This window comes from Thunnus thynnus, chromosome 15 (assembly GCF_963924715.1).
Source record: "Thunnus thynnus chromosome 15, fThuThy2.1, whole genome shotgun sequence".
Lineage (NCBI taxonomy): Eukaryota > Metazoa > Chordata > Actinopteri > Scombriformes > Scombridae > Thunnus > Thunnus thynnus.
The window spans coordinates 23219216-23339788 of record NC_089531.1 but is presented as its reverse complement, the minus strand read 5'-3'; the positions used below and the strand labels follow the sequence as shown (position 1 = coordinate 23339788).

At 39.4% G+C, this 120573-nt stretch overlaps 9 protein-coding genes and 2 long non-coding RNA genes across 20 annotated transcripts in view; 4 read left to right on the top strand and 7 right to left on the bottom strand.

Annotated features, from left to right (window-relative positions):
- LOC137197923 (growth factor receptor-bound protein 10-like) overlaps positions 1 to 3681 on the bottom strand; it is a 51655-nt gene extending 47974 nt beyond the window's left edge. Inside the window, exons 1-2 of one of the 2 annotated variants that reach the window (XM_067611441.1) lie at positions 3572 to 3681; positions 3263 to 3349 (exon numbers count right to left, since the gene is read on the bottom strand). The gene's annotated coding sequence lies outside the window, so the exon portion shown is untranslated. Of the gene's footprint in view, positions 1 to 3262; positions 3508 to 3571 lie in introns of those variants that run through there. The other variant, XM_067611440.1, reaches the window with a different exon arrangement.
- Positions 3682 to 19846: 16165 nt separating this feature from the next.
- Positions 19847 to 22039, bottom strand: LOC137197922 (uncharacterized). The gene is made up of 5 exons (XM_067611438.1): positions 21713 to 22039; positions 21557 to 21573; positions 21356 to 21470; positions 21090 to 21260; positions 19847 to 20714 (listed from the first exon to the last, which is right to left on the bottom strand). Exons 1-5 carry the CDS (start codon positions 21713 to 21715, stop codon positions 20097 to 20099), a joined length of 924 nt encoding a protein of 307 aa, XP_067467539.1. The 5' UTR covers positions 21716 to 22039; the 3' UTR covers positions 19847 to 20096.
- Positions 22040 to 22274: 235 nt separating this feature from the next.
- On the bottom strand, positions 22275 to 25135 carry LOC137197921 (uncharacterized). 3 transcript variants are annotated; one of them, XM_067611436.1, is made up of 7 exons: positions 25024 to 25135; positions 24834 to 24924; positions 24260 to 24295; positions 23778 to 23830; positions 23311 to 23690; positions 23083 to 23211; positions 22275 to 22996 (listed from the first exon to the last, which is right to left on the bottom strand). In XM_067611436.1, the coding sequence occupies exons 2-6, from the start codon at positions 24842 to 24844 to the stop codon at positions 23083 to 23085; spliced, it is 609 nt and encodes a 202-aa protein (XP_067467537.1). In that variant the 5' UTR covers positions 24845 to 24924; positions 25024 to 25135; the 3' UTR covers positions 22275 to 22996. The 3 variants fall into 3 exon arrangements, with proteins under 3 accessions (XP_067467537.1, XP_067467536.1, XP_067467538.1); XM_067611435.1 differs by having other exon boundaries at positions 24834 to 25075; XM_067611437.1 differs by having other exon boundaries at positions 24879 to 25075.
- Positions 25136 to 29092: 3957 nt separating this feature from the next.
- Positions 29093 to 31519, top strand: LOC137198292 (uncharacterized). The gene is made up of 3 exons (XR_010931617.1): positions 29093 to 29243; positions 29343 to 29513; positions 29809 to 31519. It is a non-coding gene; the product is annotated as an uncharacterized lncRNA (long non-coding RNA).
- Positions 31520 to 34389: 2870 nt separating this feature from the next.
- LOC137198291 (uncharacterized) lies at positions 34390 to 38997 on the bottom strand. Of its 2 annotated transcripts, XM_067612001.1 has the most exons (5): positions 38677 to 38997; positions 38515 to 38537; positions 38308 to 38425; positions 38018 to 38191; positions 34390 to 35109 (listed from the first exon to the last, which is right to left on the bottom strand). In XM_067612001.1, the coding sequence occupies exons 1-5, from the start codon at positions 38677 to 38679 to the stop codon at positions 34480 to 34482; spliced, it is 948 nt and encodes a 315-aa protein (XP_067468102.1). In that variant the 5' UTR covers positions 38680 to 38997; the 3' UTR covers positions 34390 to 34479. The 2 variants fall into 2 exon arrangements, with proteins under 2 accessions (XP_067468102.1, XP_067468100.1); XM_067611999.1 differs by having other exon boundaries at positions 38515 to 38997.
- Positions 38998 to 41078: 2081 nt separating this feature from the next.
- On the bottom strand, positions 41079 to 59451 carry LOC137197918 (uncharacterized). Of its 5 annotated transcripts, none has more exons than XM_067611429.1 (6): positions 59365 to 59387; positions 44728 to 44772; positions 42504 to 42559; positions 42030 to 42406; positions 41787 to 41916; positions 41079 to 41284 (listed from the first exon to the last, which is right to left on the bottom strand). In XM_067611429.1, the coding sequence occupies exons 2-6, from the start codon at positions 44757 to 44759 to the stop codon at positions 41271 to 41273; spliced, it is 609 nt and encodes a 202-aa protein (XP_067467530.1). In that variant the 5' UTR covers positions 44760 to 44772; positions 59365 to 59387; the 3' UTR covers positions 41079 to 41270. The 5 variants fall into 5 exon arrangements, with proteins under 5 accessions (XP_067467530.1, XP_067467529.1, XP_067467532.1 ...); XM_067611428.1 differs by lacking the exon at positions 59365 to 59387 and adding an exon at positions 45182 to 45233; XM_067611431.1 differs by lacking the exons at positions 41079 to 41284; positions 41787 to 41916; positions 42030 to 42406; positions 42504 to 42559; positions 44728 to 44772 and adding exons at positions 53948 to 54154; positions 54628 to 54757; positions 54871 to 55247; positions 55345 to 55400; positions 57560 to 57604 and having other exon boundaries at positions 59365 to 59451.
- On the bottom strand, positions 47609 to 50620 carry LOC137197917 (uncharacterized). Of its 2 annotated transcripts, XM_067611427.1 has the most exons (5): positions 49722 to 50620; positions 49560 to 49582; positions 49350 to 49470; positions 49060 to 49233; positions 47609 to 48339 (listed from the first exon to the last, which is right to left on the bottom strand). In XM_067611427.1, the coding sequence occupies exons 1-5, from the start codon at positions 49722 to 49724 to the stop codon at positions 47701 to 47703; spliced, it is 960 nt and encodes a 319-aa protein (XP_067467528.1). In that variant the 5' UTR covers positions 49725 to 50620; the 3' UTR covers positions 47609 to 47700. The 2 variants fall into 2 exon arrangements, with proteins under 2 accessions (XP_067467528.1, XP_067467527.1); XM_067611426.1 differs by lacking the exon at positions 49722 to 50620 and having other exon boundaries at positions 49560 to 49714.
- A 476-nt stretch (positions 59452 to 59927) lies between the features above and the next one.
- Positions 59928 to 64431, top strand: rpl14 (ribosomal protein L14). The gene is made up of 6 exons (XM_067611434.1): positions 59928 to 60082; positions 60683 to 60784; positions 60877 to 60971; positions 61364 to 61463; positions 63326 to 63379; positions 64336 to 64431. Exons 1-6 carry the CDS (start codon positions 60080 to 60082, stop codon positions 64393 to 64395), a joined length of 414 nt encoding a protein of 137 aa, XP_067467535.1. The 5' UTR covers positions 59928 to 60079; the 3' UTR covers positions 64396 to 64431.
- Positions 64432 to 68933: 4502 nt separating this feature from the next.
- On the top strand, positions 68934 to 85872 carry LOC137197916 (SNF-related serine/threonine-protein kinase-like). The gene is made up of 8 exons (XM_067611425.1): positions 68934 to 69171; positions 72648 to 73042; positions 73431 to 73649; positions 75309 to 75555; positions 79834 to 79975; positions 80945 to 81157; positions 81423 to 81557; positions 83205 to 85872. The coding sequence occupies exons 2-8, from the start codon at positions 72920 to 72922 to the stop codon at positions 84478 to 84480; spliced, it is 2355 nt and encodes a 784-aa protein (XP_067467526.1). The 5' UTR covers positions 68934 to 69171; positions 72648 to 72919; the 3' UTR covers positions 84481 to 85872.
- An 8777-nt stretch (positions 85873 to 94649) lies between these two features.
- Positions 94650 to 98576, bottom strand: LOC137197914 (1-acylglycerol-3-phosphate O-acyltransferase ABHD5). Its single transcript, XM_067611423.1, has 7 exons — positions 98472 to 98576; positions 97685 to 97767; positions 97154 to 97562; positions 96106 to 96257; positions 95584 to 95695; positions 95329 to 95509; positions 94650 to 94988 (listed from the first exon to the last, which is right to left on the bottom strand). The coding sequence occupies exons 1-7, from the start codon at positions 98513 to 98515 to the stop codon at positions 94869 to 94871; spliced, it is 1101 nt and encodes a 366-aa protein (XP_067467524.1). The 5' UTR covers positions 98516 to 98576; the 3' UTR covers positions 94650 to 94868.
- On the top strand, positions 98568 to 119957 carry LOC137197915 (uncharacterized). The gene is made up of 6 exons (XR_010931535.1): positions 98568 to 99001; positions 100263 to 100307; positions 109130 to 109264; positions 112374 to 112517; positions 115018 to 115078; positions 118618 to 119957. It is a non-coding gene; the product is annotated as an uncharacterized lncRNA (long non-coding RNA).
- Positions 119958 to 120573: the final 616 nt, after the last annotated feature.

Sequence of the window (120573 nt, the reverse complement as noted above, 5' to 3'; positions counted from 1 at the left end):
TAAAATTATAACTGATCATTCATATATATATGAATGGTACTTTATATATATATATATGTATATATATATGTATATATAAAAGTACCATAAACTCACTTTTGGAGACCTTACAAGACACCTTACAAGCAGGGCCATGGCCAGGATTTTACAAATACTAAGGTCATGAGTCCCCCCTCCCCCAGAAAATTTTAACCAGACACCAAAAATAAAGCTTCAAATGTATTTTATCATTTGTATTTTTAGTATTTTTAATAACATTCTGAAACTGTGAACTTTTATACATGTACTTTGATATGCAAAGAGCAAACTCTGACAGCCAAACCACATAGAAAGTGTTTTGACGTCCATCTCTCATACGTCTCACAGAACAGATATCAAATGTATCAATCCACAATGAATCCAAGACCATGAATGTATAAAGAGAGCTGGATATAGCGTCGGAGGCGGGGCCCCGTTCATTCCTATGAAAGTTGCTCAGTGGCGCATGAAGCCAAAAAAGTTCGACTTCCGGGTATAAAATTACCTGGATCTTCCGGGATCATTGGGCCCATAGAGCAAGCACACTAGTGACTTTCGCTGGCTGAGCCGGCTACCTCTGGTTTAGCCCTGCGGCTAACTTGAATGGGGATAAAACAATTCAATCGTGCGGCTCTTTTAGACTTTTGAAATGTGAACGGACCGAACGGATCAAATTCTGATTGTGAGATGAGTCATTTTGCGGGAGTTGTGATGCTCAAAAAAATGTATCCGCTGATTTACGGGCGTCTCTTTCACAATGTAAGTCTATGGGAAAAAGTCTTTTTGGGCCAAATAGCGTCATGTGACGTTGTAATTACACGGTTTGGCTGCTATGTCAAATTGGCTTCACAGCCCAGCGCTGTTCCTGGGGGCTTGTACGAGACTCGTGCATCACCCCTGGACCCACTGAGTTTTTAAAATTTATTTAAATTTTTTTCCCTCCGACACATTTAGTGAAGTGTAATCTGACAGCTGTTTAAATCACACAAATCTCCTGCTGTTTATATGTTCTTGATAATGGTGGAATTTTGTACACATTCATGACTTTTCATCTGGCTCAGTCATCAGGTCAGTTAAATGTTAGCTTGCTAACATGCTAAACTAAGAAGGTGCACATGTTAAACATTATACCTGCTAATCATCAGCATGGTAAGACTGTCATTGTGAGCATGTTGGCATGCTGACGTTAGTATTTAGCTCAAAGAAATACTGCTGAGCCTGCATACAGTCTGTCTGCCTGTCAGTTAAAGCTACTTGCCCTGCTCATAACCCCATCTAACTTAAATTCATTTTATGGTATTTGTCCTCAAAGCAGCAGAGTAAATAAAGCCAAGCACTAGTTTATTCTGTTCTGCTACACATGCCATCTTGTTTACTTAATGAATATTCCAGTTGAAAGTTGAAAAGAAATGTCATCAATATTGGGCCTAAGTTATAATGAAAGCGTAGAGCATCAGTGGCTAAAATTTTACAACTCCCACCCATACTATGTACACAGTTTAACTTATTTTACAGGCCATAAATTGTTTGTTTATTACTGTGTTAGATCATTCTTGACACCTCCTCCCCTTCCGCCCATCCATCAGCCAGCGGCCATTCACAAACTCTGGTTTCACCCAATCACAGGTTAACTAAACCCTCCACCTTATCTGCTTTCAGACAGGCAGTATGTGAACACATGTTGGGGTTGACAGCAGATAAGAGCAGGCTTGGAGAAATGGATTCAGTAAGGAGAAAGACAGTAAAAATACTTTATTTGAACCTAATCATTCATGTAACAGTATAGCATTTAAACATTTAAATTTTATACATTTATAGACACACAGTGACAGCCCAGGTGCTTCATTCGCCCCTGATAGACATCATCCTGCCTCTGACAGCCTGCGTATACACACGTGTATAAGCCTGCCAAAAATCAAACATGAGCCCTGCACATACAGTACATGTGGCCTTGGGCTCATGTATGTGGGACTTCATCAGTTTTTCAGAAACAGTCTGCTCTGTAAATAGGTGAAAGGTACAGGCTATTTCCAGAATCAGCGCCCCACGTAGGCTTTTGCTTACAAAACCAACACCAGGAGGTCCACTGGAAAAACATATGGAGTATCAAACCGCCTCGCCATCACATGGGAGTGTTTATACTCAGTTACAGAACTTGGCAGAACTTCTCTGACATCTGTAGCAATTCTGTAGCATTTGCACTTATTACAGCGCAGACTGCAATTACATATCAGATTGAGCGTTTAAAGCAGTGCAAGATGGCCTTTTTAGGGGAGATTGCACTTGTAGTAGCCTGGTGTTTACAGCAGTCACTTCCAGGGCAGAAAATATCTTAACTCACACCAGCAAATGGGAGACAGAACAACCTCAACCTGTCCAGTGAAGTTTAAAAGGTTAAAAACAAGACCTAAAGTTCACTTGGGCCATCATTTTATGACAGGTCTGGGGTGGTTAATTGCCTGCTGGCCCGTTTTGTACACATGTTTGATCTGGACTTTTATTTGTTTCTAGGTCCAGCTAATGTGACGGAGGAGCAGCAGGTGTTACCTTGATGAGTATGGCTACACCAATCTAGTGATGATATTATCTTGATGGTTCCAGTTCTCCAGTTCCTCAGTTTACTCTGACCATCCTCTCCACGTAAGCAGGGGTGCCACCAGGGATTTTAGGTCCCCTGAAAAGATATCACATTGGGCCCCACCACCCCAGGCCACGCCAACCCTGCACAGTTTCTGTAACCACACCTCCAGATCCCAGTCAACCCATTCAAAGCCTTAAATAACTCTACTTTTGCAGGCTTGTAACTCTCTTGTAGTCCAATATATTTACTGACAGTGAGCTGTAATAAATAAATAACACTCTGCAGACATAAATAAACATTCTGCATACAGTGGAATTCACTATTTGATGCAAGACTGATACCCTCCGTAAGAAATGTGCTAAAGGCCATCTTTTACATTCTAAATGTAATTTTAATGGTAAAATTCTTGAATTATCTTAACAATAATGAATAATTTAAAATAAATATAATTTAAATATACATTAACCTTTTCACAAACAAAAGAATAAAATCAGAAGCAGATTTTTGAACTGAATATACACATCAACTAAGTATACTACCAATTCTTATCATTGAAAATGATTTAATCATTTTTCTTTTTTTTCATAATAATAAAAAAAGAAATTCCCACTGACCCTCTGCAGTTATGCCAGCTGACATGTCATTCAACACAATGCTGCTCACCTCCTCCTTCATTTGTTGGTAGGGCTGGTTCATTGGTGGAAGTATGGGGAAACAGAGCTGCTGAGCCTGAAGCTGCATCTGTTGGGCCTGACACCAGACAGGACGGGGACAACTGACTTAGTATGAATAGCTTGCTAAAAGTTTGCCTGCATTGATTAAATGTCAGCTAAAAGCCGAGTGAATTGTAAACACTCAGAATTTTCTGTGAAGATATTAAGTAACTAATGCTAGGGGAGCAGAAGTAAGTTAGCTTCTTTCACTATGGCTAGGCTAACTGGTTAATTTCCACCACTCACAGACTACACCCACCTTTCTTTGTGAAAAATTGGGTGACATACTGTTGCCCTTTCTTTTCTCTCTCTTGTCTTTCTTTTTGTTTTTGGAAGCCAATTTTTTCTTTATGAAGCCGAGACATGACACTCCACCTGCTCCCTTACTAGCAATTTAATGCTAGCAAGTAAAGTTCCCGCCCTGTTTGGGGGCAGGACCGAACCATTTCACGTAAATAGAGAGGGGGTGGGGGGCAATACAGAGGCTTTCTGGATGTTCACTTTTCGTCAAAAACAAGAAAAGAAAAAGAAACCATTAGTTTCATTAGTACATTGTAAATAAAACATTCCATTAATAATAATAGGTTGCTTCTATTACAGAAAATTACTGAATGTTCTAATAACGTTTTATGGCCCCCGTCAGTCACAGGCCCTTAGATTTGTCCTAACTATTTTTTCACAGATTCTGTCTCGCTTTCCTTTTTTTCCATCTCTATGCCTTACAGTGGAGTCATAAAATTCAGGAAAACAACAAATGCTAGTTGTTTCATCTTCAAACCACATTTACAACCAGTGCCAAGAGGGAGCATTGAAGGTACTGTTTCTTGCCATCTCAGAACCCACACACTATTAGCCCGGCATAAACTGAAAAAAACCGCATTGCTTTGCTTTTTTGCCAATCCAATATATTACAAAACACTGTACTGTCTGTGGAGGCTCAAATAGGTCAATAGCAAGAAACAGAAGTTGTGTATAGCCAGATTCGGGCAAAACTATTGCTATTTGGAAGAAACTGAGCATAAAGAGGGAAAGTGGAGAAGTTGATGATGCTGCAGGTATAGTTTAAAATGTTTTTGATATTTTGTGACTGACTGAATACAGTCTGACCACAGCTGCTGATCTCCGTCAGTGACACAACTACAAACATTTTTAAACCAATGTTCAGCTCTACATGGGGATACATTTTGGGGGTTTTGATTTAAATGTCATAGACTGAGATGTATTTCCAGCAAGATGGGAAAGCATTTTACATTTTCAGATAAATTAAAGATACTTTTTCACAGTGGTGTGACCATATTACAGTGTGAAACAAACACATCTCTCCCAGTGTCCCTATCCAATCATCTGCAAAATCCTGCACCTGTTACCCCCATTTACCAGCAACATTAAATTGTTGACAACATGTACACACACACACACACTCACAAACATACACACACATTGCACTCCTCAAAAGAGGTGAAGCAGTCAACTAGATCCTCTTAAGTATGCTTTGTAATAAAGTGCAGATTGCAACCATTTCCATTTTAAATTATTTACTGAGAGTTTGAGGGTGAAACACTGTTTTTTTTTCATAGAACACATACAATTTGTGTTTTCACTGCAGTTTCAGCTGTTTTGGGAAGTGTCTAAAAAGAAGTGTCAGTATCATGAATGAATGGATAAAACATACAAGCAAATGGCAGATTTTCTAAGATCAACGTTATGTTTAATGGTAAATGTTAGAAATATCTGAGGTCTGCATGAATGCTCGCCTTGGAATATGGCTCATGGATCCCAACATCAAAGACTGTGTGTTGGTGAAAATCACTGCTCGAGCTTTTCAGAGATGAGACCCTCCACCACTTCAAAGCACAGTGCCTTCTAGGAAAGCCAACAAACTTTAAAGGCAAAACCCTGGCTTGGTCGGATGACCAGTAAGTCCCACTGCTCTGTTTGTTTGCATTCATAGGTTATGTGTAATAGAGTTACGCAATTGACAACAGGAACAGCTTGATAATTCCCACTGAAATGGGTCAGCCGCACAAATACATGGACATGCACAGTGTTTTGAAAACACGAGAGAAGCGTGGCTGTTACATAAAAATTCCACTGACCTTTGTTGGGAAACAGTTAGGCATCCCAGATGTGGTGGAATCTCAGTCTCTCGAGGCCTTGGGAGGTCAGCTCAGACACACGCACACACACAACACACCACTACTCACACCACCAGCACGAGCTGAATTGTCTCCAGTTGTAAATACAGTGTACAGTAAGCTTCCATGGGATACATAACAGTCTAAAGAGTAACATCAAAACATTACCCTGTCTCAGTGTGTGTTTTGATGTGTGAGACAATTAAAATACCATGAATGGTTGTGTTCCAAACTCGGCGTGTTGTGACCGTATTGAAACCTCGGAGAGCTCCGCCGAGTAAACAAAACTGAGTCCAGCCACATGGAACTGGGTCATCCTGACATTGTGTGTCCATGTGTGTGTTTGCGTGTGTGCGTGTCATCTCTTCCAGGGAACAACGCGTGTGCTCGCGGCATGTTTTGTAGGTGATTCATCATGTGTGTCTGTGTTTGTGGGTGTGTCTGTGTGGACAAAATGTCTGTGGTTGGGTGGTCTGAGAGCTGTTGTTGACGTCCTACTATTTTTATTGATGTGCACCTTTCAAGCTGGAATATCGCTACTTCTCCAACCATAATACTGTACAGAGGTGGGGTTTGTTGCAGATGCAGAAAGGTGGAAGAGCTGCATGAAGTGTAAGGTACAGTAATAACAATGATTATTTTGTTTCTTTGGCTCTAGGGACAGCAGTGCTGATCTATCGGTGTGGCTGGTCCTCCACTTTTGGTCTAACCACTCGATGGATTTCCATGACATTTTGTACAGAAATTCAGGGTCCCCAGTGGATAAAGCCCACTAACTTTGGTGAGCCTGAGGCTTTTCCTCCAGTGTCACCATGAGGTTGACATTTTTGGTTTTGAGTTGAGTAACATGTCTCCTCAACTACTGGATGGATTATCATCAAATTTGTTACAGACTTTGGTGCTCTGACTTTCCTCTGATCCTCTGACTGATCTAGCGACATCAGATCAGATCAACATTTTAATCATGTTTTAAAGATCCCCTTTGGACGTGTTTTAGGACATATAAGCATTCCCTGCTGTGAATAATAATTTTTGTCTAATATAGGCTTTCCACAAAAAAAATGCACTTAACTAGTTAGAAAGTGTTCAGAAATACATCTACTGCTTCTCCCTCATTGGAAAATCCAGAATGGAGCACTGGAGGTTTCAAGGTTCCCCGTCACACCTGTGTAAATTGCATATTGGGCCACGATTGGCTTCCAAACTAGTTGTGATGTCACAAATCATGCTTGTGGTTACATGATTTAAAGTGAGATTTAAGGTGACAAGAGAAACATTCCTCCGTCGGCAGATGAATGTGAAAACAGTCTTCTAGTGTCAAACTCTGCACATACATCATTCTGCACAGTGAAGCTCAAACATCCAAGTGAAGTAACTATTGGTAAAACACACTTTGGAGTGGAGGAGGACTTACAATGTATTTTTGGGGCATTTTTTTCCTTAACAGCCTTACAGAGCAGCTAGTGTGGCTATATACTCTTGTTTATGTATGAATCTTGTGTAATTTACTATAATAAAGGAAATTTATATGTATTTAACTCTGTATTGGCTAATAATTATATGTCTCCTCCATTTCAACTTGTGTAGAACTTGCACTGGTAAAACACCAATATTCTCTACATACTTGATTATTCTGTTGGTTTAAAACTGGGTTCACAGGTTGTTGTTACATTTTCAATGTTCATTAATCCCTTAACACCTTGGTAATCATTAAATCTAAATTAGTAACGCAATAATTATTTTCTGTCTTTTTCCCCAACATGGGATTGGGATGTACTTAGGCATCTACATTACAAGCTTAAATCTTATTAAGAGCTTGGAACACTGCGTTGAGATTCAGAGATTTTGGTTCTTCTGGTCCTGGTAAGCCCTGAACTACACACACACACACACACACACACGCACACACACACAAAAACAAGTACATTTTAATTGGTTTATTTAAAGTAAATCTACGTTCAATTCGGACAGTGAGAGAAATATCCGAAACAAGTTTGGGGTATTTTTATATCTCAAAGTCAGAATTTAGCAAGTGATAACTTTCGCCATTGGGGTTTTACCTGCTTCCACTGTAGTTTCATTGGCTTTAAGCATTTCAAGAAAGAACTGTCAGTATCAGGAAACCTCAGTGAAGGACATTTCAACATTTTTATTGATTAACTCAACAGTGAGAAATCTGACTAATTATTTTGACTTGTTTTGAGAGAGTTAATTATGTTTTCAACTGAGATTATGTGGACATTATTTGCAGCATGTACACTCTGTGTGTGTGTGTGTGTGTGTGTCTGAAATGTGCGCTGGCCCCAACTCCCTTCCAAAGTCGCTTAGAGTGAGTCAGGAGATCAAAGTCGAAGCTGTAGATTAATCCACATAACAGGAGCTTTTCCACTAATAACAGAACATTCTTTTCATTCTGGCTGCCTGGTACGTCAGTGCCACCGAGCCTCCACAGTCACACCAACACATGGACTCCAAACCAGACCTCTGGAAAACTAAATTTAACCGCAGCAGTTATACTTGTTTACACAGTTGAGAATCTTTTGTTACACTTGATGTAATGGTAATAGAGTAAATTATGACTTTAATGACATCATTACATTTTTCTCAACAAACTCTGTTCTTTGTTAACATGTGTCTGTGTCTGTCTGGGAAATATAAAATATCCTATGATCCGTTGTGTTAAAAAGGTGCATAATATACAGCATATTACACAAAGTGGCAACAAGATATTTACGTCAAAATGAGTTCCATAAAAAGGAGAAAACTGATTAAAGCCCAGGCAACTTGGACGGGTGAAGTGGGTGAGAGCCAGGAGCAACCACCAGCTCAGGAAAACCCACAACTTCTCCCTTGAAATCCAAGTCAATCAATAATTTCCACAAGATGATAGATAAGAGTATTGGGTTTTGTAGATATTGTAGCTTACAGAGAGGTGTTTTGGGGAGTATTTTGGGTATCTCTGTTGTTTGTCCTTGACGTAGAGGTGCTGTCAGCTATACACATCACATCACATCAGACAAATTTGGACTTTCTGGACAATGCCAAAGTCATCGTTTCCAAGTCATAAATAAGTCCCAGTCAAGTCCAAAACCTAAACTTTGTGTTTTGAGTTCAAAGCAAGTCATTATTTGCCCTTCACATAAGTTAATGCCAATAACTTTTTTGCCACTTGGGGGCAGTGGAAACAAGCTGTAAACACAACACTGACACATTATCACCTTTTAAGTTGATATGGATAACATGTTAGTAGCTGTTTATTTACGAATCCAGGAGGCATGGAGCAACATTAGCATTCATTTGGAGTCATGTTCCTGGTCCCGGGTGATCCCCAATACTTTCTCTCACTCTTATTCTGTTTTGCTCTCCGATGCTCCAACTTCTGAGGAGAAATATCTGGCTGCTAAATGCTCTACTGTGTTCACCAGCTAGTTGCTAACTTTAACTTCCTGTTTGCTGTTTGGTGCTGATCAGCTCGTGTACACTGGGTTTATCAGAGATTTTTGCTGAAAACAGCTGCCTGCTGCTGCTGGAAAAGCAGCCGATGAGAGTGGTGAGACTGAAACAATACAATTGTCAGTAAAACCACAAGGTGATTGTCAAGGGAATGTAGATAGGCTATAGGTTTTTTTTAATCATTTGGGTAGGAAGTCAAAAGGCTAAAGTTACAAATCCTTGGTGTTGAAGGCAGATCAGGTTGCAAATATTTTTTGATCTTGTCAAGTCCAAAGTCATCTGATTCATTGTTCAACTATGACTTGAGTCCATGTCCTGGTAGATCTAAGCATCAGAAAGTCTCTTCAGAAACCTGTGTGTGGCCACAGAAGCTACATTCATATTTTTCTACAGTCTGTGGCGAGGGCTGGGTGAACTGGGTGAGGGTTGATTGAGGGCTGGGTTAAGGCTGAGTAAACTGGGTGAGGACTGTGTGATGGCTAGGTTAACTGGGTGAAGGCTGGGCAAGCTGAAACATCCAGTTCTACTTCAAGTTAACATCTCACAGCCGGAAGCGCAGAGTGCAGCAGCTATTCCCGATCAAACTGAGAAATCATTTGTAATGGTATCGCACAGAGCGGGCCTGTGTTTTGTCTCAGTGAGAAGGCCTCTGCCGTTGCCAGGCAGATGTTTGGGTTGGATCGCTGTGTGGTGGAACGCCACCCTTCCATCTGGCTCGAGCTCCGTCGGCTACAGGAATAGAGTACTGAGAAAGCAGGGAGTACAACTCCCCTTTCAATAGCGATAGCATGATAGAGGAATGTTCTTCCTGCACCTGCAAGTCTTTTCTTTTATGAGCGCACCAGAAAAAAAAAAAGTTCAGCAATAATCATTTGAGGAATTTAATTTCACCTAAATCACTTGGAATGTTTGCATTGCACCTCAGAAACTGACTCTGTCCCGGCACCATGGATTTTCATTATAAGCAGGGCAAACGAACCCTGAGAGTGAGGAGGCATGAAAAACCAGACTTGTCGACTTAGAGAGAAATACAACAAATACTCTGAGGAGTGTAAATGAGTTTTTTTCCCCCATTACTCTTTCAATGAATAAGTGGTCACATGTTTAGACAATTAAAGGCTATATGAATTACGACCTAGTTTGCAATCATATCTCTAATGTCTGGATTACAATCATCACTAATAATGTAACTCTGAGAGAGTATCAGTCAACACTTTTTACATAATCACACACAATCAGAGCACATTTAACTCTTTAAACTGCCTCCCTAGAACCATATAAAGCTGAAACTGCACTGTAGTCTGTGCTTATCAATTCCAACTGTGGCTGAAACACTCCATATACACTCCAATTTCACTGGAAATGTCTCTGTGTAATTGCAAATTCCTGATATATTAAGCTACTGACTGTGAAATAGATTAAAACAAAGTATTCTTAGGTTATGCAAAGATTTTCCCCTGTGCACCAGGCAGGCAGGCGGGCAGTTCCCTCCCATCATGCCCCGTGTCCCTCTTTAAGTATCAGCTATCTCCTGCCAAAAGACTGACTGGATATTAATAGCAACACTCCCAGAATCTAAACCACATTTGTTTAGGTCAAGGCTGAGCTCGGCGTCCATTAAACAATACAGAGAAACTCAAACGACCCTGGCAGCATAAAGAAGAGGAATGAGAGATAAACTAAACAGATCTCCTTCGATGTTCCTTCAGATGGGGTGGGGGGGCGGGTGGAGAAAAAAGTCGGTTGAAGAGGTTAATCATTTAAACTTGGTGGGGGCGAGTGCACTGTACATGCGTCAGCCAGCAACTTGGAGTCTCACTGCTGAACGCCAGCCAAGCTGGAGTGAGGGTGATTTGTGGGCCTTGCAGCACAAAGATCAACTGTAAGACCAAGAAGCCAAAAGCTTTTTGAGCCATTTAATCTCCAACGTTGACTTTACATAATAGGCATTCATCATTATGTAGTGGATTTAGGTTACAGCTCTTTTTATGTCAGTTTCCACTTTGCAATCTAGCCGGCATTATCCAGCATGTCGTCTGTCAACAATACGTGTACATGTGATTCTTTCTTTAATGTGTGAGCATGACTGTGTTTATGCTGATGGAGTTGTGAGGTCTCGTTGAGCTTCAGGGCTTAGGGCCAAGGTCTCTATGTAAAACAGTGACATCTAGTGCACAAGGCTTTCTTATGAAAACTGCTACATGTTTTTGTGCACATTCAGTTATTTCTGAAATATACATACATCAGTTACATCAACATTTTTCAGTGGCACTCACTTCTTTTGACTTGTGAAGTATTGAATAAACTTGTTGTCCACTCTCAGGAGACTTGGCTCTGTAGACAAAACTGTCAGTGAATTGGGTGGAGGGGGGGATTTGCAGGAATTGTACACACCTTGACAATGAGGAGGTCATATTGCAAAGTAACACAACTCCATTTTCTAATGTTTGCAATGCAGCCAAACAGTCACCTCTTTGATTTTGCAAGAGAGTCATTTCAGAGAAGTCCAGATTATTACTTTGTCTGAGCCCAGTGGGACTTTCCGTTTAAGGTGGCGGGGAAAGGTCAAACGGGAGCTAACCTGGAGAGCATGATGTAACATGTAAGACTGTGAGTTTGGCCCGGCTGACCATGGTTGGATGACCGGTACCAAACCCTGCTGACAAGGTCCAGAACATTCCCTTTTAAAAGTCAAGCCTCATTTTTCTCAGAACAGTGGGAACAAAATCCAACAGGAAGAGGGGGGAAGGAGGAGAAGTGTGTGTGTGTTTGTGTGCATTCATGTGTGTGCATGACAAAGAGTCTGTTCTGCAGGGCCGTGCCTGAACTTCTAGTATCTCTGGAACTGGCGTTCACCCAAAATCTGACACATCTGTCCATTATCTGAAGACAAAAAGGGAGGGAGGAGTGTGCAAGAGAACGACACAGTAAGTGTGTTTGTGTAGCAGTGTCTGGAGGAATACGTGTCTGATAGCCTGTGATGGTTTGTTTCATATAATAACAATGAAACACTGTACTATGCACAGTGCAAACTCAGCTCAAATAGCAAGCTGGAGCAACAAACATGCATACACATCCACACGTGTTGAGTACCTGTGGTGAACAGGGTTCGGTAAACAGTGGCGTTGATAACCCTGAGGTTAACCTGGCCACGCTGATTGGTTTATCTCTTCATGATGGCTTCAAAAACCCTGGCTGCCAGCCAATAGAAACAGAGCAGGGAACACTCTGCTCCAATCAATGGTAAGAAAACACTTTGTGCTGAGACACAGGAAAGGAGTGAACCTGTGAGGAGTCTGATGTGAAGTCTCTTACAGTACAGTAGATAAGGCCTGTCTGTCAATACTCTCAGTAAATCTGTTAATTTCCCAGCCATGCAAAATTCTCCTCAGAGCCTGTGTCTATTTGCACAGACACCTTTATTCTAGCTGTGGTACTCAAGTGTTAATGCATGTTGCACGTTAATGCATACTCAAGGATAATGCATGTTAAAATCATAAACAGTTTTATAATAATTAACCAACAAGTCAGTGCAGTGATTAGAAAGTCGTTGTGGTGTCGAAGCACTACTTTCACCTTGGTTTCTACTTTCTGTGCAACCTCAAAAGATGTTATGATGTCACCATATAAATACTGCATGAATTGTTAGTAATATTGTTTCTTTTTAGGCTGACGAAACTATTTTTCATTTCTTTTTTGGGGTTTCAGAAATGCATGAAAGAAGCAAAAATGTTATTCCAATTAATTCCAATATGAAATTAAAGCTGCACTAATCAATATTTTTATGTAAACTATGGATCAAATCAGTCATCAATACAAATAATGAAATTCCAAAAGTTGGGTGAGCATTCCTATGGAAGCCCAGTATCAATGTTAAATACTGTTTTGACCTATTATTAGGCCCCGTAGTGGGTATCAGGCTGTGTTGTCATATATCTGAGCCCTCAGACATGTGACACCATTCTCTAATCCTGACGTAATGTACCTTTAAACTGCCTTTGTACCACCCAAGCAAATAGCAGATATTTGGCGGCTTGACCGGCCTTATATTTACAATGTATCTGCTGGCAGCAGGCTGCTTGACCCCCTCATCCACTCTCATTTTCCAGCCCCTCCTTGTCTTTAGCTGCCCTACCTCATGCCTGTTCAAAATTGCTTGCTGCCTGTTCTGTTCACCCTCACAAACAATCCAAAAATTACTATATGTGTAATGTGAAAGGGGTTGCATGAGTGATGGACAGAGAATTATATTTTTTGGCTGTCTGTGTAAAACATCTTTGAGTATCTTGAAAAGCATTCAATAGATAAAATGTATTATTATTAGTATTATAATTATGACCTGATTCTGCAGTTCCTCCTAGTGTTGCAGAGCATTTTAGCGTCTTTCAGCTCAGTGATTTGGTTTAACTTTGTTTTCAAAAAGTTCTGATAAAAACACTTCATGCTACCTGCACAGCAATAAACAGCAGACAATGCTAGCAACTGGCAAGTGAACACAGTAAAGCATTTAGCAGCTAAAGAGAAAGGCATTTCCCTCAGGAGTTGGTGGAGACCAAATCAAAGCAAATAGGATAGTCAATATTAGACTTACATTTGCCAGGTGGTCAGAAACACGACTCTTGACTTTCTATGTCTGCTGGATGTGTAAATAGGCATGTTTTGCTAACACATAATGACTAACAATTGTGTTTATAGCTTGTTGCTGTGCAGCCAAATGACCAAAAATCTTTTAATGCAGGTTTACTTATAGCTAGCTTACTAGCTAATAAGCTGAGGGTAAGATACACAGTAAGAATACACAGGCTAAATTTATACGGTGTGGGAGATAAATACACACCACTTACCTAGTGAGTTGCTGATAGTGGCAAAAAAAATGATGCTACAAACAAAAATCAAATAAAACAGGTCAAAAAACAGCTAATGAGAGATTAACAGAATTAAAACTAATCAAAGGCTCTGCACACCCACACAGGGTGGTCATCAAAACCCATGCACTGATAAGAATGGTTGAGTTTGAGTGTCCGAATTCTCTGTGTGATCTTTAAAACAAAATTTTCACAATTGAACAAAAAAGTAACAAAATGTACACCACTTTTTGGTAACAATCCGACAATGAACTAACAATATGTCATACTTGACTCTATCGATCAATGATTACACATAATGATTCAGAGGTGTCTGAATTTTCAATGTACTGTTCACAATAGAGTTATGGAATGCCCATAACATGGGATATTGTGAATGAGTGAACATATGGTGACACCGCCAGTGATGAAGGTGTAAATTGTCCCGTCCTAACAGGTGAAACAAAGCCACCAGGAGAGTGAGGGAGATGTCAATCAAACACAGTGCGTGACAGTACACAGTTCTGGGAAGTGGTGTTAATCAGGTGAAATAAGTGAAAACACCCGTGGGAGTGTACCATGGGTGTGTCAAGCTGGTATGATTGCTCCTCTCTTTTTGAACTACCTTCAAAAGACCTTTTTTTATAATAGACATTTTGACTTGTCATAGCAGGAAAAGCACAGGTGGAATTACTAACATTAATTTCCCTTTAATTGGCATATTAACCCATAGCAGTGAGCCAGCAGGCACAATATTAGCTGAATGGATTTCACCCATCTTTAATATTGTTAATTCCTGCTATGACACATCAAAATGTCTTTGTGAGGAAGGTCTGTACATATATGGACCTCCCTAGATTCTTCAGATACATTTATTTAAGCATTAATTTAAATAAAACATGAAACATGCTTGACTTGTTTGTTTAATCTTGTTATAGGTTGTCCATGTTCTTCAGGTGTGTTCACCTTCCCAGGTCTAATAAAACTGAACAAAACTGCAGCATCAAGTTCTTTATGTGTGTAAATGTAGCCAGCAGTAGTGCGGGTTTCTTTAGAGCTCAGGAGGAGAAAGGAAAGCAGTGGAGCCTTATTGCGCCGCCTGTAAATGCATCAGCTGGCCTCAAACCCGAGTAAAAATCTAGTGAAAAGTCATTATTCTGCTGTCCGGGCCTGAGCTGTTTTTATTGGAGGTGAAGTCTTGGTAGCAAGCTATGGTACTGGTTTAATGAGTGGTGTGCTTTGGCCTGAGAATGCAGGGGAAAGGCCACAATGTCCCTTTATGAAAAGGTCAAATTTAAAACTGAGTGTATGTACGTCTGTGTGCCTCTTACTGAACAAAACTATACCTCAATCCAGTTTACCCACCTTCTGTTTGACTTGAATTGTTATGAGGAGAATTCATAGTAAATATTAAATTATATAGTATATGTGGATGTTTTTAAAATGGACAAACATACAAATAAATGCCACGGTGTAAAATAAAACTACCCACCTATATTTTTATTTGACATCTCTGTTATGGGGGGGGATTAAGCACAGACAACTGCACACATTACAGCATTTGAAAGTGATTTTACTGGCAAGGTTAAATTATGAGCTGTTGTGGTGCCGCATAGCTCTGAGCTCTGGGCAGCGCAGTGTACACTGACGCACGCTAACACACACACACACACACACACACACACACTGGGCAATTTTGTCAAAGTGAGCCCCTAAATATAGCCATCCCACAGTGTTATTATCACAGCAGGGGTAGTGCTCTGTTATCTCTCACCCTTCACTCCCATTGTTTTACTACTCCAGCAGATGACAGCTTCACTAAGGCTGGGGCCCATATGCTCTGTATATGGCCTGTTATATAAGACCTGTGCTGACTCTGGCTAGTTTGCTGTATTTTCCAGCAGCAACAATTTAAAACTTATTTCATGTCGGTTTTATGTGCCAGAGAGGAGAAAATCCTTCCCACTTTTTGAGACACACCTGTCTCACAATGTTCTTAAGATTATTGTTTATCCCAGTGACAAGAATGGAGCCGGCCCTAATGGGAAGGCTAACCAACCATGACTGTGTATCACACTCGAATACACAACACACACTCAGTCTTCATTAAGACCAGTAAAAGCAACAGCTGGACTTTGATTGGTAGGGAAGGCCTGGTTTCTTCCACACACACCCCAGGGAGCACCGTGTTGCTTTCCTTTCTTTGTTACAGTGGAGCAACATGAAAATGAAAATGTCTGTCACAAGCTTGCTGAGTCACCCATTGAAAACCGGCCATACTGAACGGCATGATGGGAAGTTACGGTCCGGTGACAGCGGTCTCATCAAAACACCTCGGACCCCCTGCTGCACTGCTGCCTGGCCTGGGAGTATCTGGATCAGTGGTTGCAGAGAGACGCAACAACACTAGACACACACACACACAAATATTCATTCACAAAAGCTATTGTTAACCATGCTGGATGTGTGTAGCAAGCACTGGCCTGTTTCAGCATGTCCTAACAACAAATAACTTACTTTGCTACTATTTTTCTCCGAACACACACAAAACCCAGTTTCTCCTCTACAGTGTTTACACCCAAACAAACATATTGTTGATTGGGTGGTCAGGGGGATTGGTACATACCAGGAAGAGCTTAGCATTAGAGCTACAAAAGGTACTGGTACTGTGCACACAGAGTAGCAGACTATTGAGTTCGCATTGACGCACATACAGTTCTGATGGGACGGGATCTGGTACTGCACGGTAGGTTTATACAAAGCATAGAGTTCGCTCAGTGTGCATATGAGAAGTCTGAGGCACCGGTCATAGTTTTTCCTTATAGCCAATCATGTTCCTGCATCATAATCGTCTATTTGGTTTTAAGTTTTAAGACAAACTACAAGAATAGGGGAACATTCTCAGATATTCTAAATTTGAATTTGAATAATGAAATCATTTTAAAGGGTCACTTCAACAGTTTTTAATCATTTTGTGTGACAATCAGACATAAGACATTCCAACGCTTTTTCTTTCTAAAGAGCTTGCCCTTATAGGCAAAACAGGTGTGTGTAAAATATCAGCAGTGAAAAACAAAATAAAATAGTTTAAAGGCTGCTAATGAAACTGGAGCATTCGGGCAAGAAAAACACACGCTGCTGGAATTAGCATAGTTCTTTGGAAGGGTGAGGCAAAACAATATTAGCTTAGCTAACAAACATAAACTGCTGTTTACAACTTATCAAGCCACTAGTAATCATAATCACAACAACATATTGTACATGTACAGTCCCAGCACATTACAGAAACTCAGTCAGGTGTGTCTTTACATATGGCATTGGATGTATCTTCACAGATAAACCAGAAAAAAATCAACCAGCCAAAAGAAAAAGGAGCAGTTGGCTATCTAGTAAATGTTCCTGTAACCTAATGTTTTGTTTGTGAATTGCCAGCAATGTAATAAAGACCCGTCAATCTTTGTGCTAAACGTTGCAAATGTTGCCGCTAATTAAGTTAGGCTACATTAGCTCTGTTTGTCTGGTTAGCATGTGGACTGCTTCAAGTGGGCCTTCCCAGCCACACAAATTCCATGAGCTAGTTGTTGTGTATTATAATGGTAAATGAATTGTGTACAGTATGCACATTTTTAAGGCAAGCACCTCAAACATTAGCATTAAAATAGCAACCGCAGATGTGCTGAGTGGCATCATATAATATGTGGGGTTAGTCTCGGAGTGCTCACACAGACATGTTGTGGCCTACACAGACTGAACATGGAGACATCATTTCCTCAGTCAGTAATGGGTAATTTTAAGAACATTTCTGTGCTCTTAGGTAACATTCAAGATTGTCATAAAATGTATAATAATGATGGTAAAAGGTCCTTTAGGGTTAATTCAGAGTATACACAAATATGAATTCTATACTCTGGAATAGGAAATAGGAGAAATATACAATGTAAGTAGCTAAGTAGCATTTGAATGTAATTCCATAGTTATCTACTCTGGTCTCCTTTTTCTCCACACATCTGAAACTAAATGGATGACAATGAAAAAGTAGAGTATATTAGAGAATGAGTGGGTGCTGGACATGTAATCCTACTGTAAGTGCATCCTATAGTGATGACAATGTGTGTTAATTATCTGAGCATCTGTTTCATGTACAAGCATGTTGTAATGGTCTATAGAGTGATTAAACAAAGCCTACATTAGGTCAGAGATGATATGTCAAACAAGCATTACTCAGATTTTCCAGACATGAAACACCAAGGCCAACTTCAGTTAAAATATTACAGTCTAACTACAACTTGCGTGTGTGTGTATGCGCACGCAAGTGTGATACATTATTTATCATCTGTGTGCTTGTGTGTGTTTTCTCTTAGTAAAGAACATTTGAGAGTGCTTCCAGGCTAGGTCCTTATATTTCTGTAAGGTACCGGGGATTGCCTGTTCAAACAAAGATTAGAGCTGTGAGTTACATAAGAAAAATGAACAGTTCATCTCCTGGACGTCACCAAGTGCCCATGTTTTCATCACAACAGGCTGAGAGGTCAGACAGGATTTCCCCACCGGTAGCAGTTGGCTACACAAATATAGACTTGAAAACAAACATGTTATTGGAGAGAGAGCCACAGGAAAAGTCAAACAAAGCGTCTGTGACGTATCAGCTGAAAATAAATTGCATTTCCCATCACTCACCAGACGTTAAAGCTCTACTGAAGAATGGCATTTTGTTTGGTTCTCAAGAATCAAAAATGACCTCATTGGCAACACAAAAATCAACAGAGAAGTACAGAGTGGCCCACACAATGATATATTAGTTTGATGACATTTGGCTTTAATGAATTCATGGATATTAGACAGTGATATAATCCACTGTTGTCATGATTGAGTTTCTTCCCTGACCACAGTTAGCTAAAACAATCTGTATAAGTGTACAATAGCATTTCATTCCATTAGTGTAAATACATTCATTTGAAGCCAGAAAGTATATTTCCCCCACCACTGAATAGGCCTAATGCCTAATGACAGATGAATGTGAATCATTGGTCTTCCTGTTGCACTTTGATTCTTGTCTTTCCTTTAAAAGATTGGAACTTATTCTGTGGACCACAGCAGGCTTCCTGTCTTTGTTTGGTGTGAAAGATGCAGTCTGACCACTTGGAGGTGAAGGTGATACTGTATATTATAAATGTTATATATGAAGTGGACAAAACAGCTAGGACAGTGTATCACAACTTACACTCTATTTCAAAGTCCAGCCAAATCCAGAGTGTTACTAGAAAATGTGATTTTTCTGTAATGTGACTTCTGGACTGAAATGTGTGACTTTTGGAAAGATTGACTTTGATATAGAGTTTATGGGAGATTTTAACTGAACACAGTAACACTGCCATCTAGTGGTGCATGTGCACCCGTGGGACAAAACCCAGTGGAAGAAAAAGGCTTTATCACCTGTCAAAACTGAGTAAGTGCTGTCTGTTAATAATCAGATTATGTTTAAAATAAAGAGGAAACACTGTTTTAATACACAATATTTAGCATGTGTACAAAAAGCTTCAAGTATACTGATGTCTATGTCTTTGTGGCACATTGTCCTAATAATGCTTTTGCTCTTACACTTAAGTTTCAGTGTAGACTGTAGCTATGTTTTCTCCATTTTTTAGATCTTAAAGACTGGATTGTTGTTTAGTACTTTATTTATTGTCTAATCAGTCTCTACAAAGCACAGAAAAAAAAAGACTTGTTCCCAACTGCTTGAGCACCTTGAGCATGACGGATGAGATCCATTTTAGAGCATTGCAGATGAGATCATGGTTTAAAAAGACCCTTTAATTTAACATCTAGTCAAGTTGCTGTCTTGGGTCTTACTCTTAGGTTACAATCACTACAGTTTCATGTTTCAGCTTTCTTCTGTTTAAGATACTTCTTGATGATTTTAATGATGTCTCTCTCTGATTTCTCTCTCTAAAGCTGCTTGACCACCTCCCCTAAAATCCACCTCTGACTTAGTGTCACTACATAGAGTACATGTATATACTGGTAAGCTATTATACATTATATAGAGAATCATTTCTTTAGACGGGGTTGCAGGAGTTAAAAAATAACAATCATGAACTTCAGTAGCATCCCAGTCCGATTTTATTGTTAACAACATGTACAGAAATGCACATAACAAGTAGCTGGAGGATCAACAGTTTGAAATAAGAAAACATGTTATACTGAATCTCTGATTATAAGATATCATGCATATATATATGTGGAGTATTTTTATTAATGAAGATTCACATTAAAATGCACATATATATTAGGCCATTTTGTGATAAAAGACCATAGCCATTTTATTTATTTCCTTTCCTCTTTTCAAGAATAGTTAGTTAGTTTGTGGGATGTAGAAATGATTATCCCATTTCTCAAATTTCACCATGCATAGCACACACTTCAGCTCTTTCAAAACACTGTTTTTGGCCCTCTGTCTGTTCTCCTCTGTGCAAGTCACAGATGTGGGTCGTGCTTGCACTTTAACATTTTTCTCATTTTTGAGCAACTTGCTCACACTCTCAGCTTCAGCACAGTTGCCATAGGCCCACTCCTTTGTGTCAGTCGTGCGCAAACCAAACAAATTCCCACATGATCTACAAGGAGGCATTCTCTCTTCTTTACAGAGGCTAAACGCCTCGCACCTGACATACTCTGGAAGTTTGATGGTTCCATCAAAATATGAGTTCTTGACCTTCTTTGGATAGTAGGTCATCACTGCACCAGCTACATAATCATCCCAGAAGTTGCAACAGGAGGCAGCAATCATGATTTTCCCGGGATTCGCGCCAGAAGTGGACATGGAGACTCCATAGTATCTGACTGCATTGACTGACTTCTGAGAGATGCAGATAGTGGAGGGGACCAGAAACTTTGGTTTCAGTGTTTTGATGAGAGCTTTCAGACTCTGTATAATTTGGTTTTCATTCTCTTGACCTTTCTGCAGGACAATCTGGAAGCAGTTACAAACATTATCAAGCTGTTGTCCCTGAAACTGAGTCATTTGTAAAGTGCAACAGTGGAAATTAATCATAAGCTGTAACATTTGAGGTGAAGGAGCATTTCAGCTTTCATTTGAAAAACATTTGGGAACGTATCACTAGAAATATTAAAAAGTGGTGAAAATTAAATGTAAAAAAATCAATATTGTATATGAATGAAATGTATACAATTATAATTTTGGTTCTTGTTAAATGATTCTATCTTAATATCATTCATATTTAATTTTATGTTGAAATAATAATATAAAACAATACATAAATCATAAATAAAACAGAATAATGATGAGTGTGAAGATGTTTAATCCACAGATTATACTGTATCTTACCATGTCCAGCACACAGGAGAATGGACTCCTCCTGGGGAGGTGAGTGGAATAGAGAAGAAAAGGTTGAGGGTATTCCTTCTTCAAGGCATTCAACATCTCATCAGGAAAAATCATTTCTGGGGGATACGGAGGAATGTTGATTTTTCCCAGAAAGAAGATGCTGTGAAGCAGCTGTTGAAGCAAAGCATATAAAAATTATTATTATTACATTGAGAATGAGATTATAGGACACGATTAAGTGTTAAAAAAACTCCAAACTTCATTACCTCATCCACAAACTGTCTACTTCCTGCTGTCTTCTTCCACCAAACCAACATCTTCATGATAATATTGAAGGCATTGGTTCTGAATCCTTCTTGACTTCTCAGAAATTCATCTAATCTAAAATAGTATTGATCAAATATTAGTCAATTAAAAACACAATATACGATTGAGCACTTGCAGATCAGCAGAATCAGATCACTCACCTCTGTTTCTTTTCATCCTTTTTCAATCACAAGGGGAAAAACATGACAACAATTAAACATTTCGCTGTTAAATGAATTCAAATAAGGCTTGTAATGCAAAATTTAAAGATTATATAATTAAACAACACAGTACGCCACCAGAAAGCTGCTACTCACCATTGCTGCCGTGCGAGAAGGAAACAGAAAGTAAGTAAAACCTTGCCTCCTTTATCGGACAACGCCTTTAATGTTTATCATGCAATTTACGATAGATCCACTTTCATCCTTTCACTTGAGACAAAGGACTGTGAACTGCAAGCATCATTAACAGTAATTTACAAGTAATTTATACTCATGATAATGATTTACATTTCTATGTCCTGGACCAGACTATCAATAATACAGAAATATCGGCTGTGTGAGAGTTAGATTGATGGTTTACTTTGCAACTAATCCGTGTATCTGTAGTAAGGGCTCACCTACAGTAATCATATGATCGTTTTATGATAAGATGCAATCAAGTAATCAAGTAATTTCCCATGGAGATATTTCACAAACGTTACAATGACACCAGAACAGACACAGATAGGAAATCTAATAAGATCATGTTATTATGCTTCTACTGAATAATGTAGAAAGTCTTTGTTACAATAGTTTGGATTCATGAGGTCAGAAGCTAAACTGCAGATTGGAATGAATAAAAGGTTGTATATACCAAGAAAAGAAAATACAATAGACATCAACACAAATAAGTCTTTATTAAGTTCAGTTTAATTACTGTATGTTTGTATAATTGAATGTGATGCATGAAATGATAACACAAAATAAGCAACAGAGCAAGTACTGAACTGCACTGACAGCAGGAACTAAAACTTTAGTGTCTGATGAAACCTGTATTATTTACATGACAGTTGCAGCAATGACAGATGTGTCCACGGGTAACAAACTTTCAGCTATGATTCATATTTACAATATCATGTGAGATGTGGCAGCCTGGTGGCTCACTAGTTAACACTGACCGACTGAGACATTTTCATAAGAAATTGTCCTGCTCTCCCTGTGGTCCTGTGTACTCCAGTTTTCTCCCACAATCCAAACAGATGCATGTAAGCTGAATTCAGATCCATGCTGTGTTCAGGTACATTTGCTGCTGCATCTACAAATCTAGATTTCCCACTGATTTTACAATATAACAATATAAAATGTTCCTGTGACAATTATGTGTCAGAAAACTTGTATTGATCATAAATCTAGCATCACATGTAAATGAGTATGATGTACAGTAAGCAGTATCATATTATGCATCCAGCTCCAGCTTCAGCATCGCTATTTAAGTTGTGGTCAGAAGTGCAACATGCTTAAAGATTTCATGCCATAGAGAGCAGAGCAGCAGGACGTTTTTTTTTTGATTATGATGAGTTCTTTTGCAGTGAGGCTTTTCTTCTGGGGAAACACCAGCATCTGGAAAAAAAACAAGAAGTCACTATATTGGATATTTAGACCTTAGCATTCACTTATCCAAGATAACGTTGGGAGAGAACACTCACCTATGTGTGCCCTGAAGATTTCAGACACTTCAAGAATGCAGATGTATTTCCTTGCACCAGTTTTTGATGCTCGTGGTCAAGTCTCCTCCCCACATCACCCTTCCTCACACCTGCCCAGTCATCCTCAGTCTACACACAACACACCACATTATAAAAACCTTGTCAGTACCAAAAGATGATCAGTCATTACTCTCAGGAATCACAAAGTTCTGCTTGTTCTCTTCTCACCATATATTGGAAGGCCTCCCCATTGAAATAGCTCTTGCATGCTGGATACTCAATTCCCTTGTCACATAGCTGCTTCCAACTTGAAGCCACCAAATGCAGCTCCTCTCCATCGTAGGCGTACAGCTTTTTGTCCTCACAGGTCATCAGAATAAGCTGGTCACACGGGCATGAGGTGCCCTCCACCACACCTATGACCTGCATGTGTGCTATCTTGGGAAGGTAGAATTTCCCCCATGCATTCACCTCGTCATCTGCGTCTTTGTAAATGGTGTCTCCAAGCCCTGCTATCCTCAACGTGGCACCAGCTGGATTCTTTAAGAGGAAACTCTTGTTTTCAGATGTCGACACAGATTGTGACACCCATGCCAGGTAATCTGCACCTACAACACAACATGAGTATGAAAGATTATGGGAAAGACTAGAGAACAAGGTTGTCATGGTATGTGGGGGAAATACGTGTAGTTAACCTTTTTTTTTGTCGTACTGCCGCAAATCAAGAAAATCAAGCAGACTTGCCTCACTGGAAGATAGAAAAGATGAGGAGGATACAATTAAACAAGCCATGATGATCACAGCAGTATCAGTATTGTCAGAATAATATACTGTGGTGATAGTGACCATGGGAGCCCATTCAGTCGTGTGTAAAACATGGTAATGAAAACTTCAAGCATGAGTAGATTTTCTTTTTTCACAGTCACATAAAGTATGAAAATGTGTTGTTTTTTTTTGTGATTTGGGTAATTTAAGCCATGAACAAAATAAATAAATATGACTCCCAATTTGAGTTCAATATTTCCGACTCCGTTAGACTCAATTTTGCTTTTATATATGTCTGTAAGTAATTGTGTTCTGTTTTCTATCACCAAACCTAAACCTTCTTCTCAGGTATCCTGTGATAGTGTTTATTTCAGCCCCCATGAACAGACGAGAAACTTGCTCTTGCAGGTACCTCATTACTTCAGCCGCCATCCTGACTCTCTGTCCCCTAGAAAACAAAGCAGTACAATTATCAATAACACACAAGAATACATTACAGTCTGTTTGAAAAACATTAGGTATCTCAACAGGATAAATGGTTGTATCAATTATTTGTCTCACGCCTAATTACTGAACGCTATTTTCCTGATTTAAACTATCTTTAGGGTGTAAAATAAAAAGGTAACTACAAACTGCCAAATAAATGCAACGCCAAAATATTTCCCTCTGAAAGGTACGTAGTGGATTAACAGTATGAAATCCCACAAAACGGATTTACTTGAAGGGAGGAAACTCAAATTTGTAGTACTTAGGAAAATGTTATTGTATTATAATACCAAATATTTTTCAATTATACTTTTACCTGTTGTTATTCAGTTTGCAACACATGAAGTCTACCACAACGTAAATACCTATAAATAAATCAATACATAAATACATAACTTCCTGACTGTCACATACTTGGGCTAGTATTGTAGATGATGATGTCATTTAACATTATTAACACATTCTGAATCAAAAAAAAGAATAATAAATGCAGTACTAACCTCTTCATCATATTGGAGAAAATGGCTACATATAAGGTAACTCACTGCGCCAACTGTTGTAAGCGTCACATAACAAAAACGACTGCAGATCCTGTAACAAACCCGCGGAGATTCATGAAGAAGAGAAAAGCGTGAAAGAAAGACCATAAACATCAACGTTTATCAAATACATTCAAAAGAGAGTAGTTACCACTGAGACAGACTGACGCCACTGCTGCTCTCATGTGAAAAAATAACCCTGTTGTTAGATTTTATCTGCGCTCTTACCCCTCCCGCCGTGCTGCAGTGACGCAAAAATTGTGATATACTATTTAAGTTTCGTTTTCAAAAGCGCACTGGACAAGCGAAATAACAAGAAGAATAACAATAAATATATATATATATGTATATATGTGGCGGCTGGTGACTCAAAACATTGGGGAGGACGGGAGGAAAACCAAAGTGGAATCTTACAACAAACCGCATCAAACTATATCGTTGTCCCCCACCCGATGAAATCGGAGGGGTGGTGTATGGTTTTATATGCCAATAAAACAATTTGCTTTGAAAAACAAAACCCCCTGAGTGGTGAAAATGCTGCTTCTTTAAAGACATTTAGCATATACATATTGTTTCTAAACTAAGAAGTGCTCATTTTAGCCGTGCAGTGGTTCAGGATGTGACATTTTACCAACAAAGTGAAACTCAGATTTATAGTATTGTTCTATTGTGACAACAGATTTATGTTGTCATCAAAAATAGACAACATATCACATGATTCACACGTTTCCTGTGTATTTTCTTAGTATACAGAAATATATAAAGTACCACAAAGCTTATTATCTGATACAGGTACAGATCAGTGCTGAATACAAGAAAGATTGAACACAAAAACATTCACAGATCTAAAATTGTAGGTTCACATCAGAAAGAATTAATGCATGTATCAAATACATGATTTACACACTCTTATCTATATTCAGTCTATATAGTCTACAAAGCTGACATGTTAACACGTTATTCTAGTTACTTTAAGCTTATTACTCAATATATGACTCAGCTTAAAAACCAACTGACGAAATTGTCACAAGCAAGTAACCAGACCTCCTGCACACTCATTTACTAATCACACAACATCAACAGGTGACTGAACAACCACTCAATTAAAAACTGGATCAATTCCAAATTAATGAGTGAGTCCAGACAGCTCACTCTAACTTTAACAAGCAAACTACCTACAGCACATTACATGATCTCTGCTGCATTCTGGTTAAGGAGATAAATTCACACAACACCCACAGAGACATTTAACCATCAGAGATGAAACTAGCGACCAAAGAGACAGAGAGAGAGAAGCTGTATCTGACTCATGTTATCTGACATCTTCTTCTTTCCTTCATGGAGATGAAGTATTCATGTCATCCATTTGTGGCTGTTGGTCATCTTGTATGTTAGTTAACAGAACTTTGTGGCTGCTGGTTAACCGGTCTGATATCATTAGCAACACTGACAAACAAGCTAACTCTCCTGGTTGTTTCTCCGGGTGCTTCTCTCTCCAACCTCCCACATCCTGGTGCTGCTGCGCTGCACAGTCCAGATCCATTCTTCTGTTAGCTTAACAACAGTCCTTAACAGTCCTTCCATGTATGTATAAAGAGTCCTTCAGGCTGCTACAACAAGCTAACTGTCGGCTAACGCAAGCAGCTATCTACTGCTCCATAAAAGAAGTGAAACGTAATTTATCTATATCTTTCAGGTCTTCTTCTCTGAACAGTTTGTCACACTCACATACTTTACAGTGGAGAGAATTGAAGATGAAATCTGGAAACTATCATTGGACCAACATGATGTCAATATTGTATTCTGGTTGTTGATTGGTTAGGGAGGACGTCCTCCCTTGGAGCTCATTTTACGTGTCTTGGCCAATTATAGATTAGCATGGAAAAAAATGAAGTATATTAAATTGATGAAGGAGATCCCGCCCTGTGGAGGACAGCAGGAGCCCGTCCTCCTCTGTCCCCCACTCCTTCTCCACTACTCCCCACCACCACTTCACACACACTGCTCTTTCTCCTCCTGCCCTGCAGGTGTCACTGCTGAAGCATTTTAATCAGAATTTCAATAATGGATTTTTTCCAAAGAGAGAAAAAATATTTTATAAATAATACTGACATTTGGTAATGGTTTATTTCAACCAAATATTATGTTTTTATATTTCGATCTCCCTTGATCTTGCCTTAAAATTTAATGTCTCATTTAATATATATATAAATATATATATCTTAAATTTAAGATATATATAATATATATTTAAGATATATATGTGTGTGTGTGTGTGCTTGTGTGTGTGTGTGTGTGTGTATATATATATATAGATAGATATAGATATAGATATATAGATATATAGAGCTCCTGTACTGAAGCTTCACACTCAACTCCAGCTGCAATGTTGCAAAAGTGGAGCATATTAAAAGCCAGATTCAGACAGGACATGGACAGTATAGGTTTCTTGACAACTCATGAAACAGCTTCAATGGTTGTAACTTTTTTCAGTGTTACTGTTGTCTTTATATAAAATACTGAGGTTTCTCGCTGGGAGGTAGAAACATGTAATTTCATTGTCATGTAGTTATCAGATTTGTTATGTTCTGATCATGGAATACCTGACATACTCTTAATAATGACTTCTTGTTTTTTCCAGATGTTGGTGTTTTCCCAGAGGAAAAGCCACACTGCAAAAATCCCTGATTCATCATTTTAAAAGTGATCGTAATCAAAAAGAAACGTCCTGCTGCTCTGCTCTCTATGGCATGAAATCTTTAAGCATGTTGCACTTCTGACCACAACTTAAATAGCGATGCTGAAGCTGGAGCTGGATGCGTAATATGATACTGCTAGATTTATGATCAATACAAGTTTTCTGACACAAAATTGCCACAGGAACATTTTATATCGTTATATTGTAAAATCAGTGGGAAATCTAGATTTGTAGATGCAGCAGCAAATGTACCTGAACACAGCATGGATCTGAATTCAGCTTACATGCATCTGTTTGGATTGTGGGAGAAAACTGGAGTACACAGGACCACAGGGAGAGCAGGACAATTTCTTATGCAAATGTCTCAGTCGGTCAGTGTTAACTAGTGAGCCACCAGGCTGCCACATCTCACATGATAGTCATTGTAAATATGAATCATAGCTGAAAGTTTGTTACCCGTGGATACATCTGTCATTGCTGCAACTGTCATGTAAATAATACAGGTTTCATCAGACACTAAAGTTTTAGTTCCTGCTGTCAGTGCAGTTCAGTACTTGCTCTGTTGCTTATTTTGTGTTATCATTTCATGCATCACATTCAATTATACAAACATACAGTAATTAAACTGAACTTAATAAAGACTTATTCGTGTCGATGTCTATTGTATTTTCTTTTCTTGGTATATACAACCTTTTATTCATTCCAATCTGCAGTTTAGCTTCTGACCTCATGAATCCGAAATATTGCAACAAAGACTTTCTACATTATTCAGTAGTAGCATAATAACATGATCTTATTAGATTTCCTATCTGTGTCTGTTCCTGTGTCATTGTAACGTTTGTGAAATATCTCCATGGGAAATTACTTTAATAATACAGTAATACAATAATACATGTAGTAATAGAATAATGCGTATCTTAAGACTATTATACAATTTGACAATATCTGTAAAACTACTTTAGATCACCATATGTAATCATATGATTACTGTAGGTGAGCCCTTACTACAGATACACGGATGGGCTTTAAGAACTGAATTATGCTGAATGTGCATTTCTATTTTAGTTGCAAAGTAAACCATCAATCTAACTCTCACACACTTGATCTTTCTGTATTATTGATAGTCTGGTCCAGGAAATAGAAATGTAAATCATTATCATGAGTCTAAATTACTTGTAAATTACTGTTAATGATGCTTGCAGTTCACAGTCCTTTGTCTCAAGTGAAAGGATGAAAGTGGATTTATCGTAAATCACATGATAGAAATATTTGAGGCGCTGTCCGATAAAGGAGGCAGGGTTTTACTCACTTTCTGTTTCGTTCTCACACAGCAGCAATGGTGAGTAGCAGCTTTTTGGTGGCATCGTTTTTTGTTTAATTGTATAATCTTTAAATTTTGCATTACAAGCCTTATTTGAATTCATTTAACAGCGAAATGTTTAATTGTTGTCATGTTTTTCCCCTTGTGATTGAAAAAGGATGAAAGGGAGAGGTGCTGCAAGTGCTCAATCATATATTGTGTTTTTAATTGACTAATATTTGATCAATACTATTTTAGATTAGATGAATTTCTGAGAAGTCAAGAAGGATTCAGAACCAATGCCTTCAATATTATCATGAAGATGTTGGTTTGGTGGAAGAAGACAGCAGGAAGTAGACAGTTTGTGGATGAGGTAATGAAGTTTGGAGTTTTTTTTAACACGTAATCGTGTCCTATAATCTCATTCGTAATGTAACAATAATAATAATTTTTATATGCTTTGCTTCAACAGCTGCTTCACAGCATCTTCTTTCTGGGAAATATCAACATTCCTCCGTATCCCCCAGAAATGATTTTTCCTGATGAGATGTTGAATGCCTTGAAGAAGGAATACCCTCAACCTTTTCTTCTCTATTCCACTCACCTCCCCAGGAGGAGTCCATTCTCCTGTGTGCTGGACATGGTAAAATACAGTATAATCTGTGGATTAAATATCTTCACACTCATCATTATTCTGTTTTATTTATGATTTATGTATTGTTTTATATTATTATTTCAACATAAAATTAAATATGAATGATATTAAGATAGAATCATTTAACAAGAGCCAAAATTACGTTCCCAAATGTTTTTCAAATGAAAGCTGAAATGCTCCTTCACCTCAAATGTTACAGCTTATGATTAATTTCCACTGTTGCATTTTACAAATGACTCAGTTTTAGGGACAACAGCTTGATAATGTTTGTAACTGCTTCCAGATTGTCCTGCAGAAAGGTCAAGAGAATGAAAACCAAATAATACAGAGTCTGAAAGCTCTCATCAAAACACTGAAACCAAAGTTTCTGGTCTCCTCCACTATCTGCGTCTCTCAGAAGTCAGTCAATGCAGTCAGATACTATGGAGTCTCCATGTCCACTTCTGGCGTGAATCCCAGGAAAATCATGATTGCTGCCTCCTGTTGCAGCATTTGGGATGATTATGTAGCTGGTGCAGTGATGACCTACTATCCAAAGAAGGTTAAGAACTCATATTTTGATGGAACCATCAAACTTCCAGAGTATGTCAGGTGCGAGGCGTTTAGCCTCTGTAAAGAAGAGAGAATGCCTCCTTGTAGATCATGTGGGAATTTGTTTGGTTTGCGCACGACTGACACAAAGGAGTGGGCCTATGGGAACTGTGCTGAAGCTGAGAGTGTGAGCAACTTGCTCAAAAATGAGAAAGATGTTAACACAGATGCACCACTAGATGGCAGCATTACATATTCAGTTAAAAGTCCAGATTTGACAAACCAAAATATAGTAATGTTTTATGTTAGACCTGGTCTAATGTAGAGTGGATGGGAAAAAAGCAGCAATATCGAATTATTTTCTCTTGTCACATATGCAGTATGGGCTTTACAAATCAAGTGTGTTTTAAACAATCGTTAGCTGCTCTAAATGAATCTAGTCAGGGTTTGGCAAGTTTTTGATCTAGACATGGTCTGGATGCAGAAAAAGCAGTAAAATCATCTAAAGTCCAACACCCACTTTCAAATTTGTGAGACATTTTTGTATTACTTTTGTAAACAAAACAGAAACAATTCCTTATCTTTTGAAAATTGGTTTAACAACAACATTTTACTTGTAAAACAGCTATTTAACAGGAAGGGTTTCTGTACTCACATGAAGATTTTATAGAGAAATGCAGTGTTCCTGTCTCCCAAAGTGAGCATAATACAGTAATTCATGTACTATCAACTGGCATTATATGACATACATATGACATTGTTACTTTGGCAAATTACATCATTACTGTTGATTCCATTTCCATTTTTGACAATTTTCATTTGAATTTTAATTTAACAACGCTTTCATCAGAAACACACTTAATGCCTGTTAAACATGAATGAACAGACCGAGCTCTTGATGGTAGAATATGGGACGCTGTATTTACTCTCCCCTACAAATATGTGTTGCCTAACAAAATCAAAGAACTTTTATTTAAAATCATACATAGATAGTTCTTTTTGTAATTATATGGTGGAGATGCTAGAACATGTGTTTATTCAGTGTGTACATGTGACACTGTTTTGGACTGATTTTCAGTTGGATCTAAAAACATATTTGGTGAGGAAATTTTACTTAAAAAAACATGATTTGTTATTAATATTCAACAATCCTAATTTTTCAAGCAATGAACAATATGTCATTAATTTGCTCATTATTTAGCCAAATTTGACATGTGTGTGTTCATATTTTTTTCGTTCTTTTATTGTTCTACCTATTCTTGCATCTCTCTGTCATGGAACTAAACACATTTGTTTTTATTTCAGTTTTAATTCTTTGTTTATATAATGTGTCACTGTGTTATGCTGGGGTACATTCCATGAAAACTCATGATATGATAATATCTATTGTTTGACAAATGTTGTTCAATAAAGGAAAAAAAAGTGTTACACGGACGCCATCTTGGCTCCCAATCTATGGGCCTTTTCCAAAGCTGACCCTCCCCACCTCCCACTTCAAACTCAGAACTCATATACATTGTTCACATGTGGCCCTAATCCTATCCAGTAATTTACAACCTACATCATTAAATCCTAAATGCATATCATGCTCATTGGAATTCTGATAGTTTATTGATTTTAAATTGAATTATTTAGAAAATGTATCATTATTTTAGGATACTCTGATTTTGATACAATACTGTGATTTTGTCAGACATTGAACATTGTTCTAAGCCAGATGATTGACAGTTACACCCAGATAAGAGAATATCAGTGAAGTCACTGAAGACCAGCAAAATCACTGTTGGTTTTCATTTATTCTTTCAGACTAAAAACATCCTCCCTATTTCTTAAAATATGTTCATCCCGAGTCCGGTGTGATTCGTGGGTGTGAGCGGAGTTGAGTGAAAAGACAATCCGCTCCCCAGCTACACAGCTGGGCGTGTGCTCTGCTTCGCTCTGCTCCATCACTGGTCCCTGCTCCCAGGAGGAAAAAACTCGCTTCTTTTTTCTGATAATCAGCCAAAAAAAAAAAAACTGTAGTGTGTTGAATCAAATTATTTCAATAATCTGGACAGCTCATGCTACACAACAGGAAAAGATGATAACCTAAAGGAGTGCTATTGTTACAAACATTCAACAAAGGGATTGTTATCCACAAATTATAGAAAGTCTCTATTTTAGATTTAAATAACAAAGAATCCAAAAAAATACTCAAAGGCGTGTGTAACGCACACGTCTAAAGAAAAAACTGTGTTTTATAGGGACAATTAGCCTACTGAAGGAAAACAAAATATTGGGCTAACTAGGTTATCACCCTAAGGCTGTAACTCCAAATCAGGAGTCTAAGGACCCGCAGGGTCGAGCGGAGGTGTGTGGGTTTGTGGGCGTGTTTATTTGTGCTCTACAATGTAACCGCTGTGAAACAATCAGTAAATCATGTTTTATTGATCTGATTCACCGGCCTTCTCACTACCAGCGCTCCCTCTCTTCATTTACTCTCTAGCTCGCTCGACCACAGCTGCTATCTCTCTCTCTCTCTCTCTAATCAGGAGAGAATAACACGAGTAAGTGCCATAAAGCTAAGTTTGAGTCCGATAGGTCGTAGATGCCAACAGGTGGTGCACAGAGGCAATGCATAGAGTGCATAGATTGCATAGAAGCAGAATTTTTTTGTTTGTTTGTTTGTTTGTTTTTTCTCTACCTTCCGTCCATTAAGTGCAGTGTTCGCGAAAGAACTGGGTCTTTTCTTAAAGATTGAGAGGAACTATGGTAACTTGTTCCACCACTGGGGAACTGCAGAAAAGAGTCTAGCAAGCGACTTAGAGCCCTGTTCTGGTGGTGGTACCAGGCGCCTTTCATTGGCAGAGCATAGTGAGCGGGAAGGAGTCTAGACCTGGATGTGGGAGTTCAGGGAGGCAGGAGCCGTTTTAGTTGCTGTTTTGTAAGCGAGTGTCAAGATTTTGAATTTGATGCGGGCAGCAACTGGGAGCCAGTGGAGGGATATGAACAGCGGAGTGACATGTGCTCTTTAGGGCGTGGGAAAGGAAGGAATCATGTCGACAGTGAAACTCTGTACAATAGCCTACTTTAATTAATAAAATCACAACAGGTGGTATAAGTGGGGATTTGAACATTTTATACCAAATACAAAGGAATATGCCAGATATATCTAACTATCTGGGAAAGGGTGCTGCTTTGGCAATGCAACATCGTGAGCGGCACAGAGCGAATTTGAGCGAGCTTGAGTGGGTTTGAGTGATATCTGCTCAAGTATCAGTTCTTATTTTTGTCAGTGGTTGAAGAGCGTTCCTCGCTCAGGTTAAATTCCTATCGGGCACCGAATGTAAAAATTCGGTTATAATTTTCTAGCTTATATGTTTTGAACATTTAGCTCACTTTCCTCACATTTGAGACATAAATTCATGTAAAAACAACATTATATGTAATTGTTGACAGTATGTTTATATGTTTAAAAAAGTTTTAACGTTAAGTGTGAATATTACATTTAAATCTAAATGTTAAATTTAAATCTAAATGTATATACAAATACTTTTTGGGGTGACAAGTCCAACTCTAAATCAGAGGTGGACTTTGGGGAGGTGAACAAGCAGCTTTAGAAAGACACATCAGAGAGAGTCATCTTAAAATCATCAAGTATCTTAAACAGAAGAAAGCTGAGAGGATGAAACTGTTTACCCTAAACAACAAGCTCCAGGACGCCATCAAGGACTGCAACAGTTTCCACTGTATGGAACAAAGTAATGATTGTGGTCTATCAGTATATCTTAAAGCTTTCAATACATATTAGAAAGCTGTTAAGTTGTTTGTCAAAACACTGATTCCTCTTTATTTTAACCTGATTATAACCTTATAACCTTATAACCATAACCTGATTTTTAACATACTTTGACAGGTGATTTTATTGTTTTAATACTGGATGTATTGCCTGATCAGTCTCTGCAAAGCACAGAACAAACAGACTTGTTTCAACTTTATGTTTACTCTGCTTTTAATGAATATGTAGATGAGATCCAATTAACATCATGTGGTCCCACACATAGACCTTAATTACTATCTTTCTTACAGTTTTAAACTGTGCTGCTTATTGTTAAACAGTTTCATGTGCTAAACCTTCTTCTGATTAAGATACTTGATCATGATCCTCTCTCTGGTCCCCCAAAGTCCACCACTGACTTGTCTTAGAACTGGACCTGTCATATGTGTAGAGTACCTGTATATACTGGCAAGTTATCCCATTATCATCTCTTTAGATGGAGTTGTAGGAATTAAAATAAACACACATTTTAGTTAAAATCAGTTTGATTTTATTAAAACAACAGGATCTGCACATCAACCATTAAGTAATATATTTTTAAAGCCACCACATGTGATAAATGACCATAACCATTTAATTTCTTAAATATTCAATATTTCCACTTTTTTAAACATATTCTGTTTGTGGGGTGTAGAAATTATTATCCCATTTAAATTTCATCATGCGCAGCACACTTTTAAGATGTTTCAAAACATCTTCTTTAGCTATCAGCCTGTTCTTCTCTGTGCATGTCTCAGATGTTGGTTGTGCTTTCACTTTAACATCTTCCTCATTTTTGAGCAAGTTGCTCACACTCTCAGCTTCAGCACAGTTACCATACGCCCACTCCTTCTTATAAGTCGTGTGCAAACCAAACAAGTTCGCACATGATCTGCAAGGATCCTTTGGTCCTCCTTTACTGAAATTAAACGCCTGGCACCTGACATACTCTGGAAGTTTGATGGTTCCATCAAAATATGACTTCTTGACCTTCTTTGGGTAGTAGGTCATCACTGCACCAGCTACATAATCATCCCAGATGCTAAAACAGGAGGCAGCAGTCATAATTTGCCCGGGATTTGCGCCAGAAGTGGACATGGAGACTCCATAGTGTCTGACTGCATTGACTGACTTCTGAGAGACGCAGATGGTGGATGGGACCAGTTCATCTGTATTACCCTCCTTCAGTCGATGGATGAGCTGTTGCAGTGTCTGTATTATCTTGTCCTCATTCTCTTGTCCTTCCAGGTGGACAATCTGCAAGGAATCAAAAATATTATGAAGCTGTTGTCATGCCCACAAATCAGGTAATATGAACTGAGTCATGCTTTGTGTTTGTTAAATGGAATGATATACAGATGTCATATCAGATTCTTATCCATCATGCAGTATCATTAGGAAGACTGATTGGTCCCAAATTTAGCATAACTATGATCCCAAATATACAGTCATAGTCATAAGGAACTATCTAGCAACAAGAAGAATAAGGAGTCCTGCAACAGATGGTTTGGCCCTCACAGAGTCCTGATCTCAACATCATGGAGTCAGTCGTATTACATGAAGAGACAGAAACAACTGAGACGCCTAAATCCACAGAAGAATTCTGACAGCTTCTTCAAAAATGCAGGAACAACCTGCTTGTCACGTACCTTCAATAACTGTGAGCATGGTTACACCAAATATTGTTTTCATTTAGGTTTCTTCTGTCTACTGCACTTCGTATGAAGTTAATTAGATGAATAAAACTATTCATGGCATTATTTTTGAAAGCATCCTCACTTATGGCAAGCTGTTTTAACATTTCACTAGACTGGATAGGCATTGCAGATATCTGTAATTCAGTTCTTCCTAGACAAAATTTCAGATATCCACAATGAAAATCTTCCTATCCACACTTGTCATTTCAGATATCTACGACGTCATTCTAGGATTCTCCCAGGACGAATGTCGTCACTTTTGCCATTCATGTATATTGGGTTTCAATTTCAGATAGCCAGAGTGAACATTCTAGATATCTGCAATACAGTTCTTACTAGTCACAACCAACTGAAATTGGCATTTGTTGTCGGTGAAGACAGAAAAATCCTGCCAAAAGTGGTCACTAGATGTCGCACTATGCATGTCCTAAACTCAGATGATTGTGACTGAGTGATGATCAGATCAAACTGTTACACTAGGCAGTGCTGATCAAATATGAATCAAAATTCTGTTACTGCATTAGCTATTGCTCGTCTCAAATGTTTTCAGAAACATACTTTAGTGAACTATTTAGCTGTAAAGTGAGATGGTTTGTAACGCGGCCGCCATGTTGAAAGCGGCAGAGCTACAACCAAGCACCGCCCAACTTGCAGACGTCACCCACTGCGTCGATCTACTCAGTTACACTTTCAGATATCTAAAACTACATTCTTATGGGGCCAGGACAGTGACATTTACGTTTTGGAAAATTACAATCTTACAATTCTATTATCTTATTTTATTCTGATATTTTTTTTGTATGATGATGTGTTTTTCAATGTCAATCTTCAGATTTTTTTTACCCTGTCAGTATTTTTTCAGTGTCACCGCTTTTCACTTTCAACTTTCTGTCACTGTTTTGGCGTAGAGAGGAGGGACCTTGCTAGGCTTGCATTACACCGTGTGCCTTACGATGCGACACAGATTGGATATCCCAGGTGTCATGGTGGACATTTTGAGCCAGACTGTTGTAATTTTCACTTTATTAAGATTAAATATTTTTTCAAACTGACCACATATTTGGAATCTACATGGTTACTTTCGCGCCTGAAAAAAAACTTCATAAAGTGAGATATTAACGGTTCTAGAGTGAAAATTACAACAGTCTGGCTCAAACTCCGTCATGACACCTAACTCTGGGATATCCAATCTGTGTCGCATCGCAAGGCACACTTGGTGATGCAGGCCCAGCAAGGGCCCTCCTCTCTATGCCAAAACAACGACAGAAAGTTGAAACTGAGAACTGACACTGAAAAAATGTTGACAGCATTAAAAAAAATCTGTCACTGAAAAAAGACAGACATGAAGAAAAATCTGAAGATTGACATTGAAAAACCAATCATCATGCAAAAAAATATCAGAATATCAGAAATATCAGCACCAATACTTGTTTCAGTGCCAATACAATGTTTTCCAATACAAGTGTTTCAATGCCAATGTTTTCTTTTTCAGTTCAGATTTTGTTTTGAATTCCAAATTTTATTTTTCGATGCCAAAATATAAATGTCACTGTTCTGGCCCCATACATTCTGGACAGGAAGAATTACAATTATGGATATCCACAATATTTATATAGATGTCCACAGTTATATTTTCCTGGTAAAATTGCAGTTACACATATCCAAAATGACATTCTTACTAGTCAAAATACATTTTTGGATATTCAAAATTACATTATGGATATCTGGAATGATTTTTCATTTTGAGTATCTGAAATTAAAATTATGACTAGTAACAATTGGATTGTAGATATCTGAAATAAGAATTTCTCCCAGTAATTGTTATATTGCAGATATCCAGAATGTTCATTCTAGATATCAAAAATGTAATTGTGGATTTTTTGAATTTGAAAGTCCAATACACATGAATGGCATAAGTGACGTCATTTGTCCTAGGAAGAATGACATCATAGATATCTGAAATGACAATTGTGGATAGAAAGAATGTCATTGTGGATATCTGATATGTTCATTTTGACTAGGAAGAATTGAATTACAGATATCTGCAGTAAAAATCCAGTCTAGCTATTAAATGTTAAAACAGCCACTATACTTTTTAAAAGATTTTTAGATATCTTAAATGTATTTTTGACTAGTACAATCAAAGTTGTAGATATCTTGAAATACAATTTCTACTAGTAAGAATTTTATTGTGGATATCTTTAATTACATTCTGACTAGTGAGAATACAGTTTTGACTAGGAGAAATACTATTCTGGATATCTAAAATGCAATTACAAATAGGACTGGTTTGATTAAATATTAAAACGGCTTGCCATACCTCACTTTACTTTTAGTGCCTAAAACTTTTCCACAGGTCTGTACATTATTCACAAACTGTAATATTTAAGGATGTTTAGGTGACAGAACAATTCTATATAACTTTACAAGGAAGACATGTATTGTCTCTTGAGAAACTTTAATCTTACCATGTCTTGCACACATGAAAATGGACTCCGCTTGGGCAGTTGAGAAGAATAAAGGTCAAAAGGCCGAGGGTAGCAGTACTTCAGCGCATCATACATCTCATCATCATTCACAATATCTTGGGGAGTAAATGGTGGAGTCTTGATCTTTCCCAAAAAGAAGATACTGTGAAGAATCTGTAAGGTCAAAACACATTCAAAAACATATAATCTTCTGTGTTGTTTGTAACTGTGCAAAATACAGCGTGAAAGGGCAAAAGATTAGGTCCAAAAACAGTCACCATCAGACATACCTCATCCACTAACAGTGTAGTATATTCTGAATCAGTATGGTTATTCAGTTCCACCATTTCCTCGATAATCATGAAAGCATTCCTTATGAAAAAGTCTTCATCTTGCAGTAATTCTTCTCTAGAGTAATAAAGACACATAATTTTTACGGAATTAAGAAGCAGAATGTAACAATAACTGTATGTATTTCAGTAAATCGGTAGACTCACCTCATTTCCATCTGCTCAGCATTCTGGTGTAAATTGAAAATCATACATGACACATTAAAGTCAAACTTTCCACTGACAACAAAAATTAATTTACCAATGCAGAATTGAATCATAATAATATAAAATATTGGCACAGGAAACCATGTAAAAGCAGCTACTCACCATTGTACAGTAAGTGATTATAAGTAAATGAAACAGAAAGGTTGGAAGAAACAAAGATCCCGCCCTCTGTTTCTACGACTACCAACTACTTCCTCTTTCTAAAACTACAAACGCCTCCAGTAGTTTTCTGATGTAACATAAAACTAAATTGCAGAATTCACAGTATGATGACAGTAATAATGACATATGAATACTTTATAAGCATCAGTTGTATTCATCCACACCGGAAATGGTGAGAGATTGTTCATCAGTTTTGTTTCTGCTGCAACGTCATAGTGCTGGTTTGCTCACTACTGAACAGAGCATGAAGTTTTTGTATGTGTGTAAAACACAGGCAGGGCATAGACACTAATGTCAGATGATAATATCCTGAGTGTGGCTCTCTGAAATTAAAGCTGTTTACACCAAGAACTGATAAAAAGAAAATACCATAGATACCAATGCGATTGCAAAATACAGCAACTCTATATTAGCTAGAGGATGATTTTTCTCCTGTATGAGTGACAATATGCCTGTATAACTAGGTGTGGTGCTACAAGTGAAGCAGGAATTAATTTGTTTAACAAAACTGAAAACAGCAACAGAGACACTCACCCATGCAGTGACAAGTTATACAACCATGGGTGCTGAGAAAAAAACTTACTTGCATCACATTTAATGTGGGTTCATAAATCACCAGCACCGTGGCCTATGTTAAAGCTTTCAGAAGAATGGTTTTCAAGACTTGTGATTTAGAAACGAGAAATTGGCAACACAAAACAACACACACAAGCACAGACTGGTCAACAGTACAGGATTCTAGAGATACACTTTTATGAAGTGTTATAGTCATGATGGACTTTTCTTCCATTACCACAGTTATGTTAAGAATCTGTATTAACTTGTAGTAGCATTTTATTTGTTCATGATTGTTTGTCATCAGTGACTTGGGAATATAATTCATGGGAATAAACATGGAAAGTTTATTCTATGAAAGTGTATGTTTTAAACAGCATTATAATAACAAATTAAATTGTATGTTCTTTTTCTTTCATGACTATCCATCCTGGGCATCTGTATAAACATGTGATTCCATTAACTAATTTGTTGAGTATATATATATATATTGTTGACATACGTAATTGTATGATGTCTTTACTGCAACATGCAGTATATGAATACTGGAATACTGGGTTGTTGTTTAGTACTGGATCATCCAGTGTGGATGTATTGCCTGATCAGTCTCAGCAAAGCACAGAACAGACAGACTTGTTCCAACTTTATGTTTACTGTTCATCCACACCCAGAATGGTGAAAGATTGTTCATCAGTTTTGTTTCTGCTGAAACGTCATAGTACTGGTTTGCTCACTAATGAACAGAGCAGGAAGTTTTGTAGGTATGTAATGGCACAAGGAGTGCCAACAGCAACTCTTTATTAGCTCCCGTATGACTCTATATAACTTGGTGTAGTTGTTTACCTGAACTGAAAACAGCAACGGAAAATTCCGCTCATTCAGTTGTACAACCATGGGTGACGAGAAAGAAACTTACCTGCATCACATGTTTAGTGATTGTAATGTGGGTTCATAACTTACCAGCACTTTTATGAAATGTTATAGTCATGATGGACTTTTGGCCACAGTTACATAAGAATCTGTATAAACCTGTGGTGGCATTTTATTTATTTATGATTGTTTCTCACCAGTTGGGAATAAAATTCATTTTATGGAGAGTTTATTTTATGAAGGTGTATTTTTAAACATCACCAGTAAAGTAAAGTAAAGTTTCATAAATGGCTATCTCAAAATCTTGCCACATGAAGCTACATATTTCCTCAGTCCCAGTTTTCAGTACTGACTCTCCACGAACAAATATGTAAATATACTCTCCATGCTTTCACCTGGAAAAATATATTTGTTGTTAAAAGCAGTGGTGGACAAACTACTGAATTTATTAAAGGTTTCACTACCACAATGGAATAATGTGATAGTAATATTATCAGTCTTTTTGCTCTACAAGCAAATTAAAGTAAACAACATAAGACTGGAAAACTGGAAAAAGTTGTGTTTTCTATAGTCACCAGGTTAATGTTTGAAAAATCTCAAACAGATTGAGCAGGTGTGGTTTTGTCCTTAGGACAAAACCACACCTGCCCCATGATGACAGGTGTTCAGCTGGACTGAGATCTGGTGAGTGTGAAGGCTACAGCATGTGATTTACATCATTTTCATAAAACTATTCACTTTTACTGAAAATATGTCAGCATGTGCATTCATCTGAGAGTTTATTCAGGTGTTTCCTTCAATCTGTCATCTGACTGTATGATTCCATAAAATTCAAGTCAACAAAAAGCAGGGAACTTTGTGCTTAGATTGGTAACCATGTAGTCATTATGTAATAATATCAAAACAGACATATTGGATGGCTTTGTGGTGTATTTATTAAAGGACCACAGACAGTTTATTTCAGTCTTTAGAAATGGTTGTAAAATCAACCCAAAAAATGAAAATGAAATGAAAAAATGATTCAAATCATTATTTACACATTTTTTACACACACTCAACAACCAAACATAACCAGCACAAGACACAAACCAAAAATGATACAAAAGATGTCAGCTGATGACTCCTAGAGAAAAGATAGCAAGTGAGACAGAGAGAGAGAAGACACAATTAAGATCTCAGTACAATATAAATGTGACACATGGACATAACTAAGCAAAACAATCCTTTAAGTAAACTTACATTTACAATAAGAGTTAATATGCTACTCTGGCTGTATTGATGTAACATATGATTGTATGTTTGTTACAATCCCTGCTTTGTTCACATGCATAAACTCACAGATAGGCCTGCCTCAAAGAGAGCCTGAGTAAGTTGAACTTGTTTTGTAAGACAGACCCCTGGTTCTGTGAATCCATTAATCTTGTCTTCACTAAGCTACATTCAAAGATTCAAATCAGTTTGGGCTTTAAAAAGCAAACCTTTCTGATATTATATTATATTATATTATATTATATTATATTATATTATTATATTATATTATATTATATTATATTATATTATATTATATTATATTATATTATATTATATTATTCATCTTCACCTGCACCAAATATTAAGATACCCACCTCTCCTTTGTCTGGCCATTTTGAGATTCTCCAGGAATCTGGACTTATCTGCTATCACCCGTGTATGATGCTCTTGGGCCAACCTCCTCCCCACAGGCCCACTCTTCACTTTTGCCCAGTCCTCCTCTGTCTACACACAACAGACAATATTAAAATCACTGTCAGTGCCCACAGGTGATCGATCACCAGGGTCAACCATCACAAAACCTTGCTTGTTCTCAGTAAATGACTGTAACTTCTCACCATATCTTTGAAGGCCTCCCCCTTGTAATATCTCTTGGATGCCGGATACTCAATTTTTTTGTCACATAGTCGCTTCAAGCTTGAAGCCACCAAATGCAGCTCCTCTCCATCGTAGGCGTACAGATTTTTGTCCTCACAGGTCATCAGAACAGGGTCACACGGGCAGGAAGTGTCCTCCACTACACCTACGACCTGCATGTGCACTATATCTGGAAGGTAGAATTTGCCCCATCCGTTCACCTTGGCATCTGCGTCTTTGTAAATGGTGTCATCAAGCCCTCCTATCCTCAACGTTGCGCCAGCTGGATTCTTTAAAGTTAAACTCTTGTGTTTATATGTGGACACAAACTGTGACACCCAGGCGAGGTACTCTGCACCTGCAACACATGTCAGACAACAGGAGTTTAATGGAGTATAGAAAATGCTTATAGCAAGATCTTAATGATATGTGAAGCAAAGATGTATGTGGTCAACCTTTTTTTCCATTGCACTGCAGGAAGCTATGCTCATCGAACTGCTGACCTGCAGACCTGAAAGGTAGAAAAGATGACGATCTTGATAAATTTTACAGAAACAGAATTTTAAAAAACAGACTGGACTATTGTACCGTAAGAATAACATACTGTAGTGATGATGACTGTAGGACAAAAAATATATGCAAGTGTCAAAATAGTGACTCAGCTCAGTATATTAATAGTCTCCCTGCTGACATCAGACAGTCTGACTCAGTTGAATCCTTTAAATTGAAACGCAACTCATCTTTTTAGTTTGTTAATTATTCTTATGGTCACTCTGGTGCCCCCATGTTACCATTAACCTTCCAGTGGGTCGGCCTCAGGGTCAATGTAAAACACTTAATGCCAAAGTAATTAAATCTTGTGTCTTGTGCCATCTTGGGACCTTCTCTCTCTTTCTCTTCCCTTCCTTTCCTCAGGACTGTGTGTCGGTTTGGTTCATGGCTCCGGTCTGTATTTGTCCACGCATCTCGGATTCAAGTCTTCTTCATCTTCCAGGAGACTCAGCATACGTTATATGTTGTCTGAAATTACCTGCTTCATTTCATTTCTTCTCCCTCAGTACGAATGGCATCCTTGAGTCTTCTCTCCAGGTCTTGGTGGGTCCATAGGAGGTTTGGAGGTCCAGGAAATCATCTTCACTGCCTTCACTCCAAACACTGAAACTTTTCACTTCAATTCATTACATTCATTTCAACTTATTTGTATATGTGTTCCCATTTTAAAGTTTATGATTTACAAATATATAAATAAAGTTGTCTCGACTGCTGAATTTCTCAAATGTCATTTTTCAGTTCTTTGAGCTGAACAAACCAACTTCCGTTTGTTGTATTGTGGCTGTGGATCAAGAATGGCTCAATAGCATGAGGTATCCCATCATGCATTGTATTTAAATTCAAATTCTCAATTTCAACAACGTAACCTGATTGGTCTGTGTCCTTTTATATGTTGTCTCAGATGAGTCACATGGTCTTCTCTCTGATCAATATTAAACCATGATGAATAGTTATGCACTTCAATCGCTACCTGTACTCTTTCTAGTTAATGCACTCATACTGTAAGAACTGTACTGAGCAGCGCTGATACTAACCTCATGTGGTTGCCACCAATACCTCAAATGCTGAAATAATTACATGCTGTAACTCACAACATAGAGATTCAGGTCATTCTGATTCAAAGGCAAAACTCTAGAAATTAAGTGAGATTATCCAACTAAATTTTATTGATTGATTCAGGTCTTCGTCCTCCAGGAGACGCGGCCAGAATTTTCTTCGTTGCTCTGAACATCCTACAATATGTTTGTAGTTACCATCTTCATCCTGCTTCTTTGCGCCTCTTCTGTGTCTGTATGAATGGTTTCCTTTAGTTTTCTCTCATGTGTGTACGTGCAGTCTGTGTCCTCATTCTAGTTTTTGTGGTTTTGTGTGTTTGGCAGCACCAGGAAATTGCTCAACATCTTCTGTGATCCATTGTCTTCACTCCAAACACTTTTACACAATGTCTGGAACTTTTTATTTCAATTAAAATTTTAATTAAACTTCAACTTATTACACTTCATATTTACTTATTATATGTTTGTTATTCATTTAATAGAAATTCTGTTCTTCTATATTATAATTTCCCCATTAAAGATTACAGTTTAGAGTCTTTCCTTATTTAAATTGAGGGTCTAATGATAAAGGGTGTCATAAATTGTTCAAATTTTAAAGTCCTCTAATGCAAATTTGTGGTTTGTAAATGTGAGCTGTATTAATAAAATTTAACCATTAAATTTCTTCAAAATGTTCTTCTCTCAATCCTGAGCAGCACCTCTATTGTAATGGGGTGGAGGCATTTGACATTTCTGAGTCATATCTCAAAACTTCACCACCAAATGAAACTTTGTTTGGCTCAGTACAACTAAGGAAAAGGAGAAAATGTTTTTTGTGATTTGTGTGTCAACTGACACTTTAAAAACATATGAACAAATTATGTTTATGCAACCATCAGTTTATTTCCACATTCTCAGGTCAAATTTTTCTATTATCTATGATGTTGGAAGCATTTTGTAATTGCTTTACATTTAAACTCCTTGTGTTCAAACAAGTCACTATGAACTGCAGTCCACCTCTCTTCTCAGTTCTCTTATTATATGTCATTACTCATTTAAACCCCCCTGAACAGAATAGAAAACTGGTTCTTACAGGCAGTTCTTCACTGGACCGTTCTCTATCATGGCTGCGTGTCACCTGAAAAACAACATTTTTATTGTTAAAAGTAGTGGCGGGGAAAGTACTCAAACACTTTACTCAAATATTGAAAGTATTGATTCTACAATGGAATAATTTTAAATAACATTTTAAATAATTGTTTCGAAAATGAAAAGTATAATATATAATGTAATATAATAAATAATTATAATTAAAATCAGCTTCCCTTGCATTATCCTATTTACCCTTCAAATGGTAAACCACCTTCAGCTTTTGTCAGTGGAAACACAAACGAGTAACGATAATCATCTCAAACGTGAAAAGTATGACCTATACTCACATAAAAAAAATCTAATTTAAGAAAACAATGTGTAAGCTACATAACAGGCGCAAAAAGTGTGTCCAAAATCTTTAACGTATGTCTAACAAACAACATAAAAGTAGTTACCACAGCTGCGGAGTAGACTGTACTTTGCTGTCCTGACAGAAGATAAGAAATGCGGAAATACGACCGTCATATAGTCGCTTCTGTGCTGCCTTCAAGTACCCATCAAACGCTACGTTTAACTGAGACTTCCTTATGTTTTACTTTTCATCCCTCGAGCGGGATCCGACAATATTAAAAACTCTGTCTTGGTGGCAGTTTTTATTTCAAGCAATGAACAATATGTAAATAATTTGCTAATTATTTTAGCCAAATTTTACATTCATAAAACGAAATTCTTGAAGAAGTTACCATCTTATATTTAAACAAACAGATCTAAGCATATATCTTCAAACACTGTCACATTTAAAAACATGCAACAAAAAATTAAGCAAAACTATATGTTTATGCATGCGTGTGTGTGCGTGTGTGTGTGTGTGTGTGTGTGTGTGTGTGTGTGTTCATTTTTTTGTTGTTTTGTTTGTTTGTTTTTTTATTTTTCTACCTATTTTTGCATCTCTCTGTCATGGAACTAAACATTTTTGGTTTTATTTCAGTTTTAGTTCTTTATTTATAGTGTGTCAATGTGTTATACTGTGTTACATTCCATTCAAAGTCATGATATGATGATCTCTCACATTTTAGACAGAAATCCATGTAAAACAAGATGTAATTGTTAACAATATGTTTATATGTAAAAGAAAAAAATGTTATGAACATTACATTTAAATCTAAATGTTAAATTTAAATCTAAATGTATATACAAATACTTTTTGGGGTGACAAGTCCAACTCTAAATCAGAGGTGGACTTTGGGGAGGTGAACAAGCAGCTTTAGAAAGAGACAAACCAGAGAGAGTCACATTAAAATCATCAAGAAGTATCTTAAACAGAAGAAAGCTGAGAGGATGAAACTGTTTACCCTAAACAACAAGCTCCAGGACGCCATCAAGGACTGCAACAGTTTCCACTGTATGGAAAAAAGTAGTGATTGAGGTCTATCAGTATATCTTAAAGCTTTTAATACAGATTAGAAAGCTGTAAAGTTGTTTGTCAAAACACTGTTTCCTCTTTATTTTAAGCATAACCTCATTTTAACATACTGTAAACACTAAGTTTTAACAGGTGATTTTATTGTTTTTTTTTCCTCCACTGTGTTGTGTCCCACTGACACAGATGCACCACTACATGTTCAGTTAAAAGTCCAGATTTGACAAGTCAAAGTATAGTGACCTGTTTATGTTAGATCTGGTCTAATGTAGTGTGGTTGGGGAAAAAAGCAACAATATCGACCTATTTTCTCTCTTCACATATGCAAGATGGATTTTACAAATCAAGTGTGTTTTAAACAATCATTAGCTGCTCTAAATGAATCTAGTCAGGATTTGGCAAGTTTTTGATCTAGACATGGTCTGGATGCAGAAAAAGCAGTAAAATTATCTAAAGTCTAACACCCACTTTCAAATTTGTGAAACATTTTTGTATTATTTCTGTACACAAAACAAAAAGTGATTTCATTGCTTTTTCTCCATACAGACATTAGATCAGGTCTAGCATGAAAACCCCTATATTTACACTTGTGCCAAACTGTATTAACAAGTAGACTCCAGAGCCTGTTTAAAACAATCTTTCAGATTTGTGAAACCCTCATTACATATGTGAAAACAGAAAATAGGTTGATTTGCTGTTTTTTTCCCCATCCAGACCTCATTAGACCAGATCTAGCATAAAAACCACTATACTTGATAGACTTGGTAGACTGAACTTTTAACTGCTGCCATCTAGTGGTGTATCTGTGTCAGTGAGCTCAACCCCAGAGGTGGAGAAATACTCTATCATCTGTTAAAACTGCATTATAATAGCAAATGAAATCTTATGTTCTTTTTATTTCATGATTATCAATCCCAGGAATCTGTAATTTCTGTAATAATCTGTAATTAACTAATTTGTTGAGTATATAAATGTTGAAATATGTACTTGTATGATGTCCATACTGCAACATGCAGTGTATGAATACAGGGTTGTTGCTTAATACTGGATGTATTGCCTGATCAGTCTCTGCAAAGCACAGAACAAACAGACTTGTTTCAACTTTATGTTTACTCTGCTTTTAATGAATATGTAGATGAGATCAAATTAACATCATGTGGTCCCACACATAGACCTTAATTACTATCTTGTTCTTACAGTTTTAAACTGTGCTGCTTATTGTTAAAGAGTTTCATGTGCTAAAACTTCTTCTGATTAAGATACTTGATCATGATCCTCTCTCTGGTCCCCCAAAGTCCACCACTGACTTGTCTTAGAACTGGACCTGTCATATGTGTAGAGTACCTGTATATACTGGCAAGTTATCCCATTATCGTCTCTTTAGATGGAGTTGTAGGAATTAAAATAAACACACATTTTAGTTAAAATCAGTTTGATTTTATTAAAACAACAAGATCAGCACATGAACCATTAAGTAATACATTTTTAAAGCCACCACATGTGATAAAAGACCATAACCATTTAATTTCTTAAATATTCAATATTTCCACTTTTTTAAACATATACTGTTTGTGGGGTGTAGAAATTATTATCCCATTTAAATTTCATCATGCGCAGCACACTTTTAAGATGTTTCAAAACATCTTCTTTAGCTATCAGCCTGTTCTTCTCTGTGCATGTCTCAGATGTTGGTTGTGCTTGCAATTTAACATCTTCCTCATTTTTGAGCAAGTTGCTCACACTCTCAGCTTCAGCACAGTTACCATAAGGCCACTCCTTGTAAGCCACTTGTAAGTTTAAACCAAACAAATTCACACATGATCTGCAAGAAGGCTTTTGCTCTCCTGTATTGAGATTAAACGCCTCACACCTGATATTCTTTGGAAGTTTGATGGTTCCATCAAAATATGACTTCTTGACCTTGTTTGGATAGTAGGTCATCACTGCACCAGCTACATAATCATCCCAGATGCCAAAACAGGAGGTAGCAATCATAATTTGCCCGGGATTTGCGCCAGAAGTGGACATGGAGACTCCATAGTATTTGACTGCATTCAGGATGTTGGTGTTCTGAGAGACGCAGATGGTGGATGGGACCAGTTCATCTGTATCACCCTCCTTCAGTCGATGGATGAGCTGTTGCAGTTTCTTTATTATCATGTCCTCATTCTCTTGTCCTTCCAGGTGGACAATCTGCAAGAAATCAAAAATATTATGACGCTGTTCTCATGCCCACAAATCAGGTAATATGAACTGGGTCATGCTTTGTGTTTGTGAAATGGAATGATATAAAGTACTGTGCAAATTTTAGGTACTTTTGATGTTTAGATGCAATATCATCAGGAAAGCATCTGATTGGTCCCAAATTTAGCATGACAATGACCCCAAATATACAGCCAGAGTCATAAAGAACTATCTTCAGCCACAAGAAGAATAAGGAGTCCTGCAACAGATGGTTTGGCCCCCACAGAGTCCTGATCTCAACATCATGGACTCAGTCTGGTATTACATGAAGAGACAGAGGCAACTGAGATACCTAAATCCACAGAAGAACTGTAGCAACTTCTCCAAGATGCAGGAACAACCTGCCTGTCACATATCTTCAATAACTGTGTGCAGGTGTACAGAGAGAACTGCTGCTGTTTTAAAAGCAGAGCGTGCTCACACCAAATATTGTTTTCATTTAGGTTTCTTCTGTTTACTGAACTTTGTATGATGTTAATTGATGAATAAAAACTATTCATGGCATCATTTTTGAAAGCATCCTCACTTTACTTTTAATGCCTAAAACTTTTGCACATTACTGTACATTAATCACAAACTGTAATATTTGAGGATGTTTAGGTGACAGAACAATTCTATATAACTTCACAAGGAAGACATGTATTGTCTTCTGACAAACTATAATCTTACCATGTCTAGCACACATGAAAATGGACTCCGCCTGGGCAGTTGAGAAGAATAAAGGTCAAAAGGCCGAGGGTAGTCGTACTTCAGCGCATCATACATCTCATCATCAGTCACAATATCTTTAGGGGTAAGTGGTGGAGTCTTGATCTTTCCCAAAAAGAAGATACTGTGAAGAATCTGTAAGGTCAAAACACATTCAAAGACACATCACCTTCTGTGTTGTTTGTAACTGTGCAAAATACAGCGTGAAAGGGCAAAAGATTAGGTCCAAAAACAATCACCATCAGACATACCTCATCCACTAACAGTGTAGCATGATTTGAATCAGCATGGACGTTCAGCTCCACCATTTTCTTGATAATAATGTCAGCATTCCTTATGAAAAAATATTCCTCCTTCAGTAATTCTCCCTTTCTAGAGTAATAAAGACACATAATTTTTAGGGAATTAAGAAGCAGAATGTAACAATAACTGTATGTATTTCAGTAAATTGGTAGACTCACCTCGTCTCCATCTGCTCAGCATTCTGACATAAATTGAAAAACATACATGACACATTAAAATCAAACTTTCCACTGACAACAGAAATGAATTTAGCAATGCAGAATTGAATCATAATAATATCAAGTATTAGCAAAGGAAACCATGTAAAAGCAGCTACTCACCATTGTACAGTAAGTGATTCCGAGGGAATGAAAAAAAGAAGTTGCCAGAATCAAATATCCCGCCCTTTGTTCTACAACGTCTACTTCCTCTTTCTAAAACTCTGCCATTAGTTTTCTGATGTAACATAAAACCAAACTGCAGAACTCACAGTATGATGACAGTTATAATGAAATATGAATACTTCATAGCATCAATTGTAATCATCCACATCCAAAATGGTGAGAGATTGTTCAGCAGTTTTATTTCTGCCGTTTTAGTGCTGGTCGGTGCACTACTAAAAAAAACCAGGAAGTTTTTGTAGGTGTATCATGTTACAAGGAGGAAGAACATAGACACAAATGTCAGATGATAATCCCCCACTCATATCCTGAGTGGAGTGTGGCTCTCTGAAATTAAAGCTGTTTACACCAAGAACTGATAAAAAGAAAATACAATAGACACCAATGTGAATGCAAAATACAGCAACTCTTTATTAGCTAGAGGATGATTTTTCTCCTGTATGAGTGACAATATGTCTTTGTAATAAGTTGTGGTGCTACAAGTGAAGCAGGAAGTAAGTTGTTCACCTGAACTGAAAACCACAATGGATAATCCCGCTCATGCAGTGACAAGTCATACAATCATGGATGCCGAGAAAGAAACTTACCTGCATCACATGTTTAGTGATTATAATGTGGGTTCATAACTCACCAGCACCGTGGCCGATGTTAAAGCTTTCATGAAGAATAGTTTTCAAGACTTGTGATTTAGAAATGAGAAAAATTGGCAACACAAAACAACACACACGAGCACAGACTGGTCAACAATACAGAATTCTAGAGATAAACTTTTATGAAGTGTTATAGTCATGATGGACTTTTTCTCCCTGACAACAGTTATGTAAGAATCTGTATAAACCTGTAGTGGCATTTTATTTGTTCATGATTGTTTGTCATCAGTGACTTGAGAATATGATTCATTTTATTATTATTATTATTATTATTATTATTATTATTATTAATAATAATAATAATAATAATAACAACAACAACAACAACAACAACAATAATAATAATAATAATAATAATAATAATAATAATAATAATAATAATAATAATAATAAATTATATACTTTTTTATTATATAAATAAAATAATAATAAACTTTATTTGTATAGCACCTTTCATAGAAAATGCAGCTCAAAGTGCTTCTGTCACGTCCTACTGAAGCTTTTTCTGTGGTTTTTGAACTCTTTGTGTATTTTGTTCTCTTGAGTTTCAGAGCTGCATTTATGTTGCCTGGTTTTGGTCTTTTCTCTGTTTCCCTTGTGTGTTCCTCCTGTGTTCATGTGCACCTCCTCTCACCTGCCCTGCATCACCCTGGTTGGCCCAGCCCTGCTACTAGTGTCTTCCCCAGTTTATCTGCTCCCAGTCTGCCCGCGTGTTGTGTCACCTGTTGTCTGTCTACTTTAGTTCCAGTTTTATTTTGAAATATTTTCTCCTTGTGTCTTTTCACCTTTACTTCCTGTGTTTGATTACCTCATGCGTTTCACTTGTGTCTCATTTCCCTTTTCTATGTCTAGTTTGCAATCACACCCTGTGTATTTATAGTCCAGTTTCTGCTTTCGGGTTGTGTATGTTCCGAGTTTTTTCCTGTGTTTGTTCATTGGGCCATGGTCGATGTTCCTGTGTTTCAGTGTCTCCTGTGACTTTTTGTTGTATTATTTCATTAAATATTTCTGCATCTGATCCTGCCTGCCTGTCGTCATCTGCGTTTGGGTCCGCCTGCTCCACTCACCTTCATGACAGCTTCACATTAAAAAGATAATAATACATTTAAAAAAAATTAATTGATGAATAAATAAATAAATAATTGAGAACATTAAAAGGAAGAATAAAAAGAGGCAAACAAGAAAAATGAGAGATAGTGTTTTGCATTAAAACAAAGGAGACACAGCAAAAAATCTTAAGTTAAAGACATACTCATTCATGAATAAGAATACAAATTCCTTAAAATGGATTAAAATGTTTTAGTATATGATATGGTGTAAAAGTAATACTATAGAAAGGCTAGGTTAAAAAGATATGTTTTTAAGTGTTGTTTAAAGCTTTCAACGGAGACTGTTTAGGTAAGGCATTGCAGAGTTTGGGAGCATAATTGAAAAAAGCTGCATCTCCAGTTTTCTTTTGGGTAGCCTAATGGATCTCAAGCAGTCCTGCAGAGGAAGATCTAAGGGCTCGTGAGGGAGCATAAGGTATCAGAGAGTCCGTGATGTAGCTCGGCCCTGAGCCATTGAGAGCTTTATAAATGAGTAACAGGACTTTGAAATCGATTCTGGAAGACACTGGGAGCCAGTGTAGGCTAGCCAAGACTGGAGTGATGTGCTCTCTCTTTTTTGTTTTTGTTAATAGTCTGGCTGGACTGGAGTTTTGAATAAGCTGTAGTTTTTCAATCAACCTTTTGGAAAGACCCATAAAAAGTGCATTGCAATAGTCTAATCTACTTGAAATAAAAGCATGAATTAGTTTTTCAACATCTTGCTGAGTTAGGAATGGTTGAGCCTTGGTAATATTTCTGAGATGAAAGAGTGCTGTTTTAGTCACTTTGTTGTCACCTCTGATTTGATTAAGGGAGTCAGGTTGCCAAGTCTTTTAAAGATCTCATCCCTTTTTGCTTTGGGACCAATTCATTTTAAACATGGAGAATTTATTTTATGAAAGTGTATGTTTAAACAGCACCAATAAAGTTCCATTTAGCCCTACTGTATGGGAGTGGTAGCACAATTTTCATAAACAGCTATCTTAAACCCTTGTCACATGAAGCTACATATTCCCTCAATTCCTGTTTTCAGAACGGACTCTGCATGAACAAAATATGTAAATGTACCCTCCATGCTTTCACCTAGAAAAATATATTCCTTGTTAAAAGCAGTGGTGGAAAAACTACTCATATTCATTTATTAAAGGTGTCACTACCACAATGGAATAATGTGACAGTAATATTATCAGTCTTTTTGCTCTACAAGCAAATTAAAGTAAACAACATAAGAGGTAAAGCAAAGCACAGAACAGACAGACTTGTTCCAACTTTATGTTTACTGTTCATCCACACCCAGAATGGTGAAAGATTGTTCATCAGTTTTGTTTCTGCTGAAACGTCATAGTGCTGGTTTGCTCAGTAATGAAGACAGCAGGAAGTTTTGTAGGCATGTAATGGCACAAGGAGTGCCAACAGCAACTCTTTATCAGCTCCCGTATGACTCTATATAACTTGGTGTAGTTGTTTACCTGAACTGAAAACAGCAACGGAAAATTCCACTCATTCAGTTGTACAACCATTGGTGAAGAGAAAGAAACTTACCTGCATCACATGTTTAGTGATTGTAATGTGGGTTCATAACTCACCGGCACTGTGGCCAGTGTTAAAGCTTTCATGAAGAATAGTTTCCAAGCCTTATGATTTAGAAATGAGAAATTGGCAATCCAAAACAACACACACAAGCACAGACTGGTCAACAGTACAGGATTCTAGAGATACACTTTTATGAAATGTTAGTTTATTTTATGAAGGTGTATTTTTAAACATCACCAGTAAAGTAAAGTAAAGTTTCATAAATGGCTATCTCAAAATCTTGCCACATGAAGCTACATATTTCCTCAGTCCCAGTTTTCAGTACTGACTCTGCACGAACAAATATGTAAATGTACCCTCCATGCTTTCACCTGGAAAAATATATTTCTTGTTAAAAGCAGTGGTGGACAAACTACTGAATTTATTAAAGGTTTCACTACCACAATGGAATAATGTGATAGTAATATTATCAGTCTTTTTGCTCTACAAGCAAATTAAAGTAAACAACATAAGAGATGTAAAAACTGGAAAAAGTTGTGTTTTCTATAATCACCAGGTTAATGTTTAAAAAATCTCAAACAGATTGAGCAGGTGTGGTTTTGTCATTAGGACGAAACCACACCTGCCCCATGATGACAGGTGTTCAGCTGGACTGAGATCTGGTGAGTGTGAAGGCTACAGCATGTGATTTACATCATTTTCATAAAACTATTCACTTTTACTGAAAATATGTCAGCATGTGAATTCATCTGAGAGTTTATTCAGGTGTTTCCTTCAATCTGTCATCTGACTGTATGATTCCATAAAATTCAAGTCAACAAAAAGCAGGAAACTTTGTGCTTAGATTGGTAACCATGGAGTCATTATGTAATAATATCAAAACAGACATATTGGATGGCTTTGTGGTGTATATATTTAAGCACCACAGGCAGTTTATTTCAGTCTTTAGAAATGGTTGTAAAATCAACCTAAAAAATGAAAATGAAATGGAAAAAATGATTCAAATCATTATTTACACATTTTGTACACCCACTCAACAACCAAACATAACCAACACAAGACACAAACCAAACAAGATACAAAAGATGTCAGCTGATGACTCCTAGAGAAAAGATAGCAAGTGAGACAGAGAGAGAGAAGACACAATTAAGATCTCAGTACAATATAAATGTGACACATGGACATAACTAAGCAAAACAATCCTTTAAGTAAACTTACATTTACAATAAGAGTTAATATGCTACTCTGGCTGTATTGATGTAACATATGATTGTATGTTTGTTACAATCCCTGCTTTGTTCACATGCATTAAGTCACAGATAGGCCTGCCTCAAAGAGAGCCTGAGTAAGTTGAACTTGTTTTGTAAGACAGACCCCTGGTTCTGTGAATCCATTAATCTTGTCTTCACTAAGCTACATTCAAAGATTCAAATCAGTTTGGGCTTTAGAAAGCAAACCTTTCTTATATTAATTATATTATATTATATTATATTATATTATATTATATTATATTATATTATATTATATTATATTATATTATTCATCTTCACCTGCACCAAATATTAAGATACCCACCTCTCCTTTGTCTGGCCATTTTGAGATTCTCCAGGAATCTGGACTTATCTGCTGTCACCCGTGTATGATGCTCTTGGGCCAACCTCCTCCCCACAGGCCCACTCTTCACTTTTGCCCAGTCCTCCTCTGTCTACACACAACAGACAATATTAAAATCACTGTCAGTGCCCACAGGTGATCGATCACCAGGGTCAACCATCACAAAACCTTGCTTGTTCTCAGTAAATGACTGTAACTTCTCACCATATCTTTGAAGGCCTCCCCCTTGTAATATCTCTTGGATGCCGGATACTCAATGTCTTTGTCACATAGTCGCTTCAAGCTTGAAGCCACCAAATGCAGCTCCTCTCCATCGTAGGCGTACAGATTTTTGTCCTCACAGGTCATCAGAACAGGGTCACACGGGCAGGAAGTGTCCTCCACTACACCTACGACCTGCATGTGCACTATATCTGGAAGGTAGAATTTGCCCCATCCGTTCACCTTGGCATCTGCGTCTTTGTAAATTGTGTCGTCAAGCCCTCCTATCCTCAACGTTGCGCCAGCTGGATTCTTTAAGGTTAACCTGTTGTGTTTGTATTTGGACACAAACTTTGACACCCAGGCGAGGTAATCTGCACCTGCAACACATGTCAGACAAGAGGAGTTTAATGGAGTATAGAAAATGTTTATAGCAAGATCTTAATGATATGTGAAGCAAAGATGTATGTGGTCAACCTTTTTTTCCATTGCACTGCAGGAAGCTATGCTCATCGAACTGCTGACCTGCAGACCTGAAAGGTAGAAAAGATGACGATCTTGATAAATTTTACAAAAACAGAATTTTAAAAAACAGACTGGACTATTGTACCGTAAGAATAACATACTGTAGTGATGATGACTGTAGGACAAAAAATATAAGTGTCAAAATAGTGACTCAGCTCAGTATATTAATAGTCTCCCTGCTGACATCGGACAGTCTGACTCAGTTGAATCCTTTAAATTGAAACGTAACTCATCTTTTTAGTTTGTTAATTATTCTTATGATCACTCTGGTGCCCCCATGTTACCATTAACCTTCCAGTGGGTCGGCCTCAGTGTCAATGTAAAACACTTAATGCCAAAGTAATTAAATCTTGTGTCTTGTACCATCTTGGGACCTTCTCTCTCTTTCTCTTCCCTTCCTTTCCTCAGGACTGTGTGTCGGTTTGGTTCATGGCTCCGGTCTGTATTTGTCCACGCATCTCGGATTCAAGTCTTCTTCATCTTCCAGGAGACACAGCGTACGTTATATATTGTCTGAAGTTACCTGCTTCATTTTGTTTCTTCTCCCTCAGTACGAATGGCATCCTTGAGTCTTCTCTCCAGGTCTTGGTGGGTCCAGGGGAGGTTTGGAGGTCCAGGAAATCATCTTCACTGCCTTCACTCCAAACACTGAAACTTTTCACTTCAATTCATTACATTCATTTCAACTTGTTTGTATATGTGTTCCCATTTTAAAGTTTGTGATTTAGAAATATATAAATCAAGTTGTCTCGACTGCTGAATTTCTCAAATGTCATTTTTCAGTTCTTTGAGCTGAACAAACCAACTTCCATTTGTTGTATTGTGGCTGTGGATCAAGAATGGCTCAATAGCACGAGGTATCCCATCATGCATTGTATTTGGATTCAAATTCTCAATTTCAACAAAGTAACATGATTGGTCTGTGTCCTTTTTGTATGTTGTCTCAGATGAGTCACATGGTCTTCTCTCTGATCAATGTTAAACCATGATGAATAGTTATGCACTTCAACCACTACCTGTACTCTTTCTAGTTAATGCACTCATACTGTAAGAACTGTACTGAGCAGCGCTGATACTAACCTCATGTGGTTGCCACCAATACCTCAAATGCTGAAATAATTACATGCTGTAACTCACAACATAGAGATTCAGGTCATTCTGATTCAAAGGCAAAACTCTAGAAATTAAGTTAGATTATCCAACTAAATTTTATTGATTGATTCAGGTCTTCATCCTCCAGGAGATGCAGCCAGAATTTTCTTTGTTGCTCTGAACATCCTACAATATGTTTGCAGTTACCATCTTCATCCTGCTTCTTTGCGCCTCTTCTGTGTCTGTATGAATGGTTTCCTTTAGTTTTCTCTCATGTGTGTACGTGCAGTCTGTGTCCTCATTCTAGTTTTTGTGGTTTTGTGTGTTTGGCAGCACCAGGAAATTGCTCAACATCTTCTGTGATCCATTGTCTTCACTCCAAACACTTTTACACAATGTCTGGAACTTTTTATTTCAATTAAAATTTTAATTAAACTTCAACTTATTACACTTCATATTTACTTATTATATGTTTGTTATTCATTTAATAGAAATCCTGTTCTTCTATATTATAATTTCCCCATTAAAGATGACAGTTTAGAGTCTTCCCTTATTTAAATTGAGGGTCTAATGATAAAGGGTGTCATAAATTGTTCAAATTTTAAAGTCCTCTAATGCAAATTTGTGGTTTGTAAATGTGAGCTGTATTAATAAAATTTAACCGTTAAATTTCCTCAAAATGTTCTTTTCTCAATCCTGAGCAGCACCTCTATTGTAATGGGGTGGAGGCATTTGACATTTCTGAGTCATATCTCAAAACTTCACCACAAAATGAAACTTTGTTTGGCTCAGTACAACTAAGGAAAAAGAGAAAATGTTTTTTGTGATTTGTGTGTCAACTGACACTTTAAAAACATATGAACAAATTATGCAACCATCAGTTTATTTCCACATTTTCAGGTCAAATTTTTCTATTATCTATGATGTTGGAAGCATTTTGTAATTGCTTTACATTTAAACTCCTTGTGTTCAAACAAGTCACTATGAACTGCAGTCCACCTCTCTTCACAGTTCTCTTATTATATGTCATTACTCATTTAAACCCCCCTGAACAGAATAGAAAACTGGTTCTTACAGGCAGTTCTTCACTGGACCATTCTCCATGATGGCTGCTTGTCACCTGGAAAACAACATTTTTATTGTTAAAAGTAGTAGTGGGGAAAGTACTCAAACACTTGACTCAAATATTGAAAGTATTAATACTACAATGGAATAAAATAATACGATGCCACAGAGTATGTGCCTTTTTCACAATTATTTAATGAACTGCATCAATAGAAAGGAACTAGACAAATGCCAGTTCAAAAGACAATGTAATACTGTATTTCAGGGGTGTTAGTTATGTGTGTCTGTCCATCAGTGACTGACGGAATGATGAAGTTACGCCATTGGTCGGCCAGCCGAGTGTTAGAGTTTCCATATTGGCCGTTGCTCTTTCAAAATTAATCGGCGCAAACCGTTTTCTATTACATCTTCAGGGGGCGTTTATAGCAGTTCCACTAACTGCAGCTCAGTCTGCATCTGGACTCCGACGACATGACTGCACGAATGTCGGAGGAGCGTGTGGAGGCATTGTTCGTGACCAATTTGTATAGAAACAGAAAGTCGCTGGTGCTGCAGCTCGATTGGCTGCCTTGATATGAGCACCGTTTAAATTTTTGAATTTGTGACCCCTACTCGTCGCACCAGCAGTTTAGTCCGCGTCACCAGGTATCCCAGCATGCTTTGTGCAGCGAATTACTCGCTTCCCATAGACCACATATGCGGATTATGTCGACAGTCCGTTCGCGTACAGTGGGGCCACACCTTGAGTATTAGAAAAACGAGAGACATCCACCGATAGAAACTGATGAAAGAGCAGGGGTAGATAACACATAATTAGAATAGTTATAATTACAATTAAAATAAGTCCTCTTTCATATCAAACATCCGAAGATGGCCTATGAGTGGAAAATATTGTTCTTGCAACTGCATTTATAACATTTTTTGACTCAAACGTAGCTTAAGCATGTCATGTGATATGCTACTTCAGTAATTATTACTGCAACCACTACAGAAAATTGCAGATGAACATTTAATATCCAGGAATTCACATAATAGACACTACCACTGACTATCCCTGTAACACACTGGCAGCAGTCTTTGAAATAGAAAAAAACAAAAAGAGACTTTTTGTTGTGAGTTGTGAGATGACTAGCAAATGGGACAACAAAAAGTACTATTTAAAAAACACCTTTATAAGTATTTGTCGTAAGAATAATTTTTCAAATTAACGTTTTTATGATTTAAGGCCAGAATCATTCATCATTAACGATAATTTCAAAATGCTCTCATGTAAATATTTTTCATATTGCATCATTTTAATAATCATTTAGCTACAATTTGTAAGTTGTAGCAACTTAAATGTAGCCCACATTTAAAGTGATCGTTTCCGAAAATTAAGTCTATAATTATTGAGACTTTCAAGTCAAAATATTTTTTCAACTTATGCGGCCATGTTGTACACAGGATGACGTCGATCCCCTTATACGTTTTCACAAAAGTTTCATAAAATTGTATCTCTACTAAATGTTGAGTAAAAGGTTTAGGCTATCAGGGTGTAGCCTATTAGTTACTCGTAACATAACAATTAGCTTTCCTTGTATTTTCCTATTTACCCTTCAAATGGTAAACCACCTTCAGCTTTTGTTCTTTCCTGTCTCAACAACAGCGGGAACCATAAACGAATAACAATAATCATCTCAAATGTGAAAAGTATGACCTATACTCACTTATAAAAAAAACTAATTTAAGAAATCAATGTGTAAGCTACGTAAGAGGCACAAAAAGTGTGTCCGAAATCATTAACGTACATCAAACAAACAGCATAAAAGTAGTTACCACAGCTGTAGGGTAGACCGTACTCGCTTGTACTGTCTTCACGGAAATTTGGCCGTCATGCGGTCCCTCCCATGCTGCCTTCAAGTACTCATCAAACGCTACGTTTTACTGAAACTTCACAATTTTTTATGGATTAGTTTTCATCCCTCAGGCAGAATTACATACTCTGTCGTACTGGCAGTTTTGTGTCTTTCCCCTTTTTTACGAATCAGTGTTATAGAGATTCTTCATGTAAAATTGGGCAAGTAAAAGGAAAAAAGGCAGGCCTCCCGATGTTTCACTGACTTTAATGCAGTTTTGTTTACATCATTCTCCATTTCCAATAACAATACGTATGGGAAACGTTTCGTGACATCAAAAACCATGACTTTCTTCGTCGTCCTTGCCACAACAACGGTAAATCATTTATTTCTGATGTTTTTTCAAAGTAAATTCCGATATTTGACTGTGTCCGTGAAGGCAACAAGATAATGTGACGCAGATGTTTTAATTTATCGGTCCAGAGGACATTTGACACGGATTTCGCATCAGACTGAGATCAATTTGTTTAAGAATTTCAAATATTAGTTAATTTCAACGCCGAGTGGCTTTACAAAGACATTTGTGTATAATAATAAATTCGCGTAAACAGTAGAACAGACTGCGCATGTGTGGCGGAAGCCGTTTGTGCGCGAGCCGGAAGCTGTAACGTCCTTTCTGTACCCAGACTGCCATCATGGTGAGTTCGCCATGAGTGTTTTAGCGTTTCAAAGTCTAATTTCTTTCTAAATATATCATTGTCCTGCAACAAAAAATAGCCATGTGTGTTCCTAACACACTCATACGCATATTTATTGAGTGCTTGAAACTGACGGGTTGGTTTATTGTACGTTTTAAGGACCTATCGGTAAAATGTCGGATATCGGCCGCTGTACAACGTGGTCCGGCAGGCAGGCAGGGCCGAAAATTGCTCGGCGAAGCTAACAGATGCCCTGTTTTATCTCAAGAACATTGACTTATATCGTGCGCTTACGAGATTGTTTCATTTTAATACACATTGTACCTATTGTCAAACATGGTCCCATCTTGTGAACGGCGCAATGCGAACGTAACGAGTCGTTAGCTGTAACACGGGCTAGTTAGCTAACGTACAAGATACAAGTCTAATCCATTTCAATAATGACTTCAACATTGACCTGTTGGGTTGTCCATTAAGTAGAAAGTTGCAGTAACACTTACCCAACACAGCACTTTCTCTACCTCACACACTACTCTCCTACCTGCCCGGTCCATTTTGAATTTCAGTCATCGCTGAGTTGTGAATCTGTTTTGTTCTCAGGTGTTCAAGCGCTTTGTTGAGATTGGCCGTGTTGCCTACGTCTCTTTCGGACCCCATGCCGGCAAACTGGTGGCCATCGTCGATGTCATCGATCAAAATAGGGTGAGTGCTCATGAGGATAGTGGATTGATCAGTGTGAAAACTTGACTTTGGCTCGTTTGGTGTGTTAAATGCACTTGTGCTGTGCTTTCCAGGCTCTTGTTGATGGTCCCTGCACAGGCGTGAAGAGGCAGTCCATGCCCTTCAAGTGCATGCAGCTCACAGACTATGTCATCAAAGTACCACACAGGTGAGCAGAAACACCGGTCAAATCCTGGATACCAAAAATCCTGTATTAAGACTTGTAGAGATACAGCCACTTTTGTGTGATTTGTGTGTTTGTTGGTCACTTAACACATGAAGTTGAGCTAAATACAAATAGGTTTATTTATGAATGGACTAGCCGCTGCATATGTGTACATGTGTGGCTCCCATGTGACCACCTTCCAATACATCTTGAGTGATCAGATACCAGTGTGTCCTCAATAGACTTATAATGTAATCTCCATCACACAAGATCATTTTAAAATCACTTTGGATATGGCCTTATTTTCTAGAAATATTACATTAATGTAGTTTTAAGTGACGATACGTCAATGTGTGTCTCAAGTGATAGTAATTGATATGTGTGATGTTTCACAGTGCCCGTCAGAAGTTTGTGAGGAAAGCCTGGGAAAAGGCTCAAGTCAACGAGAAGTGGGAACAAAGCAGCTGGGCCAAGAAGATTGAGGCAAAAGAGAAGGTAAAGGCTATGATTTTGCTTTTTTTTCCTCAGTTCCTTGTCTGTGTCAAAACTATTAGTGAATAACATTCATCCAGTATTATAATATCAATTCCAATATTGACACATGAACAACATTTTGATTTTTAGGAAGTGGTTGATTAAGGCACACAAATACTAGTTTTCTTGTGGTTCTGCTGTTGGATTTCTTGGCTTCCATGGCAGAGGGTACTGCAACACAATACAGCTCTGATGTTGATGATGTCTAGATTGTGGTTTTAGAATTATAAGTTGGTTGTTAAGCAAATAGTAGGTTTGGTTATTTGGCCAAAAGGGGTATTGCCATTAGAGCTGCAATGATTAGTCGATTTTCTGAAAATCAATTGGCAACTATTTTTTTCAGCCATTTTTCAAGCAAACATGTCAAACATTTGATGGTTCCAGCTTTTTGAATGTGAAAATTTGCTGTTTTTCCTTGACATGTGACCCTAAATTGAATATCTTAGCGTTTTACTTGTAGTCAGACAAAACAAGTTAATTGAAGACATCACTGTGACCTCTGAGACATTGTGAATGCCATTTTTTTTAACTATTTTTAACATTTCATAGACTAAACAATTAATCAAGAAAATAATTAGCAGATAAACCGATAATCAAAAAGTTGAAAACAAACTCACACTGTTTTACTTGCAAGTTAATATTTAAAAATTAACTAATTTGCAAATTAACTTGCAAGTCAGACAATGTGTGAGAGTTTGTTTGCAAGTCTTTGATCTGTTCACCCCTCTCCTACGTACCTGTCTCATGAAAAAGATGTGCGAAGTGTTCTTCTGATCTGATATTAATCAATAATGAAAATAAGTTGTGGCCGTAATTACCATGCAAGTGGCCCTGTTGTAGTTTTCCTTTTTTTTAACTACAGCTGAACAGAATTATTTTGTGAACAGTAGGTTAACATCGGCCAGCTTACAGTTTTCTTATTTCACTGTAGCAGGAATCCATACAGCATTGAGTCACTTGTCTGACCAGCTGGGGGGTATCTAGGATATTGAGATGTTCCGGTTGGGTGCCAGTAGGAGTGTGGTGGTTTGTACCTGATAGTGGAGCGTACATGTAATTTCATACAACGCACAAAACGGCACATGCTGCTTGTGCAATAAGACAAAATGCCACATATACCAACAGTGTGGTACTAATAATTAAAATTCAAACTGATTTTAATCAAGTACTAATGTAAGATGTGCAGCTGAACTGTGACTCTGATAATGATATGGCATGCAAAGCTGATCAGTCACTTTCTCTCACAGTGATCAATTTAGGTACTAAATGGCCGTATCAACTCATGAAACAGGACCCTTACTGTTTTAAAATACTAGCTGTGTTTCCCCCTGGAAAGTCAAGTTTTTATTTCCTATATGTGCATTTATGTTGATGTTGGCAGAGATTATTTTAGTGGAGGCGGCCCACCTCTTCAACAGCTATAGGATGTTTGCCTGAATGATGTAACATACACCAGAACAGACAGTTTTTCTACCTGATATTTATCTGTAAGTGTAAAATCATTAAACTAAACCTCCATACAACTAATTCTCAATAAGAAGCGTCATCATAGCAGTGATGAGTTCAGAACAGAATCCACACCAGCTTCAGGGTTTGAAGCAATCAAAGAACTTCTTATGGTTCAAAACAGTAAACCGCTCAGGCTGTATCACTGACTTGCTAGGAGTATGCACACACATCCAAACCCAAGAGGGCAAGAGTGCTGGGCTGAAAGTGAGCGAATGTTGAAATAAACAGCTCGCACACTTCAGGGCTCCAGTGTCCACTTAAAAATATAAGTATATAAACATATCACTGATTTATCATCCTCATTTTCTTTGCAGAGGGCCAAAATGTCTGACTTTGACCGCTACAAGGTGATGAAGGCCAAGAGGATGGTAAGTAAAGCAGAAAGACAAATCAGCTGTATAGGCTGGTGTCAGCATGCAAAGTAATTTTGGTTTTACAGCAAAAGTATCCTGTTCACCAAAAGTTAAAACTTAAAGAAACAAAATTCAAGAGAGTAAAATATGTTGTAGATTGTTTTCAGTGTGGTGAAATAGTATTTTCATTGTTCATGATTAATAAGAGGGCAGTTATAAGGCTGAGAGTTATTCATGCATCCCTGGGTATCCCTAGTGCTGCCCGTTTCTTTACTGTATTTGTTGTTGCTCCTCAAAATTTAAATGTGTTGTGCATTTCTTTACTGTGTTGAAATTGTTAGCAATATGTCCTCATTCTATTAATATTCTAGATAAATTCATTCTCTGAGGTGAATGTCCTCCATTGGCTGATAGTTTTATTTTTTTTTTTTTTGAATTTTTTTTTTGCCCTTAACACTCCACTGTGTCTGTTCATGCTACATGTGACTTGATGCAATTCCTTCCATTTTAATACCCTTAAAGTTAAGCATGAATTCTTGATTCACATAGTTCATATCCACCTTCATGATACTGATGAGTATGGTTTGTTTTCGTGAGGCCAGCTCTCAGATAGACTGGGATTATTATGGGCCAGGCCTTGTTATACTGGTATTATATACAACTGCGTTACATGTGATCACTGTCACAGCCTGTTGAAGTGGCTGAATAAACAGCTGCAACTAGTAAAATTAATGATGGGTCAGTTTGATGTAATTGTGCCAGTGAGTAAGCATTGACAATAGCTAGTATTGTTAATGGTCGCTCATTGGCAGGCAAATCAAAAGTGCTCATTAATTTTAAAAGCTGCAGCTCGAGCTGCTGCAGTGTCTCGTCTATGTAAAGGGTCCTTTGCTCTAAGTGTAGACAAATGTGTGTTCCTACAGCAGTTATGGAGTATATTTTAATCATGGACTTGCTCTTTGTTTCTGCAGAGGAACAAGATCATCAAGCATGAGGTGAAGAAGCTCCAGAAGGAAGCAGCAAAGAAGTGAACAGTTTTCACAAAATAAATTTCCTGTTCAATTGTTCATCTGTGTCCTGTCTTCTTCTTTTGCCCAGTTGGCAGAGCTTGTTGTGGCTCATTAGAGATTTTTCCACTTCGGTGGGTCATTTATTTGTAATCAACTTTATGAAAGAACTTCAGAAGTGTTGCCTGTAATGGAAAAAATGATATAAAATCTGAATTTAATGATTTTGGTAAATGCTTTGAAAAAGGAGAGTGTTCTTGTCACAGCAAAGTGTTTAATAGGTTTTTTTGTTTTTTTTAGTTAAAATCTCCTCAGCGCTGAAACTAGTTTGAATTCATAACTAATGAAAATGCCTTTAAACAAGAAGGGTGCTGGTGAATGCACTCGTGAACTGAACTCATTCACAAAATATTTATGTATGACAGGTATCATTTTGTGGCATACACATCCTTTGTGGACTTGGTATTAGCATGATTGACATGAAATACTCAGCTGCATGCAGTGTGTTAAATGCAGTCTAAAGTCCTTTATATTGAGTTGTGAGCCTCATACAGATCAATGATTCAGCTGCTCAAAAAGCCAAAAGGCATGTTCCTAAAGTGCCCACTGATGTTCAGTCAGTAAGTTAAAAACAGGAAGAGCAATAATGACACTGGAGAAAAGGCAAAAAGGAACTTAGTCTCACTAATTCACAGTATGTTTTCACTCAAATGAGTTTTAACTTCAAGCTACAAGGTTGTTAATTAGGAGCAGTCAAATTCAACTTGAAAGGGCTTGTCCTTTAAAGCGCTTTGAATCTTCCTGAAATGCAGAGTATTAAGTTGTCCAGTTATATTTGAATGTCTGTGACAACAGCTTTCTTCCAGTATGTGGCATTTTTTCCTGTGCTGTGGGAAGAGTTTCTCAGCGGAAGAGACTTCAGACTGTGGTCTCAGCTAAAAAAAAATGTGTGTTTGTTTTTCCCAGCAGGAGTACATACAATAATATTTCTCACCTAGAAACCCAGTGAATTGTGTAAGAAGAACATAGAACTGAAAATTTTTGGATTGTTTGAACTTATGCATAACAGAGTTCCTGCAGAAATATCTACTTAGCTGTTGACCTTCAGTTTTATGAACTTTTATACTGACATGTTCTGTTTATTACCCCTCTGTTCTTACTCTTTGTGTGTGACTCAGTTTGATCAGGACTTTGTTTGGGTTTTCTCTACAGCTCTGGTAGCTGTATGATAAGATGAGGCAAAAAAAAAAAAAAATGTTTCTAATGTGTTTTTACAAAATGTCCTTTCCTCCAACACCCACTAGATGGCAGTCTAATACTGAAGCCTGACTCCTTTGTCTTCATTTCAACTTAGTTAAAAATAAGCAGCGGTGGAAAATAACTAAGTACATTTACTCAAGTACTGTACTTAAGTAAAATATTTTTTAGGTACTTGTACTTTCCTTGAGTATTAACATTTGATGCTACTTTATACTTCCACTGCACTACATTTCAGAGGGAAATATTGTACTTTCTTCTCCACCACATTTATTTGACAGCTTTAGGAATTATTCAGATGAAGATTTGACACAATGAATAATATAACAAGTTTTTAAAATACAACGAATTGTTAAAGATGAAACCAGACATCTTACAAAAAGCAGTGTGTAGTCGGGGTCACATTTCAGATGTCTATCAGTTGTTAACAGCTCTACCAAATAGTGATTTTTCCCTCTAAACTTCTCACATGGTTTCATGTCAATAAATGTTCAAATGATCCAATATGTCACCAAAAATGAAAGATTAGAGAAAAGGTCCAAAAACTGAAAACAGATTTGTGTATTTTTTCTTCTTTCCGCTCCCATTAATCATCTCACGACCCCTCAGACTTATCTGGTGACCCTTTGGAGGGGCCTGACCGCTAGGTTGGGAACCACTGGACTAAACTAGCTAACTGTATATAAAGTAGTTCAAACTAGCTCCACCTCCAGCAGCTACAACAGCTAATCTAATGATGTCATATATAATAATATATCAGTCAGAGGGACCAAGCCACTACTTTTACTGCAATACTTTAACTACATCAAGCTCATAATACTTGTGTAGTTTTACTTACTTTTTCATGCAGGAATTTTACTTGTAATGCGGTATTTTTACATTGCTGCATTGCTGTATTAGTACTTGTCCTCAAGTAAAGGATCTGAATACTTCTTCCACCACTGAAAGTAGCAGATAAAACAGGTAATGATGCCTGTAAATTGGTTTGAATCTCCTGAATATGAAGCTCTGGCCTGTTCAAAGTAAATATTGGGAGAAGCTGTTTGCTGCCAGCATCTTCTAGTGTTGCAGTTGCTCTAGTGTCGCCTAATCTAAACTCCGCACTGGCTTTGACGTGAAGCAGATGATAATCTAATAGATCCCATGCGTGTAACTCTTACATAACAACACACTTGAACATTGCCCAGCTGGTACAGTGCAGAGAACAGGGACACACATGTCAGCACACCTCCCCTCTCACCATCCACCACCAGGTGTGAGTCCTCCCTGGTAGCTTTGCAGGCCCTCACTCAGTGGTCTGGTCTCTATATGAGACGTACACAAGCTGATAATGACCCATTGTCCTTTTTGTAGTCCAATAAATGCTCATTTTATCCTCGCAGCTCATTTATGTTGTATTCATCAAGTTATGATTCAAACATGAACACGTGTCAGGCAAAGAGCAGTCAAAAGACAAAAGTATATTTTGTGTTTTTCTCGTGGTGCCTGATAAACACGTTTTTCTGCGAGCGTACTTCTGACGTCAGAGATGAATGGTACCAGTGCGCAGTAATGATAGAGCTGTCATTCACAAATAACGACACCGGAACACGGTGTACATTTCCTTCAAAATAAAAGCTCAATACGTTAAATATCTTGTAGGGCAGTGGTTGTCAACCTTTGTGGTGTCAAGGACCCCCACACAGATACACATCAGGCCGCGGACCCGTATTTGATAAGATGTACTCTCAGGGATCCCTATCTGATAAGACTAAGCTATTCCATAACTGTCTAGACTGTAGAACGGCAGATTAACAATGAAGACTGTGAAACCTATGAACACAGTAATCATTCTTATACATTCTCTCACTGGGCTAACTTCTAGTCAATGAAATAATAGTGAAATTAAAATATTTCCCATTTTTCTGGTGACCTCCTGGAACCCCTCATGGACCCCTGGGGGTGCTTGGACCCCAGGTTAAGAACTGCTGCTGTAGGACATTGTAAAAAGTTGAATTGATCTTGATGTTTTCAACGATCTTGGGAAAAAACAGACACACACTAAGGCCATTTCCTATTTTTACTTTATAGACTGATCTTTAAACAGTTAAAGTGGTTTGTTATTCACATGTTTTGAAGTTATTTCCTTTGCCTGTATTAGCCTAATTAACATATATGTAAATATGTATTTTAATGTTTTTATATCAAAATCCCATTTTAAAATTCTTAAAGATGGAATGCTGGACTTTTTTCTCCCCCTTCTAGGAGTGAGAGTAATTACAAAAACACTGTTGACACGTGCTTACGTCATGGGTGGCCTACTCCATCACTACTGTTGCGGCTGTAAAACAGTGGATAATGTCATCACTGATACCAGATTTAAAAACTATTTATACTGTGAATTACAGAGGCATTTATCTGGCGGTGATAGGCTTAATCAGCATTGTGTGAACTCGTTTGGCAAGGGCTTGAATGTAACAGACATTCATTTATATATAAAAGTCCTGCACTATAGCTTTAAAATTACATCTGCTCCTTCTCCCTCATGACAAATGATAGAATATGAATAAGCAAATATTGTTCATTTCAAAAGTTTAACTACTGGACACAAGATGTCTCCTTGATGAATGTCCATTCTCAGTGTTTGTGCACTGGAGGCTTAAAGTTTCTACATCATACTTATGTAAATTGCATACTGGACCACGATTGGCTCCAGACTAGTTGTGATGTCACAAATCCTGCTCATAGGCCCACCCATTAAAATTGGATTTTCAGTTAACAGAAGAAACTTTCCACTTTCAACAGATTAACGTGACGACAGACTTCAAGTGTCAAAACTCTTTAACATACATCATTCTGCACAGTGAAGCTCAAACATCCAACTGTAGGAACAAAAAGCCAAAGACATTTTTGAGTGGAGGGAGACTTTAATTATCATCTTAAACACATAAATGTATCCAATAAAATGTGATTTCCTATACTTAATCATGTTAACTATTCTCATAGCATGTTTCCAAAGTACAGTATGTTATATTTGAATAACAACGTCTTACAGATGACCACAAATTAAGCACACAGGCCAGAGCAAGATTCATTTTCTGTTAAAAGCTGTGTCACATTTCAGGTTACTATTCGACAGTATTCATATTTTAATAATGATAAGCTGTTAAAAAAAATAGGTACATTGGTACATAAACTAATCAAATTGATAAGTGCCTTTTACTACCACTACTACTACTATTATTATTATTATTATTAAACAAGGACCATGCACAACAAACATTAATCTCTAAATCATGTACTTCCTGTTAGCCTGCTGACTGTGCGTGCTTGACGCAGCTGGGGGAGGGAGAGAGAAACAGAAAGGTTGAGTGGACTGTGTGACAGATACACACGGGGACTCACTGGAATAATCGCTGTCCGGTTCACTGTCAGTCAGTACCGAGTGAACGGCGTCGGATTTCAGCCTCGTTAAAGCGCAGCTCACCGCTCGGAGCCCCGCAGGGTCCCGCAGTTTTAAACGGCACGGACAGGACGGCTGGCGCTGCTTCAGATTCCTGTGTGGTGAGTAGGACTGTGTGGTAGTGCATGCAGGCTGACGGTGCGGGCCCGTATAGTAATATGTGTCAAGTTCGCCGGGCTCCAGTTGGGTTTCAATGGAGGACTTTTCCATGGTGCGCATCCTGGAGGCGCATTTTTCGCATGCTGCCCGTGTTTCACAGCTTTCATATGTGTGCTTCTGGTGCAGGCTGCTCTGCGCTGTCATGTTATTGTGGATGCAGCCAGCAGGCATGTTGACAGGTGAGGGGGGTTGGAGGGTCCCATATGGGCAGTAGCACATATGCAGTAAAAAAAATATTACTGATACAGGCTAACAGCTTGAACATAACAGTCCATTAATATTCCAGTTAGTTGACAGTGCAGTGAATTTGTGACATCCCTCTGGGCACTTTAAGTGTCCCTGTAGTTAGTTTACAGTGACTTCTTCATGGTGTCTTTATGGTAGTCCTATAATAACCACATATGGAAAAAACACTGTAGTGTAACATAAACTACTGAAGAAATCTTTCTATCTGTATAGAACACGCTTTAAGGCTGCACATATACAGTGTGCATAAAAAATCACTGTTGTGCCCCTTCTGTTATTTTTATAGGGACCTACTATGTCTCTATGGTACAGTCATAACTCCTCTGGTGTTACAATGATATTCCTCCAGATATGTACAGTATTATGCATAGTATTACTATGCATTATTGCAGTGCATTGCAGTATTTAGTATTAAATCTGAGGGGTCCAGAGATTATCAACAGGACAAGAAAACAACAAACAACATATTCCTGCCACTCAAAATTGTGTTCACTTTTTTCAAACTTTCCTCTAATCTTTAATTTTTTGTGGTATCATTTTAGGAGTTTTAAAAAACGGTTTCAAATAAAACGAGGGGGGAAAAAATCAGTCATCCATTGAACTGGACACAACTGGTAAACCTGTCTAACCAGTGATGGGTTGGGGGTCACAGGTAGACATTGGTTTGTGTTGAATGGTCACAACCCAAAAAAGTTGAACCAATGTATTATAGCACAACTGGCTACCAAGTATTTGACCCTAAAGTACTATATAATATTTGATCTTTAATGGATAAACATCTGCAGTGTAAAATGGTTTGCTTGTGAACTAAGTTGGGTATCTTTTACATATTGATATATTTAAATGCACCAGGAAACTGATTTTCCAGTTAACCAGACCTGATATCCCCTAGTTGATATCTTTAATCTCACAGTTTATATGAGTGGAACAGTTATAATAACAGGTCCTTGACCTCATGTGTGTGTTGGTATGCTTTTGTGCGCACACATGCACATTAATACCTTGTAAATCAATACACCGCCAGCAACTTGAACAGTTATACAACTGACCTCAAAGCATGCAGGATTGGTACAGTATGTTGACATGTCAGAAAGACAGGCTTTTTCATCAAAAATACCAAACTGTATCTCACACTAAGTGCATTTTAGGATCTTCTCAACTTGTATTTTTATCCATCACCAGCTTTAAACTGATCAAAGGATTACACACACTCCCTCATGAGGTAAGTAAGAGGTCTAGATTTAGACTGGCAGATCAGTCATTCACTGGCGAGTTAACGTTAATACTCTGGTTTAAGTGAGGCCAAAACACACCAGCTCATCACCACACCACAGCCTGCACTGATCCCACTGAACCTGCACTGTCAGCCTGACCAGTGAGTGTGTGTGTGTGTGTGACACGAAAGCAGTCACAAATGTGTGTGTGTGTGTGTGTGTTTGTGTGTGTGTGTGTGTGTCACCTTTCATGGCTTCAGCTTTTTGAAACATCAACACTTACATTTTGTCAGTGTCGGGGAGGCAAAGAGTTCAGCGCAGTTGAGATTTGTGTGTGTGTGTGTGTGAGTGTGAGAGAGAGCGAGACAGAGCAGAGGCAGATAGAGATGTCAGCCTCCTATTATAAGAAAAATGACTCACTCTTTTCTCACAAGTACAATCCTCCAACTGAGGAGCACATAAAAACCCCAAAGAGCGTTTTAGGCTTTCATAGTTTCGTTTGAGCAACCACAGACTGCTGGTTGGGTTAGAGACATTTTTTATTTTTTTAATCCTACTATATGTAGTCATGTTGATAGGCATGTTCCCTGGCAACAGTTATTTGGCTTCCTGTTATCTCTGTGAATCCAGGTGACACACCTAGGCGAGGATAACCGCGCAGGAATGTTCTTTGCCTGTACATTGTGTGTTTTTTGCCGCCTCCGTGCTCTTGGCACGCAGGTAGATTCCTGGAAGAGGAATGCCATGCCTCCCTAGAGGCGTTGTTTCATAACCAGGGCTGTGAAGCAACATACTGTATGACGACAGTAGCCTCTGGTGAACAGAGGAGAGGTCAGACATGTGAGCACAGTGGTATTTGAGATGACTTAGTTTGGAAAAGTAGAGTTTGCCATGCCTTAGGGGCAAAAAACATCAAATAGTGTGACCATGGACTATGAAAACATTCAAAACATAGAGGAGAAATATGGAGCAAGCTTATATGTAAATGATATTAGCTACAGAAACAATTACCTGATTAAATGATTAGTGAATGGACAGAAAAATAATCTGCAACACTTTTAGCAATCAAACTATTGAAGTCATTTAATGGAGAAAAAAATGCAGTATTTTCTGGTTCCAGGTTCTCAGATGTGAGTGTTATCTGCTTTTCTCTGTTAAACTGAATATCTGGGTTGTGGACTGTTGGTATGACAAACAAGACATTTGAAGACGTCACCTTAGGTAACAAACTTTTTTTAGTGAAATGTCTATGTCTAATGTCTATCAATATCTATGTGATGGATTGCCATCAAATTTGGCACGCCCCTCAGTATGAATTGTAATAACTTTGGTGAACCCTTGATCGTTAATCTAGTGCCGTCATCGGGTGTGTCGAATACTGTGGTTTATGACCAAAAACTTGCAAGAATAATGACATTTCCATCAACCGTATAGCTGTACTTTGCATTTAGTGCTAATTACCATCTGCTGATTACCACATGCTAAACTAAGATGTTGACCATAGTTAACATTACCTGCTAAACATACTGATGTTGGCGTTTAGCTCCAAAACACCACCAAGTACAGCCTCACAGAGCCACTAGCAGGGTGTAGGTTCTTAGTCTTGTTTTTTTGTTTGTTTTAGTAGCAAATGAAGAACGTAAAGTCTTCGATTCCACTGTCACTACTAATTTAATTGTTACATGACATGCTAAAATGCACCCTCATGTCATTTTTACTAGTTGTCTGCAGTTGCAACTCTCATTGTTATTACATTGTGTGCAGAACATTTGGCCTCCTCCAGTCAGTGCCAGAACAGTAATGGTGAGAGAATGCAGTCTGGAGGATAACCGTTCATCAGACGGGTTCATGACTTAGGGTTTAGAGGGATTTCCTCAAAGCACTGACTCAGTTTATTCATCATTGTTATATTTTTAATGGATTAATTTACTTTTCTTTTGTATCATTTTGCCCCTTAGATCATGAGAAGATGGGATTGAAGCGAAAGGAGTGCAGTTAGTGCAAATCCCGGAGAGCATTTGCTGTTACTGTGCTGCAGCTTCAAATCCCTGAAGCTACTTTAGTGAGAGGCCGCACAGCTGGTCCAGGATCAGCCTCTGTAGCCCTCTACAATCCAACCACTACCACCAACACAAACCTCCACTAACTTCAACCTAATCAGGAGGAGATGGAGAACTGACGACCAGCGGGCGACAGAAGGCAGCTCCTCCCTCCCCGTTCACCAGCAGCCATGGCGGGGCTCAAACGTCATCATGATGGGAAGATCGCCGGGCTGTACGACCTGGACAAGACGTTGGGTCGGGGACACTTTGCTGTGGTTAAATTGGCCCGACATGTGTTCACTGGGGAAAAGGTGCGTCCGCCCACAATTTGTTTGTGCAAATGCAATGCTTTGATGCCAGTGATACAGTTTATTCATATTTAACCAGCCAGTGTCAACATACTGTTGAAGGTTTCAGCCTCACCCTTAGAGACAGACATACAAAAAAAGGGTAAAGAGGAACACTTGTAGAGATTTGTGTCTAAGGGTAAAAGTGTGCGTTGATTTGCCAACATATTGTGTTGATCTTGGCTTTTGTGTGTGTTCTAGTATCACTTGATGGTACGACAAAACACTAAATATTTGTAACGTTTTTGCTTGATAATCATCAAAATATTTCTAGTATCTGCGCTACACATCAGCAATTAGAACTTTCAGTCCAAAAGTATCAACAACTTGTATGCAAACGTTGCTCTTCCAGGTTGCAGTGAAGGTGATAGATAAGACTAAATTGGACCCAGTGGCACGTGGTCACCTTTTCCAGGAAGTGCGATGCATGAAGCTGGTGCAGCACCCCAACGTGGTGCGCCTCTATGAGGTCATTGACACTGCCACCAAGCTCTACCTCATCCTGGAGCTGGGAGACGGAGGAGACATGTACGACTGCATCATGAAGCGCGACGGAGGCCTCAGTGAAGAGGTGAGTGGGCAGTAGAGTGGCCATTCACTTGCATAGACTGTCTTTCCATGGCAGATGAAGGTCTATCTGATCTGCAGAAGTGTCCTTGATAGTATCTTATAATGTGCTTTTTTATAGCTGTACCTGACTTTGAACTTGAAGAGAAAGGAGATCAATTAAATATCATGTTAATATTATTTCTCCTGGCAATGGATCAGAATCACTGGAGTTTAAAGGACCAGTGTGGAAGATTTAGAGGTATCTATTGGCAGAGATGGAATATAAGTATGTATGTTTTCAATAGTGTATAATCACCTGAAAATAAGAATAGTTGTCTTTTCGTTAGCTTAAAATGAGCCCTCTATATCTACATAGGGACCGGGTCCTCTTCCACAGAGCCCATTATGTTGCACTGCCATGTTTCTACAGTAGCCCAGAACAGACAAACCAAACACTGGCTCTAGAGAAGACCTTTTGCATTTTTCGTGAATTTTGCGGCCACTGTAGGTTCTCCTACACGCTTGGAGGGGGAGGGGTGTTTAGTTGGTTGCAATCTGCAACCTCACTGCTAGATGCCACTAAATTCTACACACTAGTCCTTTAACTCTGGTTTGGTAGTTCTTTTCTTTATTTCTAGTGGAGTCTCTTTAGTGGAAATGCAGTGAAGGACAATTCAAAGGTAGTTAGAAACTCACCAATGCATTGTGCATACAGTGTCTTCAAAGTTAATAAATTCCAGACACCAGGAGGCAACTGTGATGGTGGTACTTATGTAATATTGAAAGTTGTTACATCGCAAGATAAGGAGGGAAAAGGGACGAGATGTTCTCAAACTCTCTTCTCTATGTTGACTTTTTATGTACACTTACAATGACGGAGGCAAAAAGCGGGTTAAAGTTGGGTTTTGCTATAAAAAAAATATGTAGAAATAAAAGTGGGCATGTTTTGTTAGCTTGATGTATGTTATACTGTGTAGAATAAGTTGAGAAATTGAAAGTTCTTTTATTTTTTGCGACTTTGAGGGAATAGAGGATTTGGGGAAATAGGCTTATTCACTTTATTGTTCAGAGTTAGATAAGAAGGTCGATACCATTCTAATTTCTAAGTTAAGTTTGGAGCTAGAGTCAGAAAATGGTTAGCTTCGCTTAGCATGGGGAAACAGCTAGCCTGGCTTTGTCCGAAGGCAAAAAATACACCAAAACACATAAAAATGAGAAGTTGAAATTTCACCTAACTGTTAGTCAGGCTAGCTGTTTCTCCCTGCTTACAGTGTTTATTGCTAAGCTAAGCTAATCGTCTGCTAGCTGTAGCTTCCTGTTTAAGACATGAGAGTTGTATTAATCTTCTCACCTGAGTCTGGACAAGAAAGAGACTAAATCTCTCAAAACGTCAAACTATTGCTTTTAAGTGTCTATAAAGGCTTTGCTACAGTGGAACATACAGTAGTTGTTGAGCACTATTTAGTTTGCATGTTCTCTTTATGTTCATGTGGGTTTCCTCCCACAGTCCAACCGCATGTAATTCAAATGAAGAGTCTAAATTTTCTATAGATGTGAATATGAGGGTGAGGGGTTATGTGTCTTGTTGTGTTTGCCCTCTTGCTAACTCACAAACTGACATAATTATAATTCTGAGATGCATTATTATTGCTTGATCCCATTTCTGTCTCTCCTCCTCAAGGTGGCCAAGTGTTACTTCGCCCAGATTGTCCACGCCATCTCCTACTGCCACCGGCTACATGTGGTGCACAGGGACCTGAAGCCGGAGAACGTGGTGTTCTTCGAGAAGCAGGGTGTTGTCAAGCTCACCGACTTCGGCTTCAGCAACAGGTTTCAGCCTGGGAAAAAGCTCAACACGTCCTGCGGCTCGCTGGCCTACTCTGCTCCTGAAATACTGCTGGGGGACGAGTATGACGCTCCTGCTGTGGGTAAGTTTAAAGAACTGACAGAGAGCGAGTTCTAGCGCAAGCAGTGAGGATATACAGTATCTATGCTGACTTACCAAAGTCAGGTAGTTATTATCAGCAGAACATGGTACACGCTGTCCTCCACTGTATATCAGCCTTAACGCTTTCGCATTCACACACTCCCTCTGCTGATATGACCTACTGAACACAGACTTTGACTGTGCTGTTTAACCTACAGTACTTGTGGATGGACTGTACAGACAACTTGGCACACTGACAGCTTTATCAGCCAGCTGATATACGGAGAGGAGCTGCTCAAAGTTCAGAGGTTGATAGTGGAAATCAGTTGCTGGAAATCAGGCCGATTCGATTTTAAAATAATCCACAGCATTGCAGTTTATTTTGATTGAAAGTCTTTCTGTGTATAATAAAATCTGTTATCAGATTAGACTGAAATAGGTTTCCTCACCATCGTCACCACCTGTCCATCGCTCCTATCAATAGTGGTGCCTTGCTGAGCCATGGCTTAGATATTACATTAAAATGTAATGGAAAAGAAATGAAACAGAAGCGTGCAGATTGGAGGAAAACGGGGGGGAAGGGGGAGGGAAGAAACGCAGGAGGAGAAAAAAGTGGCAGAGAGGGGCAGAGAGAAACGAGGAAAACAGACAGAGCGAGAAAAGGCATCAGTAGTCTCTGTGTCTACCCAGAGGCCACTGCGTCAGAGCATGGGAGGGGAAAAAAAGCCCTGCAGAAGCAAGAGAAAAGCATTTTCTATTTTTGAGTGGATTTGCAGTGGCTATTTTCTTCTGTCGCTCCTTCTCACTCTCTTTTGTGCCAGGCAGATGAGCTAGTCCCGAATATTGAAAGCGGAGTAATAAAAAGTCATTGTAATTTGACTCTATGTGTGTTTTTGTGTATGATGTTGTGAGTGGCTAGAAATGTGAGGTCAACTGTCCTGTAAAAACCTGTCTGAACACTTGACCCAGATGATAAATCAGACGTTTTTAGCGCATGTGTGTGCAATGTTCATACCGCCTGTGCGCTATTGTTCATTCAGCTGAGATGAGGATGTTTTGATTGTGGGGATTATCCATCCAGCCAGGATGTAATATTGTGTGATTCTATCAGCAGTGCAGTTTGATGTGGAACGGGCTGAATGGAGGCCAGCACTCCTGACGTTCATGGCTTTGAGGTAACCTGGCCTGGGATTACATCGCTGCCAAAGTACCTGCCGACGGTCTGCAGGGTGCTGAGTTTTGCTGGTGACGTGCCAGGTGGCGACGAGCCCGGTTTATTGCAGAGATAAAGAGGCTGTCCTCACCCTGCTCGCGCAAGTTGGGCCGGTTTGGAGTTTGTTGCTCTTTTGAGGAAGTGCTGAAAATAATTTGAGATGAAAAGTGATCCAAAATAGAGATAACGTCGCACCAGTATTCAGTCCTACTGAGCGTACAGAAGGCGCCAATTAGCAGGAACTGAACACTCCAAACTGCAAAAAAAAAAAAAGAGAGAAAAAAGCTCCTTGTATCTATTAATCCAAGGTGTTTTTCCTAGCAGACAAATTTGACTTCCTCAGCACTCTCTCACATGTTCAGGTACTTGTGAATGCACAGTCATAAGGCACTATGAGGAACTGGTGATCTGTCTTGTCATTCCCAATGGGACTCCAGCCTCTGATTAATAGAAAGAATGTTGAAAGTGAATAAAAAGAAAGTTTAGGACAGAACAATCAAACAAAAGTACATGACATATTATTGTTATGCAGAAAATTTGAAGGTTTAACACATTGCAGGCATGTTTGTGCATTTTTCAGAGCAGATTATGGACTAATAAGGGCTATGAAAATATGCCTGCCTCCTTTTTTTTTCCTTTCGATGTTATGCAGTGTGTGGGCTCCCTCCTTTTTGTCTTCAGTAAATGGAAAGTTAAATATAGATTTCTGCTTCCAGCTCAAGAAGCACAAGCCGCACTTCAAAAAAATTAACTTACCTAATAGCAATTACAAAGAACATATCCTGGGCACATGCATAATTCAGGAAATAGCTGTGCATGATAATGAACATGCACAAGTGGGAAGATTTTTTTTAGAAAAAGATACAATGATGCACAATGGAGATTAGCAGGACAGGATGCTGAACTTGGCCCACTCAGCCTGGAGGTTAGCTGTGTCAAGACACAAGGAAATGGTTGTTGGTTATCTCAGGGAAGCAATTGGTGTTAAATTGCAATGCAGGGCAGCGAAAAGGGATGTTTACACTCCCAGCTGTCACTGCTAAGTAGCCGGCATAGTTAGCGCCGGTGATGCTAATGTGCAGTGATGTGAACGGTGTTATCCAGAGATGTGTCAGCCATCTGGTTTATAAATAAAGTTATCGAGGAAGGAAGTTTGGCGGACCGCTGACGCAAGTAATGAGGGAGAAGGGTCACGGTTGCTAGGATACGTTGGCTAGGGGTAAGATGGTGATGGGGACTGCAGCAGTGTTTGCTCTCTCCATCAGCAGTATGAGATGCTCCTTCACAGCCTCAGAGCAATAAATACTCCCCACCCCCCACCCCCCCACAGTAAACTGGCGTATCCTGGCAAACTGAAGACATATCACTCAGGATGTTAAGGAGAATAAACCCACTCAGGCTCAGTTTACCCCCTTTTTTGTAGGATAAATCTTTCATAAAATATATTGTAAAACTGATGTTGTATATACAGTATGTTATATGAGCACAAGGTCGGTTCAGGTAATAATTCATACATCTGCTGTTGGAGAAAAAAGTCATCTGGCGCCCAGGTAGTGAGGCATGCTACATTTCTGTTTTTAGTGCACTCTGCAAAATGTAGTGCAAAGAATCCACAGCAATAGGCACACAATACTAAAAAAAGCCCACAAAAATACAAAGGAACCTAGAGATTAGTACTTTAAAGCTGCACTACTAAATATTTTTATATTAATAATGAGTCAAATGGGTATGTGTAATGTGAACAGAATGGCTTGTAGTGACGAACCTACAGAGAATTATCAACCGACTTTGCCGTTCCCTCAGCTATACAGAGCAGTTTTCAGCTCATTGTTTCGGTTTTACTGCTCGCAACTATACTGTTTGGTTTGCTCTCAAGGCTCTCATCAACCTTGTTTCCAACCACAGGAGGCAGCTGTTTGATGTTAAAAATAAGTGCTGATAAACTAGCCGTATGCTGCCTGAGCAGCACCAAATGGCTAACAGACACAGTCAGCAACTAGCTGGTGAACATAGTGGAGCATTTAGCAGCTAAAGAGCCAGGTATTTTTCTCAGGAGTTGGTGGAGACCAAAACAGAGCTACAAGGAGAGTGAATATTGGGCTTAAATTGGCAAGTACCAGAAACAAGACTCCAAATGAATGCTAATGTTGCTCCATGTCTGCTGGATGTGTAAATAGGCAACTGTTTGCTAACACATTTGCCACAAAAACTTTACAAGGTGATAATATAGTATGTCAGTGTTGTGTTTACAGCTTGTGTGTTGTGCCCAGGTATCAAAAAAATCAATTAACGCAGCTTTAAAAAAGAAGAAAGACACAAATTGACTTGACTTTTTCTGATATTCATGCTGCTCATAAAGAAGAAGAAATGATTTAACTGCTTTTTTGTTTTCTTTCTGCGTCGTCTTCATATTGTGCTACATGCAAAGCCCAAAATCTTGTATCTCTCCTTCCAAAGTGGTTGTGAAAAAGTGGTTTACATACTGCCTAAAAACTGTATGCTTTCATATCGCTATCTCTCTCCTCCATAGACAGTATATTACTGCAGAATGTGTGTCAGTGGAACATCCAGCTGACCGGAGCAGTGGTGAAAGCCTGGAGCAAAACATTGCTCTTTTGAAATGGCTAATCGGACTAAGAGAACTGTTCCATAAAATTAGCATTTGTATGAAGCTTTGAGGGATGAACACGTTAACCCACTTTCCAAGGGACTGTGTGTTTGTGTAGGAGCACATGCATGCGTGTGTGTATGTGTGAGCATGATGCCGGCCGCAGGCAGCAGTGCAGAGCCTCATCCTTGGTTAGACAGATGTGTCCTAAGCTAGTACATATTTATGGAAATGGCTCTGATCGAATATGATTCATGCTTCATTTCAAATGGGGGGGGGGAGGTGAGACAACGTTTGTTTTTTCTATCTAGGTCACTAAGCAGAAAGGACATACGTGCTTCACTTTGTTTGTCTGTCAATCCTTATTTTTATTAGTTTCCTCTGTTTTCTTTCACCATCCTTGAAAGATTCACAGTTTTGGTATTGAAAGACAACTCTCTCTGTCACTGTCTCTGCAGATATCTGGAGTCTGGGGGTGATCCTCTTCATGCTGGTCTGTGGTCAGCCCCCCTTCCAGGAGGCTAACGACAGCGAGACGCTCACTATGATCATGGACTGTAAATACACAGTACCTCCGCACATCTCCCATGCATGCAGAGAGTGAGTAACGCACACGCACACATCCCCGCACAGATGGACAGGGTACTCTGCAGGTGCTGCATATTTCATGTTTATAGACGTGTGAAGAAAAGACATAGCGGAGAGAGAGGAGCGGTCTCTCTTCTGCTGCTCCTCGTTGTCCTGCTTTCACTCGCTGCTGCAGTCAGCTGCTCCACCAGAGATGCAGTGCTGCGTTAAGTGTATCTAATGCACCCTTAAAAATCAGCCCTCTATTTTTAACATTGTGAGGGTTTAAGGATGCGTCAAAGCAGAGCAGAGCAAAATAGGTGCTGAATACATTTGAAATAGCTGTAGCTTTGAAAACATATATTGTTTTTGGACATGACTTTATTTGGTTATGTTGACTTGAACACACGTTCTAGTTCATGTGTTCTTTGTTTGCATCCTTAAACAAATTGCTCGCCCATGTGGCCTTGAGGAAATAGCATTTCTTCCTGTTTCTGTGTATGATTTAGTCAGGGAAGTTGGTACGTCTAGCTTAGCCTAATTACAAAAACACAATTCTTGTTTCCAAGGGCTACTATGAGGATAATGTTGCAGGTAGGGTTTGACTATTCTGAGTTTTTTAAGGGAAATACTGATAACATTCATGATATTCTTGTATTTTAGCTGCAGACAGGTGATATTTTATGCGTTATATTTAAACTCCTGTTGGAGGTAGAAGGCACTGAACAGCCATTCATGGATTTTAAAGGATAATTCTTGTTTATTATCATTTGGATCTTGTAGTTTTGGTCATCATTTATGGATCATAGTATTAACTCAAGCAGAGCACTGAAGTCTTGCTTTAGTTTATTAGCTTCAACTGCTAGTAACATCTATTCATACTCATGCAGGTATAAATATGAGATAAATATTACTTTTTATGTAATATATCTAGAGTTTTGACTAGATGTTTCTGCACAGTAGTTCCTCTGTAATACTGATCTCCCCTGTGACTTCCTTCAGTCTTATAGGCCATATGCTGCAGAGGGACCCCAGGAAACGAGCGACCCTAGAGCAGATCGAGGGACATGAATGGCTTCAAGGTGTCGACCCCTCCCCGGCCACCAAGCTGTCCACCCCTCTGGTGTCCCATCGCAGCTTGTCAGAAGACGAGCACAGCTCCATCATCCAACGCATGGTGCTGGGGGCTATCGCAGACAGAGACACCATAACTGAGTATGTGTCCCTGTCTCACACACTCGCATAAATTAGCGGGCAGCTATTCTTTTCTGTGTAATCTCCAGATATTTGCCACAGTTCACCAGTCCAACTAAAGCTTAATTGAGTGTCATCAACACTTTAATTGCCATTAACAACCAGCTGGCAGTCAATCCTGAGCTGTTGTCGTGTCAAATTAAATCTCAAACCTTGTCACCTCCAAAGTCTGGATTTAGTGTGTGTGTTTTGGAATTCAAATCGGTTTCTCTCTTCATCTTCTCAGGGCTCTTGAGTCAAATCAGTACAACCATATCACAGCTACCTACTTTCTGCTGGCTGAGAGGATGCTGAGGGACAAGCAAGAGAAGGAACAACACAGCCAGACACGATCACCCAGTCCCAGCAAGGCCCAGTTCAGGTACACACACTCGCACCTTTACTCTAAAGTTGAACCTAAACCAGTTCTAAACTTAACCGTATCTTATCCCTCAAACAGCCCTTTGAAGGTCTGTCCAAAATGTCCTCACTTAGATAGGCATACAAGCACACACACACAAACACCCACACGCACAGACATTTCTTGAGATAGACAGAGTGCTGCCTCTGCAGTGCTGCCTACTGTCAGTCTCCAAAGATGTGTTTGACAGCAGATGGACAGACGGAGCCTTTTTTTTCACCAGAGAGCGAAGGACAGACTGAGAATAAAACAGAGGCTGCAGATCAAAAACCTCTTTTATTTTCCCTAGAATTGAGTTTGTGAATATTCATAAATCAGGCTGTGAAGGTGAGGTGAAGGCTTTCTAGTGTAAACACTATTGTTCATTGTCACAATGAATATGGGTATTATGATGCAACACAACAGATCCACATGTTCAAATTGATCTATTATAAACACTCTGTTGTTGTGAAAAGCAATTATGACACAGTGATTGTTAGCTTTTACCCAGGGAGACTAACAACCAACCAGATAGCTGTGAAGAGGCTGATGCTAAAGTAAAGATGACAGAATAAAATAACTTTTTTCAGCTCCACATTCTGTAACACAAAGACCTCAAAGTGGACCACGAGACCTCTTTTTTTTAATTCAGATCTTAAAATGTTTATAATGTGCTTACAGATATTGGAACACAACAATGTAATGTGACCATCTCATTAGTCTGAAGTTGCTTGTAACAAAGAATAGATCTTAAATTCAACCAATCAAAAAGAATTGAATACTAACAGTGTCTTCATTTAATATCCTTGTTCAAATGTAGGATTTAAAAATAGGAAATAACATGGGACTGTTTCTGTCAGGTGAAGGAATAATTCAACATTCTGGGAAATACGCTTATTCGCTTTCTTGATGAGAGTTAGATGCAGCCAGTTAGCTTAGATTAGCACAAAGACTGGAAACAGGAGGAAAAAGCTTGCCTTGCTCTGTTGGAAGGTAATAAAATCTGCCTACCAGCACCTCTAAAGCTCACAAATTCATACTAAACACAGTGTTTTTACACTTTGGTAGTATAGAGTTGCAGTCAGGAGGTGATTAGCTTAGCTTAGCATAAAGACTGGAGGCAAGGGGAAACAGGGAAAGCTAGCCAGGCTCTCTCCAAAGTTCAAAAACACATGTACCACCACCTCTAAGGCTTACAAATTAACACATATCTTTTCTGTTGAATCCATACATAGATAGATGTGTACAATTTTATGCACTGTAATTATTTCTTGGCAATACAACATGTCATTTAGTGAGCTTTAGTGGTGTTGGTAGCTGTGAGCTTTTAACTTTGTACAGGCTAACTGTTTCCCTCTACTTCCAGTCTTTATGCTAAGCTAGGCTAAACCCATCTTGACTCCAGCTTCGTACTTGACGCACAGACATCAGAGTAATATCAATCTACTCATTTAACTGTAGGGGGAAAAGCAAAAAAGTGCCTTTCCCAAAATGTTATTATATACTATATCTTTAAGTCAGCCTTCAACTAAATAACTTAAGTATTTTTCGCAAGAGTAAACATATAGTATAGCTGATTTTGGTCAATCCACTAAACCTTGTGTTCTGTGTGTGTTTAACCCTTCACAGGCAGTCCTGGCCCACAAGAGTGGATGTTCACCAGGATGTCAGTGATGGCTTGGGGGGTCCCGCTATCTCCCACCCCGGGGGGCCCCAGTCCCCAGCCCGCAGTGCTGAGAGCCTCCACAAAGGCCCCAGGCCTAAAACAGCTCTGTTGGATCTCAGCCAGCGTCAGGAGAACCATGTGCCAACATCCAGCCAGCAGCCTGCACACCAGAACCAGGAGAGGGGGCTCAGGCCTCTGGCAAAGCCACACTCCAACCCCCTTAGGCTGGGCTCTCTGGCCTCAGTGGGCCCTTGCAAACCCCGTAGTCCCAGTCTTTTCAGTGTGGAAGAGGATGAGGAAGAAGAAGGTGATGGGAGCAAATATTTGCACCCCTCTACACTACCTGCTCAAGTGGTGCTTCGTTGCAAAGCCTCCTCATCTGGTAATCGGTTGACATCCCGTATGAGCGCTCCAGTTCTTAACCAGATCCACGAGGAGGAGAAAGAGGATGAGGAAGAGGAGGAGAGGAGGGAGCTGCATGGACTTGGCCCACCCAAACCCAGCCTCAGCCTCAATCTGAACTCTAGAATACCATCACCATCAACACTCATATCACCTAAAACAGGCGGTCTAACGGCACCCGTTGCCACACTGACCCCCAGCTCAGAGACTAGTGATGATGATACAGAAAGTCACCACAAACCAGACACAGCAACTGTAGGTGGACAAGGGGACGACAGAGAAGGGAGAAAAGAGGATGGAGAGAAAAGAGAGGCAGGGCAGGGCAGTCCCTCCAACTGTGCCAGTCCTGGATCAGGCCAAGGCAAGGGCACAGCCAAAGCTGCCAGCGGCCTGGTGGAAAGCCTAAAGCTGATGAGCTTGTGCCTGAGCTCTCAGTTCCACAACCTGACGGGGGGAGGAGGAGGAGGAGGTGGTGGCAGCGGAGGTGGTGTTGGGGGGGACACTCAGGACCGTCCCATGTGGAGGATGTGCATGGGCGGCTCCACTGGCAGCCTGGATAAGGTCTCGCTCTTGGGTGGCCCCTCACCCAGGGGAAACCTCTATCACCACCAGCCCCCGCTGGGAGATGCGCTGGCAGACCCGCTGCTGGAGGGTCCCTGCTCGGGTACGCTGAGGTTGGGAGAGCTGGACCTGGCCAGAGAGAACCACAGAAACATGAAGAACCGGGTGCTGCAAATGCCTCTGAGCGACAAGACTCTGTCCGTCAACATCCACCGGAGCCCCAAGGAGGGTCTGCTCTGCACCCCTACACCCCACAGCTGCTGCCAGGTCATCTAGAGTGCAGATAGCCACTCCATGAGCTGCTGCACCTCAACACTCCTCCACTCTTCCGTACATCCCACTTCATTGCGCTTTTTATTTAGTTGTCACCATTGGCTCATGAGTTCACAAATTTTTTGCATTTATTGCTGTTTTCTTTTGTTTAACACTTATGGTGGAATTACTGGGAGTTCAAATGCTAACCTTGCACATTTAGAGACACAAAAAGTCAGTTTTAGCTCTTTGGTGTGTTTAAATAAGAGACATTAAGTATGGAAACAGATATAGGACGTGCTCAGTAACATTTTTTGCTCACATCATGTATACATACATCCTGTATGAACACAATGTGCACATCCACACACACCTACATCACTCTGATAAGCTGATGAAAGGGAAAGCTGAGTTTTATTCTCCTGTTACATATTGTCTTTTGTTGCACTTTGATGCTGTTTTTTTATCATAATTTTTAAATTATTTTTTGAGACAATCATTTTATCCTTTTTTAATTCTGACTGAAAGTTATGACTATGTTTTCATTAAAATGAGGACAAATAAAAGAGGGAAAACCTTATATGGACAGCAGCACTTAAGTATGATGGTGGCACACGGTATTTTGTAGTCTATCACTGTTTTATTTTTCTATCTTGAACATGTGCTGCAAGAAAATGCACACTCACTTGTCAGGTGTCTGTGCAATTACACAGCAGAGTTTGTACATATGTGAATAACCTCTAAGACTCCTAGCAGTACTCTGTACCTGTAGTATTGACGGTAAAGTTGTATTGCAGTAGAAACCTGAATACTAGAGCCTTATACACCATTGTTCTTCACTCCTACTGGATATTCAAGGTTTTGATTGAACCCAGAGCTAGAAATGCTTTGTTAGCAGGCTGGAAAAGAACACTGAAATAAATTTAATGTCTACGCTGAAAAAAAAAAACAGAGTAATTTATCATACATGAAACGGCAGCTCTCTAAATTAAAAGTGAATGAATACTGGGTGGAACCGAAACCATGTACATCCCGTAGCTTGCCAGGATCACGGTAGCCACTGTTGTAGCGTATTCCAAGACGAAAACAACCAAGGGGTTTCAATAGAACATAACAACACCGCCCCTTCAAGTATCGGTCTGTGTAACTGGATGTGTGACCCACCCCTAGTGGAATATATAACTTGACAGTGCATGTGTTTTTGCTGTAGCAACCTTACTCCTACCCACTGAGGTCAATCCACCTGCTGTATCTACCTAAGTAACAGATTCAAATGGTCACTTTACTGTAGCCTCACAGCAATACCAACGACTGCAAAATGTACAACAAAAATGGATGTGCCATAAAATCTGTCTTGAGCATATTGTACTGTATGTATATGATAGAGATATATTAAAATAAACGGACATGAATGAAGTCTGGTGCTGTTTCTCTGTTTCTTTTGTGGAATGAAAGTTGATGTGCACCTCCATTTCCTTTTACCAGTCCACCTTTTATAGTAGGGTGAGGTATTTGAAGAACCATGAAAAGACATCTGCAGTCATATTAACAATGTTCACCATGAGGCAATCAGAGGGAAAAAAGATTAAATCTCACCTTTTGTAGAGTAGAGGAATAGCCACTTACTGTAATGTCTGACCAGGGGGAATTTGGGAAGAGGAGTTTACATTCTATAATTACACCCATGTTAAATATGTTTATCTAATGTAAATGTTGAATTTTTCTTGGCGTGAATATCTTAAAATGTGACTATTTTTAGGCAAACAAGACAGAGTCTATAGCCATGCTAGCAGCTCTGTAAGGTTGTACTTAGCTATACTCAATGGTGCATTGAGCTAAATGCTAACACTAGCATTGGCAACATGGTCACAATGACAACATGCTAATATTTAGCAGGCATAATGTTAACCATGTTTATTATCTTAGTTTGGTCTGTTATCATGCTAAGATTTTCTAATTAGCACTATACACACAAAGTACCGTCGAGGCTGATGGGAATGTCATTAATTTTTCATGTATTAGGCATAAACCAAAAGCAAAAACTGAAATTTTGACCAGATGATGGCACTAGATGAAAAGTCAGGGGAGCTTTTTTATTTATTTTTTTTGGTATGAATTACATAACTTTATTTTGCCCAAATTTCCAGACTTAGTTAAATATCCTTTAACCTTTTAATTAAACTCTAATTTTGACATTTTTAGCTGCTGACATGGCTAGCTGCTGCTTAACATACATGCTAACAGGTAGCAGTTGAAGACACAATTACTATTAACAGTAAAGTTGCCAATGGCCCCAAAACCTGAGTTTTTGTTTGTCATCTGTGATATCTGTAGGCAGAAAAAACAGGGATTATCTCTGTGGAGGAAAGTTGATGGAGCAGAATGGGCCTGTGTGCTGTACAAATTCTCCCATTGTGTTTATTTTCCTGAATGGTCTCAAAACTCCCCTTCCAAACACTGCAGGGAGTTGTAATCTCCGCAACATCTGGGCTACTGTTCCACATCAGCCAGCTGGGAGAAAATCAGATCAGACCAGATGAGCTCTGGGGTTGACAGATGAACCCGTGTGACCCACAGACTTACGCACACATGCAAACACACACACTCAGACATAGTGATGCAAGTGCACTGACAGCTACACACAAACAAGGAGGAATACATAAGCCGTATAAGATAACACACAGACAAACGAGCAGGTGACAAGGTCGTCATGTGGGTTTCAAAAAGTGAATGGACCACTGAGGATAGTGTGTCAGAGAGACGATGTCATGTGTGCACCGAAGCACGTGCTGGAATCAGATCCTACCATCTAACCACAATCCTTTCGCTGCAGCGAAAAACATCTCTCCTATCTGATCTATCTCTGCCTCCCTCTGTATAGCTCTCTTTATTGCTTCATACATTTCAAGACACCAAATACCTAGAATATGTAACATATGACAAGGTGTAGGCAACCCTGTTAGTCCAAATTAGATTCTGTAGTTTTTACAGCTGATGCTGTGTGATACACAGAGGATCAATCTGTCAGACTGACAAAGAAACACCATCTACACCATGTTCACAGCAGCCAGCAGAATATCTGGTTCTGGCAGGTCAGCATGTATTAACAGTAACGGTCTGTTAAAGTTAATCCTTTTACTGTCATTTGTACGGATGAAGACCGGTATTTTTTAGTGCAGTATTTATCACTTAGTCCCATTTGCAAATCTCTTTGTGCCCAATATACATGAGGAGTTACATGTGTTGATGCCCATGGAAAAGTCACAGCTCAGAGTTTTGATGATTGGTAGGATGAATTACACATTATTAGTACAAATGCTATGTTTCTCAAAAGACACTTTAGTTTCTGATGTATATTTCGGCTTTCGGCTAAGATTAACATTTCTGTTTTGTGTTCTAAACATATTAAATAGATTATTCATTTGATTATCACTGATGCTTTAATTTACGAGCAGCATTTTAACATTAGCTAGTCTATGTGAAGCTAATTTTAACCACTCACAACAATACATAATCATTTATAAGATTCTCAAATAATCTCTATTTTAGAGCCACAACTGTCAAGTAAATGCATTGGTACAAAAACTACCATATTTCCCTTTCAAAATGTAGAATTATAAATTAGGATAAAGTGGAAATAACTCTATACAGTACTTTAAAGTTGTACTTAAAGCTGCAGGAATCAATTTTTGGCCACTAGGAGGCAGAAAAACGTCAAAACCAGCTAACAAACACACAGTCACCACTATCTCTAACTTTTTTTTGGTAACAGCAGCTGCCTGCCATCATGAAGTCATTTGACACCATTCACATGCAAATATTGATCAGTGTTTAGCTTTAAATCACTGTCATCACTGTAGTGTAGAGCAAGGATCAAGCCAAAAATAACAAGATATTTTCTTACATGCCAGACCCAACAATACAATTACATTACAGTATTTTGAATATGTTATGTTGAATAAAATCAGGTCAGCCACCAGTTATTACTGTATTCAGTTCCTGAGAAATATGTTCATAGTATATATGACCCAGTATTTACAAGGTATGGTCTTTGTGTGGTTTCATCTGCAGATTGAAGGATGTGTCTGTCAACAGAGCATTTAATCTGACCGTCAGTAGAGCTGAATGTTAAGGCTGAACTCCTGCCACCAGGCTGTCAGTGGAGCTGCTGATAAAACTGCTGTAAGGAACAAAGCCCTGAAGTGCACGCGCACACACATACACACACACACACACACACACACACACACACACACACACACACACACACACACACACGACACAACACACTTTCAGCAAGCCAGATGGATCCCACACCTCGTAGACTAAATACAGCCTGCCTACAGCACTCCTCTGTTATTTTAAAACTGCATTTCTTTGTGACTGTGCCCAACCAGCACCACACACACACATACAAACACACACACGGTGGGTCTCTGAGTACACAGACACTGGCCATCTGAAGCTTTTTTTATCTGACATTGAGCAGTGTGAGATGTTATGTGTATCTATATGTGTGTGTGTGTATGTGTGTGTGTACATTTAATTTCACTGTAGACTTGTTCAGAGTGTTACTAAAACAGTGTGTTTGCCCATCTCACACAATGTGAAACCAAGGACTGCCAGAGAGAGCAAACGCACGAGAGAGAGAGATAGAGAGAGAGAGAGAGAGGACAGCAAGTCAATTAAAGGCAAATTTTCATTAGCCGTGACAGCCTGGGCAAAGGCAAACAGTGGAGGAGTGGAAGGGTATCAAAAAAAGACCAGTTATTACAGATATTACATAAAAGATAACAGAAGCCATGGCAATTTAACAACAAATAAAGTTGTGGCACACAAACTATATAACCAGGAACAGAAGGAGAAAACAGCAGCGGGCTGCATATGAAAAACTCCTGCACTGTGAAGGAGGCAGGACACAGCTGGAGAACAGTGGGCATCGCAGCTATAACAGGCAGACAGGAAATCATAAAGCAGCACAGAGGCAGAGATGACCGCAGGTTACCTTTAAAGTTGCAGCTTTAGGAATATGAGAATTCCTCACATAATGAAAGAAGAGATAGGGATCAAATCAGCCAATTTTAGAACATTGTACTCACTTCCATAGTGAAACAAATTGTGGTTGGGTTGAGAGAGACAGTTGCAAGGACATTAGCAGCGATGACAGCCTTCCTCCATGGCCACATCCTGTTGGTACTGCAGGACACCTGCTTTTAATGATCTCCTTAAACGTAAGAAGGGCCTGTCGGATGTTACCCACTTGTTTTATTAAGAACCCACAGAGGCTCCTCAACCTGGGAGTAGAAATTCCCCTTTGTTTCTGAAATAATTAACAATTGTAGCCTCCGGTCTTTGTCCAAATTAGGTAAAATGGTCTGTAGCGTGACAATGAACATTTATTGTTCATTGTTTTTAGAAGCCAAAGTCAGCTTACTCGTCACAGGGAGTACTTATCAGTCAGACTTGGAGACTATAAATGTCTAACAGAAAGCCTGTTACAAACTGGGGCCCAGGCATATGCATGAGGGTCTAACAAAATATGCTAGGCTACTGGTTGCATTGTGGATAGTGTAGCATCCAGTGTCTTTGCAGCTCAACCCAAATTAGGAGAAACCTGCAATAACTGATTCAAAAAAGCTGCGTGCCAGAAAACTTAAAGATGCTGAAATGCTCTGAGGGGAACTGCAGAGTTGGGTGATACTGTAATTATATGTGGCTTTAAGACTTGTAATGTCATCCAATGTCATTGTAAACCTAAAATCATCTCTTATAGCTGCTTTAAAATAAGGGTATCTAGACCTCTGCTGCATCAATTTTGACTATTCGTTTTTGAATCTGTCTCTTGTGAGCCCCTAACTTTGTGGAAGTGCAACACTAAATCAAGTCAAGTCAGTTTTATTTGTATAGCCCAAAATCACAAATTCACTAAGGAGCTTTACAATGTGTACAACATATGACACTCTATATCATTATTCAGATAAGGACAAACTCCACAAAAGACCCTTCAACAGGAAAAAAGGGAGAAACCTCAGAAAGAGCAAAAGAGGAAGGATCCCTACAAGAACAGACATGTAATAGATATATATGTTCAGAGTAGACAGAAATACCAACTGTATGTATATAAAGTAACTTGTCACTTTTTTTTAAACATCTAATATTTATCTCAGCACTCCTTGCACTCTTCACACCTTTGCACTATTTGTATCCTGTTTACAGTTCACAGAAACAGTTTCACCTGTTTATAGTCATTCCTTGTGTATCTTTCTGAAGATGTTGTGTTGTGTGTAACTACATTGAGAGCCACTAAACCGGAGTCGAATTCCTTGTATGTGTAAACATACTTGGCCAATAAAGATGATTCTGATTCTGAAATAACAATAGTAAAATTACACAATAGAGAAACAGCAGAATAACATAATTAGGTTAATAGAGTGCAAACATATATGAAGAATATGGATCCAGGAAGGTGTCAAGCAAGTGTTATGGTACTGTATACTGTGTTTAGAGCTTCAGTATGAGGTAATGATAAATGTTGTCAGTACATACTTTGAATAATTTGTTTAAGTTGTAAGTGGATGAGGACCAATGTAAAAAAGGGGGATAAGTATGGAAATTTGTTTGGTGACTGGCAGTGCATCAGAGACCTGATTTAGTCCTGCAGGATCAATAGATTCAGTGAAGAGAGAAAAATTACCAGCTTTAAAGGACTTTATGAATCAGTGGCACTTCATAGTGACGTCACGGACATGAGTCTAGATGTGAGAGTCTCAATGCCTCTTTTCATTCCCTCCGTGAAGTGAAAAGAAGTCATCACATCGACAGCTTTTCCTGTGCTGTGTCTGTAGACGATAACCAACCAGCTGGTGAACTCAGCTCTGGTTCTGTTAGGCCTTCCTGATGCACTCAGTCAGAATTGAAATGCTGTGATCATTAGACTCACTAATGTGAGAGCTGTGAGGTGCTGTGAAGTGCTCTCACTCATTTGGGAAGTTGAGGGGCAATTACTGTATCTTCCAGATCTTTGGCATGATAATAAATAAACTAGATAGATAGATAGATAGATAGATAGATAGATAGATAGATAGATAGATAGATAGATAGATCGTAATTTAGCAACTTAGTCAGTCGTGTTGCACAGACTTCATTGAATTATTGTCTTTTTTAATGTGCAAATCTCAGTCTGGCTGCCAACTTTGTGGTAAAAATACATCTCTGGACTGTAAATATCATCCGTCACTCATAAGCAGACTATAATTGTTCAGTTCAGACGAGAAGGGAGTGGAGCTGCCTCTGGGTGATGCATGCATCTCATTACACTAGTGGACTGTCACATGAAAAATGAATTCAATTGTTTGGGGCTTCTGCACTGTGTTGATGGATGCCTCTAATATAGAGCAGTTTGGTGTTGAGTGTCAGAGTGCTGTTTGTCCAGGATAGTCTGCAAGGCTATGGTGTAGGAGACCAAAATGAGCCAGAATAAACAGTGAGAAATGTCAGTTCAGTCTTGCAAATATGAGAGAGAGGTATCACTGTTAGCTTTTAAAATTGAGCTCCTGGTGCTTTGGCTGCACAAAACTGTATGTGGTGGTGTTGATTAAGGATAAACTGAGAGAGCTGATAGGCTGCCATCAGCAGTGCAACAGTGTGTGTTTCTATGTGCACACACCTTTTATCTGCAGCTATTTCAGGCCTGCAAGCTTTCAATTATATCAAAACACAGTATGAAAGCTCCTGTCACTTTTCTCACTTCTCCTAATGAAATGATTTTGTGCCCATGTGACTGAGTGGGTGACAGAGATAGAGACACGATGAATAAGCCTGCAGGCTTATTAAGTATTATGGACACAAGCCTGGGCGTCATGCACATTGTGTGTGCACGTTTCCAACCCCAAGGGGCTGTGCACAAGGAGCTCCTGCTGAATGTTCTTCGCTGCCTTGATAAGCAGCCAGCCAGCAATCCTCAAGAAAACAAACAACCCATAATTACCCCGTCCAACCGCGGCATAACTTCCTGCAGGTCGACGATCCAAAAGGCTTGGTCTCCGTGGCTACCCTGTTGCCAGGAGACAGTTTGGGTGGGCCAGGTTGATGTCTCGGAAATGACAGAGACGGGCAGAGGTAACAGAGGGGCTGCACTGTTAAAGGCCAGGGGGCTCGGTGCTCAAGAATAATATATCTCCAGGTCCAACTCTCTCCTTGATTAGTTTGCTAAACTGCAACCATGTTTCACCTTCAGCATCCTGCTGTTAGAGACATTTACTGGAAATATAAAGTCAAGGTATTAATGGTGTCCTGTGGAGTTTTCCTGTAAACAGGCTAATGCTATGTTTGTTTACATTAATGTTTCTCACCAAAATGCAGTTTGTGTGTCCTTGAGGTCTGAGAAACTGTTGGGCAACTCAGTGCTGAACCTATTTCCTTACTCAGAAAACACTTGCAAAGCTGATTGAATATTTTAAATCACGTAATGTTTACATCCATGTTTGCTAGCTTCATCTACTTTGCCTTTGTTGACACATTGCCACACGTTTTCGTGTCAACAATCAGTGGAATAGTGTGAATCTGACAGCAGGAATGTGTATCTTGTTGCGAGCGTGCTTGTGCATCCTTGATACAAACAAGATTGTGGCCCACTTGTAAAATCATTGCTCTATAGTGTTACAAGTGGCTAAAAACCCCACAGTGTACCTTCAGGTTGAGGCAACAATGACAATCAAGGGAGAAATTAGGTGGTCTATTGCAATAAAGCCCCTTGTAATTATGGACCAGTGTGTAGGATTTTGTGGCATCTAGCGGTGAGGTTGCAGAATGCAACCAACGGAATATCCCTTCCCTCCCCTTCCAGGCGGTAGGATTAGGAGAACCTACAGAGGCTGTGAAACTTGCAAAAAACACGAAAGGCCCTCTCTATAGCCAGTGTTTGGTTTGTCTGTTCTGGGCTACTGTAGAAACATGACAATGCAACATGGCGGGCTCCGTAGAAGAGTACCCGCCCCTATGTAGATATAAAGGGCTCATTCTAAGGTAACAAAAAACACAGCGACTCTTATTTTCAGGTGATTATACACTAATTAAAACGTACGTACCTAAAAGCAATTCACACAATTTGGCCACTTGGAGATGTTTTGGAGAGGTTCACGGACACCAGTGACACCACAAACTAAAAACTACCTAGATCCAATAAGGTTAGGTCTAGAGGTCTGGAATATATATTATACAGGTGTGGTGGACAAGATGTAGAAGGTATGTGGTGATTTGCATAGTTCTGGCACACAGCATGTCCAAGTTATTGTTATTCAGCCACATGCTGAACAAGCACATTTCCAGAAACTAGGAGATGTTACCTTTCAAATGAAGTCTAATACATGCATTTTGGCCTCACAGTTCTTTTTTTATATGCCAAATAGGTGAAAATTCCAAAAAAACGGTGGATGTTAAGAGGTTAAGAAAGGCCATATAGTGACTTCCTTTTCCCCCTGTTGTGTAAATATTAATATACTGAATGGAGTCTATGATGCAACTAACAATTCAATGCCTTACAAAATGAAAAAAAAGTCCAATTAAAGCAATGGTTTCCTTGGTCCCACTATTTTTGCAGACTCATGCATTCACAAAATTAGGGTCTCCCAGTAAAGGGCTAAGTTGTTTAACTCCTGACGATGCCTTTTGAAACAGAAGGTCTATTTTTAGTCGAACACACGTCTCTGACCCTATTCTGTCACTACAGTTGTGACTTAGCGAGAGCCGCGTGTCGTACTGCTCTTAGAGCATCACTGTCCAGGTCTCCTGAGTAGGTCACTCAACTCAATATGCATGTGAGAGCACATTTGTGTGGGAATCGCTCTTACCCTTGTGCCAGAGGAGAGGTGAAGAGCACATGCTGTTACTGTGCTGCCACCTGCTGGCAGCTCTCAGTCAGGGAGTCTCAGGGAAAAATGAGGAAGTTTCCTGAAAAACACATCAGCCCTTTGCCCTACTTACTTTTCCCTCATATCTGTCTGAGAGTGGGTTAGGGGTCAGAAAAGGAACATTATGTGTACTTTGCCTAGACCTCCACCCAAAACCAGATACTCTCTTGAGAGATGATTTGTCTTTTTTTACAGATTGCCCAACAGTTTCTCTTTTCATATTTCGAAATGGATGCCAGCCCGTTCTAACCACATTAAATATCAGTAAAAACACAGTGAGCAACATAGACTGCATCTCACATTTATTTACAAAAGTTATTTACACAAGGCCTTAGAAAGCATCAGCCTGTGGAATGATGAGTGTCAGTATCAGTCAGTGATGGGTCTCTCCTAAGAGTAAAGTGCATGATAAAGAGGCTTACAGTTAAACTGTCCCGGTTGTGTAATGGGGTTTGGGTTACTTAACCCCTGTGCCTCCTGTGTGTCGGCTAAATGAGGGAGCTCTCATTGATTCATGTCCTCATCTTGGCTTTTCTTCTCTGTCCTGGCGAGGATATGTAGGATTGTCTGGTTGAAGTCATCTGGTTGGTCAGCGAAAACGTAGTGGCCTGCCCCTCTTATCACCTGACAAACACAAACACACAGTTTCACAGAAAGAGTCAGCTGTTTGAGTGAAGCTGTAGGGATCACAACAACTGCTCTACACTCAAAAAAATGTATGCATTTTGAAGTGAATCGTGTGTGAAAAGTGGATTTATCTCATTTGTCTATATGGAAAATGAGTGTGTACCCACCATTAAACAACTGACACAACAAGCCAGTATAGAATTTTACACATTTAAAAATAACATCTCCGCATCCTTTTATGTATTGGAGCTACTAAAAGAATTTAAATTGATAATGTGTCACATCTGAAGAGACTGATATGAAACTAGAGTTACAAAAAGCAAGGTAAAACACCTACTGTGATTTCCACATCTGGCCTGGTTTTCTTAAAGGCATATCCAGAGTCACTGTCAATGCTGGAGCGGGATCCATAAATGAAAGAAATGGGAATGTCGGCTCGGACCTGGCCGATCCTCTCCAGCATGGGCCTCCTGGCCCAACCGTAGGGAATGGTCATGTTCTTAAAAGCTGTTTCTCCACTGAAACAGGACAAAGTCATGTTAAATCTTGTACGATGTTTTGTCAGAAACATAATGTTATCTGTGCATATCACCTTGGAGTCTGGGCGTTCAGGTGGTAGATGTAGTCAGATACAGTGTTGTCGTCAAACACAGAGGAGTATTTCTGCTTGAAGTCCGACCTTATTGTCTGGACCAGCATTGGACCTGAGTGAAGACAGAAGAGGAAATTTAAAATTCAAAGAAAATTAACTTCCAGATCTTTGTATGATAACTGTAAAAAAAACAAAAACACTACACAGAACGTGTATTGTAATGATCTCTATATTGCATTTCACATCAGAGTGATGTCAGTCGGTGATGACAAAAGAGGAAGCAGGGAGACAAGAAGCAAATTTTTTTGTTTGTGTTAGAAGGGAAAAGGGCTTATTTTTTTGTGTGGATAACCATAAAAACATCTTACGATATCACTGGCATGATTTTTTTCAATCATGCTCTTTTTTTTTTTTTTACACTAATTATTGTAAATCCAGGTTTTGCAGTTAACTGTTATACAGAATTTAGATGTTTAAAAATCATCTTTAACAAACCAAACAAATGTGTGTGTGTGTGCTGACCTAGAGGCCCAGCCAGTCTGAGTCCAGCCAGAGGGTTGAAGGGGCTCATGACGGCCCCCATGGCTCTGATCCACACAGGGATGGAGCTGTGGTTGGGGTTCTCGGGACGAGCCGGGAAGCCCCACGGCTCAACCAGCAGCAGATGTTTTACCCTGCGCGCACACACAAACAAACATACATAAAAATAATGTGCACACTAAATGTTACATTTCTACTACAAATACCCAGCTTTACGTGTGTGTGAGTTTGCAGGATATATAGCAAACGGTAAAACAGACCAATGTGGATAGAAGACATTGAACACAACTATTACACAAGAGTCTTAAGATTTTAAACACCAAGAAGACCAAGTTCACAGCTGGAATAAATATTTAAACACAAAACACTATTTGGGACAATTTGACTGGTTATTCATCAGATAAAATGTACCAACAAAAGACAACATTTTGAAAGATATCTTAAACAATAACATGATATATTTGACAATATTAAAAAATACTTTTGAGGACCTACATTTAAATTAAAAAACTCAAAGCTGCATATGGACACTTGGAAGTTTGGTAACCTCAAGTAGCGCTGGCAGACAGCTTTATATTTAAAGTCTACAGGTTTTTGTTTCCCACATATCATGTATTAGGATATCAGTGAAGCCCTCTGTTCCTCATTGATAAGGGTTAAATCATTTTCACTGCACCTTTGGTCCATCCAGCTTTCTGTTTGCTGCTGTTGAGCACCAAATTTTATTTGCACTCGATTTTTACTTCCTTATTTCAGACTGGCATCCCAAAAATGACACCTGAAATTACTGTCATGTAGGCAAGATGTATAATCAAAGGGGGCTGACTGTTCCTCTGCATTGCAGAAAGAATATTATTAGATGTTTATGCAGGTAAAATGTTTGCATTTGTTTGTAAAAGTGAAACTTTAAGACTTTTTAAAAAGATTTTTTTTTCCAAGCTGTGAAACACACTTGCATGACCAGCCATGCACTCACTCAACCACCCACAGACACCCACAGACACCCACACACACACACACGCTGAAGCACCTGTGTGGGTATTTGAGTGTGTAGGCAGCAGACAGGTATCCTCCCAGGTTGTGTCCCAGCAGCACCATTTCCTCCAGTCCCACCTTCTCCCTCCACTCCTCCAGAGCTGCCAAAAACTGCTCCTCAGCTCCCTCGGGGTCGGTGCTGAACTGGGGATGGCTGCTTCGGCCGAATCCCAGCAGGTCTAGAGCGTAGACCGGTCCACTGCTGGAGAGAACATCCAGGTTTTGGGCCCAGAGGGCAACTCCGCCACCAAAGCCGTGCAGCAGAACCAGAGGAGGCGTAGGTTGGGCCTCGAGCTGGGGCTCAGGGGGGGAGCTTGGTTGCAACTGAGTGGAAAAAGCTATGGTCCACAGATAGTTGTCATTGGATATCCGAACGTGCTGCCTGGAGAAAGGCTGCTTTACACCTGCAGTAGGGGGGAGAGATACCACAAAAGTTACAGAAGAAATTGAAAACACCAAACCCTCTCAGCATTTAGCCAAGTCAGGTTTCTATAGGTGGTTCAACAGCTCCTTTGATCACACTTACTCTTGAGCATTTTTTCTTCTGCATCTTTCAGCTGAGAGGGAGACGTAGGGCACCAAGAGGGAAGCCAACGCAATATCCAGGAGCTGTGATTTAGACAGCAAACATGCACCAGAGCAGGCAGACAGAACACAGAAAAGTACATGAAAAATCTGGTAAATGATAAATTGAACTTTGACCATATGACATTTCTGTTATCAGTGCTGCAGGTATGCAATCTATACAGAACTTTCCTCAATGTCCCCTACAGAAAAACTTGACAGAACGCAAACAATGTTGAGAGTTGCCCATATACTTTATGTCAATGCCATTGAAAATATGTCAATTTAATATTAACTTGCTTGCCAGCATACATGTTTACTTAGTAAAATATGTTTTAAGAACTTGCAGAGGTCCCTGAAATAAACCAAGTGGCATTTACTGAAATACAGCATAAATTCTTGGAATTGACAGCAGGCAGAGAAAAGCATGAACAAGTTAGTTTTGTTACAATAAAATCTAACCCAGTGGATCATTTTGTCCGCCGAATTAATCAGAACACAGTCTTAGATCTTAAATCGGATTCTAGGAGATTTGTAATATTATATATTTGATAATAACCGGCTGCAAATTAAAACAACAGATTTTTGATTGGAGGTTCTGTTTATTTGTCCAAAGAGGAGCGAAGTCATCACAAAACAGCAATCGCGTTATGGGCTAAAACAACAGACAAACTTACAACACCAACCTATGTATGACAGAAACTTAGAAAGAAAATGTGTTAATTAATGCTTTCGGAGAGAAAACTCACCTCTGCTCTTTGGAAGGTTGGATCTCCTCCGCCATCCTTCGCATGGTGTATGGATGGTGTCGCCACCATGTGAGAGAAAAGTCTGTCACAATTTGTTATGGTGCATTCAGGTATATCTCGTAAAGTACAAAGCTGGAAATCAGAGGGAAAATTTACGACAAAAAACATATTGAATTCAGAGCATTTATTAGCCGTAACCTTGGAATGTAACGTTGTAAATAGCGATATTAATAAGAAAAAAGGCTCCATTCCCTCGTACTTTTACCATTTAGTGAATTTCTTGCCACTTGTGGAGACCTTTAGAGACCTCAATGATTGTTGTATATCCAACTTCTCTGAACGGCACACAGCACAAGTGAGCTCCATCTCCTTTTCTTGTAAAAGTTGATTGGGAGAAATGACTCTCATAACCTTTATTAGTTAGCCTCAATTTAGCCTTAATTTAAGCCATAACGTTGTATTTTACAGGGTTTATTAAACTTGAAGAGGCGTTTATTCTCTAGGCAACCTCCACTGGCTTCATAACAGAGGTAATACACATTAAAAACTAAAATTATGAGATATATAAACCTATACGACATATCAATTAAGCAAAACCCACAGTGACATTCTTTCAAGATAACTTTTGTATATGCTAAACATAAAGCTACACAGCCTATCATGCTAATAATGGTAGAAAATGTCGAATGTAGCCTGTAGCTAATTGAGTAAATGCCATTTTTACACACGCATTATGTTTAATTTCAATGCATACATATAGCATTCTAGCTAGTTTTTGTATGTTAGGTATCATATGCGTTGTGAAACTGACCCCTTTCTCAGTATTAAGTCTTCACTGGAATGTTCTTTTTCTTGTCAAAAACAATTGGTGAGAGTTTTCTTTCACTGTGATGCTTTTTGTTTGCTCAGACTGCTTTAAGAGAAGAAAGAAAAAATTGTAAAGGATATTTTTGTACATATTTTGTACCAGTTAAAATGAGGACATGATTTCATCACAGTGTTATTGTTAGGTGAAAGTTATCACAGTAGTGTTAGTGGGGGTTAATCTAAATGTGTGTACCAACAGCCAGTGTCCCAACATTTCCTGGAAATAGTTTCTTGGACAATAGTGTCAGTCCACCTTGTGCAATGACAAACCAAAGGAGAGGATTTTGGCCTCCACACTAATATCTAGGCTAAAAATAGACACCAAAAAATCACAATTGCTCACATAGAGATTAAACCTTTGCTTATCTGCATAAATGTCTCCTTATAATATAAGATAAGGTCAGAGATTAAAGGAAAAGTTAATTTAATTCATTATCCTGGAGGATTTGAGTGTACAGTACGATCCTGGTGCTTCAGGAATAGCACGTTCGCTATCTTAGTTTTTCCTTTTTTTAACATTTACTCTTACTGTGAATCTCATTAAACCTTAAAAGGGGTTTTATCTTATAGATTAATAGGCGCGTTATCCTTGAAAAGCTCGGAAACACCCTTCAAGAATTGATTCTATAGTCAGTTTTCACTCAGTGTCAGATTCACTAATGTATTGTGGAGACCAGAGGGTTCGGAGCCACCCAATGAATTTCAGCAGGGTGGTATAGGATTTACTGTAAATTTATATATACAGTATATATATTTATAATATGTACATGATGTGATAAAAAATAAACATTTTCAAGCTTTACTCACGTTGTCATTCCTCCAACATAGTGAGGACTCCCTGTATAACATCACTTTTCAAACACATGATGAGCTGCAAAATGGACACCCTTTCTCATAAATGATTTGGGATTTTCTCTCTTTCAGGCGAAGGACAACTTGAGTAGAGCTGTGCCTGTCCTGGTCCACAAGGTGGCGTAATAGTGTTCTACTTTTTATACACACACACACACACACACACACACACACACACACTCCCATACACACACACACACATACTGGCTACCTTGTCCTTCATTCCTCAAACACAATTTTCCTCTCATACCACCCACTTCTGGTGGCTCTCGGACTATGGGCTGACTGAGTGGTTCCTGAGTGGTTAATTTCCTTTGCTCTCACATATGCACACACACACTCATCTTCTCTCTGTGTTACTGTCCGTTCACTCTGCTGAGCACTCAAAATTTCATAAGCCAGCAGACAATGAGGCTGTAGCCCCAGCCCGTAGAGCAACAGAGGTAGTATAAGACAGTAGCTGTCTGGAGACCAGTAACTGGGTGAAGCTTTTAGTGAGGAGACGGCATAAAGCTGCAGCATGGTGCTGGCCTGCGCAGTGTGTCTCACAACTAAATGCTGGTCATGCTAGCTAGCGGTTATACAGTACATCTGCATCCTCTTGTTTTATCTTTATCAGTAACCCGTGGTCTGGCAGTAAATTGACTCATACAAAGAGTCTGTTCAGTCTCATCAGTCCTGAGACAATCAGGAGGAAATTTCACTAAACAGGGAAAAAGGCATTGCATCTAAACTGTGTGATTGTGTAATTTACCTGATTGTCCTTGAAGGTGTGGATAGTGTCTACTTACTAAGCACTTTACTGTAGTGGGGGCAGGCATCCTGTAGAGGTCCTGCATGTAGAACTGTGTAGAAATATGACAAAAACACTCACATGTAGCACAGAATTAGGCTTTTATTCAATGATGATAATACTCAAGATGCATGAACGTTAGGGTGAGTGCAATGCATTTATTGTTCAGAAATCTATCTCGTGTTGATGAGAACAAATATATTTGTTGCATCTTTTAAAAATTACATAGTCATGTTTACGTCATTGTCTTTTCAACCTGATGGCATTTGAAAATTTGCCGAAGTACGCAGTTTCTTTTGTTTTATTTACTTTTTATTTATTGAAATTAATGAGGCATATGTGGTCACAAAACTTAAAAAAAAACTGTGCTTGCATTTCAAGTTATTTCAGGGAGCTGACAACAGTAAAGCAGTGTCCCAGTTCAAAACCACAGACTGATTCTAAGCAGGTTTTAAGTGTGTAGTGTGTTCTCTCTGGAAATGTGACTTGATGAATGAAACCATGAAATACTCAAAAAAGGTCAGTATGCATACTAAAAAAAACCCCACTTTACTATGATATGTACTGTTGATGACATTGCACAAAGAAAATAAAGTAAAGTAAAATGATTTGTTGATGATGGTGAAAGTTAATGACATTCTAAAGTCATTTGATTGAAGTCACGTCATCATTGTATATATTGTATATCCTTTATACATAACCTGTTTGTATTAGTTAAGTATGTAGATTTTTTGTAAATAAAGTATTAAAACAGTATACTATGTTGATTAGGATGGAGTACGTACTGTACATAATTAGTATGCTGTATGGATTTGGGACACAGAAATATATAATATGAAATTCTGACACAGCAAAAGCTTTCTATGCACCTGACTAGAGCTGCAGTGTGTGATGAGAAAGTTCAGCTGACCTCAACCCATCACACGCTTTAACAGCTGTTTCCTCCTTAAAATACAAAGAAGATAAGATGAAGATAGGAACAAACACAATCATTTTTACGTATTACACATTTATTGAATTTAACATTTTTTGCATTAAACTTGTCATCTCACATACACTAAAGGCCTTAGACAACAATAGTCAATCAACACAGGTGTTTTCACTTATTGCCCACATTCAAACTCCTATGAGGACTGTGTTTGTGTGTACAGACTGTGTTTGACTGACTTTTTTCCACCATTATTATTAGTACATGAAGTTTGGTGTCCTAATAATTACAGCACAGCCCTGATCAACTTAAACCTATGCAGGAGGTCTAATTAGTAATTGAAAACAGCTATGAAGGTGTGCAGGGACTTAATTAATGATAACAAAATCAAGTTGCAGTATATGGTGCCGATGTCATAGTACACAGGTTCAGCATGACATGGGTAATGTCTACTGTCATGTGAGTGATACTGGGGCTTGCTACATGTACTGTAATTTGTCTGAATTTGTCCACCAGACTGTAACAGAAGGACTTAAAAACTATACTATAAACTATATTTATTCCTTAAAATCATCTTTTATTGTGAATGTATGTGTATGTGAGTGAGAGAGATGGGTGTTGCTTTATTTGTGAGTATGTAAACACCATATATATTGTCAATATTGTGTGTGTGTGTGTGTGACCAGGGTCTGCATTATGTCCATTATCTGTTCATAGTGCACCATTCTAGGGTCAGCTCCTGTTAGCTCTGATTAGCACGAGGACAATACGAGCCCACTGTCGATCACTCAGCTAGCCGTAAGCACAATCCACACTCTGTCGTGTGAGTTTTTGGGGCATGGCCCAGTGCAGTATGGGTAATAAGAGTGACCAGGCTGTTAGCAGAAGATAGAAAGGGGATGGAGGAGAGGCGGACGGTCTGTGTGGTTGCTAGGATACGTGGCCGGCGCCAACAGCGGATATGATTTATAATGGCCAGTCTCACTGTCTCGCTTTCTCTGCTAGTTTCCTCCTTCCTCTCCTCCCTCTCACTTTTCCACTGGCTCTCTCCATCCTCTACCCTAATTTCTATCCTCAGCATCTCTACGGATCTATTAACTGGCCCTGTCTGACTGATCTGACTACTTACTGCTGGCATTAGTAAAGGCTATTATTTATATGGGTGTTCCTGATATTCTCTCCTGTGTCCATCATGAGCACGCTGAGATAAATTTCAAGCAACTTCCGTTGATTTGGCAATAACGACAAAACTAATTTTGAGTCCATCTCCTTCAGTCTCGTGGGTCGTGCGTGTAGAGTGCAGCAACTTTTAAGTGTGTATGTGCGAGTGTGGATGTTCACATGATCATCCATGAGCTTCACCCACATGAATGGATGATATTGATTTGCAGAGACTTGATCCACCTTGGGATGTGAAAATCCTTAGGGACAAATACAGCGTGAGGAGGAGGAAAGCATGTGAGTGGAGGAGACAAAGGGAAATGGAGGGCCGTATGTAAGATGAAAGGATGTCACACAAAGATGTAGTGATGTACACTGTAGTGTTTGATGAAGATGGGTTGATGGGTCTGAGGACCAATGCCCGCACTTGAATTCCTTTCATAGAATTTCTTTGAGAATGTCCTTTATGTGTTTGGCTGGAGATTTTTCTTGCAGCAGTATTCAGACAATCAAAAAAAATCAACAGAAACAGTATCTGTTACTCTGGATAATCCACACATCTTCCAAACTAACAACCAACTAACAAAGAAATAGTTCTGATGCAGTATTCACTGCAAGGTCTGTGTATTATCCACAGGAATGGGCACATTGTTTCATAAATGAAGCATTGCTGTTGACATTTTTTCGTGTAATTTGTCCAATTCTGTGAGCACCATGAATGAAATTCCAATCACCTCCCACTGTGTTGCGATGAAAGCTCAGATATGGAAGCACTGTAAGTGGAAAAATGCAGTATGTTTGGTTGTAATATTAGTGAACTGACCCTTTAATACAAGCCCAATATGGGCTCTCTGTATCTGCAAGCTGATATATTGGTTTAGGTTGTGTGTCTAAACACACATGAGTCTAAATACTCATAGCTAATGTCACATGAGCTTCCCAGAGGTTGTGTGTTGTTCTGCAATACAAACATTTGTCCTCTAGTTAGCTGAAGCATCATCAGTTGACTGGTGAAGAAGGATTTAATGGTTTGCTTAGTAGCAACACAAACTGTGATTATAGTTTCAGCTTGTTGTCATTTTACCCTAATTATCAGACTCCTTAACTTATCCGCACTTATTAGATTATTTAACAAAGCAAGATGTCTGTTTGTCTCTTAGTTCTGCACCCATAAGTGATCCAGGAAGACATTCAAACAAGAGTGTCCATATTTCTCTTTCCCTTTCAGTCTGTCCAGTGTCTTCCAGTAAATGGAGGATAATAATAGAGCGATAAAGAGCCCAGAGGATATCGAGGGGAGGGAGCATGCACGTATGCATGCGCGCGCATACACACACACACAAACACACACACACACAGACAAACACACACACGCACACACACACACACACACACACACAATAAGATGGTCCCTCATTCCCTGTTGCACCTGCTGACCCCACAGGGTCCACTGAGATCGGCTACTGCTGAGTGTGCGGCTTCTACACACACTCAGACACACACACACACACACACATTCAGGAATGCGTACGCACTTTGACTAATAGGCCTAATGCTTCCTGAAGAGGGCCCAGCACTGCATTAGCTACGGATGTGGGATTGATTTAGAAACTGAAAGCCTTCTACTGTGTGTGTGTGTGTGTATGAATATGTTGTGCGCTCACTGGTGTATATTTTTCCCCATTCCACTCCACTAACATTATCTATTTACTCACAAATGGCGCACACACACAGTAAGACACATAAGACATATATGTCGGAAGTTCAATCAATTTTGAAGATTGATATTCAATATTTAATATTTCCCATATTAACGTTAATATTTGGCCATTTTCATTCCAGAAATGTAGAAGTACACAGAATTTTGATCTAGAATATTATTCCCGTCAGAGTGTAAAAGCCATTGAATAAATGTTTAGACCATCATCAGACACTAAAACGCTCTTACTAATTTTAGAGTTAGCTGTAGGGCTAATTAAAGCAGTTTGACCCATCACACCAATTAAACAGCAGTGAAACTCTGGCAAATATTAGTCCTTCTAATTCCAGATTAATTCCTGACATCAGTATTAAAAAGTTAAATGAATAAATATAATGGACTAATGAAATAAAGTGAGTGTGGTCCATCATTACTGAGGTGGACGTCACTGAGTAACAGTGTGCAACATTTAACACATAACCAAGCTTTTTTTTCCTACCGATTGTGGTGATAAACTGCTTCTCAGTAACAGACACTGACTCTTTGGCTTCTGTGGTGGAGCACCATGTTACAACATTGGAGCCAGGGAGGCTAACATGAAGGAGCACAATTTTGACCTTGTCTGTTGGTACACTGGGCCTATGGAAACTGTCATAGCTCACTATTTTGCTATGTTGCAGCAAAGTCAGTTACTGATAAAAGCTGCTGTGCAGATGTGCAGTTGTGGTAAAGTGCAGCCCCAGCAAACATGTAGACTTTGCATCAGTGTTTATAGATTCACCCATACTAACACTGAAAACATGCACAAATGTAGAGTTTAACATTGGACATCACTGTTACATTTTGCTAACTCAAATCTTTCTCATATCCCAACAGCTTTCAGAGGTCTTTTAAAGATTTGTATATCTATCTTAATACTATACTCAGATGTCATATGTACATTGAAAGAGTTATTGGTTGTTGTAATCATCCCTCCTCTCCATACTGGCCATGAAGCGATACATTTGTAGTGTATTGACACTGTAATGGAGGGAGTATACTTGAAAAGAACTAGTTTGTATGACAAAGTGAAAGTGGAGGCCATCATGGAGAGGAGCGAGACACAACAGTTGTTAAAATATGGGGATAACAGCACACATCTTTCCTTGAAGGCATTCATAGTGTTGCACTCTTTCCTACATATGAAGTGACAGAAATAGTTGTGTAAAGAATGAAAACAGAGAGCTTCAGAGAAAAGTTCAATCAGTGCCTACTTTCTCACCTCCACACACCTGGCCAATCACTGTGTGAAGGTGTGTGAATGTAGGATTGTTGGATTAGGAAAGTTACAGAAAATGATGAGATGTAGTCTCCCCAATTCTGACATAGGAAAGTGTTGAGGGAGGGGTTTTCAAATGCTGTTCAACCGTTCGACAAGCACTTCAGTTGGAGCCACCTTTTGAAAGAAGAAACAAAATCCACAGTCCTCAATCTTTGCAAAGATGCTTTCCAAAGTCTGAAGCTAATATGAGGCTTCAGCAGTTACGAGTTACGGCTATAAACCTGAACGTGACTACCAGAACGAAGATTTGTCTAACTACAGAAGTCTCGTATTAGCTTCGGCTAAACTAGGACTGTGGACCCCCCCCCCCCCCCCCCCATCTCCCCATCCCCTACATAATAGTCTCACGATGAAAGCATCACTTCTGAGCCGGCATAGACCGGAGGAATGATTACAGCAACCGATAAAAAAAATCCAACCTTATTCTGTAATATGTTTTTGGAACACAACATGATATCATATTGCACAAAATTTCACTCGGGGTAACGTTAAACTCAAATGTCAAATGCTTGCTGGGAAAAATATTGGCAAAGCGAGATGCAACCTTAGCATGAAGCCGCGTGGAGCTAAACGTAGTAACAAAGAGGCCACGGTGCGTGGGGGAGAATATCGGTGGAGGAACAGGTGACTGGCAGAGGATGCTGGTGGAAAAGAATGAGAACGAGGGCAGAAGAGGAACGGGTTAAAGCGTGTTGAGAGCAGAGGAGAGGGCGAGGTGGCCTGGGGGGAGGAGAAGAGAAAGAGCAGAGAAACAGAAAAGCAGACGTGGAGGAGGTGGGGAATTGATGAAGCAGAAAGCTGGGTTATTCCTGCTGTGAATATATGTGTCTTTTCTGTGTGTGTTTTCGTGCGTTTGCGGGTGTGTGTATGCGCGAATGTGCACACGCCACAGTGTGTGTGCGTGCGAGAATGAGTATGAATGGTGGGGCTTTGGCAGTAAATGAAACTGTTTATCAGATCAATATGGCCATCATCTCTCAGATGACTGTGGCCTCTACTGAAGAGCAATCATAAATCACAACCAAATATGGAGGACACCGATCTATACGGCTGTGTGTGTGTCGCTTTGTGTGTGTGTGAGCACGAGCGTATACGCACCTCTAGGTTTTGGTCGTTTGTGATAACCCGTTTGTATCTGTGTATGTGGGTATTTGTGTGTGTGTGTGTGTACTCCCTATAACTGTCTTTGTCGTTCTCCGGATGCTTTGGAGCTGAGATTTGAGACGGAGCAGACAGAAAATGGAGACACAAGAAAGACAGACCACACCTTCGACCACTGCTATAAACACACGCCACGAATTCGCATCTCCGAAGCGTACACAAAAAGCATATCACAGTGCACACACACACACGATCGTATCACCGTGTGTTACACATGAAATGAACAGTAGAGATGCAGCCATTTTGTAAGTGTGACATATCCTCCGTCCTTCTCTATAGGGTTAACAACAGCGCTCTTGTTCTGTGTCTGACGGCCCTCGGTGCTCTCACTCTGAATAATGTAGCCTCCCGATATCAGTGACAAGAGTCTCGAAACCAAAATAGCATCTTGAGCTCTGATAAATATAGAAGGTAATTAAATCGGCAGCAGGAGAGAGACAGAGAAAAGCCAGGAAAAAGAGAAGGTCTGTTTTATGTGTGAGGATGAAGCCCCTCTCTGTGGCGAACTACAGGGGATTGATTGGACTCGAACAGAATCCTTCGCTGTAAGCGTGTGTTCTTTTGTAATCGCCCCTACATTGACGTTCATGAGGAGTCCATTTTGTTTTGAATAGTTTTTAGTGAATATCCCGGATGTGGATGTAGAGTTTGATGTGTGTGTGTGTGTGTGTGTGTGTGTGTGTGTGTGTGTGTTTTAGGGCCTGCAACGAGCACAGTGAGTCAGCAGTATTTCACCGGTTAGTTCTCAGGAGACACGGGCGTGTGTGAGCGCTCGCTGCCATCTGCCTCTTGCCACTCTGTCGGCCTTTTACTGCCTTTCTGAGAACTGAGATCCTTTCCCGCCTCGTCTTCTATCACCTGCCCCCTTTTTTGTCAAACATTTTCAGTCCACAGCGGCACCAGTGAAACGGGCAAATTGGGATTGATCCTGTGTGTGACACCGGAGGGGAGTCAGAGAAGCGGGGGTGAAAGGTTGTGTGTGTGTGTGTGTGAGAGGGGGGGGGGGGGGTTGGATCAGCTTGTCAGAGCAACCGGCTCCTATCTTGACATGATCTCCTCTGGGAGTGTGTGTGTGTGTGTGTGTGTGTGTATGTGTGTGTGTGTCCATTCATTGTGACATGTTGTGACAGAAACTGACTGACAAGCCCTTTTGCAGCCCAACACCAGCCGTTGCAGAGCGACTAATGATGACAGCTCACAGGCCGTACACACTGCTCTCTTTTTACTCTCTCTAACACACACACACGCACACACTCACCATGTCTTCCTATCTCTCGCTCTCTTTGTCTTGTGTCTCTCCCTGGACTACCTCTTCCTCTATCACACGCCCACACAGACAATGGCATCCTGTATATCGTCTCCCTGACACAAAGGCGCAAACACACACATTTACATCCATGCTCAGGAAATCACACTCGCACACTCATATGCTCGCATACAGTCATACTAGTCTGCATGACAAGTAATTCTCAAATACACACAAAAGGTACACACACATTTTTTCTCTTGCATTGTCTGTCTTTCTCTCAGACACACACTCTCTCTCTTTTTCTCACACACACATACACAGACACACACATACACACACACACACACACACACTCACACACATACACAAACGCTGCACTACTCTCTCTGTCTTGGAATTTTACATTTTGATGAAGGAGGAAGCATGTCGTCCAATCAGAGCGGTGGGAGCAGGGAGAGACCATCTCAGCGCAGACAGCAGGGTGATTCGGAGGCTGTTCGACAGAGCGTTATCAGTGCCGTCCCTATAAGCTCTGCCCCCCGCGTCCCCTCGTCTCCAGGTGGTGGGTGGTATGATCCGCCAGGCTCGATAAGAACCCCTCCTCTCTGTCTCCCCCTCTTCTGTCAGTGCTAGGGTGTAGCTACTGATCCTATACTACAGCAGAGAGAGTGAGAGGGAGAGGGAGGGACATCAGGTGTCACAGCTCTGCAACCCCAGTTGAGGCTGCATTACCACGACAACCAGCTCCAGGGGCACCGCCAGGTGAGTCTGAGGACACGCACACATACTCTCACACAAATACACTTTGACACACATGCTGTACATGTGCACAATGATGTGATACCATATTGCTTTCACATAGGGATGTGTTGAATTAAACAGATTTACATACACAGGTGTGCAGTCGCCGATGTGCTCCAAGATGTCGGGATTGTCACTAAAGGGCTGTTGCATCCCGTGTGTTTCACCACTGTACTAAGAGTGTAGCAGTGTTGTGTGTGAGTGTGTGCGTAGTCAGTGTCAGCGAGTGTGTGCACGCGTGTGTGTACGTTTGTAGCCATGCCAGAATGTACAATATATGGGTGTGTGTACGTACGCCGTCCCTCCCAGTGTGGTGGTGGGAGACAAAGGGTCCCCTCTGTCTGGTGCTGTAGCACTGCTCACATAGCCGCTGATGGGTGGGAAAGTTCTCTCTGACACCAATCATGTCTGATCGGAAAAAGAAAGAAGTCAAATAGGGTGCAACCCCCCCCCCCCACCACCACCACCACCACCACCACCATCACCCCCATCCCCCACCCCCCCCCCTCTACCTTCCCACCCACCCATCGCTGTCGAACACTCCTGACTCACGGTGATAGGAGGACACGGTCACAGCAGATGATCACCCGGTGGGTGGGGGTTGGGGTGGGGGTGGGGTGGGGGTGGGGGGCGTTCTGAGGACACGGAGGCTGAGAGGAGGGGGGGGTGGTTGGCGGTCATGACACTAGAACTACTGTAATGTATGACAGACATGCCATAGAGAATGAGGTTAAAACACATGTGTCCGAGGGGGGTCATCTGCCATGCACATGACTGCTGGTGTGTGAGTGTGTGCATGTGTGTGTGTGTGTGTGTGACAGAGAGAGAGAGAGAGAGTGCGCATATGCGTGTGAGAGGAAAAGAGGAAGAACGGGAGCAAGAGCATAATGTGCCGAACTGACGGCCATTACTGACCGATGAACCCAGACAAAGGGCGGCTGATCATATGTGCAGTCTCGTGTCATATTCGGAGTGTGTGAGTGAGCGTGTATGTGGGTGAGGGAGCGGGGGAGAAGGGGGAGGGTTTGTATGTTGAATGGTCATGTAGATGCAGGGCGCCTCCGTAAGCATGTGCGTACAGTATCATGATGTCTGAGCGAATCCTGAAAAGTAGCATTTGTCTCCAGAAGATCACATGTGCGCATTGCGCCGCTGTGTTCTCCGTCCTCTCTGCCTCTCAGTCCCTGACGCCCTTATTCAACCTGTCCTGTTTGACAGCTGGTTGTCATCCCACCCTGAATCTCCACCGTCATGCGGCACCAGCAGAGCCTCACTCAACCTCCGTCTCACAAGGACTGGTCCATATGACACTATCAATCCACTCTTTGTGTCAACTACTATAATAGATGTGCGCTTATCCTTATGTGGCCTTTGTTAAATCCTGCCCATGTGATTGCAGATCTTTGTAGAGGGGGTGTAGTCTGGTGTAGTTTGTAGTACTGTACAGCAGCGTTTTAGGACTATTCAAAGCCTTTTGGTTTAACAAAAGCCAAATCAAATAGGTGAACTCTTAAATGCCATCAATCTGTATTGAAAGAAGACACAATTCTGCATACAGAAAGACTCATTTTCTTTGGACAAAAATATCTCTTATGTAAGACGTGACGATTCCATCTTTTTCAAGATAATTTTTGTGGCGTTTATTGGTTAGCACCGTGTGGGCGAGACAGGAAAGTTAGGTTCGAGAAGGTCTACATGGGTGGACAGCTAGGCTCAACTCATGACATGCAAGTGCACGCATTCACCTACAGTGTGCAAAGAGGAGGGCATTATATTACCTGGAAAAGCACAATTTGATATTTGAAGAAGACAGTATCCCTCACGTTCAAAAGGGAAAGTCTTATATTATGAAACAGTGTGGTGCATGACAGGTGATGGCTGTCATTATCCTCTATTCTGATATCCTGAGAGCATTGTATACATCACGATAGCGGACTAATCTATATTCTTAGCCCACGGCTTCACCGAAATGGAATTAACAGTGACCAAACTGCATAGTCTGTGCGGCGACGAGAACAAGCTGTACATTTCTCTTTCATTGCCCTTCTCTCCTCTCCTTTTCTCTCTCTCTCTCTCTCTCCTCTTCCATTTTAATCCATTTCTCACCCTTCCTATTTCCCCCTCTCTTTTCTCTGAGCTCACATGCACACACTCATCCCCTCCTCCATATGTGAACACTGTCAAGCTGTAGGGCGTGCCCCCCCCTCCCCACCCCCCCCACCCCCCCACCACCCCCCCCCACCTCTCGCCATATATGTTACAATGAGCCATGTAGCGTACATTCATTCACGCCATGAGGAGTTCACACATGGCTGCACAAAAACTGACATGCTGGCCGTCATATACGTCCGGGTTTACACTATGGGGCCTCTGCGCTGAGAAAAGACATCGCAGACACACAATTAGGATTCCTCTTTTATATTTTGGATACTATGAGGTGAGTGTAATTGCACTGTGGCTGAAATGGTACTTTGTTGCGTATATGATGTGTGTAATGCTGAGAAATGATGGCGTACGCAACAATTACCCTAATTGAACATTCCAGAGCAGCCCTGCAAAATGGCTGCCGAGCCGGCACGCTGTCTGTGATGGCCGACAAGAGTGTGTAGGTCTGAGGTGTGTGCATGTATAGCTGCGCGTGTGTCTGTGTGTGTACGTCTGTTTGTACACATGTGTGTTCTGCCTTTGTGTTTATGGTAAGTCTATGGGAGAGTAATCCTGCTTTTGCTTTTTACCGACTGCTTTGTGTCAGGAGAAGTCTCCGCTCACCCGAGATCTCTGCTAATCCATAATTACCAACCTCAATATACCTAGACTGTAGGAGCCATTATGTCAAACTGCCTTACTGTAATATTTGACGATTATGTTTCCTGGCGCCTATAAAAAAGATCCTACATTTAGCTTTGAAAATAAAACTCTGCTCTCCGCTTTGGATAGCGACGGCGCTGGGAGTCGCCAGAGTCCTTTCAACTTCACGACCACCATCGTCAGAATGTCCGCATTTTCACAGACTGACATTAAGGTGCTGAATGTGTTCTGCCAAAGAGCTGACCTTGTTGTTTCTTTACAGCTCTCTGCCTCCGCCAGCCCAGCACCCAGCCAGCCGCCCAGCCAGATATCCAGCTATCTACCCATCCATCCACCCACCCAGCCAGCCAGTCGGCCAGGCCGGCCCTGCCCTGCCCGGAACTGGCAACCTGCAGGAGTCATCAGGGTTAGTGCTCCTTTGGCACGCCTCTGTGCCAAAATCATCTGCAAGCACCAGGCAGGAACTTGTAAATTTATAGATCTGCACTTAAACCAGAGGCCAGACAATCAAATAATATACTTTCATAAGAGAAAGAGAGAAAAAGAGGGGAGGGAGGGGGCTGAGAGAGGCATCTATAAAACACTTGTACTGTTCCTGATTTATAACCGTCAATATGGCAAGTCAAGAGACACGGAGCGGTTTTATTGTAGCACAAAAACCAATATTTCATTGTAATCTTAGAGGAGGTATTGAGTGATGCCAATTTTGTTTGTTAGATTTATGCTCATATCTCTTTATGCTGTGACACAAAGAGAACAATGACTCCTCAAGGTCCTAAGTTCAATTTTTTTTCCACATCAGTTCTCTTATGACACTATTCCAATACAGTATCTCAAAGAAAGAAAAGCTTTCAGAGGTGAGTACCTTCTCACACACTCACAAACGCAGCCATACACACACACACACTTTTTGTACCGAGATAAGCAGCATTCTCTCATTTACATATCCACTTTTTCTTCTGCTCTTATTAGGCTACACACCCGTACACACACACACACACACACACACACACACACAGAGCACAGATTATAAGCATGGCTGGATTAAGTTAAAGCTGTGCCGTTTTGCTAATAATTCAAATACTGCAAGTGCTAGCATTTTCTGCAGTTCATCAGGGAGACGCTGTAAAAAGACAAAGCTGAACTAAATGACTACCAGCGCTCAGGCCTTATCGCAACTGTGTGGGTGTGCGGCTTGTGTGCTCATGTGTGAGAGAGAGAGAGAGAGAGAGAGAGAGAGAGAGAGAGAGAGAGAGAGAGAGAGAGAGAGAGAGAAACGTGTGTGAATGTGCACGCACCGAGTCTTGAATGTGACAGCCGAGGGTCGGGCTTACACATTAAAATCTCTGCCGCTGTTTCTAATGCATTTGTCAAGCAAGAGTGTGGTCACACCGTTCTGTCGAATGGTGGAAACACAGCAGAGAGGAAGGACAGCGAAACAGCGAGAGGGAATACACAGCTGTACGTCCAATGCATCGGACCGTTTCAGGGTGTGTCCGTGGATGTGTGTGTGTGTATATAGGTGTGTATTTGAGAGAGAGGGCGCACGCAAATGTGAGATACCACAGATTGGAGTGAACGATGCGTCTCCCTTTCTTTCTCTCACACTCTCCGCCTTGCGTTTTCTCTCCTTTTTCTGTACATTATTTCAATATGGATAAGATGGAGTCATCAGTTTAATGTATGTAAATATAGGAGACTAGAGCTCAAAGCACAGCTAAAGGTGCACATTTTTTAAATTACAAGTTACAAGCAAAAACTAACTAGATGCCAAAATACAAAAAAATGAAGAAAGCACAGAGTGTGATTTTGTTAAATGATTTATTTTATTTTATATTGACATTATATTGACAATTGTAAGGAGTAGTCATCAAAATGAAAGAAATATAAACTCTTAAGAGTAGAATTGATTGATAATTATTACACAAATGATTAGAAAGCTAGAGTAAGCAGAACAACCAGAGGCCTATTTACAGTCTTTTGTGTGCCATTTAAAAGAGCTTTTGGTGTTCACCACGATGCTCCTGACAATTTAAAAATAACACCATAAATGAGACAAAAGTAAAAAGACTAGAGTAACAAAACATCATCTTGATCTTATTGATGTTCACTATTGACTAAAGCGAACATGAGGAAAACAGTCTGTGTGTGTGTGTGTGTGTGTGTGTGTCTGTGTGTGTGTACCTGTGTTTGGCAAAGGGCCTTTTAGACCCGAGTAAAGAGGAAATGGATGCTTGGTAAATGCTCAGCCAGCATCCTTATCGCCGCTGCTCTCAAAGCTGACCACCACAGCTCCTTAATAATGGACACAAAACACAGAGTCAGTTCTATTTATGCACTCACTCAGCCTTCCAGAGTATTGCTACAAATAATATTAAGACCAAAAAACAATACAGGAACAGTCATTTATCCTGATTTTGAAGATGGAGAAAGAGGATAAAAGGCAATATATACAAAGGGCAAAAAAAAAGTGTACAGAAAACTAGAGAAATTGTGTGTCTGTCTTTCTCAGCGTGAGGTGATGTGGGACCAAAGAGAAGCATTTGACACAAGTGGAGGTCTGCTGGTTAATAGTGTCGGTCTAAAACACAGAGAGGAGTGGCTGCCCTCCACAGCAAAGCTTTTTACCGCCCTGGCTTCCATCCCAAGTGCAGACAAGAGACGTCGTCATTTTCCAACTCAATTTACTGACGCATTAGGAGATGCCGAGGCGCGCCCAACTCTCTCAAATGCAATCAGCCTGCCTGTGTGTTTTAAGAGGAAATTGAGAGTGCCATCTTTATCGACTTCTTTTTGACTTCTTCTCTTTTGTGGATCCATTTTCCCACTGAAATAATTTTAAAACATACACAGCTGCATATCGATGCCCTTAATGACTACTTTTTACCCATTTGTCTCCCTTTTAGGCGACATGAAAAAAGGCAAAGAGGATGTTTGTTGGGGCTATTGAAATACTAATTTACTAAGGTAAGTTCAAAATATATCTACATCTTTAGACCTAAATTCTTACAATTTTCATGTTTATCTATGTCCACCTGGTTTATGTCCATTTACTGTATTTTCAGAAATAACCCAGTTTGACCGTTTTTTTTTTTCTTCTATATGTTAGTCGTTAAATTGATCTTAAATTCAGCTCCAGGTAGCATTAAAAAGCTCTATAAATTTGGCTTTGTGAAACCTGCTGATACCCTGAAAGTCTGCCTCTGCTTCTCTCTCTCCCTGTAATTGATTTCACACCTTTGAGCCTCACAATAGTTTTCTGAGTGCACTTAGGGGAGAGATTCAGGACAAAGTCAGCTTGAGAGGTACATCCATGTAGATCTACTGACGCTCACACCAGCTGCCTACAATCCTGCACTGTTAATGTCCTGTTTGACCCTCCGCTAAACATACGACTAATTGAGAGCTCGGGTAAAAACTGAAGAGAGAGAGAGAGAGAGAGAGGATGAGAACAGAAGCAGGATGGCAGACAAAGGATGGGGGCTGGGAAGAGGCAGAAATGAGAAGAGGAGATGGGAAAGAGGTGGTAAAAAAGAACACGGGGAGAAGAAGGAGTTATTAAGAAAAGAAAGAGAAGTCTTTGAAAAGATGGCATCTGCTATTATTCTCTCTGCTTGGGTCCTATCTATAGCTATCTCTCAATTTCTTTGGTCTCTCAAAAAATGTCACAGATCATTCATCCTCCTTTTTTACCCCTCATTTCTCTCCATATCACCCCATTTCTGGTACCAGCTGTTCACTCATCTGTCTCACTTTTGATCTCCTTCTCCTCCAACCTCAGATTTTTTCCATCATATTTTTTCCTCCTTCGTCCTTACCCTTCTTTCTCCTTCCCTCCCTCATATTCCTCAATCACATTTTTTTTTTTCAATAAACGCTTCTCTTTAATCACCCTATAAGAGAGGCCATAACGACAGCGGATTGATCTCACGCATAAATGCATAACTCAAATATTGATTATTTCACACACCGTGGACATGGAGACACACAAAACGTTATTCATACGTGCCGTTAAGTGGCTGCATCGCTTCAACAAATCTCTGTTCGCAAGCAGTAGCGCGGATCTATAGCATTCAGGTGGAGGAGGTCTCTCGGAGCATGTGGACGTTATCTTGAAACGAGGGGCTGGCTGCCATAGCAACCATATGATGAGGCAGGCAGGGCTATTTAAAGGAATTCAGCTGCTGCTCGCATTCCTGTCAGCTTCACACCAGTCCAGTGAAAGACAAAGAAACAGAGTTGAATGCAAGACAAATATAGATCATTATAGTTCCAATCCTACAATTTAATGTCTGATATTAAGACTGGCTTATAAAATAACAAATCCCTTAGTAACAGTCTAAATTGAAGGTTACTTACATTGCACAGGGTTTAGTAAAAGACACAACCACCAGATGAGCGATTCTCACGCATTTAATCCCAATTTAATCTCAGATCAAAAGATCTGCTTGGAGTCTGAACATTTCTTTCATTTGCCTTTAACTCCTAGTTTAAAATGTCCAATATGCAATTCATGTTAGTTTTTTGTACACCAATCCTCTTTATCTATTCTCAAAGCACAATCTCTTCCTCCCCTAGTGCCAATTAAATAAATCAGATTTAATTGCAGCATCTTCTCTTAGCAGAGCTACACACGTGAATGCACCATCTTGTCATCTTGGTGAGAACACGCTGCACACATCTTAAATCAATTCACACAAAATCGACATGCATGCACAAGCTTTCCTGCCATATGAAAAAAGAAAAAGTTGAAGCACTTAGTTTAAATATTTTCCTGTTAAAATATATGCAAATGTGAACGACATAGCCAAAGCTTTCTGTGCGGTAGTAGTTTTTTTTTTTTTTTTTTTTACTGCAATGTGCCTGAATTGCTTGAATTATCTGCAGAAAGGGCCACTGTAGTGTCTCAAATTATTCATGATAAAAAAAAAACACACTTTTTCTCTAGAGAGGTATTTCTCAGTGGACAGCAACACATGAGGAGACGAGTGTGAGAGGAAGAACGACCGCTGTGCACCTACAGTGACTTGCATGCCAAACACGGAGAGGGAGGCAGAGAGGGCAAAAAAAGGAACAATTTCCCTGTCATTATCAATGGTTTTAAGATGTAAACCTGAAGGAAATTTACATTAATTTCACATCACCTACTGAGAAAATTGCTGTATTTTAATTTAGCCTGTCAATGATAGGCAGTACATCCCTCCTTCTGCGGCATTTACTAGTCATCTGAGCCTCTTTAACTTAAACAAACTTCAATAAGTAATTACTGTAATTACTGTTTTGAGCACAGTATTCAGGTTATAGAAGATGGTTTCCCCCAGTCAACAAATTAAGGTATAGATCAAACATTTACCCAGTGTTTTTTTAAAAACATATTGGTTCTCCTGATTAAACAAGTAGATTTTTATTTATTGCTGCTAGACTGAAAGGCTTTTGGACACACACCAAGGCAGTCAGAATGACAAAACGCTTTGATGTAGAGCTGAAACAATTAGTCAATTAATTGAGTTGATTGACATAAAATTAATGAGTGACTACTTTGCTAATCAGTTCACTGTTTATGTCATTTTTTTAAAGCAGAAATGTCAAAGATTACTTAGTTCTAGCTTCTCAAATGTGAGGATTTGCAGCTTTTCTCTGTCTTTTGTGATTTTTCCTCCATTCTGACATTTTATAGACTAAATTCATTGAGAAAATAATGACACGATTACTCCATTTTGAAAATGATTGTTAGTTGCAGCCCGACTTTAATGCTCACAGTCATCAACAGACTTCTACCTATTGATCTGTCCCAGAACAAGACACTGAACCTTTTCATGTTCTGGAAATGCACATCAGGTAAATACCTAAAAAATTAATTGGAGGAATCAACCACACTGGTCTGGACTCATGGGGATGAAAGGTGATATTTCATCCTCTATAAATAAATAAATAAATAAATACTCCTGATTTTTATGTCCTTTTATCATGCTGATTATGCTACAACATTTTAATATGAAATGCACAATTAATGGTGAAACCACCGCTGTTCTTTTGTCACTCAGTTGAGCCCAGCATGCTCTTCCAGCACCTGTGAGAGCAGTCAGGAAGATTAAAAGTGCTTCATAGAAGCAAAATTATGAGTGACCTCTCTCATAACACTCCCCGTGCTCTTCACTCTGCTCTTTATCTCATTCTAATCCCAACTCATTTCATATGCTAAGTAAAAGCTTATATCCCTCCTCACTGTATGTACACACACATCTCTCATTGCTGTGGTGTGATTATAAAATTTGCATAGAGGATGTTTTTGGAGCTGTGGAGTGCAGAAACAGGGGGTTGTGGGTGGCTAATGCCTGTCAGGTGTAGAGAGGTGGGGCAGAGACTCCCAGAATCCCTCCCGTGTGGATTTATGATGAGGGCTCAACATGAGGAACCCAGAGAAAGTTCCCTCGTGTCTCTATGTGTCTCTTTCCTCACCTCAAATGGTTTCCTCGGATTCTAATTTGCATGTTCTCTTCTCACAGCTGTCACAGATGTAGCGAAGATTAGGGGAGAGAGGAAGAGGGAGAGCTGACTCTGTACCCCCGAGGAGAACGCAATGAGATGGAACCACTTGTCTCCTGCGTCTCTAACGAAAAACCACTTCCACCATCAGAGCGTCATCTGCTGGCTCGGTGGGGCGGGACAGCTGGTGTTGTGAATCAGGCCGCCACAGTCCAGGGAACGGCTACTTCCCAACACCAGGTTCTCACCACCACCTCTCACATCTTTCATCTTCTCACACCTTCATCTTTGGTGTGATGTAATTCGTCAGCAAATATTTTAAATTGGTATTTTATACTCTTTTGCATCTGTTTGCACTGATAATTATTTGAAATACTGGAACTTATTTGTCCAAATCTTCTTCTTTTTGTAGTATATTTTTTCTGCATCATGTCCTTTTAAGATATAAATTGGAAACATGTAACAGAAAATTTCCTAACTAAATATACAAACAGGTTAATGACAGTAATTTATAATTACCACAGTATTTTCCTAAATGTATTAATAAATAAATCCTGTACATTGTAAAAAAAAATATATGTGGTTTTATACCTAGTGTGTAAAATATTATGAAATCACATGGAAATTAAATAAAGTTTTCATGATGTCATTTGTTTGAAAATGTTTGTCACTTTGCACTTGTTGTATTTTGTTCAAAATTATTGCATTTATTTACACGGATTACACAGATCACAGATCAGATTGTTTTCCAAACAATGAATTAGGACTAAATACTCCACACATTTGTGGCTTTACAGTTACATTCTTAACAGACAGCTGTTAGTTGTAATTGGTTGACAGTGGTGTCCCACTGGGTTCTATTACTGGACCTTTGTTTATTTGTTTTTTCTGGTCTATTGACATTTACAAAAAATATTTGGGTGGTCCCAACATACTTTCCTCCACCAACTCCAATCATTGGTTCCCTTTAAAAAATGCAATTAAGTAACAAGATCTCCATCACAGGCAAAGTGAATTGCTTCATTTACAGGTATCATTTTTTTGGGATGACCGGCGGGACATCTTCACCTTCCTTTATGTTGAGCACTGTCAGCACTCTCACATTTCAGTCCAAACTAAACACATCACACAAAAAGTGACTGTATAATTTTAGGCAGTAAGATTGACAGAAAAACACATCAAAAGACAGATCCTTGTTTAACAGGTGTAAATTTTCTTAATATATATTGTACAGGCTATTTTGTCCATCTTCTGTTGACCCTAAGTATATACAGCTGTACTTTTTTTTTCTATAAAGATGACAAGCATATTCCTTGTTTTGAGATTTGAGCAGGTAAAGGTTTTGTTTCAAAACAAAACGAATGCACGAGTGTGCGCACATATCAGTGTGCTCAATGCGCACACTAGCTTATCAGACAAAAGTGAGTACCTCTAATGCTCAAACCAGAGCTATGTTCTTGGCCTGTTGTAGCCTTAACTGACCAGTTTGCCATATCTTTCAGTCATCTCAGAATGAATGTATTCACTTTATTCAGCAGAACTCATTCATTCATTTCTGTTCATTCACATTAGCTACTTAAAATACTAAATGAAGTATAATAGACTGCATTTTCAGTTTCTGTCATACTCAGTTTTAAATACTGAATGTGGAATCGATACATCGTTTTTTTTGTACATCTCAGAAAATGTGTAGATTGTAAAACCTGTGATAAATATCATTGGAATTCTCAGCAATTTAAGTAATCACACACAAATCTGGTGTAAAATATACCATATGAGATATAGTCATGATATAGATCCAGTCTTTCAGTTAAAATATGATTAAGATGTTAGGTAACCCTGTTACCATACCTGTATGTCTGTTTATATTCTCATTTTAGTTATCTAGTTTTTAGTTGTGTGTGTGTGTTTGTGGGGTTTTTTTTTTTTTTTTGTATTTTACACTTCCATGACTTCTGTACTTATTTAGATTCTTT

Excerpts from the sequence above, each read along its gene's own strand:
- LOC137197922 (XM_067611438.1), bottom strand. Across the intron at positions 21,261-21,355 it reads GTAGACAGTTTGTGGATGAG|CTGCTTCACAGCATCTTCTT; the intron begins GTAATGAAGTTT and ends TTGCTTCAACAG. Across the intron at positions 20,715-21,089 it reads TCTCCTGTGTGCTGGACATG|ATTGTCCTGCAGAAAGGTCA; the intron begins GTAAGATACAGT and ends AACTGCTTCCAG.
- LOC137197921 (XM_067611436.1), bottom strand. Across the intron at positions 23,831-24,259 it reads ATGGCGGCTGAAGTAATGAG|TGAGGCAAGTCTGCTTGATT; the intron begins GTACCTGCAAGA and ends TCTATCTTCCAG. Across the intron at positions 23,691-23,777 it reads GCAGTACGACAAAAAAAAAG|GTGCAGATTACCTGGCATGG; the intron begins GTTAACTACACG and ends GTTGTGTTGTAG.
- LOC137198291 (XM_067611999.1), bottom strand. The coding sequence starts at position 38,627 with ATGATTCAATTCTGCATTGGTAAATTAATTTTTGTTGTCAGTGGAAAG. Across the intron at positions 38,192-38,307 it reads CTACACTGTTAGTGGATGAG|ATTCTTCACAGTATCTTCTT; the intron begins GTATGTCTGATG and ends TTGACCTTACAG. Across the intron at positions 35,110-38,017 it reads TTTCATGTGTGCAAGACATG|ATTGTCCACCTGGAAGGACA; the intron begins GTAAGATTAAAG and ends GATTCCTTGCAG.
- LOC137197918 (XM_067611429.1), bottom strand. The coding sequence starts at position 44,759 with ATGATAGAGAACGGTCCAGTGAAGAACTGCCT. Across the intron at positions 42,560-44,727 it reads GGTCCAGTGAAGAACTGCCT|GTCTGCAGGTCAGCAGTTCG; the intron begins GTAAGAACCAGT and ends TCTACCTTTCAG. Across the intron at positions 42,407-42,503 it reads GCAGTGCAATGGAAAAAAAG|GTGCAGAGTACCTCGCCTGG; the intron begins GTTGACCACATA and ends CATGTGTTGCAG.
- LOC137197917 (XM_067611426.1), bottom strand. The coding sequence starts at position 49,672 with ATGATTCAATTCTGCATTGCTAAATTCATTTCTGTTGTCAGTGGAAAG. Across the intron at positions 49,471-49,559 it reads GCTGAGCAGATGGAGACGAG|AAAGGGAGAATTACTGAAGG; the intron begins GTGAGTCTACCA and ends TTATTACTCTAG. Across the intron at positions 49,234-49,349 it reads CTACACTGTTAGTGGATGAG|ATTCTTCACAGTATCTTCTT; the intron begins GTATGTCTGATG and ends TTGACCTTACAG.
- rpl14 (XM_067611434.1), top strand. Across the intron at positions 60,785-60,876 it reads ATGTCATCGATCAAAATAGG|GCTCTTGTTGATGGTCCCTG; the intron begins GTGAGTGCTCAT and ends TGTGCTTTCCAG. Across the intron at positions 61,464-63,325 it reads AGATTGAGGCAAAAGAGAAG|AGGGCCAAAATGTCTGACTT; the intron begins GTAAAGGCTATG and ends TTTTCTTTGCAG.
- LOC137197916 (XM_067611425.1), top strand. The coding sequence starts at position 72,920 with ATGGCGGGGCTCAAACGTCATCATGATGGGAAGATCGCCGGGCTGTAC. Across the intron at positions 75,556-79,833 it reads GTATGACGCTCCTGCTGTGG|ATATCTGGAGTCTGGGGGTG; the intron begins GTAAGTTTAAAG and ends CTGTCTCTGCAG. Across the intron at positions 81,158-81,422 it reads GACAGAGACACCATAACTGA|GGCTCTTGAGTCAAATCAGT; the intron begins GTATGTGTCCCT and ends TCATCTTCTCAG.
- LOC137197914 (XM_067611423.1), bottom strand. The coding sequence starts at position 98,515 with ATGCGAAGGATGGCGGAGGAGATCCAACCTTCCAAAGAGCAGAG. Across the intron at positions 97,768-98,471 it reads CAACCTTCCAAAGAGCAGAG|CTCCTGGATATTGCGTTGGC; the intron begins GTGAGTTTTCTC and ends TCTAAATCACAG. Across the intron at positions 95,696-96,105 it reads CAGACTGGCTGGGCCTCTAG|GTCCAATGCTGGTCCAGACA; the intron begins GTCAGCACACAC and ends GTCTTCACTCAG.